A 144,179-nucleotide genomic window follows, 5' to 3' on the forward strand; every position below is an offset into this window, starting at 1 on the left:
CAATGTCTTCATTTCCTCTCTTGCAAAAATGGAGATGATGACACTGTTTATTTGCTTTATTTCAGGGTGACGTGGTGATAAGTGACTAAAGTTCACAGGAGTCACTGAGGTGGTAAGCGCAAAGCTTTTACTCTTCTAAGAGCTTCCAAATTCATTCTTCTTTTTCCTGTTATTCACGTTCTCCCAGAAGGAACTGCTAAGTAAAGGTATGTGTATTTTACCTATGCACATTTTTAAATTGAATCATCATGAGATAGTTATAAGCTTTCATGTTTGTTTCAATAATACAATAATCAAATACCCATCCCTCCACCAGTGCACATTCTCCACCACCTATGTCCCCAGTGTATCCTCCCTTTCCCACCCTCCCCTTGCCTCCATGACAGATAATTTACTCATACTCTCGCTCTACTTTTGGGAATTATGGTTTGCAATACAGATATTGAGAGTTATCATATTTGGTCCTTTCATACTTTCAGCACACATCCCCATCCCGAACGATCCCTCCAACCATCATTGACTTAGTGATTCCTTCTCTATTCCAGCTGCCTTCTCCCCAGCTCATGAGACAGGCTTTCAACTACGGAGCAATATTCCTGGTCCTTGTATCTACTGTCCTTGGGTGTCATTCTCATATTATGTTAACCTATACACATTTAAAAATAGTTTCTGGGCCAGAAAGAGTGCTCCTTGGGCAAGTGCATGCTTTGCATTCAAGTGGCCCAGGTTAGATTCCTGGCACCTAGCACTGCTGGAAGTGGTTTTAAGACGCGGTCACGCTCCTCTCGTTGTTCATCGATTTGCTCGAGCGGGCCCAGTAACATCTCCATTGTGACACTTGTTACTGTGTTTGGCATATCGAATATGTCACGGGTAGCTTGCCAGGCTTTGCCGTGTGGGCGAGATATTCTCGGTATCTTGCTGGGCTCTCTGAGAGGGGCGGAGGAATCGAACTCGGGTCGGCCATATTGGCTGCGTGCAAAGCAAACGCCCTACCACTGTGCTATTGCTCCAGCCCTAAGACAGACAAAAAATTGGTCTAATTTGACTTCAACAACTGCATGTTTCTGATGTGCATCTGTGTTGCTACAGGTGGCCCTGCTTCATTTGTGAAGTCTGTTAAACAACATCCTATAATAATTTTTTTCCAGTTCTATCTCTCTTCAAAACATAAAACATTGCGTCTATTCCAGTTTCTTTGCTTTTCTTACCACTTCCCCCTCTGTATGAATATGCCTCTACTCTTGTTAGAATTTTCCTCTTGGATTTATTTCAAGGCAAACTCGTATCACTCCCCTCAGAGTGTCTTTCCCACAGGGTCAATCTTAGAAGTAGAAATATATACTTACCCAATATTTTCTTCCCACACAATTTCTCTATGCAAGTTCTCTCCAAGGGTCTCTTGAATTCAGGAACATCTTACACTCAAAGAACTCTTTCATGCTGACAGCAGACTCCTTACAGAGAGCCTAAGTTACTGGATAGCACAACTTGAAAAAGAACCCTACATTTTTTTTGTTTGTTTTTTTGTTTGAGGGCCACACCTGGATATGCTCAAGACTTACTTATTCCTGGCTCTGCACTCAGGGATCACTCTTGGTGGGCCCAAGGAACCACATGGGGCACTATGGGTTGAACCCAGATCCATCGCATCCAAAGGAAACATCCTATTGGCTGTAGTATCGCTTGGCCTCAGAATTCTACATATTAAGAAGGGGAAAGTACATGCTCTCAGTTACACTGAACAATGGTCAATCTTGAAATGTTTGGACAAATATTTTAAGATCAAAGGAAATTCAAGGGCTTCCAGATGGAATTAGGCTGAATGAACAACAACAACAAAAAGATGAACAAAATAAAAGTGCATACACGTGAGAAAGAGAGAGAGAGACAGAGAGAGAGAGAGAGAGAGACAGAGACAGAGACAGAGACAGAGAGACAGAGGACTAAGTAAAGTGACAAAAAAAAAGTTGATGCCAAAGCAGATAGTCACTAGCCTCGGGTCATTGATCTTAAGTTTGGATGCCAACAGGACTCATTCATTGGATGCTAGTTTCCTAGTGCTGCTGTAATTAGGGTGCCATAGTCTGGCATTGGGCATGCGTGTTCTTTCCTGCATCTGGAGGCTGGAAATCCAAGATGAGGTGTCAGCCGAGTTGGTTCCTCCCAAGGGTTTGGAGGGAGAATCTGCTCTAGGCTCTTTCTTGGCTTGGCTTCTGGTTTGGAGGTAACCTTGGGTGCTCCTTGCTTTGGAGATCCACCACCCCAGTCTTTGCCAATGTCTTGACATTCTCCCTGCGTCCGTATCTCTGTGTCCAAATTTTTCTTTTTTTTTTAGAAAAATAAGAACACAGTCATTTTATCATTTATTTGGTCCTTCCTGACACCGAGAATCAACAAGCCCAGGACCTCACATATACAAGCCCAGGGAGCTACATTTTAACTCTATTATATCCACAAAGAGCCTGTATCCAAGTCATATTATTGGCTACCGTGGTTAGATAGAACCTCAGTGTCTTTTTGGTGGACACAATCCAACCAGTAAAACATGCTGAAGATCATGTTTCTTAGTATTTCCCCAGAACTGCCCAAACCAAATTTTCCCATTCAGTCCCTCCTAGAAAATGCACCTATTCTTCTATCATAGAGTTAGCAGGTAATAAGTTTACAATATGTGCAAGAATGTCTCAGAGTAAGAAACTGACTTTCAAGGTAAATTAGCACAATCTATTCAGACAAGTAGAAGGCCCAGTTAAATCCATGGCACCACATGGTCCTCTGGGCATTGAGCCCAGAGGATGCTCTAATATCCCCTAAATATCCCCTAATCTCCCCTAAATCCCACATAGTCTAGCCCTACACCAAAAAACATCTATTGATTGGGACAGGTACTTGATTTTATTACATTATCCTCTCTGCTTTGTAATTGTAAATATTTAATGATAAGTTTAAACTACTTTGTGGAAAGAATTTTAGAAATCTACTAGATACTTTTACAGTTTTACTTTTCAAAAAGATTGCCACTTACATCCTGTAAAAAGTTTATATAGGAATGTAACGACCCTAGTCAGGATATCCCCAAAGTGAAATCAACCCAAAGATCAATCAAGTGTTAAGTGGATCAATAATTTGTATGAGACCTATGAAATGGGAGTTATTCAGCAAAACAAGGAGTGAAATACTGACATACACTGTAATGTCAACTCTTCCCAGCGTGCTAAACTAACGGAGTCAGAAGGCCAAAGTCACTATGGAATGATTTTATTTCTATTAAACAGGGAGATGTTGATGAGTTAATGCAACAATAACAAAACAAAATGAACCCTCAGATCATTTACCTACTTATTTCTACATCTGTTTTTATGAACAGGACTGAATAACAAGAGTCATATTTGCCTCTAATCTATTTTGCTTGATATTTGTTTCTCATGATTGAGTTAAAAAGAGAAAGGTCTTGGAATTTCTTTGCGCATACAATAAAGTGATGACTGGGATTTATAAAAGGACATTGGAGGGTTGGAGCAAAAGTAGAATGGGTAAGGCATTTGCATTGTATATGTCCGACCTGGGTTCGATCCCCGGGATCCCATATGGACCTCTGAGCACAGTCAGGAGTAATTCCTGAGTGCAGAGTCAGGAGTAAGCCCTGAGCATTGGTGGGTGTGGCCCCCCAAAACAAAAACAAACAAACAAACAAACAAACAAAGTAACAACAGTGAAGTGTGTGAAGGTGTTTACTACAGAAGCATTAGGGTTCTCAGCCTGCTCTGTGGCCCCAACACAAAGAAAAGTGGGTATTTGATAGTGCTCCAGCTCCTCTGTCTGGGGTCTCAGCCAAATGGAATCATCCAGACTCAAAACATATTTTGGGGGCTGAACTTTCTATTTCAACAGTCTCCACTAATTCAGTGCGAGGTAAGGGAGGTGAAGAGCTCAAAGGATTCCTGCATCAATGTCCCATGCTGAATATGTGGGTACTTGTAACTACAAATTCCTCCGTCTCCTCTTCCTCCTCTTTCTCTTCTCTCTCCTCCTCCTCCTCTTGCTTCTTAACTTTTTGTTTTCAGGGTCTATTTCCTGACTCCTTGTAAAATTCATATTCTGTAAAATAAGGGATCTTTGCTGATTTTGGAATAAAACTTTCCCAAGCCTCTGGAACAGGGATTTTTTCCCCCTCGTCAGTCCAATTGACGTTGGGGCCGCATACATATTTCTTTGTGATGGGGACATGTGCAGTTCTATGCAGGGTAGCGCAGTCAGCAGCAACCTGACCTCCATTTTCCAGTAGCCATAGAACACCATAGTTCTGGCAACTAAAATTCTCTCTAGATATTGTCAAATAGCATCTGGGGGGCAAAATATTCCCCCAAAGGAAAATGACAGTTGTACAAGAGTTCTGACAGACATGCAAGAATTATTTGTTGAAAGAAAGAAAAAGAAGGGGGCTGGAGCAATAGCCTATCCTAGTGGGTGGGGCATTTTCTTTGAATGCGGCTGACCTGGATTCAATTCTCAGCATCCCATATGGTCCCCCAAGCACCGCCAGGAGTAATTCCTGAGTGCAGAGCCAGGAGTAAACCCTGTGTATTGCCCGGTATAACCCAGAAAGCGAAGAAGAAGAAGAAGAAGAAGAAGAAGAAGAAGAAGAAGAAGAAGAAGAAGAAGAAGAAGAAGAAGAAGAAGAAGAAGAAGAAGAAGAAGAAGAAGAAGAAGAAGAAGAAGAAGAAGAAGAAGAAGAAGAAGAAGAAGAAGAAGAAGAAGAAGAAGAAGAAGAAGAAGAAGAAGAAGAAGAAGAAGAAGAAGAAGAAGAAGAAGAAGAAGAAGAAGAAGAAGAAGAAGAAGAAGAAGAAGAAGAAATCTGAGCAGTCTTAGGTTCATCTGCTCCTTATGAATTCTCTCCACATGCATGATTGGCCACAGTCATCACCAGGATTTTTATCCACAGGGAAAGGGAAGTCAGGCCCTCATATGCAACAGTGGCTTTCTCTGTCTTCCCCTTTGTGCAAGAAGATTTGTGGAGAAGGAACTTGTGATGTTGTGGATGATGAAATTCACATAGGCATTGGGAAAAAGACACACTGGGATCATGCCCAAGCAGGTTCTGAGTGTGTGTGGAGCGGGGTTTTGCACAACAGGACTTAAGGATCTCAGGATTCGGAGCTTCCCCCAGACTTCTCCTGTTTTCTTTCCTAGTCGTCTTTCCTTCTTAATACAACCATGGATCCATTTGCGGTTTCAACAAAATGTTCTCCACAAGGGTAGTTCACACTAATTGGAATTATATTAACAATAAGAGTAATGTATGTTGGGTTAAGAGATGGCGCTAAGGATTGGAGCATATGTGTTGCATATGGGAGCCCTGGATTTAATCCCTGGGTACCACACAGTCCCTCGAATACTGCCAAGATGGACCCTTGAGTACCACTCGGTGTGGTATCCCCCTCAAAAAAGAATATTTGTTGATCTCTTATATACAGCCTCATGCCCTATCATTTGATTCATAAAAATCTTATGAGGCAGGTCCTAATATTAACCTCCATCTACTCATTACACACTACAAAAAATTGTTCCAGGCAGGACGAGTCATTTATCCAAGGTAGCATAGCTGGGATTGATAATGAGCTAGAATGATATGGTTATCCTCTGACTTTAATGGTTAGCATATGATTTATGACCTTACTCCACTTTATTCTCTTTACTCCTTTGTAAAAGATTAGTTGTCCATATACCTGCGGTTCTGTGTCTGGTCTTTTTTTTTTTTAAGTGAATCACCATGAGATGCGATTACAAAGCTTTCATGTTTGAGTTTCAGTCATGCAATGATCGAACACCCATCTCTCTACCAGTTGCACATTCTCCACCTCCAATGTCCCCAGTATTCCCTTCCCCCATCCTTCCCCTCCCCCTGCCTCTATATAGGGCAGACAACTTCCCCCATACTCTGTCTCTGCTTTTGGGAATTATGGTTTGCAATGGGCTTTTAATTCTATTCTATTGCTCTGAGAATCTGTCCCTATCCCAGTAGCACACTCTTTCGATTAGTGCAGCTTTATAGTATAGTTTGAAGTTGGGGAAAGAGAAGCCTCCCATCTTCTTCTACCTTATGATTGCTATGACTTCCTGGGAGTTTTATTATTCCATATAAATTTCAGCAGCATTTGATCTGTGTCTTTTTAAAAATTGTCAATGTTTGGGGCCAGAAAGATAGTACAATGGGGTAAGGCACTTGCCCTGCACGTGACCAACCAAGGTTCAATCCCTGGCACACCACATGGTCTCTTGAGCCATCCATGAGTGATCTCCGAACACAGAGCCAGGAGTAATCCCTGAGCACAGCCAAGTGTGGCCCCCAAACTAAAAACAACTAATGGGTATTTTTATAGTAATTGCATCCAATCTGTATTGTGACTTTGGCCAAGATTATCACTTTGACAGTTTTATTTGTTTAATTTTTCACTTGTTTGTTTGGGAGGGCCTCATCCTGCAGAACTTGGGAGCCTACTACTGGCAAGTTCTCAGGGGTTGCTCAGGTGGTGTTTGTTGGGGTGGGGGGGGCGTCAAGAAGTACAAGGATGGAGCCGGAGGGACAGCGCAGCAGATAGGGCATTTGCCTTGCACACGCCCAACCCCGGTTTGATCTCCAGCATCCCATATGGTCCCCCAAGCAGGCTGGGAGTAATTCCTGAGTGCAGAGCCAAAAGTAACCCCTGAGTATGGCCGGGTGGGACCCAAAAAGCCACAAAAGAGGGACTGGAACGATAGCACAGCAGGTAGGGCATTTGCCTTGCATGTGGCCGACCTGGGTTCGCTTCCCAGCATCCCATATGGTCCACTGAGCACTGCCAGGAGTGATTTCTGAGTACAAAGCCATAAGTAACCCCTGAGCATCACCAGGTGTGACCCTAAAAGCAAAAAAAAGTCACAAAAGAAAGAGGTGTAAGGATAGAAGCAGGCTCTTCCACACGCTAGTTTGCACTTCAGCCCTTTGAGGTCTCCTCTCCTAGCTCCTTTAGGGCTGTTCTTGGACAGGCACACAGGGGTCCCGGGGCCAGTGGTTTTCTGTCAGCAGAGCACATCTTTGAGCACCTTCTCTTCTAATCCTCTGGGCAAACATCTCCCTGCCCGCCCCCTTCCCTGCCTCCCTCAGGGTCCTGAGACATGTCAGCTCAGGCATTTCTTCCCCCACAAACTCTCCCTCTTCCTCCTCTTGGAAAAACCTGAACAGATGTCCCACAAGGTCTTTACTTAGTCATAAAATCCAAAGCAAATGGAGCTGCCCTTGCAAGGATTTGTTTTTTAACCAGTGATCCTTGAATTTCCCCTCACAGGCACATCTTGCCTCTGCTGGATGCAGGTGCCAGCTGCCACAGTCCGAAGCAGGACCTGTGGGTCCCCTGGCAGATGCTGCCACTGTTTTAGCCTGCAGGCCCTGCAGGCAGCCCCTGGCAACATTTTTAATTCAACATCAAACTTCAGCTTGAAATTTTAAAAAGGGGTGGGGGAATGACAAGATGTCAGTATCTTGGAACCCGGCAAGGAACGCTTGTAAACGTAGCCCAGCTGGATCGCTTTGTGCTGGATCTTTGTGGCCACTGCACAGAACTGGCCCCCATCAAAGGGAAGCTTCAGGTTACTGGAAGCACACAGAGGGGAAGCTGTGTTATGGGACAGCCCTCCAGCAGGGGGAGACTGGACAAGACAGTTTGTCCACAGAACACCAGCACTTGGGGGAAATATGGGTATAAGGCCACAGCAGAATATCCGGAAAACTGTGTTCCTATAAAAATTAATGATATTTCTTCTTGAATATTTTCTGTATATATATATATATATATATATATATATATATATATAATGGGCTGGAGTGATAGCACAGCAGGTAGGGCGTTTGCCTTGCATGCAGTCGACCTGGGTTCAATTCCTCCATCCCTCTCGGAGAGCCTGGCAAGCTACTGAGAGTATCTCACCCTCACAGCAGAGCCTGGCAAGCTCAGCATGGCATATTTGATATGCCAAAAACAGTAACAACAAGTCTCACAATGAAGACGTTACTGGTGTCCATTCAAGCAATGGTGAGGACAGTGCTACAGTGCTACTTTTTAATTGAATCTCAGTGAGACATACAGTTACAAAGTGGTTCTTGATTGGGTTTCAGCTATATAATGTTCCAACCCCTGTCCTTCCACTGGTGTACATTTCCCATCACCAATGCTGCCAGTTTCCCTCCTGATACCCCCCCCCCACTCCCTTGCCATTTCTCTCTCTCTCTCTCTCTCTCTCTCTCTCTCTCTCTCTCGCTCTCGCTCTCACTCTCACTCTCTCGCTCTCTCGCTCTCTCTTTCCTTTTGGACATTATGCTTTGCAATACGGATACTGAAAGGTTATCAGGTATGTCCCTTTACCTACTTTCAACACTCCTGTGATCCAAAGTGATCATTTTCAACTATCATCGTCATGCTACTAATATTTCTAACACAGTATTATTGTTTTTATTGTTTTTGTTTGCTTGCTTGCTTTGGGTGGGGTCACCGCTGGCAGTGCTCAGGGCTTTCTCCTGGCTCTGAGCTCAGGGATCACTCACTCCTGGCAACGCTGGAGGATCATGTGTGGTGCCAGGGATCACATCCAGGTCAGGTGTGTGCCCTCCCCACTTGCATTACCCCTGTAGCATCTGTTCAGCCCAAAAAGGGGTAAATATTTTATTTTTGATTTGTAAAATTGCATTTCAGGAATAGAGCTTTCCACCTCAAAAGATAATGGTTGCACCACGTAGAGGACTTTTTCCCAAAGACCTAGTTTATTTTTTCCATAGCACAAAAAGCAATATGTATTCAATTCAGATATAAAAGAGCTACAAAGCTGGATTCTGTTTCCTCAGCAGTCACAGACTCCTCTATCAGAAGCCTGGGGTGTTCTCAAATACTCAGTGTCTAAAGCCAATGACCTCTGTCCAGTGGGAGTCAGTCGCAGATAATGAGACGAGCACACCCAAGCATACGGTCCAAGCTTTAGGTTCCCCGGGGCAGCCTACAGGCTGGCCCTTTACTCAGTACGGTACCAGCCCCACACCTGGAGAGTTATTGTTTAGGTTGGCAGACATTCAGCATAGCCAGCAAACACATCAAAAGTCAATGAGTGGAATGATAGCTGGAGTGATAGCACAGCGGGTAGGGCGTTTGCCTTGCACCCAGCCGACCTGGGTTCAATTCCCAGCATCACATATGGTCTCCTGAGCATGGCCAGGAGTAATTCCTGAGTGCATGAGCCAGGAGTAACCCCCATGCATCACCAGGTATGGCCCCAAAACAAACAAACAATTCAAAGGGTATATGAATGAAGAGCAGAGGCTGGGATATCTCACACAGCCAATCAGCAGACACCTTCAGTTTACAGAGTTAGACTGGGACAGTTTCCTGTTCTCTTTTTTTCCATGTTGCCTTCTACATCTGGAAGAGCCATCATTGTTTTATTCTACTCTTTCCTGGGTTCATTTTGCTCTCCTTTTATACTCAAAGACCTATGCTGTTTTTCCCAGGGGACTATCCCGGCCTTGGTTTGTTTTGTTTTGTTTTTAGGGGGACAATCTCCCTCAGCTCAGATACCAGAGACACCCACTCATGGGACATCACACAGCCCTGCCTGGGTTCATGGTGAGCCTGATGCCCATCATTCAACTTCTGCCTGAGCAGGGCTTTCCCGCTCACCATAGCTCTCCCTTGCTGCCCCTAGTAATGTAGGAAGTGGCCATGTTTAGTCCCAATTTGCCTGTAAGAAATGGGCCTCATTTGTAAGGGGGATGGGAGGTTCAAAGGGAGGTGAAATGGGATCCTTGGGGAAGAGAAGTGGTTCATTGGTGATGGGTATGGTGTTGTTATTATGTGCACAGAGAACCATCATTAACAATGTTGTCAACCATAGTTTCTCAGTCAGTTAAAACTATATTTATATCTATAAGAAACAGGGGCTGGAGAGATAGTACAGCTAACAGGGCACTTGACTTTCACCTGGCTGACCTGGGTTTGATCCCCTGGAGCCCTTTATGGTCCCCTGAGCTCTGCCTGGAGTAATTCCCTGAGCATAGAGCTAAGAGCAAGCCCTGAGCCATGCCGTGTGTGGCACAAAAGGCAAAGAATGGAGCCCAGAGGCAGGGCAGTGACCCTAAGGACCAGCAACATGCCTGGAATACAAAGGCCCTGCATGCAACCTTGCGCACAGCAGGTGCCACCCTTACAGAACCACTGGATATAGCCTGTTGGCCCCCTAGCACTGCATGGGATGCTCTTCCCTTCAAAAATGTAGAAGAAAAAAAGAGAGGCCAGGAGTTAGTACAGCAGTGAGCGTGTATGCCTGGCCTGGGATCTATGCCTCACATCACATGTTCCTCCAGTACCCCGGGGTGAGCTCTGTAGCACCACTGAGGTATCCCAGGTCATCTCTGGCACCACAGGGCCTTAGCAGTACCCCGACCCCATGCCCATATGGGCCAAGAATTGGCAGTGGGGGCCCCAGACCTCCTGAATACTTTGTTTGCTATTTGGGTCATGCCCGGTGATGTTCAGGGCTTACTCCTGGCTCTGCACTCAGAAATGACTCCTGGCAGTGTTCTGAGGACCATATGGGATGCTGGAGATGAAGCCCGCTTGGCTACATGCAAGGCAAACACCCTACCCACTGTACTATCGCTCCACTCCCCAGACCTCCTGAATACTTTGGAGGCTTCTCTCTCCAAGAAAGAAAGAAAGAAAGAAAGAAAGAAAGAAAGAAAGAAAGAAAGAAAGAAAGAAAGAAAGAAAGAAAGAAAGAGGGAGGGGTGGAAGAAGGAAGGAAGGAGGGGAAGGAAGGAGGAAAGGAAGGAGGGAAGGAAGGAAGGAAGGAAGGAAGGAAGGAAGGAAGGAAGGAAGGAAGGAAGGATGGAAGGGAGGGAAGGAAGGAGGGAAGGAGGAAGGGAGGGAAAGAAGAAAGGAAAGAAGGAAGGAAGGGAAGAAGGAAGGGAGGGAGGGAGGGAGGGAGGGAGGGAGGGAGGGAGGGAGGAAAGAAGATCCAGAGGAACTTCAGAGAGAAGTAACAGACTTGGACCTTCGGCCATGAAGCCTGCTGAGTTCTTGGCCCCCCTCTTGAATTAGTCTGTGCACAGGGGCTGGAGAGAGAGTTCAGCAGGGAGGCCGCTTGCCAACCCGAGTTCAATTCCCAGCATCCCATATGGTACCCCGAGCACTACTAGGAGTAATTCCTGAGTGCAGAGCCAGGAGTTACCCCTGAGCATCACTGGGTGTGGGCCCCCCAAATACAAGTGTGTGCCTGCAGGGATGAGTGGGCGGCTCCTGACAGACTGCGCATTGCCCACTGGGTGAAGACTTTCTTCTAGCACCAAAATGTAACTGTGGGGATTATTTGGGATGGACGCTTCTGGCTTTCTGCTTTGTTTTGTTTTGGATTTGGGGCCACACCCGGCAATGCTCAGGACTTTCTCCTGGCTCTGTGCTGCACATTCCTGGCGGTGCCCCCCAGGAGACCATATGGGGTGCTGGGGGTCGAACCAAGCTGGGCGTGTGGAAGGCAGGGACCCTCTCCTCTAGCCTATGGCTCTGGCCCCAGGGGCGAATGCTTCTGAAGGGAAAGTGTCAGCCACCAGCTCGAGCTGCCTGACTGAGGGGCTGATGGCTGCAGAACTGTGAGGTCCTGTTTGCCTACTGGGAGAGTTTCCTACAATGCTCAGGCCCAAAGTACTCTGGTGCAAAAGGGCGCCCCCAGGGCCACATGCATGGTGCAGAGCTGAGGGGGAGAGTGCTGGGTGAGGCTCAGACTCAAGGCCCTGGACGTGCAGGGTGCAAGCTCCCCACTGGCACTGCGTCCGTCCGCGAGCCTCCATTGAAGCTTTCACAGCACTCTCAGGCCTGACATCCTGGCCAGGGCTGCCTCTCATCCTGGTGGAACTCCAGGGCTGAGTACTTAATGCTACAATGAAACACTTAAAAAAAAAAAAAAGATGAATGAAGGAAGAAAGAAAAAAAAAAGCTCAAATAGTAGCATATCTCTGGTGTGTGTGAGCCCCACCCGCTGGATCTCTGGCACCACAGAACTGCATGAGCATTGTGGGTGCAGTCTGAGCTGATGGTCAGGGCTGCAGTGTCCGCTAACCATCAGGCCTGCACACTGAGACCAACGTGACCGGAAGTGTCAGGGCAGGGTGGGGGACAATGCCACTGGGTGTGGCCTCTGTCTCTGACCAAAAAAGAAAAAAATGATGGATGAATTTGGAGGAGACTTTTTTGGTTTGGTTTGGTTTGGTTTGGTTTTCTGAGCCATACCCAGCAGTGCTCAGGGCTGACTCCTGGCTCTGCACTCAGGTATCACTCCTGGTCCAGCTCAAGGGACCATAGGACAAGTCAGGAATCAAACCCTGGTCAGGCACATGCAAGATAAGCACCATACCTCCTGGACTATCGCAGGGCCTGGGGTGGGGGGAATTAAAAGTGGGGGCTGGATCGATAGCATAGCCGGTAGGGCTTTTGCCTTGCACATGGCCAACCTGGGTTCGATTCCCAGCATCCCATATGGTCCCCCAAGCACTGCCAGGAGTAATTCCTGAGTGCATGAGCCAGGAATAACCCCTGTGCATCACCAGGTGTGACCCCAAAAGCAAAAATCACAGGCCTAGGGCCGGGGAGTGGGGGAGGGAGGGAAATGAATGTTCAGAAGAGAATGGTAAGTAGTACAATCCGGGCAGCTGGGGAAGAAAGTCAGCCTTATCCTCCCCACCTCCCAGCAAAGAAATACAATTTCCCTTCAATCCAGCTCCTCCGAGCAAGAACTATAAAAATAAAACATGAGCCATGGAGTTGGCTGTTGTCATTTCTAATACAAATGGGCGCGCACCTTCGGCCTTTATGGCTCGATCACTTCCACTAGCGTGCTCCGTGTTTATTGGCTTTGACTTATAGCTCCGACATCCTGGGGCTGAAGCCCTCCTCCCCACAGTGCTAAGACACCATCAGCAACCGCTTTCCCCTCTCAGCCCATGAATAATAATGTGCAGGAGGATGACGGTGTTATTATTATCATTTGGTATTTAGCCAACGTCTTTCCCCGAAGTACTTAAAGCACTTTATAGGCATTGCCTTATTATTCCTCACAATACCTCCCCGGAGAGCAGGCGAGCACAGAGCTCTGATTTCCATCTCACTGAGAGGAGACACTGAGACCCCGGCCATGGCAGGGCTGCTCCAAGGTCACCCGGAGACACAGAGGTTGGGAGGAGAACTGGGGGCTTGTAATGGCTGTTTAAGGACGCCTCCTCCTGCCCCCAACCCCATGGGGACAATGAGTCATGAGTTCATTCGCGGAGTTGCCTGTGGAACAGGACACTAAAAGGAAGTTTGGACCAAGCACTTCTAAAGAGAAACAAGATAGAAACGTTTCCCAAGTAGGTGGCTGAGAGAGAGAGTATAGACGATAAGGTGCTTGCCTTGCACACGAACGATCCAGGTTCGATCCCTGGCACCCCATCATGGTCCCCTGAGCCCTGCCAGGAGTGATGCCTGAGTGCAGAGCTAGGAGTAAGCCCTGGGCACCACCAGGTATGCCCACCACCCCCTGTTGTGTTGGTGAGCTGGAACCACCAGGGAGCCGGTTCTGGTCTCCATAGGAGGGCATGTGGCAGCAAGGCCCATTCCTGCTGCAGAGGTGAGACAGACGCAGTGGTCTAAGGTGGTCAGGTCTAACCCTGCCCCAAGGGCTCATGTATCAGCACTCCATCCCCCAGGGCGCTCTTGGGAAGGAAGGGGTTAATGTCTCTCAGAACTGTGTGAGACTGGATGCAAAAATTGAGATGATGTTTCTGCTTGGGTTGTGGAATGTTGAAGATGGCACCTGTGTGAGGCTCAGAGACGCTGTATATCTTCTGAAGGCAGCTGGGGTAGGTTTTCAGAGGCAGGTGGATCCAGTTTGAGTGTCTCTTCATGTTGACAAGCCTCAGTTTCGTCTGGGTCAGATCAAAGTTTCTAGGCCATGTGTGACTTGTGTTGGTTCTTAGAACTCGAGCCTCCCTTCCCCCAGACACTCATACTTATTGTCTGGGAGTCCGCCCCAATTCAGATCCTGTTTCTCCCTCAGGCTGGTCCTGGCCTCCAAGTTGCCCACTCAGAGCGGCCTTCTCTGGCTTCCTAACCTAAGACAGGACCCTCTTGGGGTTGAATAGTACAACCAGTAAGATGCTTGCCTTACAGGCGGCCAACTTGGGTTCAGTCCCCAGCATCCCCTACCGTCACCTGAGCACTGCCAGGCGTGCTTCCTGAGCACAGAACCAGGGCATCACCGGGTAAGGCCTAAAACCAAACCAGGCCCCTCGCTCTTGATCTGTGACCTTCTGACTTGGGTCTCTCATCCTTCAAAGCAGTAATCATGGTTTTGAATTCATTGTGTGACTCTACATACCCCTTTATTTTTTTTTCATTTTCATTTTATTTATTTTTCTTTTTGGATCACATCCGGCACAGGGGTTACTCCTGGCTCTGCACTCCGAAATCACTCCTGGCATTGCTTGGGGGGGAACCATATGGGATGCTGGGACTCGAACCCGGGTTGGCCCCGTGCAAGGCAAATGCCCTACCCGCTGTGCTATTGCTCCAGCCCCTCTTCATGCCCCTTTAGTTGCGTGACTTTGTCCTTAGACTTGAAGGTCCCTGAGGACCAGTTTACCAATAAACATATGTGGAAGGGAGTGAGCCAAGGGGCCACTGATGGCTCTCCCCAGGCTGGATGGAGCTTTGGGGTCACGGGTCACGCCCACCAAGCTCCCCTGCAGAATCTTGTTTGGCTCTGCATCCTCTCCCAGAATCACACACTTGCCCCCTTTTGGAAAGGGTCATCATTGGGACCAGAGAGCCACTTGGGGAATAGGGGTTGGAGGGGGATGTTTGAGAGGTGACACCCCCCCACCCCAGCGTAGCACATGGCATCTAGCTGGAGAATGGGGGAAGCATAACCACTCGGCCCCTTGACCTCTGACTTGTGAGTTACCTCCAGATCTCCAGAAGGATCCCGGCTCAGCTAAACTTTTCCTAAAGCCCACCTTGGCCCACCTCCTTAGCCTGCCAGCTTCTCTTGCCTCAAGTCTGCTCCCCACGGACTCCCCAGTCCGGGTCTCTTCCAAGGCTGCTCCCTCAAGAAATCCCTGGCATGAGAATTGGCATCCCAGCCTCTCTGACTAGAAATTGGCCAGAGTCAAGTCCCCCTCTCTTCCGAGGATCCCTCACAGAGAATGGGAGCAGGGGGCATTAGGGGTGTGGAGCCAAGGTCAGAGAGGATAGTCCTGGCCGGTCAGGTTCACAGCCGGTTCCCTTCCTTTTTCCCATCCTTCCCACCCCCTGTCACCGCGCTGATGTGCCGGGTGGCCTGTGCTAGGCAGAAGGCCATCAATTATTGAAGAAGCTCCGAGTGGAGGGATTGTGAGAGAAGATGAAAGATTCCCACGGACAAGAGACAGGTCCCACTGCTCTGGGAGGACCTGAGCTATCATGTCTGGGAAAGCTGCATTTTAGTTTCCTGCCACAAGGAAGCTGGCGATGCTTTGGAGGCTGCAGGAGCAGAGCTGACCAGAGGGAGACAGACCAGCAGGCAGGGCCGGGCGTGGCCTTTTCATCTCCACTCCCCGCTCTGGGGTGGAGCTGAGACCTGACACCGTGGATCTGACTCTGAAGGCATGGGCTGAAACGGTGGCATCCCTGAGTTCAGCATTCCTGCGTTCAGCCAGGCTCCCACCGTCAGAGGGGGAGGAAAGTGTTCGCCAGCTTCTAGGCCTGGCCCTCAGACCCATTGAGCGGGGAGCTGGGAGTCTCTGTATAGGGGAAGGCAGAGGGAGAGGAATTCAGATCCAGAGCACAACAAAAGCTGGCCCCCTTTTATGTAATTTTTTTAAATTAGTGAAACACCATGAGGTACAGTTGTAGACTTACAGACTTTTGTGTTTGGATTTCAGTTATACAGTGATCGAGTACCCATCCCTCCACCAGTGCCCATCCTCCACCAATGATCCCAGTAGCTCTCTCCCCCATCCCATCCCCCCCACTCCACCCCAGCCTGCCTCTGTGGCAGGGCATTCCCTTTTGCTCTCTCTTTCCTTTTGGGTGTTGTGGTTTGCAATAGAGGTATTGAGTGGCCATCGTATTCAGTCTACAGTCTATTTTCAGCGTGCATCTTGCATCCTGAACGAATCCTCCAAACATCGTTTACTTGGTGTTCCCTTCTCTATCTGAGCTGCCTTTTCCCCCAGCATGTGCTGCCAGCTTCCAAGCTGTGGAGCAGACCTCCTGGTACTTATCTCAACTATTCTTGGGTGTTCGTCTCCCATTCTGTTACTTTATATTCCCCAGGTGAGTGCAGTCTTTCTATGTCTGTTTCTCTCTTTCTGGCTCATTTCACTCATAAATTTTTTTTAAAAAACTCATTTTCTTTCTTTCTTTTTTTATTATTTTGTGGCCACACCCAGGGATGCTCAAGGGTGACTCCTGGTTCTACCTCAGGAATCACTCCTGGCGGTGCTCAGGTGACCATATGGGATGCCAGGGATCAAACCCAGGTTGCCACGTGAAAGGCACATGCCCTACCCACCATACTATCTCTCTGACCCCCCACTTTCATGTAATTTTTGTTTTTAAAATAGGGGCTCCTTTTAACAATTCTTCACCCAGTAGCATGGTCCCACTGGGACCTAGTGCAGCTGAGGGATCTTGCGGTGCCTGGGACTGAAGTTAGATTTTTGCATGTGCTAGGTTATTCACACCCTTGAGGCTATTTCTGGTCCTGACATTTTCCTTTTCTTTACTTTTTTTGGGGGGGAAGGGGCCCATATGCGGAGGAGCTCAGAGGCTACTCTCGAGAGAGCTCAGAGGGCTCAGACCTGGGGTTCCTCCTGCAATACCTTCAGCGCTGTGAGCTGTTCTCCAGCCCCAATCACTCTCCATAACTTTTCAAAGCATATTTGGATGATGTGTTGGGTAAGAGAGAGAAAATGGTAGGTAAGGTTCCTGCCTTGTTTGTGTCCAATCCTGGTTTGAATTTCTGGCAGCACAAAAGGTCCCCATGCACCTGCAGGAGTCAGTCCTGAGCATGGAGCCAAGAATTGCCCCTGAGCACTGTTGGATGTGACCCAACCCCTTCCCCCACAATAAATAAAAGAGTGTCGGCATAGGGAAGGTAGTCCAAAGGGCTTGTCTACAGGCTTTGCATTCAGGACGCCCAGGCCTGATCCTTGCTACCACACGGTCCCTCAAGCATGGCTGGTATAGCCCTAGAGTACTGCTGGGTACGACTCTAAAAGCAAAATAATGATAATGAACAACAAAATGCTGTCATCTCCATCTACGTCCCTCACCTCATCTGGAGGGATGAGTGTACAGTAGGGGCAATTAACTGACAATAAAAAGGGGAGAACTGCCGGGTCCCCCAGCAACACAGATGAACCTCATGGGCTTTATGCTAAGTGGGAGGAAAAATAATGCTCGAAATCACAGCGGGCAGGGCGTTCGCCTTGCACATGGCCAACCCGGCCAACCCAGGTTCAATTTCTCTGCCCCTCTCGGAGAGCCCGGCAAGCTATGAGAGTATCTCGCCCACACAGCAAAACCTGGCAAGCTACCCATGACGTATTCAATATGCCAAAAACAGTAACAACAAGTCTCACAATGTTACTGGGCCCACTCGAGCAAATTGATGAACAACGGGAGAACAGTGCTACAGTGCTACAAGATTCCATTTTATGACATTCTAGGAAAGACAATACCCTAGAATGGAAGACAGATTTCGCTGTGGTTGCCTGTGGCCGGAGGCTTAAGGCGCTCGCGTGCGCGAGTGTGTGTGTATGTGTGTGTGTGTGTGTGTGTGTGTGTGTGTGGTGTTGCAGTTGATACATACACCAGCTAAAAGTATCTATTAAGAATCTGTAGTGATCCAGACCCTGCCCTGGACATTGAGGCCAGTCCTTGGTCCCAGCTGGGGCCAGAGAGCGGTGCAGGGTCACCAGAAAGCAGGTGATTCACAAGCCCCAAGAAAAGGAACTTCAGCATGTTCCTTACCTCTCTCCAGTGTTTGGGTGGGCAATTTGGGGGCAGAGGCATAGCTGTTGACGCTTAGGTTTTACACCCAGTCCTGTGCTCAGGGCTTACTCCAGGATTTGTACTCAGGGTCCACTCTATACTCTGTTCTCAGGACTCACTCCAGGCTCTGTGCTCAGGGATCATTCTAGACTCTGTGCCTCCATGCTCAGGGCTCACTCCAGGCTCTGTGCTCAGGGATCATTCTAGACCCTATGCCTCTGTGCTCAGGGGTAACTCTAGGCTCTGTGCTCAGGGATCATTCCAAGCTCTGTGCTTAGAGGTATCTCCAGGCTCTGTGCTCAGGGATCATTCCAGGCTCTGTGCTTAGAGGTATCTCCAGGCTCCGTGCTCAGAGATCTCTCCTGGCAATGCTCAGGGATCCTTCCTGGCAGTGCTCAGACATCATGCTTATTGTCAGCATTTAGAACAGCAACCAGGCCCAGGACGGGCCCAGCAGAAAGAAGGCCGTGGAATAGAAGATAAAGTAGGTGAGGCCGGTGCAGAGGCTCCAGCTCCAGGTGATAACCTGGTTCCTTTCCTTACTAGCAAGACTTTGTGGTAAAATCTCTTGAATGATCCAAGCTTCCGGTTTCTAAACTTCGAATTCAAAGCACTAGCTCATTCCTATTGTCCGTGTTTCCTGAGGACTCTGGTGTACCCAGTGCAAAGCACAGGGAGGCGGCAAGGGCAGGGACTGTCACTGCTCTCAGCCTCTAGTCACAACAAATGAGCAACAGATCAGGATTTTTATAGGATTGAAAACTGAATTTAGGAGGCTGGAGTGATAGTACAGCCGGTAGGGTGTTTGCCTTGCACACAACTGACAAGGATTCGATCTCTGGCATCCCATATGGTCCCCCAAGCACCCCTTAGGAGCAATTCCTAAATGCAGAGCCAGGAATAACCCCTGAGCATCACTGGGTGTGGACCAAAAAAAAAAAACCTGAATTTAGGTGGATGGGGCTGTAGCTCAAGAGGTAGCACGTAGGCCATGCCTGTCTCACAAGGCCCTGGGTTTGATCCTGGCACTATATGCCCCCCCACATACATACCCGCCCTAGTTCCCCCAGCACTGCCAGGCTTCTGAGCACCACCAATATGCTCTGCCCTTACCCCCGCTGAAACATGAACCCAAAGGTACTAATCTGAATCAATTAAATACCAACATCCCAATTTCAATCACACACACACACACACACACACACACACATACACACACACATCAAGAAATAATAAGGGCACACTTAGTTATCAAAAAACCTAAAACTGCAGCTTTAAAATAAAGAGAGCAGTAATGTGTTACAAAATCTGATGTGTCTACTCATATCAACTTCAAAAGACTCGAAATGTTCACAGAGAGATCTTCAAGAAAGACCATTAAGGGACGGGAGCAAGTGAACTAATTATGGAGGGTATGAAAGACCTGGAATTCGAAGCCAAATTGAATGTAAACGCCTTCATTGATGATGAAAACCTAACGATGATTCAAAAGTTTACTAGCTTTGACTGGAGAGAGAAATACTATTCCCACACCCCGCCTTGCCCGCACTGTCTCAGGAAGCCTATAAATATTCATAGGCAGAGCAGGGACTGCGTGTCCACACCCATAGATTACCCTCGGACACAAGCTAGAGGAAGCTCCTTGTCCCCCTGGCAAGGAAATCACTCACGGGGAGTTGAAAGCAGAGAAACCAACCATCCTTTAAATAAAACCTGCAGCATCCAGAGGGGCCGCCAGTCTAATAGACTGTTTGTTTCACCGGTTTGGGATGATGAGGTTGACAAGCCAACATGATGCTTCAAAGGGAAAGCTGCCAAGGTGGCCGCTATGCCTGGGGCTCCGGCTGCCTGGTGCCTCCATCAGACTGGTGGAAACTCTCAGAGGCCCCACAAGCCGAGCTGGCGACAAAGGCACCAGGGGCTGACCATGTCAGTCAGAGAACTCGGCCAGCCCCCCACCCCCACAACCGCAGGCGATGCCAGTGGGGCCCGGGAGGGGCCTCTTGTTTTAGGGCTGCACCTGGCCCCCACCAGCTCTCCCGGCGCCAGGTAGGGACCCCTCGAGCAAAAATGTAGGGTCTTGGGCGTAGAGGGACGCCTGCACCTGTGTGTTTCCTTTTACTCCCTGGCTGTGACCGACAGAAAAATGCACAGGTTAACAGCCGCTATCGTGTTCACTCATCCGCAGGTCCTGCCTGACCGATTCCCGACGAAATTCCTAAGGAGATGCACGCCAAGCAGCTAAAATGTATGGAAACACTGGTCCCCTCGGCTGAAAATTCCAGGGACTCTGTGCTTCCATAAATTTTAATAAAATTCTTAGGCAAGGACTGGAAAAACCCCGTGATCAGATAGAAAAATTTTCACATAAAATTTGATTTTTTTATACTTATTGATATTACTATTGGAACTGTGTTATCTAATCAATTTCATCTCTAAAATTGTATCAATAGTTGTGTCTTCTGACTGCATTAAAATAACTAAAAAAAATAAAATTAATTTAAAAAATGTATGTATTAAAAAGCTTTTTCTAAGGGACTGGAGCAATAGTACAGCAGATAAGATGCTTGCCTTGCATGTGGCTATCCCAAAGTTCAATTTGTGACTCTACATGTGGTCTCCTGAGTCATGCCAGGGGTGATCCCTGAGCACAGTGCCAGGAGTAAGCCCTGAGCACAGTTATGTATGGCCCCCCTACCAAAAAAAAAACAGCAAAAAGTTTTTCCCAAATTCACTACCTTTTCATCACATATCAGAATGTAAAAAACCCTACAGCTAGTTCTGCTGTGAAATAAGTAAACTAGTGTTTGGAAGCTGACTTTCTTTTCGATGAGGACAGGTTGGTCTGCAACATGACCACCGCAGCCCTCAGAAATAACAGGGGCAGCTTGAACATGAAGGACTGGCCTTCGGAGTCAGACATGCCACGTTTGAGTCAGGTGGATTGGAAGGAGTTTCTTGTCCTACCTAAACCCCGAGACACAGAAATCTTCATCTCTGAAACAGCAGAATCGACTGGAAGAGAGCTGAGAGAATGCCGTCAGCCTGGGTCCCGCGGCACAGGACACCTAACCCTCAAGACATGTGATCTAGTCATTCAATTTTAAAGTCCCTGATCCACTGATTTATTTTAGGCAATAGTAAGAAGTTGGCCTGGAAGTAGATCCTGGGGCCCCTTGAGAAAATATCTGATGCCCCCGAATTTAAACGCTAGCCAGGTTCTTCCGTCATACGTGACTGATCCTTAAGGGAGTATAAACCGCTTTTGTCCGCTTCAAATAGTCCTTGTCACACTCCGGTAAGATTGAGGTTATTGCCACCTCATTCTGCAGCTGAGGGGCTATGTTCAGAACAAAAGTGATTTGTCTGAGGATTTGTGATCACGCGTGGTCAGGGGATGGATGGTTCAACACATGACCAGCTGGTGAGTGGCACTTAGTCAGACCACTCAAATCAGACCCCCACAGTTGCCCAAGTTCATTTCCACTTCAACTCTCCTTCTAGCCTTTTCATTCTATCATAGGTAATGCCGCAGCTTTGCTGATTTGAAATCTCTTATTATTCCCTCACTTGCAAATAGTTCTATCTACACCCCCCCCCACACACACACACACCATGCTCTCTTGAAACCAAATGAGTGCAGGGCTTCCATCTCCAAACTTTTGGCAGGTAAATTAGATGATGAAACTTAACAGTGTTTATTTAGTTTTATTAACCATAAGTGAGATTGGGTTTTCCATTCAAGGTCATGATCTTATTTCCTCTTGAAATAAGTATCTTTTTGAAATTAAGTGGTGCTGTTTAAAGATACTGAATAAATAATTTAAAAAATAATGCAAGGAGGTGGGCATAATGCATCAACATAGCCCGGAACTCTGCCCTCTGGAGCCAGAAGGAAAAACTCTGGGTTCTCTCCTCAATGTTTTCCTATATATCACCAAACTTCTGAACCAGGAGATCCAGCTTGCCTTCTATTGTAATAAAGGAGAAAAAGGCTCTGCTAGATCTAGCATTTTATTGTGGTTATAGGCAATGCAAAACTGCGAGCCATAAATCCTTATTGAACCCAGGCACTGGTGTTTCACATTGAAGAGATCCTTCTTTCTCTCCAGTGTAACTAAGATGGGAGATTAGTGAAATAAGAGAGCTGTTAAATTAAAGAAGAAAACGTTCAGGTTTCCAGGAGGCTGTTACAACAACCAACAAATAGATCAACCAACCCACAAACTCTTAGGCCACTGGCACCTCTCAGTGGACTCAGGCCAGTTCATGGCCCCTTCAACGTGGCAGTACAACCAACTCTCTCATTGTCGGTCTGTCAAGCAGTCCGACTCTCTCAGCTCTCAATTTCTTCCCAGGAATTTGCCTGAGAAAATGCCATAATCAGGCACATGTAATTCTAAGGCTGTTCATCAAGAACATTACTTACCACAATGAAAAGTCTAGATACAACTTAAATATCCAATCCCAAGAACAGGGCAGGTCTATCACAACAATTGAAACACTAGAATCGTAGGTAAATATACAGAAAATAAACTGCCGGAAAACAATGTTGTATACAGATGGTTAGAACGTATTGTCAAATGAGAAAAAAAAATACTAAAAGGCAGAGTGACATTGGAGAGTCTTGTGTGTGTATGTGTGTGTCTGTGTGTGTGTATGTTTAATTTAAAAGACCAGTGCAGAATGTCTATAAAATTACAGGGAGTTTTTTTCTTTTAGTGTAAAAATATTTTCTAAAGATGTCTACAGTGGGGTGTGGATGTTGTTTAAAGGTAGAGCACTAGCCTCTCATGCAGGAGACTGGGTTTGATTCCTAACCCCTTTCTCCCCCAAACACACACACACACACACACACACACACACACACACACACACGTTGGTGGAAGTATACTACTTTCACTTTTATAATAGTTTTTAAAAGGTGATCTCTCAGAGTACCTGAAGAATAGGAAGGCAAATTCATAAAGAACCAGGGGTTCAAGAAATCATAGCTAAGATAGCTAAGAATTTCCCAGAGTTGAGGAATGCAGGCACCCAGATCCCAAGAGACTTGAAGGGTCCCAGAGAAAATAAGCCCAAATAGAAAAAGACATATTATAATCAGAATGACATAAGTTCAAGATACAGATAGAATACTGAAAGAAGAAAGATCAAATAAAGAACTTACATACAAAGGAAAGTTCATAAGATTCACGGCAGATGTAAATAAAAAAACAGACTACAAGACAGAAGAGGGATATTGTAAAAACAAACAAAAATTTTCAATGAAATAAACACCTCCCAAAAATATTCTATTTCTTTAGATTATCATTCAGATTTGAAGGAATGATACAGAGCTTCATAGATAGACAATAGGGTGATAGTTTAGGGAATAGCCTTGAAATAAGTTTTGCAAGAAGTGTTCAAGTTGCATCTTATTTTATTTTTATTTTTTGCTTTTTGGGTCACACCCGGTGATGCTCAGGGGTTACTCCTGGCCTTGCACTCAGGAATCACTCCTGGCAGTGCTTGGGGGACCATATAGGATGCTGGGAATCGAACCCAGGTCGGCCACGTGCAAAGCAAATACCCTACACACTTTGCTATTGCTCCAGCCCTCAAGTCACATCTTTAGAAGACAAACTTCTCAGAATTTTGCCATTGAATATGGTATTCACTCATGGCACTATGGTTGATCCAAGATTCAGATTCAAGATTTAGAAAGGGATGTTCATTCCTACTTGCTAAGGGATTTTCTACTTTTTCAATAATAAATTAATTTTTCATTTATATTGAATGTTCTATGTCTATGTAGGTGATTTTTTGCAGGTATAGAAATTTTCTATGGCAAACTTTTACTTAGTTCTGCAGATACTTAAGCATTATCTATAATGTAATATTTTGTAACATAAAGTTCATACATTTTTTCAGGATAAAATCTACTTTTGGACTTTCATAGGCCTATTCAGATTTTCTCTGAATTTTTTCTTTTTTTTTCTTTCTTTTTTTTTTTTGCTTTTTGGGTCACACCTGGAGATGCACAGGGGTTACTCCTGGCTCTGCACTCAGGAGTTACTCCTGGTGGTGCTCAGGGGACCATATGGGATCCTGGGAATCGAACCTGGGTCAGCCGCGTGCAAGGCAAACGCCCTACCCGCTGTGCTATCTCTCCAGCCCCCTGAAAATTTTCTTAATTCTCCTCTTATTACTTTTACTAAATTGTGTATCTGCAGAATTGATCTATTTCATGTTAATTTAAAAATGTATTAGCACTGAGACTGGAGCGATAGCACAGCGGGTAGGGCATTTGCCTTGCATGCAGCCGACCTGGGTTCGATAACTGGCATCCCATATGGTCCCCCAAGCACTGCCAGGAGTAATTCCTGAGTGTAGAGCCAGGAATAACCCCTGAACATCGCTGGGTGTGACCCAAAAAGCAAAAAAAAATGTATTAGCATAGATCAATTCACACTGTTGATTTTTAAAATGTATATACTGACAGAAAGATATTTCTGGAAAAAAATTTTATTCCACTTATCACTGATTTTTAGTTTGGTTGAATTTTAGTTCAGTTTTAATCCTTTGTATGTAGGTAGCTGTCACCACCCCTTAAAACAGAGGATCTATCTCTTTAAAAAAAAAAGTGGGGGGGGTAATCTCCTTAAATTGGGCCCCATGTAACCTGCTTAAAAGTGGCTCTACAATCAAATTCTTATCTTAAAGGTGTGTGTTTGTGGACATGCATTTTGCTATGCTCACGTGCTTTCCCTCGAACCAAAGGGAGACACAAAACCTCTCAGCAAACGCTTTGTAGATTCCCATCTGTGACTTGATAAATATTTGATGTCGAGGCCAGTCAGCATCCCTGCATTAGTGAAACTTCTGCCCAGGAGCAACTGCACAGCTCTCAGCTACAAGACCGGAGTGAGTTAAAAAGAGTGAGTGTACTCATTAGTCACTTCAAAGGATTTGGGCTGTGTCGCTGGCAGTTTTGCCGACTGGATTATTGGCTCTCTCACCTAGTACGTACGTGAGGACCAAAACATACTCTCCAACAAGGAGGAGCTAGCTCTCACCTCAGCTGTATTCTCTTTCCTTTGTGTTCACTGCACCAGAGGCGAAGGAAGTATGAAATTTGCCATTCCCTTCCCCTTGGTTAAACAACTGTTCGCATCTGAAAGTGAGTTTAAGATCTTCCCAATAACTCTGATACCCCAAACCTGGAACCTGGTCCCCTTTTCTGGCATCTGGCAAATAAGTGGAATGGATCATTATTTTCCATATGGCTCTCTAGTTACAGTTGATCATTATAAAGTCAGCACTTCTCTCTTTCCATATCCCGTGCTGACAAAGAGAGTAGGTGAACAGAGTATAACTGGGTCAAAAAGGATCTAACATTAGCTGAAATTAATTCTGAGTCTGGAGACTTTTTGGAGGAGGTGGGCAGATTCCTAGCTGCTCCTCCGACCTTAATTAAGATGTCACTTCTTAAGAAGCCTACCAGGATTTATTTATTGTTCCAAGCTTGGGGCTCTGCCTCTGGGCTTCCTTAACTTCTTTTTTTTTTTTTTTTTGAGAACTGCTTCTCTTTGGAAAGCCCTAAAGCTACTATATTTTAAAGACTATTGTTTATTTCTCTCTCTAACAAGCAGTTTCTAGAAGGACACAACCCCTCCACTACTCTAGAAAAATGCTGAATTTAATACAGTTGTCTTGTGATGATTGCTGAAGAGGCCTTAAGACAGTTGCAGGGTCTTACAGGATTAAATGAGATAGTTTCCTCCAAGCATTGCTTGATTTTTTTTTTTTATTTCCTACCTCCCAACGGCTCTCTAAGCAAGCAGTTGTCTGTTTTGCTTATACAGTTCCAACGCTAGGGAGTTTGCCTTCCTTCCAAGTTGTCAGAAGCTAAATTTGAAAGGCTGAGGAAGATAGTAAAATAGAAGTTGAATAGAGAAGGCCACAGGTACAAGGAAAAATTCACCCAAATGCTTTTCTCCTCCTTGCTCCTTCTCTTCATTATTTTCTCCTTTTCAACGCCACTTTTCCTCTTCTTCCTTCTTTTCAGGTTCTTGCTCTCAGCTAAGGGTCCCTTGAAGCCCACTATGGCATCCCAGGGAACAGGTTAAAGCTTATCTTTTCCAACTGAACAATGAGAGAGTTCATGAGAAGTCTCTTAACTCCAGAAGGAACATGGAAACTCTTTTGAAGATGATTTTTATTTAAAGATCGAGGAGGAAAACATTCATATCACAGATGTATGTACATACATATATACATGTCTCTATACATATAATTTTCTCCTATATATTATACAGGAGAAAGCGATTTGCATGATTTTTAAAGATCCAGTCCCAGACTTCAAAGAAATTGATCAAAATCATTTGGGCTGAGTCCTTGGACTCCTGTGAGTTAAGAATTCACTCTTCTAGGGCTTAAGCCATAGTATGGCAGGTAGGGTGTTTGCCTTGCACACGACCGATCCAGGTTTGATTCCCAGCATCCCATATGATCCCCCGAGCACCACCAGGAGTAATTCCTGAGTGCAGAACCAGGAGTAACCCCTGAGCATCACTAGGTATGATACTCCCTCCTCCTCCCCCACAAAATTTTACTCTTCTCATGGGTGACTTTTTGGGGAAATCTGAAAAATCCTGGGCTTGACATGCTCTCATCCCATCCCCGCTGGCTGTGTTGGCATTTCCATGGGTTTCTTTTGGAAACTGGAAAGGCTTCAAAGCCAAAAGGATCAATGCCTAAGCAGCAGGAATTGGGGTGTAGGGACAGTTATTTTCCCAGAGAGGCCTTGCTTGTGTAAAGCCCCTTTAGAGGTATTCTGTCAGCCTTTAAAAGCATGTGCCCGTTGAGGACGAGCTTAGCAAATGACCCTTTGATTTCTCTTTGATAGTATGGGCAAACAACTTCACCCCCCATAAGTCTCAGTCTTACTGGAAAATGAGATTAGAATGTTTATTTGATAGAGGTCTTGTGAATATGGCATGTACCTAGCTTAGTGCCCAACATATAAGAAGTACCTACTAAACACGAATGTTTTACTGACATTAATTATAAAGTTACTGTATGGTCCATTTAAACTACAAATTTACAGGCCTCAGGCAAGACAAATAAATGGTGAACTATATGCCTATATATTTAAAAGTTACAAACAAACACAAACTGTCAAATATAGTACGTTTTATCCTGCCTTTTGAAACAAAATTAAATATAAATCACCATATTTCTTTGTATGTTTTTTATTTCAATGCAAGCATAGTCTGAGATCTATAAAACAAGAATTTATATGCATGACTACCGCAAACCTTAGAGTTGATTGATCTTTACATTTTGGGTGCTGGAGTAAAGCCTTGTATGCAGGTGATCCAGTTTGATCTCTGGCACTGCATATGGTCTCCTGAACCCTTCCAGGAGTGATTCCTAAGCACAGATCCAGGAGTGAGCCCTGCTGAGTGTGGCCCCCAAAACCAAAACCAAAACCAAACAAAAAAAAACAATATTTTTTTCATGTATCTGGAAGTACTGTAGCTTGGCTGATGTTTGAAACAGTCCCCGCAACGACATAGATGATTCACACATGAAGAGGTCTCAGTTGGCACATGCTTGCCTTGCAGGGGAGAAGCAGGAAGTCCCCTGGCACAGCCCATGGACTGCATGTGACTACTGCAGTCCTGCCATCTGCAACCTCTGTGCCTTCACAGAGTGTGATCTGCAGCACCCTGCAGCCCATTGTGAGAGTGCCACAGTGAAAATAGGAGCCACCTCCTGCAGCACTCTGGGTTTCCAATCGAGTGTGCAAGCACTAGAGCTGAGTACACACAATATTGCATCATTCCTACAACATCAACAAAAGGAAAGGGAAGATGGGGGCTGGGGAAAACCCATAATGGACTCAAAGAGGTAGAACAGGAAGTAAGGTGATTGCCTGGCATGCATTCGGCCAGGGTTTGAATCTCCAGCAATACATATGATTTCTGAGCATTTCCAGGCATCACTCCTGAGCACAGAGAATAGCCCCTGAGCACTCAGGATGTGGGAAAGAGTGAAGGAAGGAAGGAGGGAAGGAGGGAGGGAAAGAGGGAGGGAAGGAAGGAAGGAAGGAAGGAAGGAAGGAAGGAAGGAAGGAAGGAAGGAAGGAAGGAAGGAAAGAAGGGAGGGAGGGAGGGAGGGAGGGAGGGAAGAAGGAAGGAAGGAAGGAAGGAAGGGAGGGAGGGAGGGAGGGAGGGAGGGAAGAAGGAAGGAAGGAAGGAAGGAAGGAAGGAAGGAAGGAAGGAAGGAAGGAAGGAAATTGACAATAAGTTTATAAATTAAGTTTAAATTGGGTCATGGGAGCGGAGCAATAGTATAGCAGGGAGGGCATTTGCCTTGCACGCTGCCGACCCAGGTTCAATCCTAGGCATCCCATATGGTTCCCCAAGCATGGCCAGGAGTGATTCCTGAGTGCAGAGCCAGGAGGAACCACTGAGCACTGCTGGGTGTGGTGCAATAAATAAATAGCACTGTGGCACTGTCCTCTTGTTGTTCATTGATTTGCTCTAGCAGGCATCAGTAACATCTCCATTGTGAGACTTGTTGTTACTGTTTTTGGCATATTGAATGCGCCATGGGGAGCTTGCCAGGCTCTGTCATGTGGGCAGGATACTCTTGGTATCTTCCTGGACTCTCTGAGAGGGGCGGAGGAATAGAACCCAGGTTGGCTGCATGCAAGGAAAATGACCTACCCACTGTGCTATCGCTCCAGCCCAGCTGAGAAGCACTGTCCTGTCCTGTCCTGTCCTCCCATTGTTCAACGATTTGCTCGAGTGGGCCCAGTAATGTCTCCATTGTGAGACTTGTTACTGTGTTTGGCATATCGAATACATCACGGGTAACTTGCCAGGCTTTGCCGTGCGGGTGAGATACTCTTGGTAGCTTGCCGGGCACTCTGAGAGGGCAGGAAGAATCAAACCCGGGTCAGGTGGGCCGGCCACGTGCAAGGCAAACGCCTTACTGCTGTGCTATTGCTCCAACCCTGAGAAGCACCAGTTAAAATAAAAGTAAGTAAAGTAAAGGCCCTCCCGTTGATCGTCGATTTGCTCGAGCGGGCCCAGTAACGTCTCCAACATTTGATATTAATATTTTGCTTGTCCACTGGTTTCTTTGTTGATGAGTACTGGCAGTTTGCTATTGATTCTAATTTTTTTTTCAGTTCAAGCATATTTGTTATTGTACCATTTTGGGGGTTAAATTAGCCTTTTGTGTTCTGGTCTATTGTTTCCACTTCAGACACAAACCCAGAGTCTCATACATGCAAAATATGTGCTCTACCACTGACCACTGAGCTTCATTTTAGGCCCCTGTGCTCTTGTGATTAAAAACCTATTCCTACTCATGAGTACTGTTGCTGACCAAAGTTGATTATGAGGGCCGAGTGAAATAGATAGCAAAATATATAGCAGCATAATAATAGCAACAAGATAATTTGTTCCCTTGTTAGAAGATAAAGAAGTTGGAAATACATTGAAATATAAAGAAGTTTCTCCATTTGAAAAATGTGCTATTATCCTATGAAATATTAAATGTTCTGTCATGTTTCACTGTCACAGTATCACTGTCATCTCATTTTTCTTTGATTTACTCGAGCTGGTGCCAGTAACATCTCCATTCATCCCAGCCCTGAGATTTTAGAGGTCATGTTTATTCAAAAGAAAATTCATTGTCAACAATTTGAAATCAGCTTATATTTTCCTGGAGCTAGTCTCTGATTTCAGAATATAAAAATAGCTTTTTCCAGTATCGCTTTCTAATAAACCACAAAAAACCAGTGGCTCATCTTTCTCTCCCAATTTGCCAATTTCCTCCCATTTTTTTTTGTCTTCTAAAGAGTTGGACAGACTCACATTTGTTTCTTCTGGTTGTGAATTTTATATGAAAAACTATGTGCCTCGGGGCTGGAGTGATAGCACAGCAGGTAGGGCATTTGCCTTGCATGTGGCCGACCCAGGTTCGATTCCCAGCATCCCATACGGTCCCTGAGCACTGCCAGGGATAATTCCTGAGTGCAGAGCCAGGAGTGACCCCTGTGCATCAAAAAAAACTATGTGCCTATGGTCTTCATTGAAGCAGAAGTACAGGACATAAAATGTTGTATTTTTTTTAAACCTGACTTTTCAGAGTTAGGGATTTGCTAGCATACTTTCCTTATTTTTCTTGTGTTTTCCTCAGAAACAGATTCTTCATTAAATAAAGGATTTATCATTCTGCCTGTTTGTAAATTTGTGAACTGTGCTTGAGACAAATACATCTTATTTCTTTGCCTGAAGTTTTTATAGATGAAAACAGCACTGCTTTAAATAGTTCTAATTTTCCCTCCTTAAGCCCGCTCGAGCAAATCGATGAACAACGGGAGGACAGTGACAGTAACAGTGACAGTCCTTACTTTGTTGAGTTCCAGTTCCACAGTTTGTGGTTCTACTTCAACTTTCATTCTCAGTGATCTGAAAAATTAAAAAATAAAAATGGAATCATATTCAGGAAGTTTCAAGTTTAAATCTCCTTCACACAAAAATATAACCAGTGGACTAGGGAAACAGCTCAAGTGGGCAAGCATATGTCTAGCATGTATGAAGTCCTGATTTTAACCCCCCAGAACACGGTGAGCGTGACCCCCTGAGCATTGATCATTGCCCAGAGTGGCCCTGGGCCACTAAATAAAATGAGGAAATACTAAAAAAGCAAAAGTATATTTCCTATAAAACTATTTTAATTTTAAAATGTCACAAACAGAGCCAGAGTAGGAGTCTATTGGGTAGGGTGTTTGCATTGCCCAGTGGTTGACCAAGGTCCAACCTCCATCAACCCATACAGTTGCCTGCACTTCACCAGGAATGATCCCTGAGCACAGAGCCAGGAATAAACCTTACGTACCACTGGGTGTGACCCCAAACAAAACAAAACAAAACAAATAAAATAAAATATCCAAACGATTCGTTAATATCTACTAGTAAATCTATTTAATGAATATTAAAATCAAATAAAATTATTCCAATAGGCCTGGAGAGCTCGCTCAATGGGCTGAGCATTTGCTTTACATGTAAGAGGCCAGGTTTTGATTCCCAGCACCACATGGTCCCCTGAGCACTGCCAGTAACTACCTCTGAGCACATAGCTGGGAGTAGCCCCAGTGCACGGTTAGATGTGGTCCCCAAAACAAAACCCAAAATGATTCCAATAGAGTTGAGGTTTAAGTCTTTTAAATTAATTATATTTTGATCAGGGAGAAAGCTCAAGGGATAGAGCACATGCTAACGTGTGAAAGTTCTGAGTCTGATCTCGACACTGTGTGCCCCCACTCCACTACACTAGGATATTACCCAAGCACTGATGGGTCTGGCTCTCATGTCCCCCAAAGTGTCCCCAATCACTGCCTGACTGTGCTGGGTGGAGCTGTGCTGGGAAGTTCCCTGTATAAATTAATTCTATCATAGAACATATTTTACGTACCAAAATCACTCGTATTTGTTACATGCAATGCCTCTCAGATGATAGGGAAAAAATATGGGTATTGTGCTTCATGCTCTGAGTGTGTAATCTCTATGTGGAAAAATACCCCAAGACCTTAAGGAACAAAATTGGTCAGTTCTGCAGAATGTTCTGGGGCTGCCAATTCACAACTAGCGCGAATACTCCTGTGATTCGTGAGCACTTTAAGTCCTCAGCCCAAAACTCAAAGAAAGTCAGAAAATTGATGTGCAGCACTCCTGGGAAATATTTTATTATGCAAGAATCTATAGCATGCTTGACATCGAGGAGAAAGGATCTGACAAGTTAATGAATATGTCTTTCCCCTTCCTTCCCTAAGTGCCTCCACGGCTCAAATTCTCTTCACTTACCTTAGAGTGTCCTTCCTTGATGTTGGCAATGGGCAACTCATCATGACATCTGGATTAACGCCCCTTTTGGTTTGCAGGAAAGGAAGCCCAAAAGGTGAAGCCGAAGGTCTCGTGACCTGACGGTGTTGGGCTCCAGTGGGAAAGTTTGGATGGAGCCTGTTTGGTGTCAGCACTGGGCACTGATCTCACAGACTAGTGGTGGGCTGGGGTGGAGAAAGGTTGAAAAGCTGCTGGTCTATGGCCATGACTATTGATGTCAGTCCCTGCACTGGTATGCAGAACAGAAGACAGTCTGTATTACAGAGAGGTTGAAGATTGCTGTACTTCTTTCTTTTTTTTTTTTTTGCTTTTTTTTCCTTTTGGGGTCACACCCAGCGATGCTCAGGGGTTACTCCTGGCTGTGCACTCAGGAATTACTCTTGGTGGTGCTTGGGGGATCATATGGGATGCCCGAGATCAAACATGGGTCGGCTGCGTGCAAGGCAATCACCCTATCCACTATACTATCGCTCCAGCCCCTTCTTTCTTCTTTTTCTTTTCTTTTCTTTCTTTCTTACTTTCTTTCTTTCTTTCTTTCTTTCTTTCTTTCTTTCTTTCTTTCTTTCTTTCTTTCCTTCTTTCTCTCTCTCTTTCTTCCTCCCTCCCCTCTCCTCCCCTTTCCTCCCCTCCCCTCCCCTCCCCTCCCCTTTCCTCCCCTCCCCTTTCCTCCCCTCTCCTTTCCACCCCTCCCCTTCCCTTCCCTTCCCTTTCTTCCGCCACACCCAGCTCTACCCAGGGCTTACCTCCGACTCTGTGCTCAAGAATCACTCCTGGAGGGGCTTAGGTGACCACGTATAGTGCTAGGGCTTAAACCCTGGGCTTGCTGCATGCAAGGCAAGTGCCATTCCCACTGTCTGCTTTAATCAGTTTGTCTTTTCACTGTATGTTTATGATTTTCAGACTCTCCACACCTGGAGTTCCTCTTGACCTGAGGACTGTGAGTCTAGATGAAAATATGTGTGTCACTGCATTACTTTGGAACTTTCTTCCGTGAATGTAAAAGTGCTTGTAGGTTTTTTTCCTCTCTGGAGAAGCACATGTCCTCTCTTGAACATCTCTCTCTCTTTCTCTCTCTCTCACTCACTCTTCTCTTTCTCACTTGCTCTCTCAATCTCTTATATCCCCACACATTTCTCTAAATGGATTTCTTTAAATTCCAGGAGCATGTGACTGCTGTTGCAGGCGGCATTATCTTCTGCTATTCATAACAAGCAATACAAAAGAGAGTTTGGGGGAGATTGCCTGCCATAGAGGCGGGGGAGAGGTGGAATGGGGGCTTACTGTGGATCTTGGGGGTGGAAGATGTGCACTAGTGGAGGGGCGCGTGATTGATCATTATGTGACTGAAACTCAAGCAGGAAAGCTTTGTAACTGTATCTCAAGGCGATTAAAATTTTTTTAAATAATAAAATTAACATTCTGCATTTAAAAAAAAGTTCATGACGAATTCAATCAGCTTAATCAATGGCTGAATAAATAGCAGTAGTCTTACATTTAAAAAATTATATGAATTTCTTTAAATTACACTATTTTACCTCACTTAAAGAAAATGTTTATAATAAAAGCATGTGGAGGAGTAGGGACATGAAAAAAAGACTTGGAGAGGTGTGTGTGTGTGTGTGTGTGTGTGTGTGTGTGTGTGTGTGTGGCTTCAAGGCAATCCATCTGCAGAGTAACCAGCCAGTGACCTAGGACCTGAGCGACCTGACCTGAAAAGATGAGCTATACTATATCGGTCAGGATCCCTTTGGCTTCAAGTAACAGGACATCTGAGTCAAAGTAGCTTCAACCTTGAGGACACCTAAATATCTCAGGTAACAAGAAGTCTAAAGGCAAGCAACTCCCGGGTTGGTTCATTATCAGCTCAAGGACGTCAGCCTTCCCTCAGGTCCTTTGTAGGTCTCTTGGCTTGACTTCATGGTTGCAAAATGGCGGCCCCAGCTTCCTGTATCATGTCCTCATGTAACATAGACACAGCCGACAGGAAGGGAATGGACTAGCTCTTCAGACTTGACCATCTTCTATCAAGAATACAATTATTTCCCATAAACTTGTTGTACTTTTAAAGCAATTCTGAATCTCCATCACTTCTGTTCTCCTGAAGTAAGCTGATGGGGAGGGCAGTGTCTGCCCTGAGAACCAATCAGACTCACCCTCTCAGGGATCTGAACCAAGCAACTCTGCCTGAGCTTGCTGTTAGCCATGTAGTTAACAGCAACAAGACGTGGAGTTGAGGCCATGGTGTGTGAAGTTATACACAGCCAAGGTTAAGACAAGTAAAATCTCTGTAGAGAGGGTGAGACAGCCTCAGGTAGAGGGAGAAAGGAGGATGTGTCTTGAGGTGAAAGATAAGGCCTTGAGGAGTAGAAGTTGCTTCCTCAGTTCTCTGGCTCTCCTGCTCTCCTGCTCTCTGCTTTCTGGTGATGATTTGATTCCAGTAATAAAGAATGTACCATTAAAACTCACTTGATAGTGATGCCAGAGCAAAAGTACAGTGGGTTAGGCATTTACCTTGCATATGGTCAACCTGGGTTTGATCCCTACCATCCCATATGATCCTCCAAGCATCGCTAGGAATAATTCTGAGACTATAGCCAGGAATAACTCTGAGCATCATAGGGTGTGACCCAAAAAGACAAAAACAAACAAATAAAAACACCTCATTTAATAGTAACAGAAAAAAATGAGTATTAACCAAACTTCCCATAATGCAAAAGAAGACTTATTTATAAATGCATAGTTGTGTCCTACCCTAGCCCAGGTTAAAACTGTTTCCTGTCCTTATGAAGAACTAGAACTGGAGTCTGGAGAGAGAGCACGGTAGGCTGGAGCACATGCTTTGACAACCCATGAGAACTGCCAGGGCTGTTCCCAAACTACAACAGAAACGAACCATTAGAAATGGAAGGTGCTAGGACAGGAGGGATAGCACAGTGAGCAGAGCACTTGCCTTGCCTGTACCGACCTAGGTTCAATCCCTGGCACTACATATGGCCCCATAAGCACTGCCAGGAGTGATTCCTGAGTGCAGAGCCAGGAATAACCCATAAACATTGCTGGGTAATGCCCACAAACAAGCAAAATTAGCATGTCATTTTAAAAAATAACTGAAAGGTGCTAGAAGATGACCTCTCTGCCTCTTCCTCTGTCTTTAGAGAAATACAGAGAATTCTAGAGAATACAGGGAAACCTAGAGGGTTTGAGAATTCTCATCTTTGAAGTGGATGCTGCTGCTTCTGGACCCTGTGTCACCAAATATCTGCTCACACCTTCCTAATTTGCATTACATTTTTTACCCCAGAGAGAACTCAGGTGATAAGTAGTCTCTCGGTCAGTCTCTCAAGTTAGTTGTTCAGTTAGTCTCTCAGTCAATCTTTTAGTCAGTCTCTCAAGTCAGTCTCTCAGTCTTTTAGTCAGTTTCTAAGTCAGGCTCTCAGATGGTCTCTCAGTCAATCCCTCAGTCAGTTTCTCATCAGTCTCAGCCAGTCTCTCTGTCAGTCTCAGTCCTTTAGTCTCTCAGTAAGTCTCTCAGTCAGTCCCTCCGTCTCTCAGTCGCTCAGTCAGTCCCTCCGTCTCTCAGTCGCTCAGTCAGTCTTTAAGTTAGTTGCTCAGTCGGTCCCTCAGTCAGTTCCTCGGTCAGTCTTTCAGTCAGTTCTCTCAGTCAGTCGCTCAGTCAGTCTCTTAATCAGTCACTCACTCAGTCCCTCAGTCAGTCTCTAAGTTAGTCGTTCAGTCAGTCCCTCAGTCAGTCTTTAAGTTATTTGCTCAGTCAGTCCCTCAGTCAGTCCCTCAGTCAGTTCCTCAGTCAGTCTGTCAGTCAGTCTGTCAGTCAGTCTCTCAGCCAGACTCTCAGTCAGTCTCTTAGTCGCTCAGTCAGTCCCTCAGTCAGTCTCTAAGTTAGTCCTTCAGTCAGTCCCTCAGTCAGTTTCTCAGTCAGCCTTAAGTCAGGCTCTCAGGCTGTTCCTCAGTCAATCCTCAGTCAGTCTCAGTCAGTCTCAGTCAGCTTTCTAGTCTCTCAGTCAGTCTCTCAGTCCTAGTTTCGTATTCCCTAAGGAGAGGCCTAAGGTCCACCCACCTAATTACAAGGGACTTAACTCAGGACACAACAATCAAGAATGGACCCAGAAGATGCTAGGAGAAAGAGACCCTCTAGCCAGGCTGAGAAGAGGCCTGCAGAGGTACCTGCCGTTCTCCTTATATTAGTGATGGGGGTTAGGAGTGGGATACCCTGGGGATAGTTAAAATGCCTAGAAACATTTTTGTTATCATTGAGGGGTAAATGCTATTTAGAACTAACAGGCAGCAGACAGGAATGTTGCTGAACATCTTAAGAACTTCCAGTCAAAGCATTAACCAGCGGTGCTGAGGCTGAGCAATGCAGCTCTTCCCATCAAAAGGAACATCAGCACCCACAAAGCCTAGATCGGGGCCTGGTATCTCACATGATGGAGTAAAGCCTGCTGGCTGGAGAGTAACTGAGATCCCCTCTAAGACTGCGGCTGCTAATTGCACAGCGAATTACCTGGGCTCTGGGGGGCCTTAGTGAAGCTCACATAACTGCTCACAAACATAGAAAAGGTTGAGATTCTTCACCAATGTGTCCACGCATCAACATTTGAAGATTGTTCGAAGTGCCCTTAAATGAGTAGGGCAGGGTAGGGAAGGAGCAATGTAAGATGGGGGTGCGGGGGGTGGGGGGATACACAGGCTGAGATTGGAAAAATGAGATGAAGCAGCAGTGCTGAGAGCAGAGATCAGAACTTTCCAAGTGGGTCAAGTTTGGGGGGGGGGGGTTGTCACCCTGGGTGTGCTTTAAAAAAAATAAAATAGAAGATGGGAGAGGCAGAAACAGAAACGGCTCTGCATAGAAGACAGAACTATAAACACGCACATGGGTGACTTGTTCTTACAAGCGCCCAGTTCACAAAGAGCAGCTGCAGAGCTGTGTCGGGTCCTTGCCTTAAGTCCCAAACAGCTGTGGGCTACGATGGGAGTATCTTTCCCCCTCCACACTAATGTGTCAGGCAGGAAGGTGCAGGCCGTAGGGTTTCTTGTTCAATACCACATCTGCTGTTGGGTTTCTTGTTTGGTACCACATGAGCTGTTGGGTTTCTTGTTCAGTACCACATCTGCTTCTGTTTCCTAAGGAGCATTGCCAGCCTGAAATCTCAAGAAGAAAAATATATTCAAAAAATACTCAAAAAAAAAAAAACAACACCCCACAAACCAGTTCATAGCAGAGCACCTTTCAGGAGCAAGAAAAAAAGAATTAGGAAAGTTGAGTTTTTCTAAAATTCCTCCCTAAGCTTATGTGGGCTATCTGGCAAAGGGAAGTCAACTTTTTTAATTGTCTTCTGGCTCAAGGCCGGCAAAGGCAGAGACTCCCAGGTCTTTGCTGCCCTCTATTGATCAGAATGAAGACCAGTAGGTGGCTTGAGGGAAATTTCATTGAAATTCTCCACACTTTGGAGCTTATGCTCAGGGCGAGGCATAAAACACAGCGGTAAAAAACCACAGACAAGGAAGGTCTGCGTTGGCCTGGAGGGGTCTAACAAAAGAGACAGACCTTGTGTAAGCCAACACATCAACATCTGAAGATTGTTCAAAGTGCCCTGAGATGAGTAGGGCAGGGTGGGGAGGGAGGAGGTAGGGTGGGGGTGCCGAGAGGGAGGATACCCAGGCTGAAACTAGAAGGGTGAGGTGAAGCAGCTGTGCTGGGAACAGAGATCAGAACTTTCAAGGTGTGTCAAGTTTGGGGGGGGGGGTCACTCTGGAGGCGAGTGACCCTGAACCCACTGCAGGAGAGAGAAGGGACAGGCCGAGGAGGCATGGGGCTGACCACAGAGGGACCTCGCAGCCCATGAGGGAGTTTGGACATCATCCCTTCATTGGATTTCTGGGTATGTTTTCATCGCGGGAGGGCACCATCGTATTTCTGAGAGATTAGTCGTCAATGGGACAGATTTGCTTTAGGTTTGTAGAGATTTCTCCAGAAAATAGCAGAAGGGGGTAGGGTATGATAGCACAGTGGGTAGGGCATTTGCCTTGCTCACGGCTGACCAGCGTTCAATACCCGGCATTCTATATGGTCCTCTGAGCACCACCAGGAGTGATTCCTGAGTCCGGAGCCAGGAGTAACCCCTGACGCCAGGTGTGACCCCAAAAGCAAACAAAATAGCAGAAGATGGGAAAGGGACAGACATCAAAGATGCCAGGAAACACCTCAAGGATGCCTGTGGGAAGGAAACCTTCTGGAGCTCAGGAGTTGCTGATGGGATAGGGTGAGGGAGGGCGAGCTGCCAGAGGGCCTGAGGAGAAGTGGCTTGCCCAGCCTTTCCTTGGCTCACTGCAGGCTAGAAGATGAGGCCTTGGGTCCATGTGCTCTCTCCAGTGCTCCATCAGGTTGATTGTAGCTGACAGGTGTTGGGGAGGCATAAAAATGGCTGGAAGCCTTCTGCTAATACGACACCTCCCATAAATGTCAGGCAAGGAGAATTACAGCCCCGCAGGCTCATAAAAGCAAGAGCGAGTCAAGGCTTGAGGAAGCCACAGCGACTCAGAGGGCACCGGCTGTCTTTCCACACTGTATTTCTCTGACGGGGAAGAGAGAGCCTGAGGATGTGGCGGCCTGCCCAGGCCACGGAGGCCGGAGCCTTTCTTGACAGGCCCAGGTAGCAAAGCTGGCAGCGGGTGGGGCAGACTCAAGGCAAAGCAGCAGCTGCTGCGCCTGGAAGGAGCCAGAAGGAACCGAGGGCTGGGAACTGACCTCGGGCAGCCTGAGGTAAACAACAGACCGTTTCCCATCTTCTGCAGTCCTCACCCACCTGGCAGCTAATTAGCCCCAGCACCCAGGTGTGTGCCTGTTCTCCATCTGCCCAGCCCTCCTTGGGTGCACTCTGCTCCCCCTCTCCCTCCCCTTCTGTTTTGTCCCTCTGTAACACGTACTTAACCCACAGCTTTGGGACACTAAGTCACCAAGTCAGTGTTACATTGTGCAGGGTCCTGGAAATAGGGCTTGGAGGTCAGATGAGATAAAAGCGCCAGTCAGAAGTCACTCCTCTGGCGGGCTGCCAGCCACACACCTTGACCAAAAAGGGGCACAGAGAGAATGGCGGCGATGGGCACCCTGTTAGGGGCTCCTCGCGAGGTAAGACTCCCATTCTCTTGTTTGGATGAGGCAGGCTCAGAGAGGAGCTAGCTGGGTTGGGGTTTTGTTTTGTTTTGTTTTGTTTTTAATTGGAGGTAGGGGGAGGAGTTTGGCCATACCTGGTGATGCTCCAGGCCCATTCTTGGCTGTATGCTTAGGAGTGATCCCTGGCACAGCCAGGATTCGAACCGGCATCGTTGGCCTCACGCAAGGTTGTACAGAGATACCTATTTTTTGCAGAGTGCAAAAGTCAGTGAGTGGGGGCACTTTTCCAGCCCAAGCCTGCTACATCTGGAAGCCTAGGCAGCACAGGATAACACACACACACACAAACACACGCACACACAAATACATACGTATGCAGCACACACAAAGACACATACATACACGTGCATCACACACACACACACACACACACACACACACACACACACACACAAGTGCACACCTTTATCCATATCCTGAACCTCACTCTGTTCCTCTGGACTCCAGCAATATTTGTGTATTAAATCAAAATAAGACCAACAGTATTGCATGTTTATTGAGAATAAATTTTGGGAAGCAGATGTCAGAAGCCCCCCAAACTTCAGAATAACTTTCAATAGGGGTCATAGAGAAAGCTAAATGGGCTGGAGCATATATTTCTTTTTTTGCTTTTTGGGTCACACCCAGTGATGCTCAGGGGTTACTCCTGGCTCTGCACTCAGGAATTATTCCTGGTGGTGCTCGAGGGACCATATGGGATGCTGGGCATTGAACTCGGGTCCGCCGTGTGCAAGGCAAACGCCCTACCCACTGTACTATCGCTCCAGCCCCTAGAACATATATTTCATATGTAGGAGCCCTAGATTTGATCCCCAGCACAACTGTCAGAAATGATGCTCAAACACAGAGCCAGGAGGAACCCCTGAGTCCTGCCAGCCTCCAAAACCAAGCTAAATTGTAACAAATGTTAAAAACAAAAATTAACCTTCAAACATTACTAGATTCCCTGATCAATTTTATATATTATATGTATATATTTCCAATTTGACATATTGGAGGCAGCATTGGGAAAGATGAGTAAGGAGAGGCTACTAAAATCTCAGGGCTGGGACAAATGGAGATGTTACTGGTGCCTGCTTGAGTAAACCGATGAACAATGGGATGACAGTGATACAGTGACAGATTTCCAATTAGCTATTAATTATTTAACTGAAGCTTTTTCTGACTAAAAGAATTAGCTCTTTATTTTATTTCACAGTGAAGATTTGGGTCATCCAGCAGTTTTGTCTGCATCACATTATACCAATTTGGGAGGTCCAGAGTGATAGTACAGTGGGTAGGTCATTCACCTGGCACCAGACTGCCAGGTTTCATCTCCAGCATCCCATAGGGTTCCCTGGAGTGATCCCTCAGCACATAGCCAACAGTCAGCCCTGAGTACTGCTGGGCATGTCCCCAATACAAAACAACAAAACAATCCCCCCAAGCCAACAAATTTTATTATTATTGTGTGTGAAACAAGATAGTTCTTTTTTAATTTATTTAGAAAGATAATGAGGGAAGAGATAGAGAGAATTGCGTGCTGAAGAGAGAACATGAACCTCTCCAGGGTGCAAACCGGCAAGCAAAGAAACAGACCATCAAGTGAGATACGCATTCAAAGGAGAATATGGGCTTGAAGGGCAAGCTCAAATTTTACTATTTTTAAATAGGGTTTCTCTGAAGCTTCTTCAGTGACTGTTATTTCTACCAGATTCAACTTTCTTAGGTTGAATTTTGCACGTTTGCAAAGATCTAATTTGATCTTTTGCCAATTTGGGGTCAGAATTATGTTTTACCAATACAATCATAGCCATTTTCAGTTTTAATATGTGTTGGTTATATTTTTACCAGAAGTAAGCAATACAAATGGAACAGCATGCTGTTATGTTGTGCTTCTATCTTAGGTAGCTCACAAGGAAATTAAGACCATTTGGGGCTGGGAATGTGACTCAAGGATCAAGCACATGCCTTGCATGCAGGAGACAGAGGCTCCATCCCACCATCGCAAAGTAAATAAATAAATATTTCATACAACAGAAGAGAACATGGGAAAGAATCAAAGGTTCAGCCAGGGAGAGTTTAAGACAGCAAAAGGAGCTCAAATAAGTATTTGTTCAACACTTATAAAGGCCTGGAAAGTAGTGTAAAGGGGTGAGGCACTTACCCTTTAGGTGGGAGACCCCAAATGAGCAGTCCTACATCTCCACTGGGCCCCAAGCATCACTGGGGAATCCCCTGCAAATAAAAAATTTAAAAAACCCAAAACATAGAAACGTTTCATTTATATGGTCATACTAAGCACTAATGTTCATTGAACACTTACTTGAGCCCCATTATTCTGAAAACATTAAATGGGCTGAGACTCACTGAATCTTCACAACTCTTTCCAAAGACATAGTTATTTCCATCCCCCCATTTTTGTTTATGCTAGATCCTTCAGAATGAGTATGTTTTCTATAAATTTTTAGAAGATAAAATCCACAATCAGGAAGCTTACAATATTCTTGATATGCATACATGGGATCACATTTAAATGCATCAAATAGCTTAAATAATGTTTTTATTATGGAGCATATCTAAAATCCAAACTAATAAAAGAAATGCATAAACTGATAATACTCTGGAAGAACAATTGCCACAGGTCTATCAATCATAGTAAGCATACAATGTGCACAATTTACATGTGAAATCCAAAAATATCAGCGATATCTTATGAGTCTATTTAAATCTTCCTAGACTCTAAATACTATCACTATCACTGTCCTCCCCTTGTTCATCGATTTGCTTGAGCGGGTCCAGTAATGTCTCATTGTGACACTTATTACTGTGTTTGGCATATGGAATATGTCACGGGTAGTTTGCCAGGCATTGCCAGGCGGGCAGGATACTCTCAGTAGCTTGCCAGGCTCTCCCAGAGTAGCAGAGGAATCAAACCTGGGTTGGCCAGATCGACTGTGTGCAAGGCAAACACCTCACCCGTTGTGCTATTGCTCCAGTCCTAAATACTATATATATATATATATATATATATATATTTGTCTTTGGACCACATCCAGTAATGCTCAGGGCTTACTCCTGGCTCTGTGCTCAGGCAGAGCTTAGGGTGCCAGGATGTAACCAGGTTGGCTGTGTGTAAGGTAAATGACCTATTGTTGCACTATTGATCCTGACCCTTTTAAACATTATTTTAAAATTTTATTTAATTGGGGTCAGAGAGATAGTACAGTAGATAGGGAGTTTGCCTTGCACATGGCTGAACTGGATTCAATCCTGGGCATCCCATATGCTGCCCTGAGTACTTCCAGGAATAATTCCTGAGTGCAGAGGCAGGAGTAACCCCTGAGCATTGCTGAGTGTGACCTAAAAAGCAAAAAATATATATATATATATATTAATTGCTTGTTTTTGGATCACACCCACTCATGCTTGGGGCCTATTTCTGGCTCTGCACTCAGAGATCACTTATCTCAGGGATCACTTCTGAAGGGTCCAGGGGATCATGTGAAATTCCAGGAATAGACCCCAGGGCTGATGCTTGGAAGGCAAGCACCTTACCCACTGTACGATCTCTCTAGTCCCATAATTTTTTAAATGAATAAATAAGTCATTTCAGTAATAGTGAAATCCATTAATAGGCATTCCTCCCTAGCTATTTTTCAGATGACTATGACCTAACAAAATCTTCATAGGGATTGGGACCTTTTATGGCAATTCTAGAATCTTTCTAACTCAAAGCTGATGAATTTTTTTTTTTCTGATGCAAGCTACCAAGATGTCGGTAAGCCATTCAAATTTTATATTCACATTTTCTATTTGTTCTTTTAAAAAAAAATCTTCTAGTGCCTATTGATATCAGAGGTCATTAAAAAGGAAATGTGGATACAACTCAGAGTAAATCAAAGTCCAAACCTTGAACATCTTTCTAGAATATCATATGTTTGTGATCATACCTTATATTTACTCTACAAGGCTGGATAGTTGACTCCCAGGTACTAATCTTTCCAAGTGAGAAATCTTCATGTTGCCTAAAATTCCCACTCGTCCCACATTCAAATCCAGCCAACCACCTGGTTTATTAATTCTACCTTTTGAGGGGTTACTCAGTCTCCAGGGCTGTTCCCCGTGCTCAGGGAGCCAGATGGTGCTGAGCATCTAACCTGGGGTCAGCCAAGCAAGGCATTACTTGCTCTTCTACTTTTTAAGAACTCTTGAACCGTCCCCCTATTCTCCATAGCCTTGGTTCACAATCTAATAGTCAATCCCAACATTTTTCTAATGTCGTCCTAAACACAAGTGCCTCACTCTCATACTGGTTTTTCCCTTCTCTTTGTTGCAATGACTGGGGCTCACACACTGGGTTATGTTGTCCCAGAGGTCGTACTTGTAGTGCACCAGCGACCACACAAGGACAGTGACCGGAGGTGATGACGCTGGGTGTTGTGAGGCAGTGGGGTTTACTCCCAGGCTCGGGTCCAGAACCTCACTTCCCCGCAGCAGGATCCCACCCGGCGTCTCGGCCTCGCCCTTGCCAGAGCCCGTCCCGCTCCGTGGGCTACCCGCCCTACGTCCTGGCTCCGCACATCCCTGAGTCGGTTCAGCGCCGTGCGCCCCCTGCATCCTTCAGCTACGTCCACGTCCCTCCCTACTCCTCGGCCCCGCCCCCCCTTGAGTTCGGTCCGCCCCTGGAAGTCAGGCTCCGCCCCACGCGCGTCCGCGCTTCAGCCGCGCCCTGGCCCCGCCCTACGCCTTGGCTCCGCCCAATCCTGAGTCTGCCCCGCCCCGTGCGCGCCCCTCACCCTTCAACTACGCCCTGGTCCCCCTTCCTATTCTTGGGCCCCGCCCCTTCTTGAGCCCGCCCATCCCCTTGCACTGAGGCTCCGCCCCACGCGCGCCCCGCCCTTCAGCAGTGCCCTGGCCCCGCCCCAGCTCTGGCTCCGCTCAACCCTGAATTCGCCCCGCCCCGTGCCCCACCCCTTTCAGTCAGGCTCCGCCCCACACCCGGGACCCGCCCTTCAGCCCCGCCCTGGCCCCGCCCTTTATCCTGGCTCCGCCCCTCCCTGAGTCCGTCCCGCCCCGTGCGCGCCCCGCACTCTTCAGCTACGCCCTTGTCCCCTTTCCTATACCTTGGCCCCGCCCCCCATGAGCCCGCCCCTCCCCTTGCTCTCAGGCTCCGCCCCACTCGCGCCCCGCCCTTCAACCGCGCCCTGGCCACGCCCTAAACCCTGGCTTCGCCCAACCCCGAGCCCGCCCCGCCCCGCCCCGTGCAGGCCCCGCACCCTTCAGCCACACCTTGGTCCCGCCTCCCTACTCCTCGGCCCCGCCCCTCCCTGAGCCCGCCCCACCTCTGCACTTAGGCCCCATCCCTCTGCCATTCCGTGGCCTCTCCCTACCCTCTGGCTCCGCCCAATCCTGAGTTCGCCCCGCCCTGTGCGCGCCCCGTCCCTTCAGCCACGCCCTGGTCCCGCCCTACGCCTCGGTCCCCGCCCCTACGCTCAGGCCCCGCCCCATGCCCTGGCCCCGCCCATCTGCGGCCCCGCCCCGCTTCGCGGCCCGGAGCGCCGTCCGGGCGGAGCCTCGCGGTACCCGGGCCGGTGCGCAGAGCCGGGAGCACTGGGCCCGAACCCCCGCCCTCAGGCCCGGAGGTTCGGGCGAGCAAAGATGGCCGCCCTGACGACCGTGGTGGTGGCGGCGGCGGCCACGGCGGTAGCCGGGGCTGTGGCGGGGGCGGGGGCGGGCGCCGGGAGCGGCGTGGGAGCAGCGCCGGGGCCGCAACAGGTAAGCGAGAGGCGAGGCCGGAGCGGCGCGGGGGCGCGGGGACGCTTGGGGCGCGGCGGCGGGTATCGCTGCGCCCCCGGAGTCCCCTGCTAGGGACTTGGGGGGCTCGACAAAGACCTGGGCGGAGACCGGGCGCTGCTGCTGAGGGGCCGCCGCTAGGAGCGGACAGCGTGTGCCCTGCAGACCGCGAGGGGCATGCACCTTCCCGGGCGTGGGCACCCGGTCTGGCCAGCGCCCCGCACCGGGCTTGCTCGCAGGCATCCTGGGTCCGGAGCCTGGGTCGGTTCGGGTCCCAGTTCTGCTGGCGGGTCGCAGGGCGTACAGCTGGGGGTCGCCCGAGGCCGGCCGACGCCTTCGGCCGCCCCCCGCCCTGCTCTCGGACGACCCCGGGCTCCTCGGAAGGGCTTGGTGAGGACCCGGGTGGCAGGTGCCATTCCCTGCCGGCCCACGCCCGACGCGTGGGCGCCGCCTCGCCTCCCACGAGCTAGGAGCCGGAGTCGGGCGCTTCCCACCTCCCACCCCTGCTGCCCGCGCCCGGGCCTCGCCGATCGATCGCTTCTCCTCACCGATCTCAGTGACCCTCCAAGGCCAGGGTGATTGCGTCCCCGGAGAGCTAAGTTACCCTAAATTCTTTCATTCTTAGAGTGTGGGATTGCATAAATGTTCCCACGAAGAAAAGCCATCCTGCGCCCTAGCAACAATTCTTTTGTTGTGTGCCGTTTGCTCCAATTACCACCCCCAGTTATTACTGTGTTTGGCGGCTGAAGGTCATTCATCTCTGTGCCCCCCTCAAATGCTCTTTTTCTTTCTTTTTCATTCATCTCTGTGCCCCCCTCAAATGCTCGCTTTCTTTCTTTCTTTCTTTCTTTCTTTCTTTCTTTCTTTCTTTCTCCCAAGGATATTTTAATGAATACATTAAATAAAAGCAAACGGTTCGGGGGAGGATTCAAAAAAGAAATCAGGACAACAGATTGGTAAAGCTGGAACTAGCTTTCTCTTCCCATTAAACAAAAAGATAGTTTAAAATTCCTACCTATTACATTTTGAGAAAATGAAAACTTTGTATATATCTCAAGATGATAACTTTTTTAACCTTAGCATCTTAACACGCATAACTTTGTGATTATCTTAACATACTAATACATCAAGCAACTTTTAGCAACAAGATCAACTGAGTTTGACTGGAGTAATTGTACAGCAGGTAGGGTATTTGCCTTGCATGCTGCAGACCTGGGTTCGATCCCCGACATTCCATAGGGTCCCCTGAGCACCACCAGGAGTAATTCCTGAATACAGAGCCAAGAGGAACCCCTGAGTATTGCTGGGTGTGACCCGGAAAGCAAAAAAAAATAAATTTTTTTTTAAATCAACTGAGTGTATCTTTTTAAGCTTTTGGACCACAAGAGCCATCCAATGTACTTTCTCTCACCCAGTTTTGTTGTTGGATCCTGATTTTCTGGAGGCATCTCTAACATTGTTATACTAGTGCTGTCCTGGTTTTGTATCAGGATAGGACTTACTGTATTTTTTCTAGTTCTTTCTGGTGACCTGAATTTTATGGACCTTGACAGTTTAGCCTAACTTTCAGTAATAACTGCTTCTTGTAGGGTGTTTGCCTTGCACACTGCCGACCCGGCCGACTCAGGTTGATTCCTCCGCCCCTCTCGGAGAGCCCCAGAAGCTACCGAGAGTATCTCGCCCCCATGGCAAAGCCTGGCAAGCTACCTGTGACGTATTTGATATGCCAAACACAGTAACAAGAAGTCTCACACTGGAGATGTTACTGGGCCTGCTCGAGCAAATCGATGACAGTGATAGTGACAGTGATTTTAATTCAAATGGATGTTCTCTAGATCACACATATGTATAGAGCTGTGTGAGACTATATAATCCTCCCCCACCCCGGATATGAATAAAGAATACTGGTAAAAATGAATATATGTTAGTGTGAATATTTGTGTGTGTGTTTATATCTATGGGAATGGGCAGAGCGATAGCACAGCGGTAGGGTGTTTGCCTTGCACGCAGCCAACATGGCCGACCCGAGTTCGATTCCTCCGCCCCTCTCGGAGAGCCCGGCAAGCTACCGAGAGTATCTCGCCCACACGGCAGAGCCTGGCAAGCTCCCCGTGATGTATTCGAAATGCCAGACACAGTAACAACAAAGTTTCCAATGGAGACATTACTGGGCCCGCTGGAGCAAATCGATGAACAACGGGAGGGCCTTTACTTTTACTTTACTGTGGTGATCGGGGCTTACTCCTGGTGGTGTTCAGGGACCATATGTTGTGCCTGGGATCAAACCCAGGTTGGCCATGGGCAAGGCGAGTGCTTTACCTGCTGTACTATCACTCCCTTATGTGTTTGCAACTTTTTTTAGAGGCAGTACTTTTCAGCTTATTTTATGAAGTCGTACTTGCCCTGATATCAGCAGTAAGAAAAGATAGCACGAGAAAGAAAATGTCAGACCAGTACAAATACATGTATTTTCATGAATACAAATGCAAAAATCCTCAACACAGTACTACTGGCAAATATAATAACACCTGAAGAAGATTACAGACCAGCGTCCTTTGGAATTTGTCCAGACATGCAAGGTTGGCTCAGCGTATGAAAATTAGTGAACATAATAGGACATGGTAAAATAAAGGATAAAGAACCCCACAGTCATCTCAATGGGTACATAATCGAGTACCCTTCGTGATAAGCCTAAGGTAGCAGTAGGAGGGACCTTAGCGTCTGCTCTCAAGGCCTCTCTGGAACATCCACAGATAACAAAATACTCAATGACTACAAGATTGAAAGCATCCCACGTAATCTGGAGAAGGGCACGAATGCTTCTGCTGATTTAGCCAGGGTAGTTAGGAAAGAAAAACAAAAGCATCCAGATGGGAAGGGATGGAGTAAAACTGTCATCATCTGCAGGTGATGTGATCCAGTTCTCCTTTCTGGACTTAAGTGTTGGTGAGATGTTGAGGGGCTGGAACTCCACACAGCACTTGCGGGCATGGATGATGATAAGAGTCATAGTGGGAAACAGCTTAACAGCTTTTCAAAAAGTCATGAGCATTTGTACGTCGATGTGACCAAGAAAGTGCAGAAACAACTCGCAAATCAGATAAACAGGACAAGGGACTTATGTCCAGAAAGAACATGTCCAACTCAACTGCAAAGACAGCCAGCATTTTTATTTTATTTTTATTCTTTTATTTTTTGCCTTTTGGATTACGCCCAGCAATACTCAGGGGTTACTCCTGGCTCTGCACTCAGGAATTACTCATGGCGGTGCTTGGGGGCCAATATGGGATGCCGGGAGTAGAACCAGGGTCAGCTGCGTGCAAGGCAAATTCCCTACCTGCTATGCTATCACTGCAGCCTCACCTAACGTTTTTAAACGAGAAAGTGGAAAATAATTCACCTTAGGATCCAGAAATTACGCAGCTAACTATAATGATATGAAGTTAAAAACAAAATCATACTCGAATTTGTAATGTCCACGTAAATGTCCATAGTAGCACTATTTGTATTGGCTGATAGTGGAAACAATACTGTTGTATATCAACTAATGAATAGATAAGCAAAACAGAATAAGCCCATATAAAAAACAAACTGTTTTTTATAACACTGTCCTCCCGTTGTTCATCGATTTGCTAGAGCAGGTCCAGTAACATCTCCATTGTGAGACTTCTTGTTACTGTGTTTGGCATATTGAATACTCTCAGTAGCTTGCCAGGCTCTCTGAGGGGTGGAGGAATCGAACCTGGCTTGGCCGGGCTGGCTGTGTGCAAGACAAATGCACTACCGCTGTGCTATCGCTCCAGCCCACATAATGGAATATTATTCAGCCATACAAAGAATAAAATGCAAATTCCCCAAACAGCATGGGTGCAATCCAAAAAAATATGCTAAGTAAATAAGACTGGATGCATAATACATATTATATTATGTCCTTTTTTATTAATTGATCAGAATAGGCAAATCTGTAGCATCAGAAAATAGATTTCATATTTGCCAGCACCTCGGAAGGAAAGGGATGGGAAGTGATTGCTGATGAATAGAAGGTTTATTTTTGGCCTGATAGAAATATTCTGGAATGAGATAGTGGTGATGGTTATGCAACTTGGTATATTAAAAACCACTAAGTTATACACTTAATGGAAATTATATATGAATTTAAAGATATGTCTTAACTGCATTAATTTTGCTTGCTCCAAAAATTAAGGCCTGTCTCCTTAGGGGGGCAGGGGGAGCGGGAAACATGCCATTGCTCAGGGTTTATGTCTGGCTCTGTGTACAGGGATCACTCCTGACAGACTCTGGAGATCATATGGGGTGTTGGGGATCGAACCTGGGTTAGCTGCGCAAGTGCCATACCCACTGTATTACTGCTTTGCCCTCTGACCTGTTTCCTTTTTCACTCAGTGTCCACATTTAAATGAGTGTCAGCATTTCTTCTTGGTTATACCTCCAGAGCATATTTAGTCTTCAGGCTGGAGCCGTAGTACAGTTGAGTAGGGCAGTTTCTTTGCTTGTGACGAACTGGGGTTTGATCCCCAGTATCCCATGATGTTCCTGGAGCCCTCCAGGAAAAATTCCTGAGTGCAGAGCCAAGAGGCGCTCCCGAGAGCAGAGTCGGGTGTGGCCCAAAAACAAAAATTCACAGCAAAACAAATTGTATTCATTCTTCCTTCCTTTAATTTTCTTTTAAGCAGTTTCTTTAAAGCATTTGTCATGGGTATTATTTATTGTTTGTGCACTTTTCTTTATAAATGCTTCCCTCGGTAGGCTGAGAGGTAACTCAGGGGGGCTGAGCGCAGGCTTCGCATGTAGGAGAACCAGGTTCAATCCCAGCACTGCACTCCAAGCTCTGACAGGACCAAACACAGAGCACAGAAACAGGAATAATGGCCCTAGCACCATCAGATGTGGCCCAAAGACCAAAACCAAAATCTGTTAGCCTCGCTAGAGGTTAAGTAAGGTAAGGGCCATATAAACGTGGATCATCACCCTGCTATTTTGTGTCACACTTAACATGTTGTAAGTGTGCAAGATATTTTTATCACATTACTAAAGGAATGCTACATCTTTTTGGCAAAATCCCCAGAGATATAATATTTCTTATACAATAAGTTAGCATAAAAAATACTAAATCTAGGGGGCTGAAGAGATAGCATAGCGGGTAGGGTGTTTGCCTCGCACGCGGCCAACCTGGGTTTAATTCCCAGCATCCCATATGGTCCCCTGAGCACCACCAGGAGTAACTCCCGAGTGCAGAGCCAGGAGTAACCCCTGTGCATCGCCAGGTGTGACCCAAAAAGCAAAAAAAAAAAAAATACAAAATCTATTTTAAAAAATTAAGATTGACCCCAAAATTATCCCCAAGAAGCTCCATTATAAATATTTATTAGAAAAAAATCTTTGTCTTTTGCCATTGTTGATGAAAAATTTATTTTTGTTCTTTATGCAGAATGATGGCAGTTTTGGTACTGCAGGTGGAATTCGTTCTTTTCAGCTGCAAAACCGGAAGCAGAGAGTTAATCGGACTAAGAAAACAGAATTCATGCACACAGCAGAAAGATTAAAAAATCAGTGAGTATAAGAACAATTTCTCCATTTAACGTTATAATCCACTTATTACAAACAATATAAATTTAATTCTGCCCCACTTTCCCTAATCCCACATTAATTTACAAACATCTAGTCATAAGAGAAAGATGGGAAGTATGAAATAGATAAATGATAATAGACTAATGCAAAGTTAATTTGGAATAGTTATTTTAGTATCACTTATGTGTTTACCATTTGAATCAGTGCACTTTAGGAGAAAAAAAAAGAGTTTCTTCAGATCCCATAATGTCAAATAACAGATTTAATTCTTTTTATTTTGGTAGTTTCGGGAGCACAAGCAGCAGTGCTCAGGGCTCACTCCTGACTCTGCACAGGGCTCAGGGACCCTATGGTGTGTGGGAGGAGTGACCGAATAGCCTGAGGGCACCTCCCTGGGGGTGCTCAGGCGTCAGGCCCTGCGGTGCTGGAGATGACCTGGGCCACCCCAGCAGTGCTCAGGGACTACCAGGGCTGTAGCTTGTGATGTTGGAGGGTGGAAGGGGTTTGCCGTCTCTCCTCTCCCCCTGGGGTCATCTCCACACCTTACTGCTAGTTAGAACCCTGTCAGTGTTCGGGAGCCATATGGGACCCGGGGCAGCCCACCTATTTCCCCAGAGCAGCTTATAAATGAGAAGTTTTCCTCTGTAGCAAAGAGGAAAGATCAGGAAACTACCTAGTGGCCCGAGTTTAGGTTAGTTTGAAAAAAAAAAAAAACATCGTACTCAGTAAGCCCAACATTGTGGAGAAGGATTCGTGTTAATTTCTACTTTTCAGAGAGAAAGAAAACAGGAGTAGAAAGAATAAATTCTTCACAAAAAATCTGATGGTATTTGTTTTATTTCACTCAGTGACTTAGTCCAACAATTAGAACTGTTTACTGGTGTAGGTTGACTAAATGCAGGGAACAAAAATGAGATAAAGTAAACTTTGAAGGAAATCAAAATAATATCCACTACACATACTAAGTTTCCTCTCTCATGGATTATTTGTATCTTGTAGTTTTGTTAACTCATATTAACAGTTTGCATTTCCAAGTACTTTGTTTTACTGTATATAAATACCTCATGTGTTTGATCTCTGAAATGTTAATCACAGTCCTACTGAGCAGTGAAGAACTATTACTCACAGCGGGTAGGGCGTTTGCCTTGCACGCAGCCAACATGGCCGACCCAAGTTCGATTCCTCCGCCCCTCTCGGAGAGCCCGGCAAGCTACCGAGAGTATTTGATATGCCAGACACAGTAACAACAAAGTCTCCAATGGAGACGCTACTGGGCCCGCTCGAGCAAATTGATGATCAACGGGAGGGCCTTTTTTTTTTTTTATGGGAGAAAGGCAAAGGAAGATGGGAAATTCTTTTAAGGATGATTTAAAGTCCACAGGGGTATCACTGGGCTGGACATAATAACTAATTTGAGAGGTAATTATGGACAGCTTTCAGATTCCTAGACCACAGCTACTTTGACTTTTATTCTGATCAGAGTACTTCTTTTTTGACTCAAAAATCAGCAGTGCTGCTCTGCGCTCAGACATCACTCCTGTCAGTTCTCAGAGAACTATGTGGTGCTGGGAATTTGCCAGGGTCAGTTGCATGCCAGGCAAGTGCTTTCTACAACCAAAAAAGTGACTTCAGAATTGAGCATAGTATGCTGGAAGAATTGGAAAATAAATTGATTAACAACAGTAGAACAGTGATGAGAGCCATACCGTTTACATGTCTCTGTTCCAGCTTCAAAGTTCACTCTGTGTCTTCAGTCAAAAGCAGTCATCAGCAGGGGTGGCATTTTTAGGCCAGAGCATGACTGAGGCAGAATTGATTGTTAAAGGCTTATATACTTGCAAACAAATCTGTAACTGCATTTTCCTATTAACATTTAAAAACTTTAAATAGTAATTCAAATACTTGTGATTTTAGTTGAACTTAACTTTTTACCAATACTGTCTTGATCCTTAGCTTTATTATAAGCCCAGGTAGAGAGTACTTATTATTATGAGCGTCTTGATATATTACGCAATTCAAAATATGTTAAAATCACATTTATCCATTTCTTTTCCTGAAGAGTTATTAACATAGAAAAAGATAAACACAGTCATTTCTACAACCAAAAAAGTGACTTCCGAATTGAGCATAGTATGCTGGAAGAATTGGAAAATAAATTGATTAACAACAGGAGAACAGAAAGTAAGTTTGAATTCATGATGAATTAAAAACTGTTGAGTGATAAAAAGTGGTAGTTGTGCCCTGTGCTTGTCTTTATGGATTGACTCTGTGATAGTCTCTCTCAATATGTCTTTTGTGTGTGTGTTTGGTTTTTGGGCCATACCCAAGTGATGCCCAGGGGTTACTCCTGCTCTGTACTTAGGAACTACTCCTGATAGTGCTCGGGAGACCAAATGGGATGTCGAGGATTGAACCTGGGTTGGCTACATGCAAGGCAAACGCCCTCCCCACTATACGATCACTCCAGTCCCCAAGAAATTGCACCTAATTCCTCAAATACGTCATACCTCAAAGATGAAGCACAGTTTCACCCTGCTCTTAAATGGTACCACACATACAAGATTGGCCTGTGCTATGCGAATCCCAAATGCGTTAGTAAATGCCCATTGCCCTACAATGGTGACACTATAGCTGATCAAGTTATGACGAAAAACAAAGAACAAAAACACTTGTTCTGATTACGTTCACTAAAGTATGTGTCTTGTCTAGGGCCACACCCAATGTCCTGGGGGGAGGGGTCGCTGCTCCTGGTGCTATGCTAGGAAGTGGGGCTCCTGCATGCAAAGAATGTACCCAGTCCACATGCTGTCTCCAGGACCCCCATTTTTACTTTTTATTTTATTATTGTTGGGGCCACTCCTGGCCTGCTGGTGGCCACCACGGCATGCGTAAATAAAAATCAGCCTCTCCCTCCTCTCTCTCAGGATCGATGTTTAAAGGTCGGTACATGGGCACCACCAGGGGTCACTAAGGAATAGCCCCTGAGCACTGTCTGGTGTTGCCCAAAAAAATTTCCAGTACACTTATCTTCACAGGTGGGAAGTTGAAGATACTTTTTTTTTTTTTGAGGGGCTACACCTAGGGATGCTCAGGGTTTACTCCTGGCTCTGCACTCAGAAATCACTCCTGGCGGTGCTTGGGGGACCATATGGGATGCCGGCGGAGGGGGGTTGACCTGGGTCGGCTGTCTCTTCAGCCCCGAAGATACTTTTATAATATAACTTAATCCCATTGTGATTTTAAATATTGCAGAAGTTAGATCTTTATTTAGAGCAATAGTACTTAAAATATTCAGGCTGTTCTGACACAATGAACCATCTCGTGTTCATTATGTAATTGGTCTTGGCTATCTTTTCCTGAATGATAGTAATGACTCATACCTGGGCTGCAACTGCTTTTACAATAGAAGTATGTACAACAGTTCTTAAAGTACAAACTTCTTCCTTATAGGAGCACGAATTCAGCAACAACTGGCTAAAATACATAACAATGTCAAGAAACTGCAGCACCAGTTAAGAGATGTGAAACCTACTCCTGACTGTAAGTTGATGGAGAGCTCATGCTTTTACATCTCTTAGTTTTTCCTTTTGTTCATTAGAAAACCTGCACTGTTCTAATAAGAAATTTGCATTTGCATTTGTATGGGAAACAGACCTACTCTGTTGGTCAGAGATTAATAAAAGTAGGTTGGAAAACTAATATCTGATATGCATGTTGAATTCCTTTTTGACCTTTAAAAGGCTATCAAATCATGAGGCTGGAGTGATGGTACAGCGAGCGGGTAGGTCTTGCACATGGCTGACCCACCCGGGTTCGATTCCCAGCATCCCATATGGTTTCCCGAGCACCACCAGGAGTAATTCCTGTGTACTGAGCCAGGAGTAAGCCCTGAGCATTACTAGGTGTGGCCCCAAAACAAAGCAAACAAAAAATGTTATAAAATGCATAAGAAGAAGGCAAATCATAGAGTCGCATACACGATAGGCTGGAGAATCTGGTGTGAAATCTCAGACTCAGCTGGTGAAGAGGAAGAAGGTTGATTATCTCATCTCTTGCCTAAGCTTTTCTAATTATTTTGCTTCTTAAATTAACTACCCTTTTAGAGGCATTTTGATTATCTAGATGAGGAATTTAGTTGTACTGGGGCAAATGCTAGCCCTTTGAAAGGGCCACATTTTATCCTTCGGTCAGTATTCATTTCTGAAGGATCAGAGCACTGCCGCAGGGGACTTGAAGATGTGTGGACTCAAGAATCAGTGAGAGGGGCCAGAGAGATCCAGAACAACAGAGATGGTGCTTGTGTGGAACACAGCTGACCCAGGTGCCATTCCCAGCACCCCAGACACTGCCCTAAGCCCGCCAGGCGTGAGCACTTCCGGGTATGACCCAGGAACAAAAACAAAAAAAATCTTAGAATTTGGGTCTAGCCTGTGTTTTTTACTTATTTGTGAAGTAATATTTTGTGTGGTCATTTGATCTCCCTGGCCTTTCATTTCCTTGGCGTAAATGGGGCATCGAGGCCCAGTGCAGTGCCTCTGACAGCAGAGTACGCGCTATTAGAAGGGTGAGTGGAAAACAGCATTATTCGATTAACACAGCAAACCGCATAAGCACAAGGGGACAGGGGCTAGTTACCTTTATTACTGCAGTATAGTTTGTAACATAGGGTCAGAATCCTCAAATACTCAGCAAAACGGGCATCGAAGGAACTTTCCTCAGTAGAGTGAAAGCCCTCTACCACAAGCCCACGGCAAGCATCATCCTCAGTGGGGAGAAACTAAGAGCCTTCCCTCTAAGATCAGCCCAAGACAAGGTTTCCTGCTCTCACCACTCCTATTCAGTATAGTATGGAAGTAATGGCCATAGAGGTTAGGCAAGAAAAAGATATCAAGGGCATTCAGATAGGAAAGGAAGAGGTCAAGCTATCACTATTTTCAGACGATATGATACTATACTTAGAAAATCCTAAAGACTCTACAGAAAAGCTCCTAGGAACAATAGGTTTGTATAGTAAAGTGGCAGTCTACAAAATCAACACTCAAAAGTCCATGGCTTTCCTATGTACAACTAATAAAAGAGAAGAAAGAGACAATCCTCAAATACATGGCGCCTGGGCTGTGAGCGCCAGGCCCCACCCTGGAGAGGAAAAAGAGACTTCTTTTTAAAAGCCTGAATCTCTAGGCAAAGTTGAAAGGAAAATATTATAGTACATACGGAATTTTCAGAAGTGGAGCCAGTGAGCTAGCCCACTGGGCTGACCTCACACACTGGCTTCGATCCTGGGCATTTTTCTGTAGCACAACTGGGAAAAGCTTCTGGGAATCACTGGGAGTGGCCCAAACCCCTCCCCCCGAACAAAAACACAAAAACTAATAATATCCATATATATGCATATATATATATACAAAAGGATGCTGATGAGTCGTAACAATACAGCTAACTACAGAAAAATTAGTAAATACTATAAAGTGCATTATACAAAAGAAACATAAAGCATGGGGGAAGTGCTCAGGCTTATTGATGCTCATAAAAATGTGGAGCCAGTGATAATGAAACTTCCCTGTCGCTCTGGCAGTGGGACATTGTGCAGAAGGAGCACTGGCAGCCCTCGGGTTGCTGGCCTCGGGGAGAGTGGGCTGGACCCTGGCATGGCGTGAAGTGACTGCGCCTTTCAGAGCCTTTGGCTTGACCAGTTCCTAGGTAGTGTTTGAGGTGCCAGGGAGACAGCTGCGCCAGTCTCTGAGTTTGATCCCAGCACACGACCTGGCCCCCAAGGAATGCAGTCTTTGGTCCTGGTGGCCCCTGTGTCCACGGGCCTGGGCACTCCTCATCAGTGCTGAGCCGAGTTTTGCTGGGAGAGGCCCCTGTGAAAAAGGTATTTGTTTGTTCAGTTGGTTGGTGTAGGGGGCACACCCGGCAATGCTCAGGGCTTACTCCTGACCTTGCATGCAGAAATTACTCTAGGCGGTACCCAAGGGACCGTGTGGGATGCTGAGGATCCAACCCAGGTTGGCCGCATGCAAGGCAGGCACCATCTCCATGGCACTGTTTCTCCAGCCCCTGAAAACTGTTTTTAATCTGTGCATGCAAAAATACATATGCAAAGCCACTTACTATAGCACTGCAGCTGTATAATGCTTAATCTGGTTTGTAGCCATAATTAAATGAATTAGATTCAGATCAGTGTCATGTGCCCATAAAAAGAAAACATTCTGTTCAAAGCTGCAAGTCACAAAACTGTTGTATCCATTTTATGGTAAAAATTAATAAAATTTTCATGTATGTAATGGAGAAAAATCTAGTCAGGAAACAATTATAAAAATAAAAATTTCCTTCTGTGAAAGCACCGCTTTCTGGCCAGGATGTGCTCAAGTGGCACATATAGCTGCAGCCTCTCCCCCCACCACCAGCCCACGGTACTGCCTGGGGAACCCCCACAGAAGCTGAAAAAAGAAAAAAAGACTAAAAAAAGTACAGCTTTATTTCCCTGTAGGCTAAGAATGATTTTTTCCTTTTTTGATTTTGGGCCCCTCCAGCTGTGCTTCAAAGGCTACTCCTGGCTTGGTGCTCAGGGGTCCTCCCCTGTGTGGGGGGATGACATGAAGTGCCAGGCAGGAGTCTCTCCAGAGCTGCACACATACAAGGCAAGGGCACTCCCTAGCCCTCGCTTAGGAATTTTTCTTTTAAAGAAAAGGAACAGCTGCGTAGTATTCCATTGTGTAGATGTACCAAAGTTGCTTTAACCAGTCATCTGTTCTCGGGCACTCGGGTTTTTCCCAAATTTTGGCTATTGTGAACAGTCCAGCAATGAACATAGAAGTACAGATGTCATTTTGACTGTACTTTTTTGCCTCTCCGCGATATATTCCCAGGAATGGTATTACTGGGTCAAATGGGAGCTCAATTTCTAATTTTTTGAGAGTCGTCCATACTGTTTTCCAAAGGGGTTGAACCAGTCGACATTCCCACCAGCAATGAAGGAGGGTCCCTTTCTCTCCACATCAGCACCAGCACCGGTTGCTTTTGTTCTTTTGGATGTGGGCCAGTCTCTGTGGTGTGAGATGATATCTCATTGTTGTTTTGATCTACATCTCCCTGATGATTAGTGATGTAGAGCATTTTCTCATGTGCCTTTTTGCCATTCGGATTTCTTCTTTGAGAAAGTTTCTGTTCATTTCATCACCCCATTTTTTGATGGGGTTGGATGTTTTCTTCCTGTGGAGTTCAACCAGTGCTTTGTATATCCTTGATATCAACCCCTTGTCAGATGTGTATTCGGCAAATATCCTTTCCCATTCTGTAGACTGTCTTTGTATTTTGGTCACTGTTTCTTTTGAGGTGCAGAAGCTTCTTAGTTTAAGATAGTTCCATTTGTCTATCTCTGTTTTCACTTGTTTGGCCAGTGGCGTGTCGTCTTTAAAGATACCGTTAGCTTCAGTGTCGTGGAGGGTTTTGCCAGCCTTGTCTTCAATGTACCTTAAGGATTCTGGTCTGATGTTGAGATCTTGAAATTTACATACAAGTGATTCTACATGGAAAGTATCATGCTAAGTGAAATGATCCAGAAAGAGAGGGACAGACATAGAAAGACTGCACTCATCTGGGGAATATAAAGTAACAGAATGGGAGCAGAACACCCAAAAATAGTCAAGATGAGATCCAGGAGGTCTGCTCCAGGGCTTGGAAGCTGGCTTCACTTGCTAGGGGAAAAGGCAGCTCAGATAGAGAAGGGAACACCAAGTAAGGTGTTGGAGGACTCGCTCGGGATGCAAGATGCGTGCTGAGTGTAGACTATAGACCAAACATGATAGTCACTCAATACCACTATTGCAAACTACAACGCACTAAAGGAAAGAGTGAGCAAAAGGGAATGCCCTGCCACAGAAGCAGGGTGGGGTGGAGGGATGGGGTGTGGGGGTGGGAAGGCTACTAGGATCATTGGTGGTGGAGAATGGGCACTGGTGGAAGAATGGGTACTTGATTATTATATAACTGAAACCCAAGCATGAAAGTTTTGTAAGTCTACAACTGTACCTCATGGTGTTGTGATAATAAACACTGTCCTCCCGTTCATCGATTTGCTCGAGTGGGCCCAGTAACGTCTCCATTTTTTTTTTTTTGAGACTTGCCGTTACTGTGTTTGGCATATTGAATACATCACGGGTAGCTTGCCAGGCTTTTCCGTGTGGGCGAGATACTCTAGGTAGCTTGCCGGGCTCTCTGAGAGGGGCGGAGGAGTCGAACCCGGCTCGGCCGGGCTGGCTGCGCACAAGGCAAATGCCCTACCGCTGTGCTATAGCTCCAGCCGTGATAATAAACAATAAAAATTAAAAAAAAATAAAAGAAAAGGAACATTTGGGGCTGGAATGATAATTAATATGCAAAGTGCATGCTTTGCATTGCAGGAGGCCTGGGTTCGATTGTGACTGTGACCCCCCCAACCGTTAATGGGTATGTCCCAAAAACTGGAAAAAAAAGAAAGAGAACATTCTGATTTATTTCCTAATATTTGTTTCTTTTTTTCCCTAGTATTTGTTTCTTAGTCCTTTTTTTTGTTTTACAGTTGTTGAAAAGCTCAGAGAGATGATGGAAGAAATTGAAAATGCAATTAATACCTTTAAGGAAGAGCAGAGATTAATGTATGTCCTAATCTTATTTTTTTCTCAAACTATTAAACTTTATCTTTCAGTAATTCTCTGGAGCCAGAGAGATTATGGGGGTAAGGCACTTGGCTGGCATGTAGCAGCCCTAGTTCTGTTCCTGGGACTGTACGTGTCCACCGAGCTCTGAAGGGAAGGACACAAATTCTCCACATGGTTTTTGTATAAAAATCATTTTATTGTGACACATCCAAATACCTCTCATTTTAGATTTTTAGACTGCTTTTCATGTTTGAAGTGAATTTTCATTTATATTTAGACACTTATCTCCTAAATAAGGGCCTTAAGGATTACATTTTTCTTTTCCTGGATAAACAGTATTTTTCTTTTTTTTTTCTTTTTGGGTCACACCCAGGAATGCATAGGGGTCACTCCTGGCTTTGCACTCAGGAATTACTCCTGGCAGTGCTCAGGGGACCATATAGGATGCTGGGAATCAAACCCGGGTTGGTGTCTTGCAAGGCACACGCCCTCCCCGGTGTGCTATCGCTCCAGCCCCGTGGATAAACACTTTAAGACTTTGGTTTATAAATGTTAGTAACAAGTGGAGAAGATAATTTCCAGAGAATTATTAAATTTTGGGGAAAGTGGGTGGTTAATGTAATAGGAATGGGCTTATTATATGTTTTGACCAAACCTTATTTTTTATTTTTTTTTTACCTGAAGCACCGTGATCTATAATACTGCTACGATAGAGCTTCATGCGTGTATTCTTCCAATAGCCTCCGCCAATGGTCACTTCCCATCCCCACTGTCTCGGGGTCCCCCTCACCCCCTCAGACCTCACCGGTTCTGAGGTTCTCTTGTCTTTGACCATCTGCTACAACTTAGGTTTTAATTTTAGGTATGAAGAACTAATAAAGGAAGAAAAAACAACTAACAATGAGCTAAGTGCCCTCTCCAGAAAGCTTGATGCCTGGGCTCTGGGTAACTCGGAAACGGAGAAGGCGTTGAGAGCCGCATCAAGCCAGACCCCCCCAGACAGATCCGCACCACGCGCTCTGCCAGAGGAAGTGGTGGAGTTTGAAAGATTCCTCCAGCAGACGGGAGGGCGCCAGGGTGGCTGGGAGGATTATGATCACCAGAGCTTTTTAAAAGTGAGAAGCAAGCATAAAGGGAAGCCAGCTTTCATCGAAGAAGTTCTAGAACAGCTTCCTGGAAGAACACGGGATGAAGTCCAACACCATGAGAAATGGTATCAGAAATTTCTGGCCTTGGAAGAAAGAAAGAAAGAGGTAATGATAATAATAATAACAATAATACAAGTTCCTTGTTGGGCTGGAGGGATGGGAGAGGGACGGGGCCCTTGCTTGTCTAGGGCCAATCTGAGTTTGACCACTAGCATCCCTTACGTTCCCTGGGTAAAGAGCCTGGCTAAGCTCTGAGCACATCCAGGTGTGGACTCACCCCGCCCTCAAGCGGAAAACAAATCCCAGTTACTGGTTACATTTTTCTGTGTTCCAGGCATTGATGCTTCAGTGTGCCTCATTAACTTCACAACTACCTCCTCAGATAGTTTTAATTTTCCTTTTCCCCTCTATCTTCTTGAGAAAGTAAAGTAACGGACACATGGTTGGACCTCCTCAAGGACTGAGGGGAAGGGAGGGGAGGGGAGGATCCAGCCTGCTAGGAAACTGGTGGAAGCCCCCTCTGCCTGCCAGGAATGAAGGAAATCCAGAGCTATCTACTCACCTAGCAAAGGCCACTTTTCTTTTTTTTAAAAAAGAAGGAGGCTGCAATAGGGGCACATAGAAACTTTTTGACTTTTAAAATGAGTTTTGCAAAGTCAGTCTCATTTAATCTAAGATTCAAATTCAATCTACTTAAGATTCAAAACAAGGAATACCCAGAGGAAATAATGACTCTTATTTATAGCTAATACCTAAAAAGTTCCATTTCCACAAAATCACTGCTGGGGCTTGGGGTGAGATCAGGACTCGGGCTGGCTCTGCTCACTCTCTGGGCTGCATAAGGCTTTGATCGGGGTTGCCCGGTGAGTTGGAGGATGGTTTGCGGCATCCCTGCCATCCACCCACCAGAAGCAGGTAATTCCAGGTTAGTTGGGGTTACTTAATTATCTCCAGGCATGGCTGCGTAAATCCTAAATGCAAAAAAAAAAAAAAAAAAGTTGTGTGTGAGCCGTGGGTTTAGGCAGGCTTAAGTCCAAGTCTCTTTTTAGAGAACTCACTTAAACTAAAAAGCTGTCACTATCAACAGATGAAAACACGTTAAGGAACTTGAAGAAATTCTGGTTTCAGGGGCCAGAGAGAGATGTCTTGATGGGTTGAATCACTGGTCCCCCAGGTACTGCTGGGGATGCCCTTGCTCCCCCAAAAGTCAGCATTTCCTGAGAACTTCTTAGCCTCGATGGGCGCCAACCCCAGACCTTATTCAGAGTCTGGGAGCGGGGCCAGCTCCCCAGGGAGTGCTCCTGCAATAAAGATAACCTTGCTTCTAGCTCATTCTGTGTTTCCGGAGTCTTGATTAATGGGGCTGGAACAACAGTCCAGTAGGTGGGTGCTTGCCTTGTACATGACTAACTCAGCTTTGACCCTGGTGAAGCCCTCCACAAGTGATCCCTGATACAGAACCTGGAGTAAGTCCCAAGTGCCGCCTCATGTGGCAAAAATAAATTAAACAAAAAAAAAAAAAACCCAACCAAAACCCAGCCACCTGCTACTTGATTATTGATAGGACGTTAGAGTGAGGTAGAAGGGGGAAGGAAAGCGGAGGTGCCGGTTACCAAAGCAGGAAACTGGAAGAAAGCAGCAATCTAGGTTTGACTTAAGATGTTCAATGGGAACTTTGCCTTTATCATCTCCCACTTCTTGTAATGTCCTGTGTCTTGTTGAAAGGACGTAATTGCACTTGGAAATCCATGCCTTGCATCTGAGGCCCTCGCTGCCTTCTGGTCACTGACATGCCCAGGTACCCCTGGTGTATTACTCCCAGAATAAGAAGAACAGCAAAAGGGGAAAAAATTAATAGGCCCTGAGTTTCTAGCTCGAGTACCCTTGCTTAGTTTAGTTTTACTTTCTGGAACCTCTTGGTCTTCCTTTGCCCTTCACTGCGAATCTCTGGGAATCAACCCAAATGAGATGCTTCTCCCCTCTGCCCTCCCCCTACACACACACACACACTCACACACACACACACACACAGACCCCCGCTAACACTTAGTTCCTGTCCTTGGTGCTGTGCTCTGGCACCGTCTGCATTTGGTCTCATGCTCCAGCCAGTGCAGGCTGCTCAGACCTTGTCCTTATCGCAGTGGTGTTAGCTTGTGACTCTTGTTAGTCTCCTGTGAGGTGATGCGGTTGTTACAGAATCAGCTACCCAGAAGCTCTTGCCAGCTCTTTCTCATAGAAAACACTTACTAATAGCCCTAATAGAACATTAATGATAGCAAGCCTTTGTGTACCCTTCTCCCCAGCATCGAGTCAGGAGACGCCCCTGAGCACCTCCTGTGTGAACCCCCCAAACCAAAAAGGGGTGGAAGAATAGGGAAAAATGTATTCATATATTAAAAACTAAGTAACCAGCAGCCTACAGCCTTAAAGGATGGGTGTAATGATCCATCTTAATATCTTAATGTACTTTTGCACTTAATGCACTTTTGGTTGTTCAAACCTTTCTGTTTTTTTTTTTTTAAATCAAGTCTATTCAGAATTGGAAAGCTAAAAAGCAGCAAAAACGGGAGGAAATCTTCAAGTTAAAGGAAAAGGCAGAAAACATGCCTTTTGGTAATAAACAAGAAGAGAATCAGAAGCAAAAAGAAGAACAAAGAAAAAAGAAGAAACTGGCCGTTGAAGTTTGGAAAAACCAGAAAAGTATAGAAATAGCAACAAAATCTGCTTCCCAGGTAAAAGAAGAGGAAGAGAAAGAGAAAAAGCAGCAAAAGGAGCGCCAGCGCCAACATAAGCTAAAATTACTACTGGAAAGCTATGCCCAGCAGAAAAAAGAACAGGAAGAGTCTCTGAGACTCGAAAAGGAGCTGAGGGAAAAGAGAGAAAAGGCAGAAAGAAGAAAAACGGCTGCTGATGAAATTTCCAGGTTTCAGGAAAGAGTGAGTAAATGTGTCGCCTAAGTAATTTCTCAATACAGCCTGTCTAGGTCTTACTTCCAGATTCACGTCAGCGAAAATCAAGCATCACTTGCATCTAACGCCTATTGTCTGATGAGTGTCCCAGCCAGCCGGGCTTCCTGATTTCTTCTCATTACAGCCTTAGAACAGGCGAGGTTGAAATAGGAGATTTTCGGGGCTGTTAGCGATAGCACAGCGGATAGGGCATTTGCCTTGCATGCGGCTGACCTGGGTCTGAATCCCAGTTTACCGTATCGTCCCCTGAGCACTGCCAGGAGTAATTCCTGAGTGCAGAGCCAGGAGTAACCCTTGGGCATTGCCGGGTGTGACCCAGAAAGCAAAAAAAAAAAAAAAAAAAGATTTTCGTGTGGTGTAGGAGGTGTGGAGAGACAGTTGTTGGGATGGCTGTGCGGAGCCCAGTGTCAGAGAGACCGCGATGCTTGAGCCTTCATGGAAAGGAGGAATGGGGAGGTGGAGAGGACCAGCGGCAGGAACAACTTGCGGGAGAGGGTTAGCTAGTTAGCTTTCAGGAGCAAGTGCAGCGTAGGCAATGGGAAACAGCTGGAGTCCAGGCTGGAGAGGTAGCCACAGACCAGGCCAGGTGTTTTGTGCCTTCCCTGCCAACTTGGCCAGCTTTCCCCAAGAGTTGGCTTGCTAGTGCCATGCCCATTTCGCCACCGTGATGCAAGATCCTTAATTCGTTCCACTGCCCAGTGTCTGGAGCATTGCAGATCCCTCAGTGTGACGCATGGAGCCAAGGGTACTGGGAGAGGTGGGCTCCCAGACGGTTTTAAACAAATACATGAAAGAAAAATGTCTATTGGAAAGAAAGGCTGTAATCTGAAAGCGGGCTTCAAAAGTATTACAAAGGATAAGACATAGAAAATGACAAAGGGTATGAATGTAGCGGTTGTGAATATAATTATTATAAAATTTTATGTGCATCAAAATATATACTTACAAGACTCAAAGTAAAAAAGTAAGTGAAAGAAAAAGAATAATGAGACAAAACACTTTAATGGAAACCTTCTTTCTTTCTTTGTAAAGTCTCACTAAATAACGAAAGATCCCATGTTTCTCACCCCCACTCCCACCCCCAAATAGCAAGCAGGCCACAAAAAAACTTAGCTAACAGAGGATTTTTTTTTTTTGCTAAGTACAGTAAGAGAGATCTAAAACCACTTATAACTATGCTGATTATAACGGCTTAATTCTTATTAAAGGAACACTAGTTTTATTTTAAGGCATAAAAGAAATGTGAGACTAAAGGAAGTGCATCTATTATAATATTAAGCTAGTGCTATTTAAAGTAATTTAATTTTACTTGCAAGCAACTAAAAACTTCTAATTAGTTTTACTTTCTTAATGTTATCTTCTCTTACTTCTATGTTTTCTTTAGGATTTACATAAGCTTGAGTTGAAAATTCAAGAGAAACAGTCCAAGGAAGATGAAAAGGCAGAAAAACTCAGAAGACTGGCAAAATTAAAAGAAAAGGTCCTCTATTTGAGTCTTTATTTTTCTTAATTCCTTGAGTTGTAAGACTACAAACATAAATTTCATTGTCTATATATATATCCAGGTCAATTTCTGTATCATTTTTTTAAAATTCCATTAATATATTTACACATTGTAAAATACAGCTTTATACAGTGTATAAAATACACTGTAAGCGGGGCTGGAGCAATAGCACAGCGGGTAGGGCTTTGCCTTGCACGCAGCCAACATGGCCAACACAGGTTTGATTCCCAGCATCCCATATGGTCCTCCGAGCGCTGCCAGGAGCAATTCCTGAGTGCATGAGCCAGGAGTAACACCTGAGCGTCGCTGGGTGTGACCCAAAAAGCAAAAAAAAAAAAAAAAAAAAAAAAAAAAAAAAACACTGTAAGCATTTCTTTTTCTTTTTTATAATTTTGTATGGTAAGTACCCATTTTCCTTTACCCTACGTTACTACTTTTTTTCTACACTCCATCCTTTCCTTCATTCTCCCTGGATAAGCCTCTATTTTAGATCTGGGACAGCTCTGAGCCATGCTTAATCTCCCTGGTAATACTCAGAACTAAAGAAGTCGTGGGCTTTCATGGATGAAAAACAAAGGACCCACAATGGTTCAGGGGAAAATGAAGTAATAGATTCAAATCATTGAAATCGGAAAAATAATCCAAATAATAGTTTATCAGGCTAATGGAGATGGCTCAGAGAGTTGAGCTCTTGGTTTGCATGGGGCAGCCCCAGTTTTGATCTTTGGCACCATAGGGTCCTCTCACACTGCCCAGAGCCACCCCTGAGCATTGTCGGGTGTGGCCGAAAATGCACACAAAAACGTTTATTAGACCAAGGGAGTTCAAATTTCATTTTAGCTACATAAGCACAATTGCAAGTTTACTCACGAGGTTAGCTGTGTAAGCACACACAACACACATTTTCATTTGTTTAGCTAAGATCAAGTATGTGTTTTAAAAGTGCTTTCCGTGGGCTGGAGAGGTCAGGGCACTGGCCTGGCATGTTGCCAATCAGATTCCACCCCCAGCACCACATCTGACGCTCCCTCCCATCCCCACCCCTGGCCCCACAAGGAACAATCCCTGGCTTTTTGCTTTCAGTTATCGGGGCTGGAGCAATAGTACAATCAGGATTAGCCTTGAGCGCAGCCAACCCAGCTTCCACTCCAGCACCCCAGATGGTCCCCGAGCCCACCAGGAGTCAGCCCTGAGCATCACCAGGTGTCTACCTCCCGCTCCCACCCCAACAACAAAAAAAAATTCCTAAGGAATTTTTTTTTCTTTTGCTTTTTGGGTCATACCTGGCATTGCACAGGGGTTACTCCTGGCTCATGCACTCAGGAATTACCCCTGGCAGTGCTCAGGGGACCATATGGGATGCTGGGAATCGAACCCGGGTCAGTCATGTGCAAGGCAAATGCCCTACTGGCTGTGCTATAGCTCCAGCCCCTCCTAAAGAAATTTCTTACTAGTACAAACTTAATAGTTCAAGTAAGGTAACTGGCACTCATTTCACTTCTGATGACAGGTGGAAAACAGTGTTAGCAGAGACCCCTCTCGGCTTTACAAACCTACCAAAGGCTGGGAAGAACGCACCAAACACATCGGACCGACGGGCTGCGGGCCGCTGCTCCTGATGCCCCACAGGTGAACGGGAGGTGGGTGCTGGGCACTTGCTAGTAAATCTAGCTGCATGTTGATAGTTTATGCGCTTCCTAAAGGTAACAGTTTACAGTTGAAATTGATAAAATAAGTAAGTAGACATTTTAAAGTTGACATTTTAAACTGTTAGGATTTAAGATTTTCCCCGTATGTATCAGTAATGTTCCTCTCTTCTCCTTAGGGCGATTCCAGCATGGAGACAAGGGCTGTAGGGAAGGTTCTGAGAGAAGGAAATGGTCATTAGGGAGATGGGAATGATCGCATGTTCCCCTGTGCCAGAAGACAGTGATGAACCGTGTTCTTTAAAAACCTAGTCGGATTGGTTACTGTGTTGTGAGTTGACTGTGTGAACTTCCGAGCAGCATTGCCATGAGTGTTTCCTGTTCATACTCTTAGACGGTATTTAATGTGTTTGCTGGACTCACTGATATAAATTTTTTTTTGCATAGTTCATGTTACATTTCAATTCAATACTCTGAACATTTCAAAGATATTTTGTTTTTGTGGTGGCATAGCAAAATTAATTGGGGCAATCATAGGGTGACATTTTTTTAAGCCAAAATTTTATAATATTTATAACTTGGAGAAACATTAGCTTGAATAATAACAATGTGAAGGTTTTTTTTAACTTAAAAAAGTACTTTTTCTAAGTTTGACAGATTGTTGTTTGTGAATTACTACACTTTTGTGTAATAAATATTTTGTATTTGTTTGAAGCATGCTTTGTTTTATATGGGGATATTTTAAAAAGATGCCTCATCTTATTTATACCTTAAGCTTTCTATTACTGGTAACAACCTTTCGGTTTCTCTTAGCTATTCCAACTTTCTCCCTGCCCTTTCTGGACTTTGTACATTTATAAAATCTTGTGTCTTTCATGTCTTCCTGGCTGATGGTTTTCTTTACTGCTTGTTTGCCTCTGAATATTAAAATTCTCTTTTTTGAAACATTGGCTAGCTTTAGAATGCAAAATATACCTTGGCAGCATTTTAAGTGTTTCAAAATTGCTGGACTAGGAGTTGGAATCATAGTACAGCTGGCAGGGTGTTTGCCTTGCATGTGTCGACCTGGGCTTGATGGTCTCCTGAACCTGCCAGGAGTGATCTGTGAGCACAGAGGCAAGTGTAAGCCCTGAGCACTGCCAGGTGTGGCCTAGAAAAGGGGGGCTGCTGTTTAAAAACTGATGGAAATGGAGCCAGGATTTAGCTTAGAAGCTCAGCACATGTGAGGTCCTGGGTACACGTCTCCATATTCACACACATAAAACTGCAAAGCCAAACCAAGAAATGACTGCTACTCTGTATGTGTCTTTTAAGGACATAGAGGAATACCTGTGAATAGTTACTAGGTGTTGACATTAGATTGACAGGAACTAATTCCAGCTCACACAGCACTAATAAAGGAGGGAGATGTTGAGGAAATGTAACTCCAGCCCATACAGACTAGTGAGGCAAGTGAGGCAGGGAGCACAGCCTCGCTGGGGTTGGAGCTCAGGGTTCCACCCTTGCAAGGCTCGTATTCTGCAGAGCCATACACAGCACGTTTTTAAAAAAATACGTATCTTTTAGAAAAACTAGCAAAATTGCATGCAAATTTCTTTTAGCTGATTCAAAAAAACCCCACAAACCTCCTTTAAACCAATTCATGGGGCCGGATAGATAGTACAGCGGGTAAGACATTTGCCTTGCACATGGCCAACCGGGGTTCGGTCCCTGGCATCCCATATGGTCCCCCAAGCACCAAAAGGAGTAATTCCTGAGTGCAGAACCAGTAGTAACCCCTGAGCATCGCTGGGTGTGGCCCAAAAAAGAAAAAAACAAAAACAAAAACAAAAAACCTGATTCATGGGTGACTTTTCCTTAGAAACATTTCAAGGGCTAAAATAACCTAAAATTCCTCTTTTTGAAAAACAGCGATTTTTAGCGTATGCTAAGTTGGAGAATAAGTTGATCTGCTGTTGCAATTTTAAAAACTTTTAAAAACTTACTTTGGGGAAGGAGGACATACCTGGGATCACTTGTGGTGTTGGGGGGGGGTACATTATATATATATGTCAATTTCTTGGCAAGTATAAAATCTGACATTTTTAATCTATGGTGATGACCCAGATTACACCAGCTTTTCTTTGCAAGCTCAAATATATATAATTATATATATTATATATATATATATATACACACACATATATGTAACACTGTAGCACTGTCCTCCAGTTGTTCATCGATTTGCTCGAGTGGGCACCAGTAACGTCTCCACTGTGGGACTTGTTACTGTTTTTGGCATATCAATAAGCCATGGGGAGCTTGCCAGGCTCTGCCATGCGGGCATGATACTGTCGTAGCTTGCCAGGCTCCCTGAGAGGGGCGGAGGAATCCAACCTGGTGGGCCATGTGCAAGGCAAACGCCCCTCCCGCTGTGCTATTGCTCCAGCCCATATACATATGTATATATGTATATGTATATTAAAGTGACTCCTGGTATTCTAGAGAGGATAATGAATGTTTGCACTTGCGTTGCGCGAATATTACGTTAATAAGCCTTCGACCCCCGGCACCGCATAAGGTCCCCAGAGCACCTGATCCCTGAGCGCAGGCAGAGGCCGGAGTAGCCCGAGGGTCTGGCAGGGGCCGGGGCTTGTTAATAAATTACAAAATAAATTACAGTTCGCTTCACTCCGTAGTAAACGGGTCGTCCTACCCAGTCACTATAAACCGGCGTCCTTGCAAACTGAGCGATGCCCCCACACCCATCGGTCCTCGCGTTCTTCCAGAGAGCGACATTCTGCATTCGGCTGGGCGCCGCGTATCCTCCCCCGCGGGAGCGGGCGGCTGGGGGGTTGCAGTGCCCGGGTGGGCCCGCAGGTGTCTGCAAACCCTCGGGGAGGAGCCGGCCGCGGCAGCCCCTCGGCGGGCCCCGCCCCACCCCACCCCGCCCCGCCCCGCCCCGCCGCGCGCCAACTGCTTCCGGGTCGCGGCCGCCGCCGCTTCCGCAGCATCATGGCGGCGGCCGAGGACGAGCAGGCGGCGGGCGGCGGCGACGGGGAGCGGCTGGATTTTCTGCGGGACCGGCACGTGCGCTTCTTCCAGCGCTGCCTGCAGGTGCTGCCCGAGCGCTACTCGTCGCTCGAGACCAGCAGGTAACCTGGTGGCTGGCGGCGGGGGTCCGGGCCAGGGCCGCGGGGAGGCGCGGCGGGCGGGCTGGGGTCCGGGGGGCTCTGGGGACCCCCAGCCGTGCCTCGCGGCCGACCCGCGCTTCCCTCGCCCTCCCTCTCCGAGCGGGGCTGACCCCGCCCCGCCCACCGACCGGGCACCCACCCGCGGCGGAACGAACTTGGCCGGAAGCGTCGCGGGGAGAAGGGGCGAGTCGGCGCGAGGGGGGACCCGGGGGGCGGGACCGGAGTTCCCGGGGGAGTGATCCGCCCGGGGCTTGGTCCTGGGTCGGTGGGGATTTAGGGAGCCCTGACGCGTAATTCCAAAGTGTAGAGAAAACCCTTCCCCAATCTTCCCCCCGCCCTGACGCGTAATCCCAAAGTCTAGAGAGAAATCCTTCTCCAATCCCCCCTGCCTTGATGCTTAATCGCACGGCCGGGCATCCTCCACCCAGATCCTCCAAACTCCAGTAGGCGGGGGTCACACCCACCAACTGGCCCCCTGGCGCCGTGTAATCCCATCAACGGCCAAGACCCAGAGACTATAAAAACCAGCTTAATCCCAAAATCTAGAGAAAATCCTTCCCCAGTCACCTCTGATGCTTAATCCCAAAGTCTAGAGAAAAAAAATCCTTCCCCATTCACCCCTGCCCTGATCATTAATCCCAAAGTGTAGAAAAGAAATCTTCCCTGATCCCCCCCCCCCCCCCCAACAATGAATCTGTCTCAGCTCTGTCTGATTCTTCCCCCAAACATTGTAAAAAGGAGCCGGCAGCACGTCTCTTCTCTTTCATTTACTAGGTAACACGAGGGCTGGCTGGCGGCAGCTTTTAAATGAGAATGAATTAGAAATGAAATCTAACTGAAATTGATAGTTCTCTGAGTTTGCACTAATGCCCCCCCCCACCCCCGTCTTTTTTCCACCTTCTCCCCCACAGTTCCACCTTGGTTTTGTTGGGGTTTTTTTTCCGTCTAATACTGACTTTGAAGTTTTAAGTGTGTTTCATGTCGTTTTTATTTCATGTTGACTTCTGCAAAAGGACAGGAGTTAACTCAAGTGACATGAAAGCTTGGGTTGTGGGACTGAGATTGTGCAGACCATTGGATGCTTGCCTTGCGCAGAGCAAACTCAAGTTCTGTCCCTTGCACCCCATAGGGTCCCACATCATCACCAGGAGGAACCCCTGATTCTCAGAGCCAAGAGTAAGCCCAGAGCACCACCAGGGGTGGCCCCCCAAACAAAATAAACCCAAACCAACTTTTTGTTGTTTCCTTTTTTTTTCTTGCCTTTTTTTTTTTTTGCCTTTTTTTTTTTCTTTTTGGGTCACATCCCGCGATACTCAGGGGTTACTCCTGGCTCTGCACTCAGAAATTACTCCTGGCGGTGCTCAGAGAAACATATGGGATGCTGGAAATTGACCCCGGGTCGTCCTCCTGCAAGGCAAACGCCCTACCCGGTGTGCTATCGCCCCAGCCCCAAGTTAATAGTATTTTTAATGAATAGTTTGAAGTTTTCATTTTGGTTATGCGATATTGTTTTTTTATGACATCTTATTGTCTTATTCCTACTTTGGACAAACTTGCAGGCTATTGAATGTAGCCTGCCCACAGGGTAGAGTCTGGCAAACTCCCCGTGGCGTACCAAATATGCCAAATACCAGTAACAATGATGGGTCTCATTCTCCTAAATAGCCTTGAATATAATCTCAGGGCAAGGATGAAAGAGACGTTACTGGGGCCTGCTCGAGGCAATCGACGAATAACAGGATGATGAAATGAAATGAAATGAAAATGAAATGATATTGTTACCATTTGTATTTCGTTAATGGAAATTAGGATAGTTATTTTTATTGAGGAAAAACTACTGGCTTTTCTGTTGCTGTGTTTATAGAAGAGTTCCAGAAGGGTTTCAACAATTAGTTTTTGTTTTACAAAACATTCCACCTTCTTGTATCTTCTTTTCTCCATGTTACTCTTCCTATGACCAGTATATTAGTCTTAACAGTGCGCTCCTCCAAGTGTGATGTTGCGGGTACTCCAATGCTCAGTGACATAGAGGTGGTACTCAGAAAAATACAAACACCTGGGATGTCCCGAGGTCTCCTGCTTTAGTGGCTTTCCCCCGGGCCCCTGTGTGTGTGTGTGGGGAGGGGGGGGCATTCAGCTACAGACTCTAGCGTTAGGTTTTGACCACCCATGGAGTCTCAGGTGCTGCATTGGAATAACCTCATGTGGGATGCTGCTGCTGCTGCTGTTCTCTAAACCACCTTTTGAGTTGGTTTTGTGTAGTGACTGTGGGTACAGTGACTCAGAGTCAGGGCTTAAAGAAGGCTGACTGCAAGAAGTCACCCTGGTCAGAACATTACAGAAGGTGTTCGGTTTTGTTTTGGCAGGTGGTACTCAGGGCTTCTACCTGGCTGGACTCAGGGGGACCCTATGTGGTGCGGGGGATCTAACCCAGATTTACTGCATGCAAGGCCAGCGCTCTACCCGCTGTACTGTTGTGCTGCCCAGTGTATTACTTATTTGGAGTGCTAGGAGACGTGGGAGACTCAGTTTATTTACTTTTTTTTTTTTCAGGCTACAGACTCCAACTCTAGGGAGAACAAATAAAGTGGAAAATAACTTTTTCTTTTGGGAGAAAGAATAAGGAGTCTGCTTTTGGGAGCGTGAATAGTAAGATTGCTTTGCAGATTCCTCTCTAGGGAGGGAGCCCATGCAGTCACCTAAAATCTTCTGTGATTTCTCTCAAAGGCTTGCAGGACAAAATTTCTCTGTGTTTTGTGGGGGAGGCCTGAGGTCTCAGCTGAGAATGTACCATGAGTTCTTTTAACTTAGAATACCACCCTTCAACTTTTCTTAGTAGTAGGGCAGTCTGATTTTTCCAGCTTGAGCCCTCCATGCTGTTCTCCACGTGGCTCTGTCTTCCTTTGGCTTTCCCCTACTCTAGGGCCTTATTGTACAGATTGGGTGCTTGATTTTATCTGACCACGAGTCTTCTCATTTTAGACTACAACTAAAAATGAAAACCTTTATAGCTCCCCAGGAAGGTTGGATACGGTATTGTCAGTCATTAGTTAACTCAGTTTATTTATTTTTTATTTTTATTTTTTTTCTTTTTTTTATTAGTGAAACACCATGAGGTACAGTTATAGGCTTACAAATTTTGTGCTTGGGTTTCAGTTATACAATGATCAAGTGCCCATCCCTCCACCAGTGCCCGTCATCCATCACCATGGGTCCCAGCATCCCCCCCACCCCCCATCCCCTCCGTCCCATCCTGCCTAGTTAACTCAGTTTAAACTTCGTTTACTAACTCAGGTAGCTAATACATGCACTGGCATATGAATCATATTTCCCAACAGTAGCAGTGTTTTCCGAACTTGGCTGCTGTTAGGTAGTTTCCCCATTCTGAAATACTTTGTTTTGCATAAAGGTGGTTTCCTAATATATAAAATCTTGCCAATCAGTGACCTGAAGAAAGGGGCTGTAATGTCTCTGTCCTTGAATTGTAAAGTGGGTGTTCCTCCTGCCTCTTCCACTCTGGGAAAAGACAGTAGCAGTAGCTTCTCTTTGGTAAGCACAGTGTCTGTGGGGTAATAATGATTTGCAGATAAGTACATGGAGGAGGTCTTTGAGGAGACTAGGTAATCTGCCCAGTTGACGTAGCAGCTAAAATTGGCCAACAAAGCTTCAGAAAATGAGCTAAGATTCTTACCCAAAAAAAAGGTTCCTCTACCCATAATTTAAATTGCTTTTTATCCAGATAAATCACCTCCATATAAGTGAACCTCAGTGAGTAGTTAGAACTAAATTGAAATAATATGAGAAACATAGTCTTTTCTACATGGTAGACCTAGTAAACAGTTGGATAAAGATGATTTTTTTTCTTTATTAATGAGTCATTGTGAGATGGGCTGGAGCGATAGCACAGTGCGTAGGGCTTTTACCTTGCACTCGGCCGACCCGGGTTCGATTCCTCTGCCCCTCTCGGAGAGCCTGGCAAGCTACTGAGAATATTCGCATACATGGCAAAACCTGGGAGGCTACCCGTGATGTATTCGATATGCCAAAAACAGTAACAAGTCTCACAATGGAGATGTTACTGGTGCCCGCTTGCTCGAGCAAATCAATGAACAATGGGGGACAGTGCTACAGTGCACTGTGAGATACAGTTACAAAGCTTTCATGTTTGAGTTTTGGTCATACAATGATCAGTCACCCATCCCTTCACCAGTGCATATTTTTCACCACCAAAATCCCCAGTATCCCTACCATCCCAACTCTTCCCCTGCCTGTCTGGCAACAATTTCCACAATACTCTCTCTCTCTCTCTACTATGATTACATTCATTATTTTGACCCCAGTTCCACCACCACTCAAACCTGCTGAAAAGGCAGTGCTAGACAGTTTTTTTTTTTTTTGGTATTGCTTATTATGGATAGGATACAATGTTATGGATAATTGCTATGGATAGCTCTTGCGGCTGAACACTCTAGGAATTCTAAAATTTTAATAATTAGGGTCTGGAGAGATCTCTATAGCAAGCTGCTCGGGTCCGAGATTCATGTATGTGTCTCTAGATCATGGCTGTGTAGGAGTTTAATTAAAGACTGATTTATTTTAACATTTATTAAGCGCTAAACATGGGATACAAAATCAATGAAGGTTGTGATTTTTAGTATTTTCTGGCATTGAACTTTATTTATGCTTATTAGAGATATCTAATTCTTCTTTTGAATTAAACAGGTTGCTGATACACGAACCTCAATAAATCTATGTGTGGTTCAAATGAGTAGGATTGATTTCTTTACTCCTACATGTCGCTTACTTTAAAATTGAAGCAAAGCTTTGATCTGACTAAATTTTAAAAATCAGTTTTATTGATTTCTGCAGGGTGGGAGTATTGAGTTAGTTTTAAGTCAGAAAGGGCTTATGATTTATTATTTTATTGGCCAAAAAAAGATTCCAATGGTTAAAGTGGAATCTGACATTTTTTTTTTCTTTCAGGTTGACAATTGCCTTTTTCGCTCTCTCTGGGCTGGATATGCTGGATTCCTTAGAGGTGGTGAACAAAGATGATATAATCGAGTGGATTTACTCCCTCCAGGTCCTTCCCACAGAAGACAGTGAGTGAGTTTTTCGCATTTTATTTTTTGTGTGACTAGATGTACCTGGCATGGCATGTGCTCCGTTAGCAAATCCTGTTTATCCATAAACTATTAATGTATTTTATTTTTCTGTGTTTCCCTTTGTAACGCGTTTCTCCTGTTTCTTTCCTTTAGCGTGTGTAGTCTTTCCTCTCTTGAGAGAACAATTTTGCATTGTCTGGAATTAACTGGAGACTCTCAGTGGTGGCATCATGCTGTTCTGTGACTGCCCTCGTTGGTTATTTGTTGGTGAATCATGTTTGGCATTCACATTAGCTTAGTCTTGTAGCTTTCATTCCTGTTTTTCATTCCTAATCATTCTTCATGCCTTTCTGGTGAGACACCCTGCCATCAGAAAGTTTCCTTTCGAAGTGCTCTTCATTTCCTTTGTTCCATTTGCATTGCTTTCCTTGGGGATGGGGAAGATCTGGGCGAGCTTAGATGTCTCCTAGGACCTTCACAGGCAAGTGCTCTGCCTCTGGGCAAACTCCCTGGTCTGCTCAGGAGCCCATCTTTTTCTCTTTTTCACTTTTTCCGCTGTGCCTGAAAGAAAACTCAGAATGTAACCTTGAGCTCCATCTCCAGCTCTGCATTTCTTTCATGTTTTTTTTTTTTAATGTAGGAGTACTACTATTTATTCAGCCACTGATTAGGCTGATTGAATTGTGCATGAACTCCACCTTTTTTTTTTCATTTTTTATAATTTTATTTATTGAATCACCATGAGAGCAGTCACAAAGCTTTTGGGTTTAAGTCTTGGTCATACATATGAAACACCCGTCCGTTCACCAGTGCCCATTCTCCACCACCAAAAACCCCAGTATACCCCCTTCCCACACCCTCCCCCTACCTGTTGGGCAGATGATTTCCACATTACTCTCTCTCTCTACTTTGATCACATTCAATATTTTGACACCAGACCCACCATTATTATTTGGGATTTTACCCCAACACTCAGATCTGCCGAAAAGGCAACAGTAGACAATTTGTTTTCTATTGCTGGTTGTGAATAACATATGATGTCGCGTGGCTGCAGTAGTGGCCGCATAATTTCAAAATTCCGAAATTTTAACAATTAAATCTGGAGGGATTTCTTGCCAAAACCTGCTGTGTTCTGAGATTTCTTCCTGAGTCTCTTGGATCATGGCCGTTAAGCAGCTTGATAGGAGTCAGAGAGGCTGTTTGTGGGCGGTGACTCGGCATCTCGTTTGGGTGGGGAGGAAAGGGCTGGCTCCACCCCCATCCTGTGAGGCCCCCTTGTCTCGTCACTTCGGACCCAAACCTGACTGTCCAGTGGCCTCTGGAGGATGACGGCCACCAGGCTGCCAGGGGGAACAGACCAGGGCACAAAACCTATTCCCACCTGGGGTGGCCCAGCGCTGGTAACCTGCAGGGACTGGATGCATTTCTGCCAAAAGCCATTGGGTTTCAAGATTTGTTTCTGAGTCTCTGGGATCATGGCCATTAAGCCACTGAGCCACCTAGGGGGAGCAGGCAAAGGGACAGCACCCTTTCCCCCCTGGGGTGGACCAACGATGGTAACTTACTGCGGGATCCAGACGCATTTTCTGCTAAAAGCTGCAGGGTTTGACAATGCTCGAGCAGCAGGGCCCAGGGTACTCTCCTGGGAGAATGAGCACCTTCTCTGGCTTCAGTTCCTCCCGCTGGGATTTTTTTTTTTTTTTTTAAAAACACCTGCTTTGAAAGCATTGTAGAGCCAGGCTTTTTTGCAGAGGAATTCCTACAGTTGCTGACAGATTTCACTCTTTTCCTTACTCCATATCCCCTAAAAGTGGGGACATGGCCTTCGTGTGAAGCTTTGTTCTTCAGTTGTGCTGGTATTGCTTACAGACAGTGATGATTATGTAGTGAAATAAAGTATGCCCCTGTGTCTAGACCTTTTCCCAATCAGGTCACTGTTCTGAGTTCTGAGGTCCCGTCATCGGCGGGGAAACACTATTACAACATCTGTGTCTATGAAAGTTTCCCACCTCACTTTTCTTGAATTGCGCCAGGTATGGTTCCAGAATTAATTTTTGAAATTCAGAAAATTTCTGGGCTTTAATATCGATCCTAAATTAGTTGTAGATGTTGCCTCCTCTTCCTAGGAAATCTCAGGGTTTCTCTAGTCACAAATAGCCATTTTTACCTCTTGAAGACGATGTTCCTGACTTGCTTCTTGCTAATTGCATTAAACTAATTTTTTCTTTGTTTTGTTTTGGCCCACACTCTGCTGTACTCAGGGATGATTCCTGGCTCTGTGCTCAGGGATCATGCCTAGCAGGGCTCTGGGGACATATGGGGTTCCTAATTGCCTTCCATGTGTAGGCACACAAAGAGGGGTTTTCCCCTTTGTAGTTGGCAGCTTAATGCATTGATACAAACACCCACTCTGTTCTCTAATCACACGCCCCTCTCCGTGTGCCCCTGTATTTGTCAACACGCGACATGTACTACACCCTCTCACATATTCCATGTTACAGAACAGAGTAGTTGGACTTCCTGGGACTAGGGTGCTGTGGATACACTCACCAAAGCAATGGTTCTTGATTGTGACTCAGTAGCAGTCACAGAGTGTTTATTTTCTTTTTATTTGCTGTTTTTCCAGGCCAAGAGGTGTCAGTTTTTTCCCCAACAATACCTTTGGTTCTATTGTTCCACTGGGTCACGCTTTGTTTTGTTGTTGCCCAGTAGGGACACTAGATGGCGCCATCTAGTAACCGCCAACGAGGGTTCACGGGCTTAATCCAGCATCCTGCTGCAAATTACTAGTGAATTTTGTGTCTGTCTGTCTGTCTCTCTCTCTCTCTCTCTCTCTTTCTCTCTCCCCTATCCCCCACTCCCAGTGCAGGGTGCCTGATTTATATTTCAGGTGGATGGTGCTCCTTTGGAAGAGATACATATCAGAAAAAGCCAGTTGCCTCAGAAAGTGAAACTGGGTAGATAGGAGGAAATGGAGAAAAAGCAGAAACAGGAATGTGTGCGGGGATGCAATATGTGTTGTGTGTTGACATGTACAGGGGCATGTGGAGAGGCATGTTACTAGAGAGCAGGAGAGTGTAGACACCTCTTGAAAATAGTGGTGCCACTACTTTGGATACACAGATGAAAGCAGGATTGCTGCCCCTATGGTAGCTCCGTTTCTCGCTTGTGTGGACGTCTCTGTACCATTTCCGTGGCGGCCTAGTCTGCACCCCCACCAGCTCTGCATGAAGGCTCCCTTTGCACCCATGCAACTATTTCCTTAAGGTCTTAGTTTATATTTGTTGAAATCTTGAAAAATAGTATACTTTAAAAATGGGAGGAATCAACCTACCTAACTTCAAGCTCTACTACAAAGCAGTAATAAAACAGCATGGTACTGGAACAAAGGCAGAGCTGCAGACCAGTGGAACAGAGTTGAATATACTGACATCTCCTCCCAAACATATAGTCATCTAATCTTCGATAAGGGGGCAAGAAAGTGAAATGGAGCAGGGAAAGCCTCTTTAATAAATTGTGCTGGCAAAACTGGACGGCTACAGCAAAAAAGTGGGCTCAGATCTCTGCCTAACGCCATGCACAAAAGTAAGATCGAAATGGATTTATGACCTCAACATCAGACCGGAATCCATAATGTTTATTGAAGACAAAGTTGGCAAAACTCTCCATGATATTGAAGTTAATGGTATCTTCAAAGATGTCACGCCACTGGCCGAGCAAGTGAAAACAGAGATAGACAAATGGGACTATCTTAAACTAAGAAGCTTCTGCACCTCAAAAGAAACAGTGACCAAAATACAAAGACAGCCTACAGAATGGGAAAGAATATTCACCAAATACGCATCCGACAAGGGGTTGATATCAAGGATATACAAGGTACTGGTTAAACTACACAAGAAGAAATCACCCAACCCTATCAAAAAATGGGGCGAGGAAATGAACAGAAACTTTCGCAAAGAAGAAATCCAAATGGCAAAAAGGCACATGAGAAAATGCTCTACATCACTAATCATCAGAGAGATGCAGATCAAAACAACAATGAGATATCATTTCACACCACAGAGACTGGCCCACATCCACAAGAACAAAAGCAACAGGTGCTGGCGCGGATGTGGCAAGAAAGGGACCCTCCTTCACTGCTGGTGGGAATGCCGGCCTGTCCAACCCTTTTGGAAAACAGTATGGACGATTCTCAAAAAATTAGAATTTGATCTCCCATTTGACCCAGCTATAGCACTCCTGGGAATATATCCCAGAGAGGCAAAAAGGTATAGTCGAAGTGACATCTGCAATTGTTTGTTCATTGCAGCACTCTTTACAATAGCCAGAATCTGGAAAAAACCTGAGTGCCCGTGAACAGATGACTGGTTAAAGAAACTTTGGTACACTTACACAATGGAGTACTACGTAGCTGTTATAAAAGATGAAGTCATGAAATTTACATGCAAGTGGTATTACATGGAAAGTATCATGTTAAGCGAAATGAGTCAGAAAGAGCGGGATAGACACAGAAAGATTGCATTCATCTGGGGAACATAAAGCAACAAAACGGGAGACTAACACCCAGGAATGGCTGAGATTAGTACCAGGAATTTTGCTCCATGACTTGAAGGCCAGCCACATGTGCTAGGTGAAAAGGAAGCTCAGATAGAGAAGAGAGCACCAAATAAAGGGTGTTGTGAAGACCCTCCCAGGGTGGGAGAGACATGCTAAAAGTAGTCTATAGACCAAACATGATTGCCACTCAATGCCTCTCTTGCAAAACACAGTACCCAAAAGAAGAGAGAGAGAACAAGGGGGAATGCCCTGCCACAGCGGCAGGGTGGGACGGGGGGGATGGGGGGTGGGAGGGATGCTAGGGCCCGTGGTAGGGGAGGATGGGCACTGGTGGAGGGATGGGTACTTGATCATTGTATAACTGAAACCCAAGCACAAAAATTTATAAGTCTATAACTGTACCTCATGGTGTTTCACTAATAAAAAAGAGATAAAAAATAAATGAATAAATAAAAAATTTTTTAAAAATAGTATACTTTAGAAAGTGTATTTGTGACTGAATATATTTTGAGTCTTTGAGGTCGAAGGGCTTTCTAAGTATTTTAAAGCTATGTGAGTTCTTGAGCTCAGAACAAAGTTTTGTCTAATACTAGAATAGTGTGTCATTTCTGTCACTGATTCCCTATAAAGAAGCCCTTGAGTTGGAGTAAAAGGACAGTAGAAAGTTAGGATTGTAGGTCCTTTTCTGTTGATTTACATGGAACATGTCACTATAACCTCTGACCCTCAACTCTCTATTCTATACAATGGGGGCTGAATATGTTGGTGACATGAAACATAGTCACATAGGAAAAGTGGTAGGCTGAGAAATAAATTTTACTATGTGGTAGGAAATGATGATTTTTGTCTCTGGTTTGGAATTTCTTTGTTTTTTTTCTGGTGGTGGTGCGCAGGGATCACTCCTGGCGGGGCTCGAGGACCATGTGTGGTGCCAGGGAGTCAACCCGGGCCAGCCACATGTACGGGAAGAGCGCTACCCACTGTCCTATCTCTCTGGCCCTGGGGTGGGAATTAAAAATAAGGACAGTCCCACAAAGTACCTTGCAATTCTGGCAGATAGTGAACACTCAAATTAGCAGGAAAATGGAGTGTAGCAGAGCTTTGATACCAAAGTGTACTTTTCCTGACCGTCTGTGTAATTGAACTGGCTTAGAATCGGTACCCAAGGAAGGGTACATTTTAAATAAGCACGTGTCTTTTTTTGTAGGATCAAATCTAAATCGCTGTGGTTTCCGAGGTTCTTCCTACCTGGGTATCCCATTCAATCCATCAAAGGTGAGTTCTCTTGAGTCAGGAGGAAAGTGGAAAGTGAGGCGGGGGCGGGGGAGCTGAGAAAACAGGACTCCTCGATGCAGTAAATGTCTCCCGAGGGTGTGTCTCACGCGCTGCAGCTCCTTTCGGGAAATCCATACCCTCCCGACTTGGAAGAATACACTGCTCACAAACGTTACATCGGTAGAAATTTAGCAGCACTGAGTATTCCCTACACACATGTATGTGAGGACCAAGTGCATATGCCCTGCGTGCAGAAGCCCCAGGCCCATTCCCACACATTGAATGTCTTCTCGAGCTTCCTCAGGTAATGCCAGGAGCAACCCCTTGAATGGCACCCACTGACCCAGAAGTTCAGAAGACTATAAAACAAATATGGAAACAAAATCAAAACCCAAAATTAGTATAATGTAGAATGTTTTGTTTTTCCAGGAAGTCAGCTTTTTAAAATAAGATCAGTTATTTGACAGTAATTATAAAAACTTGTGGCTTTGTATATTGTGGCATATAGCTCTGTCACATAATAAACAGTTGTTTGGGGGCTACTCCCATCAGTGCTCAGGGTGAGGGACAGGAAGGGCGTCACTCCCCAAGAATCTCATCAGCCGGGTAGGGTGAGTGGGTACTGCGGAGGTGATGTGCCCTCTGGGGGCACCTCTGGCTGCAAGACCTGTCTAACCCCTAAGCTAGTGCCCTGCCCTCTAAATAGTTGGGTTGAGGGGGTTCTTCTTTTGAGGGTTTTTAAGTGTTTTTCTTGGGGGTAGCAGAAGCGGGGTCACTACTCCCAGCTGCACTTAGGGTCACTCCTGGTGGGTCTGCAGGGCTCATGTGTGGGGGATCAAACCTGGGTTGACTGCATTAGAGGCAATGCTCTCTCTGTTCCTTAATGAATTAGTTGTTACTTATCTATTTCACTTTTTTGTGCAGTGCCAGGGATCAAACCGACAGCCTCACACCTGCAGAGCAAACACTCTACCACTGAGCTACTTACCCCTCTCATCAGTTCTTAAATTCAGATTTTTATCTGTGCCACTGCCAGTTCTTTGAGTCTTGACTGTTTCTTTTTTTTTTTTTTTTTTTTGCATTTTTGGGTCATACCCCGGCAATGCACAGGAGTTACTCCTGGTTCATACACTCAATCACTCCTGGTGGTGCTCGAGGGACCATATGGGATGCTGAGAATCGAACCTGGGTTGGCCGTGTGCAAGGAAAATACGCTACCTGCTGTGCTATTGCTCCAGCCACTTGACTATTTCTTATAAGGAGTCACGTTTATACCTTGCAAGGCCTTTTTTTTTTTTAATTTATTTATTGAATCACTGTGAGACGTTACAAAGCTTTCAGGTTTAAGACTCAGTCATACAATGATCAAATACCCATCCCTTCACCAGTGCATATTTTCCACCACCAAGAACCCAAATATACCCCCCATCCCACCCCTCCCCATGCCTATGAGGCAGATGATTTTCACTTAACTCTCTCTCTACTTTGATTACATTAATTATTTCAAAAAAAGATGCACCATTTTTATTTAAAATTTTCCCCCAACAATCAAATCTGCTGAAAAGGCATTGTAAAATAATATGTTTTCTATTGCTGCTTATGAAGATTGTGGCTGCGCGATTTTTGGATTTCGAATATTTTACTAATTAAGTCTGGAGGGATTTCTGCCAAAAGCTGCATAGTTCCGAGATTGGTTTGTGTGCCTCTGGGTCCATGGCTGTGCCAGAGAGCCGCTCGTGGGGGGCAACTTGTGATCTCAGCGAGGTGGGAAGGCTTGCAAGGCCTTTTATAATGATTTGTAGTTACTTTCTTTTGAGACAGTCACATTAGTGAAACTTCTGACACATGCGGAAATAAGAATTTTCTATTGCTAGTCATCTTCATAAAAACCTGGGTTTTTTTTTTGCATTTTTAATATTTTTGTTTCTTGCTAGACCAAGCACTAATGTTTATTAAGCTCAAATCATTAAACTATATAAAAGCATAATAAGTTTTTTCAGCTTACCATTTTTTGATTGTAGTTTGTAATTCTTCAGTGGTGATTGCTATCTTAAAATCATTTGTTTAAAGCCACATGCTTTTCCTAACTTTCTAAGACTTAAATTTTATAAGTGATGTGGTTGGTTACAGAAAGTTCAAGTACTTTGACCTATTTGAATACCGGAACTTTTTCCATAAAGCTTTAAGATCTTTATAGTAAATATTGAAATTGTATAGCCTGTACATGTAACCGTCCTTCTGTTGAGACAGAGACGGAGGTTCTTCTCCACCGATACCCATGCAAATCAGCAGAGACATGGCATTTTACTGATGACTGAAGCCTGGCATCAGTTTACTTAGCAGAGCAACTTTCCATTTTATTTCCTGACTGGACACAATGATTTTGAATCTAGAATCCCGGGACGGCGCATCCGTACGACAGTGGCCACATCGCCATGACCTACACGGGCCTGTCGTGCCTGGTCATCCTCGGAGACGACCTGAGCCGTGTGAACAGAGAGGCCTGCCTGACGGGCCTCCGGGCGCTGCAGCTGGAAGACGGCAGGTACGGCCTGACCCCTGCCAAGGAGCGTGCACTGCCCTCAGACAGTCGAGATGGTGTACTCGGACCTTGGAGAATCAGAGTTCACTGCCTACGCATGTGAAACGCATAATGTGTGCAAGGAGCCCAGGTTGAACTGTTGGGACTCGCCTCACCTGTGAACAGCAGGGCCTGGTGCCTCAGCCCCGGCACCACTGAAGAAAACAGAAAACCAGAATTTTTTTTTGTTTCTTTCTTTTAACAGAGACGGTAGATCCATCAATAAAGAGTTGGATGCTGGGACCAGAGCGATAGTACAGCGGGAAGGGCGTTTGCCTTGCACATGGCAGACCCGGCTTCGATGCCTGGCATCCAGTATGGTCCCTGAGCACTGCCAGGAGTGCAGAGCCAGCAGTGACCCCTGAGCATTGCTGGGTGTAACCCAAAAAGCAAAAAAAAAAAAAAAAGAGAAAGAGAGAGTTGGATTTCAGGATTTTCATCTCCATTCATTTACCGTTTGATGGGGAAGAGGACAGGAGGAAGTCTCTGAAGTAATCTGTTTTATTTGAACTTTGACTCCTGAAATGAGTGTGGTTTGGGGACAAAGGGGCAAATGTTGATGGTTAGAATCTATTGTAGGCTTCAGTGACACTTTTTTTTTTTCTTTTTGGATTACACCCGGCAATGCACAAGGGTTACTCCTGGCTCTGCACTCAGGAATTACTCCTGGCAGTGCTGCTCAGGGGGCCATGTGGGATGTTGGGAATCGAACCCGGGTCAGCCTCGTGCAAGGCAAATGCCCTAACCCGCTGTGCTATTATTCCAGCCGCCTTCGGTGACACTTTTAAAGAATAGGGAAAGTAACTAATTGCTTTCTGGTGCTTTCTGCTATCTGTAACGAAAGAGTAGATTTTTAAGGTAGAAGTGTTGTTTGGGGCGGGCCTCCCCCATGGAGCAGGCTCAAGCCTCGGGATCTGTGCCAGCCACAGCCAGCCCTTCCAACTATCCCTGGCCCCAGATTTTTTTTTCTTTTTTTTTAATTTTTGAAGCAATAAACATTCTCTCTAAGGAAATTACTGCAGTCAGATGCTGCTGTGTTAGAACAGCTTCGTGTTCCAGCTACTAAAGTTCCATTTTCCCATCACTGATTGGAATAACTGGTTTTGAAGAGGGAAAAATTAATGGTGACATATCAGATAAATTGACATTAGTTAGACATAAAATGAATATTTTGGGATAGCCTCGATGTACTGCTATATTATTCTTATTTGTAAATAAAGGAATAGATATGAGACTCCAACCTCTCAAGCCAATAATCACAAATGTAAACATTGAATTAAAACAATATGTAGACCAGTGATTATCTATCTATCTATATATATATATATAGCAAGACACAGGCTTGCGCATTTATGCTCACTAGGCCCCAGCTTTTATTTGTTGTATTTTACTGTCAGTAATCTTCAAGTTGCTGTCTCTGGCCATAAGCCAGGACAGCTAACCCTGGGAAACCGTGGGGCATCGGGCCATACTGGAGGAGAGGGAGATTGACAGGGAGTGTTGTACTATTCACGCTCAGAGACCTGCTCTTTATTGAATAACACAATTGGTGCATGTTGTTTTTTTTTTTGTTTTTTTTTTTTAATAAAGAGACATGTTGATAGATAGATTGTGATAGATTCTTGTGTGGGTCAAGATAAGAAGTAGGTGTTTCTGGAGCAGAGCTATTATAGGGATTTAAGGAGTTTGCCTTGCATGTGGCGACCCCCTGGCACCACGTCTAGTTCCCCCCAGCACTATGAGGAGTGGCCCTTGAGTGCAGAATCAGGAGTAAGCTCTCCGGGCGTGACCCCATTGCCCTCCCCCAAGTAAAGATGTACACGTGCCGAACCCTTCCTTATGCAGGGCACACATACATAGTACTGTGTTCCTAACCAGTCCTACTTCTGTTACTCTCAGTTTTTGTGCAGTCCCTGAAGGCAGTGAAAATGACATGCGATTCGTGTACTGTGCCTCCTGTATTTGCTACATGCTCAACAACTGGTCTGGCATGGATATGAAGAAAGCCATCAGCTATATCAGAAGGAGTATGGTGAGTTTCATTGAGAAATTAACTGCTTTAGGTTGTTATTCCTGGTATATGGAGCCTGCAGTGTAGTGCATCCTTTGTTTCTTTCACCGAGAATTAATTGTTCTTTTTTGTTTTTTGTTTCGTGGGCCCGCCCAGCAGTGCTCTGGGCTTCTGGCACTAAGGGATCGCTCCTGGTAGACTCGGGACCAAACTCAAGTCAGCTGTGTGTGAGGCGAGCACCCTACCTGCTGTACTGCCACTTTGGCCCTCACCAAGAATTTAGAAAAAAGGGCAGTAAGATTTACATCAGAACAAACATGGAAATGCTGTTGAAAGGGCAGGTTGGTTTGCTGAAATGGACTTTGACACATAATCTGATTGTATCTAAAGGAGCAGTGTTTCTTTTGGAAAGAGAATGATCTTTCCTGGAAGCAAAAACAGGAAGTAAAAATCTGAACTTTAAGGGGCCAGAAAGCTAGTGCAGTGAGTAGGGTACTTGCCTTGCAGCACTGCCAGCCTGCCTTGATCCCACACCCCGAATGATCTCCTGAGTCCCGCCAGGAGCGATTGAGCACAGCACCATGAGAAGGTCCTGAGCATCGCAAGGTGTAGCCCCAACCCCTGCACCCCCAGAAATACTCAGAAAGGCGAATGTTGAAAGTCTTTGCTGACAGGTGGATGGCAGCCTCCCTGAGACCGTTGGTCTGTTGGCTTGTGACTTTTTGACTTAAATGTAGCTAGATTGAACTGAGATCAGAATTTTGGATCGCTTTGTCTTCTTAATACTTTCATGTATTTTTTAAATTTATTTTTATTTTTTCAATATGCTATTTTTAATTTAAAAAATTTTAATTGAATCACAGTAAGATACACAGTTACAAAGTTATTCATGGTTGGGTTTTCAATCATTCAGTGTTCCAGCACCCATCCCTTCACCAGTGTCTGTTTCCCACCAGCAGCGTCCCCAGGTTCCCTCCAGTTCCCTCCACCCCCCCCCCCCCCACCCCCCCGCTTGCCTCTGGGGCGGCACTTTTCTTCTCCCTCCCGCCCCTCTCTACCTCTCTCCCTCCCTCCTTCCCCCTTCTTCCCTCCCTCCCCCCCCCCCCCCCCCCCCCCCCCGCTTTCTCCCCATTCCTCTCTACCACACTGGGCAGTATGGTTTGTGATACAGATACTGAAAGGTTATCATGTATATCCCTTTACCTACTTTCAACACTCAGTTCTAGTCCAGAGTGATCCTTTCCAACTATTATTCTCATCCTGGGCTCTTCTCTATCCTAACTGCCCTCTGCCCCCACTACACACTTGTGGCAAGCTTCCAGCCATTGACCAGTCCTTCTGGACTCTGTTTTTCCTGCCCTTGGACGTTACTCTCATACTATTTTTTTTTAATATCCCACAATTGAGTGCAGTCATTCAATATCTCTCTCTCTCTCTCTCCTTTTGACTCATTTCACTCAGCATGATATTCTCCATGTCCATGTATTTCTAAGCAAATTTCATGACTGCATTTCCCCTAACAGCTCCAGATACTCCACTGTGTAGGTGTGCCGTTGTTTCTTTATCCTGTTTTTTGTTCTTGAGTACTCGGGTTGTTTCCAGACTCTGGCTATGGTGAATAGTACTGCAATGAACATAGGAGTGCAGATGCTACTTTGTTTTGGGGCCCCCAGGGTATAGTCTCAGAAGTGGTGTTGCTGGGTCACATAGGAGTTCAGTTTCTAGTTTTTTGAGGAATTTCCATGTTGTTTTCCAAAATGGCTGGACCAGTCAGCATTCCCACCAGCAATGAATGAGAATCCCTTTCCACTTCCACACATCTGCACTGGATTTTTTTTTTAAAAAACTAAGTTTGATTTTGAGGGAAATGTTAACTCTTTCACGCAATACGATTTAATTTTTTTATCAGCAATAGTAAGAGCAATGCCCTGACTTGGATCAGAGCGATAGCGCAGCAGGTAGGGTGTTTGCCTTGCACACGGCTGACCTGGCCGACTCGCATTCGATTCCTCCGCCCCTTCCAGAGAGCCCGGCAAGCTATAGAGAGATCTCGCCCACACGGCAAAGCCTGGCAAGCTCCTCATTACGTATATGATATGCCAAACACAGTAACAAGTGTCACAATAGAGACATTTCTATGCCCGCTCGAGCAAATCGATGAACAACCGGAGGACAATGACAGTGACAGTAAGGGCAAGGAAATTTTAGTCTCAGCAAGAATTCGTTTTTGCTCTACTTTTCAGTCTATTAGGTAAACTGAAGAAATAGAAATAGTGCTTCTCTGTTCAGCTTGATTATTTCCTAGATAAAAGGATTAAAGAGACTTTAGGGTAATTGAGTGTTTAAAATGGTTTTAATGAAAGCATTTTCTTAGAGGAGTGGAATTGTTTTAACTGGATGAAAGTGTGAATGTGATTCAGAGTTTAATGCTACAGTGAAAAAATTGGAGGCAAAAGATCAGACATTTTCTTGAATTTTATGTGCAGAGGGGATTTGTGGAATGTAGGACAGTAGGTAATAGGCCTTTGGGGCATAGACTGCCACAGAAATGAGAATGTTCTCAGTGTTTTGTATCTGCAGGTGTACAGATAGTACAATTTTCCTGGTGAGAATGAACTTGTCACCTGTCTCTGTTGGCATATGCCATATTTTTTCTATGTAAAGTTGGCAGTTTTTCCTTCAGCATCTTGGGACGAGATTGTTAAATATACTGTCTTTCAACAATCTGATCCATTAATGTTAAAATGCATTTGATGGTTTTCCAGTTCTATCATTACTTCTCTAATTATGAGTTACGATTCTCTCGTTAGACAAAGCTTTCTTTCTGCCTGCCCCTTGTTGGTTATAACTGTGGACTCTGGTTGTTACTCTGCAGTTTACTGTTCCTCTCCTTAATATTGTTGCTGGGATTTCCCCATAATGACTGGTGACAGGCATTTCAGGCAGGCTCTGATGCCCTTTGGACTTGCTCCCTTTCTTGGCTCTTGGGCCGCACTGGCCGTGCTCAGGGCTTACTCCTGGCTGTGCACTAGGCCACCCCTGGCGGGGCTTAGGGGACCGTAGGAGGTGCCAGGACCGTAGGAGAGACCTGGGTAGGCTGCATGGAAGACGAGCGCCTTACCCACAGTCCAAGCCTTCATTCTCTGCGCGCTTCCTTGCCTTGAGACCCCAGATCTTCTGCTTATCTTTTACTTGGCTCCATTCCAACCCTGAATCTGTTCTTCGGGGAGTCCTTTTTCTTGGAATTGGAAAGTGATGTTTAGAAAGAGGCTGAGCATTAGGTGTGCTTGTTGGTGTTAGCATATCATTAGCACTCTCAGAGGCAAGCCAGGATATACTCCGGTCTGCACATGCTCCTCCTCCGTTACTCATATACATGCATCTGCATCTGTTTTATCGTGAAGCTTACCTTGCACGCCACTAACTTAGGTTCAGTCAAGGAGCCTTGTAAGGTGCCCTGAGCACAAAACCAGGAGTCAGTCCAGAGAACCACTGGGTCTGTCCCCAAAATTGGAAAAATTAACATCAAGCCATACTAATACCTAGTATTTCAATGTTTCAATTCACACTGTAGGATTCATTTTAGCCTTCCTATGTTTGTAACCTCTCTCTCCCCCTCTCTGTCTCTATCTCTCTCTCTCTCTCTCTCTCTCTCTCTCTCTCTCTCACACACACACACACACACACTCTCTCACCCTCCCAAACCCCCCAGTGATGCACAGGGGTTACTCCTGGCTTTACACTCAGGAATTATTCCTGGCGGTGGTCAAGGGACCATGTGGGATGCTGGGGATCGAGCCTGGATCTGCCGTGTGCAAGGCAGGCGCCCTACCTGCTGTGCTATCACTCTGGCCCCTGTAACCTTTCTCTGGCAGTGACAAATTGGATTCCCATTGTCCACAGAATACTCAAAATATGTATTCCAGAAATCCATGGATTATTTCTTTTTTTTTCTCCCCTTAGTATGATTGTGTTATTTATTTGAAATACAGTTGTTTGTTTCTGTTTGGATTCCATTTTTGTTTCACTCAACTTCGTTTATGAGTATGTAAAATACTGACTGGGTTCTGTAGTCAAAACTACCAAGTGTATGAAGAGAGTTGTAACTCCCTACCTCACCTTTTCTAATGCTCACATTTACCGGCTTCCCATTCTCTGTAGTAACCTTCCTTCATGCATCTGTGTGTGTGAGTGGGGGCTGGGGTTTGTCCTTCCTTTATTACATTTTTTAAAATTTCATTTAATTTTTATGAAGTTGTTGACAATAATTTATTACATGTAATATTCAAACATCAATCCCACCACCATTGCACCTTTCCAGTTTTTGAATTTTACCACCCCAAATTTTACCACCCCAAACTGTGCCCCCAAAGCAGTACCAAAACAACTTATTTTGTATTGCTTGTTAGAATAATTCGCTAAAAATAGTCCAAAAAATTTCCTTAAGGAACCTGTGTGAAGATTGTTGTATTTCACCCTGGAGCCATTTAAGCCCTTGTATGAGAGTTTACTAACATGTTCGTTAAAAGTTGAGCCGTGTGTGAGATATGTGTGTGATATATATATATCCATATCCATATATATATATCAGATATATATATATATATATCACTGTCATCCTGTTGTTCATCGATTTCTTCAAGCAGGCACCAGTAACGTCTCCTTCATCCTAGCCCTAGAAATTTAGAAAGTACCACATTAGAGGCTCTTTCAGGGTCGGGAGAATGAGACTCATCATTGTTACTGGTTTTTGCATATTGAATATGCCCCGGGGAGTTTGCCAGACTCTGCCATGTGGGCAGGATACTTTTGGTAGCCTGCCAGGTTCTCCAGAGTAAAAACTAAATAATAAGATGTCATGTGGCCACTTCGGTAGCTGGGTTTTCTAGTCTCTGAGTCTTGGCCGTTGATGGGATTACACGGTGCCGGGGGCAGTTGGTGGGTAACGCCTACATACCCGGAAGATGGGGGATCTGGGTGGAGGAGGCACAGTCCCAATTCAAGCAGGCTTAAAGATCTGCGCCCCAGGTCTCGTACACCTGGGTTCCTCTGCCAGTTCCTTCATGCGTAAGGCTTGTTCAAACGTGTGGAGAGCGGTCTTAAGCGTGGCTGTGGCTGGAACTGGCATTATGCGCTATATACATATAGCTTGTGTGTGTGTGTGTGTGTGTGTGTGTGTATTCCCCGCCCCATGAGATTGGTTGCCTTCTACTTTAAACCCCATCAAATGTGGTGTGCTACTCTTGGTACATCAGTGGTGTAGAGTATGAAATGTTGTTCCAGGAATTTTAAAATTCAAAATACGGTTATACAGCAGATTCACTTACGGGTGAGGCTCATCTGAGCATGTGGAAAGCGTGTGGAGAGTGGCCATGAGCATGGCGGTGATCGAGTTCTGGAGGTTTTCAGCTGCCTGGGCTCTCTTGGGGCAGGGAGGAGAATTTACCTGCCCCCATCCGAGTTGCCCCGGATGAGACAGACTGGTGCGGGGTCTAGAGGCATCTCTGGCCCCTTTATTACATTTTTATGAACAGATACATGGGCATATTTTTATTTTGGGTGGGAATCATGCCCAGGGCCACACACATACAAGGCGGATGGATAGGTGTGTATATTGTTTGATTGTTTTGCTGCTACCCCTAGCAGTGCTCAGGGGTTACTTTTGACTGTGTGCCAAGGAATTACTCCTGGCAATGCTCAGGGAACCAGAGGGATGCTGAGGATCAAATCCAGGTCAGCCGCATGTAAGGCACTGCTTACCCACACTGTCGCTCCAGCCCAAATACGTAATTTTTTTTTTTTTTGCTTTTTTTTTGGGGGGGGGGGGGTAGTCACACCCGGCGATGCCCAGGGGTTACTCCTGGCTCATGTGCTCAGGAATTACTCCTGGCAGTGCTCAGGGACCATATGGGATGCTTGGAATCGAACCCAGGTCGGCCACCTGTAAGGCAAATGCCCTACCCTCTGTGCTATCGCTCCAGCCCCTATGTATATTTTTATTATTTCTTTCTTATTCCAAAAGTAGCAAGCCAGAGATAGGTTTTTTTTGGGGTGGGGTGCAATTTGCTTTTCACACTGAACAGTGTAATTTAAGAATCAATGTCAGGTTACAGAGATTTTTCTCATTCTTTTTTGTTTGCTTTTGTTTTGGGGCCACACCTGGTGGTGCTCAGTGCTTACTCCTGGCTCAGGAATCACTCCTGATAGGCTTGGGGGACCATATGCAGTGCCAGGGATCAAACCTGGGTGAGCTGCATGCAAGGCAAGTTCCTTACACACTATATTGTTGCTCCAACCCCACTCCTTTTTTTTTTTTAATGATTTCATACTAAGCCAGGGTGTATATGAGCCATAGTTTTCAACCCTTCTTTGTCTAGTCCACTTACTTTTCAGATACAGTAGTCCAGTTAACTTCTGCAGATATATATGTTGGAAATGCATCTTCAGAGTATTTCTAGAAGAGCTGCTTAATTAGAAGGTAAATACAGAGGTCAGGAATATCAAACATTAAAAGTAAATGAATGTCATTTTATTAGTAGTACCCGTTTTCTCTCCAGAAGATGGGTCGGCCACCTTATTTTCTCACCAGTGACTAGTGTGTTAGCTTCCACATTGCCACACCAGTGGAATGTGTGCTTAGTACTTGTGGTGTTAATCCCTAGGACTCCGGTATGCAAACTGTGTGCTGTAGCTCCTGGGCGCCTGCCTCTGCACCTGGGCCTCTTTTTCTCCATCCCTTTCGTTACAAATTCTGCTACTGGCATTCTGATGATCAGTGATTTTTTCCTTCTGTCACTCTTTGATCTCAGTTTCACTTCTAGTATTGTTGCTTTTCATTTCTTTACTATCTTTTCTTTTTTTGGTTGACCAACCCTCTCTTGTTTTCTGACTTAGAAAAAAAATGTCGTGGGCATTTATCCCCAAGAGACAGTGAGGCAGCAAAGCCACACACTTCACTATGTGTGTGAATTGGAAAACATTCAGTGAAAAGGTGGCAAGATCAGGTCACTGATCAGGAGCTCAACTATTGATGATGTGATTTGTGGTCTGACGAGCTAGTAGCATGTTTGGACTTCCTATGACTGCTTATGTGTAGTCGACTGTGGCTACTTAAATTTGAACAGAGCTGTTCATGCTGTTGATGAACCGAGCATGGAATGTAAATTTGTATTTTGGATCTGTGCAAACTAGAACTGCTTATATTTCATATTTAGGATTAACACGCTTTGGTACTGAGTTGAGATCCTGAGTTCCCTGCTATTCTCTTCCTCACGATTTCTCACAGATGGCCTTTACTCTCAGCAGAATTGTGCCAGGAGGGGCTGAAGGGATAGCACTGTGGGTCGGGCGCCTGCCTTGCATGTGATTGACCCAGATTCGACTTCGGGAACCCCATATATCCCCTAAGACTTGCCAGAAGTGATCTCTGAGCCTAGAGCCAAGATTAAACCCTGAGCACTGCCATGTGTGGCCCAAAAACAAAATTTACGAGGGTTGTAAGACACAGATAGTGGAAGCTAATGTTTCTTTTTCTGTTGTGGGTAATTTGGTGCTTGAGAAGTGTCTTCCAATTTGGCTGTGGTTTCAGTTTTATATACTTTTGTGGTTCTTACATTGTTTTGATTTTGTTGGACATGTGGACAGATGGGCTGGAGTGATAGCTCAGTGGGTAGGGCATTTGCCTTGCACGCAGCCGACCCAGGTTCGGTTCCTCCACCCCTCTCGGAGAGCCTGGCAAGCTACTGAGAGTATTTCGACCACAAAGCAGAGCCTGGCAAGCTCCTCCTGGCATATTCGGCATGCCAAAAACAGTAACAACAAGTCTCACAATGGAGATGTTACTCAAGCAAATCAATGAACAATGGGAGGACATTGCTACAGTGTTATAGTGCTATGTGGAGAGATTGAAGTTTACTCCAGCACCATTATCCTTGGCTACCTAGAATTACTTTAAAAAAAAAAAGGATTTGTTTGTGCCTCTAATGTTTTTTGAGTATAAAATTCTTAATGTCCCCTAAACTCATAGATTTTGAAAATGGAAAAGGAATAGGGTTGATGGGGCTTTTTAACATTGGGTCATATCTCTGAAGAGTCTGTTCTCAGAAATGCTTAGTACTTCGTGGAGATTGCCTTGCTAGAGTGCCCATCTTCACAAGATGGAGCTACTTAAAATGTCTGTTTCCTCGCTCTTTTGTGGGACAGAGTATGTATTTTGGAAGGTTAAAAAAAAGTAGGAATAAAATCCCATTGGGAGACCAGACATTAATGTGATTGCAATTTACTTGATCTTTTACTATCATTTTCACCCACCCATTAAACTCTACGATGTTTTTCTTTTTCAGTCCTATGACAATGGGCTGGCCCAGGGAGCTGGACTTGAATCTCATGGTAAGAGCTCTTCAGACCAGTCAGCAGGCAGTGTCCACCTCGGGGCTGCAGGGGGAGCCCCCCAAAGTCTGAGTCGTTCCTTCTGGAAGAGGACGTTGCTTGTTTGGGGGCCTGACTTGTTGCATCACTGCAGTGGCCCCCTTGCCTCCTCCTGTTTGATCTCTCTCTGCCTGCCTCTTGGAAGGGACTTCAGGTTACATTTCATACCCTCCAGAATGCCCAAGATGATTTCCTCTCAGGACTCTTGGTGTCCTCACCGCTGCGGGCTCCCTTGACGGTGTCAGCTGCATTTGCTTGATTAGGGATTAGAACTCAGAACTGCAGGGCATGGCGGGGAGGGGCTGATTCAGGCTCCCGCCGTGCCTGTTACTTGGAAGTGACGTTTTCTTCTCTGCCCCCACCTTGCTCCTTTCTCTGGCTCACACTTTTCTTCTTTAAATTTCTTAACTAGTATATCTTCACAACAGTTTCTGGCTCATTACTGTTAAATGTACGAATCAGTCCAGCATCAGGAAAATGGAACTTCAGTTCTTAGGCAGTATATTCATAAACTGTCTTTAAAGGAATTTGGATCATTTGGGGGTGATGTGTTCTGACCTGAGAGATGTCGTCCTAGATTTCACTTTCAGTTCTGCCATTAACCATGTGATTTTGAAACGTGTCTTCATCAGAGTCTGTGTGTGTGTGTGTGTATGTGTATACTTATATAAAATATAGCCTTCAATGACTGTTTTCATTTGCATTGCTTAGCAGTTCTTTTTAAAAAGTAATCATAAAATTTTATTTTACTGTTTCCTAGAACTCCCAACTATTTCGTGCTATTTTCCTCGACATCCGATCTGAGCTTTAAAGTACTCTGGTTTTGATTGACAGGAGGATCAACTTTTTGTGGCATTGCTTCCCTGTGTCTGATGGGCAAGCTGGAAGAAGTTTTTTCAGAAAAGGAGTTGAACAGGATAAAGCGGTGGTGTATCATGCGGCAGCAGAACGGCTACCACGGGCGCCCCAACAAGCCCGTGGACACCTGCTACTCTTTTTGGGTGGGAGCGACTCTGAAGGTGAGGGAATGACAACCCCAGAGACCCCGCCCTGTGCAGTGAAAACTCAGCCTCGAGAATCTGGCCTTGGCATGATTCCTGAAGTAGTGTTAGTTTTAGACTCTGGTTTTTAATTTTGTCTCTCAGGCCAAGCAAGTCTGTGTGTGTGTGTGTGTGTGTGTGTGTGTGTGTCTGTGTTTCACTGAAGTTCTGTTATCTCTTGTGCTACCTGAAATTTCCATAAGACTGTAAAAAGTTTGCCTCCAAAATTAATAGTCCACCTAAGGATCTTTCTGAGCTGTGATGCCCACAGAGTTCTTGTGGGGAAAATCATAGTTATTTCTTTAACAACTTGTAAAGGTTTTCTTTTTTTTTTTAAACTAAAATTTAATTACTAACTTGCTCCCACATTCCCCCTGGTCTTTACTGCCTATTTCTAAATAGTCACTCAACAACCTCCCCAGTAGTCACTCTTTTCATATTGCTCTGGTACCTTCAAAAAATTAGCTTCTCATTCTGATACTCTGGAATCTAAGAAAGTCTTGACTCATCTTCTATATAATATCTCACTGTTCCTCTTAACAAGCTTCATAAGTGTGGTTGAAATAAATTCAGAAAACTATTTTTGAATATTTTTAGACCCTTAGCTATTGAGGATTATTGCTTTGGTCCACTGTGACATTAGGGACTATAAAGTAATGTTCTTCTGTCATTCTTTTAAAATTTACTACCAAGGATTTTAGCCCAGAGATAGCCCCAAGGGCTAAGTGCGTGCTCGCATAGGGGAACCCAAGTTTTATTCCTGAGCTCCCCCACTGCCAACTATGAGCACCGTCAAAAAAGAAAAACAGAGTTTTTAATAGATTTTTACTTTACTCGAGATATATAGTCTAGAAAATGGCAGATGAATACTTTTAAATTCTTCCTTCCCCCCCTTTATTTTAATAATAGTCTCAGAAAAATGAGATGCTTCCCTAGTTTTCAAAAAGAAGTAATTGGGTTTCAGGATTTTGTGGACTTCTTTTTCTTTTAATGTTTTGCTCCATTATTTTATTTTAAATTATCTTTCTAGAAGGTGAAATTTGTTTACAGTTCCAGGGATCTAAGCTAAGATCTCATGTATACACAGCAGTTTCTGCCTCTGAGCTATAACTGGCCCCCTGGCGCCGTGTAATCCCACCAACGGCCAAGACTCAGAGACTGTAAAACCCAGCTCCCAGAACCACACGGCCGCATTTGCAGCCGCATGCCATCTTATTATGACATTTTATTATCTCATTCCTACTTTGGACAAACTGGCAGGCTACCGAATGTAGCCTGCCCACACGACAGAGTCTGGCAAACTCCCCTGGCATACCCAATATGCCAAATACCAGTAACAATGATGGGTCTCATTCTCCTAAAGAGCCTTGAATATAATCTCAGTGCTAGGATGAAGGAGATGTTACTGGGGCCTGCTCGAGGCAATCGACGAATAACAGGATGGTCGTGATTCTAGTAGGTACCAATTTAAGTTGGCTTTTGATACGTTGTAGGTACCAGTTTGAGTCTTTCAATATGATCTTCGTCGTCTTTGACAACTTTCATTTTTGCTGTTTTGGGTTGTTTTTATTTTTGTTTTTGTTTGTGTGGGGCCACTCCCAGCAGTACTCAGGGCTTCCTCCTGGCTCTGGCTTTGGGGATCATCTTGGCAGGACTTGGGGGACCATAGTTGGTGCCAGGGGTCCAGCCTGAGTTAGCCATGCACACTGTTAGCCTCTTTCCTGCTGTGCTACCTCTGCTCCTTTCGATGCTTCCGAAAAGCAGCAATCCTTAAACATTTTTTTTTAAACCCTAATTCTTGGGGATTTTACCTACCATAACTTTTAATATACTGATTTTTCTATATCACTTCCATGCAGTTTTTGATTCCCAGCTATGAAATGATAAGGATTTGGCCTCCCTTTTTTTCTCTTAGCAAATTATTAACCTGTTATTTTATTTTACGTTTTTTAGTTCTGAGCTTTTTGCCTTCCTCTACAATCTTTTAATATTATCTTCTTACCTTTGCTTTTATAATGTAAATTTATACATTATAAAATTTTATGAAATTATGAAATATTGTGTAACAATAATCAAATGCCATGCTTTGCATAGATGTTGATTCTAAATTTGAAGACTAGTCATCACTGCTTATTATCATCATGTAAATATAGCTTATTACTCAGCCAAGTACAGTTTTATGGTTATAGTTTAAGTAATAACCCATGTACTCATGAGGAAAAATGTTTCTAGCTTCAGGATTGTTGAGCATCTCTTTATATTTTGTTTTAGGGCCATACCCAACAATAGTTCGGGGCTACTCTGGCTTTGCACTCAGGAATATACTCCTGCTGGTGCTAAAGGGGACCACATGAGGTATTAGGGATGAAACCTGGGTCAAGTGCCTACTCACTGTACTATTACTATTGCTCCAGTCTCTCCTTATATTTTCTTAATGAAAATCAAGATGGATGAGGGCCAAAGCAATAGTACAGCGGGTAGGGTGTTTGCCTTGCGTGCAGCCATCCCAGGTTCGATCCCCGGCATCCTATATAGTCACCTGAGTACTGCCAGGAGTGATTCCTGAGTGGAGAGCCAGGGCACTCCAGAACATTGTCGAATTCCTAATACTCCTCTCCCACCACAGTTTACTGGACTTCCTCTACCCGTTTAGCCCAATTTTCTGCTCCTCAGTTCAAAGTCTGTGGTCAGTCTAAGATTTTATTCTCATTGGTCTTTATTCCTTTGCTTTATTTCTTTATATACCACACATAAGTGAAATCATCTGGTATTTTTCTTTCTCCCAATTTTGTTTTGCTTCAAATCCACAGTTTTTATACCATATTTTTTTACCCTTTATCTTTTCTAAAGAGTTACAATGTTTTATAATCCTCCAGTAAGACTTCTCTAGAATCTAATTAGTAATTTTTATTGCTCTGTTCTATATTTAGTATTAGTTACTAGTTTATAACTAATAGCTTAAAAGTCTATCATAAGAGCTAACATTTAAAAAGATGAAATTTCACTTTTTAAAATGACTTGACTGGGGGCTAGAGAGAGAGTACAAGGGTTAGGGTACTTGTCTTGGATGTTGCTGACTCAGGTTCGATACCCAGCATCCCATATGGTTTCCTGAGCACTGCCAGGAGTAATTCTTGAGCGTTTGCTGGGTGTGGCCCCCAAGCAAAAATAAATAAAATGAGTCGAGCAGTTCAGAAGGTTGTGTTTTGAACTTAATGTGGCACAAAGAAGCTAAAAGAAGGAAGTAGAGGGCTGCACACACCGTCATCTCATTGTGCAGCTCAGTTGAACCCCCATCTTGTGGAGACCCAGAACCTAAAATACAGTAAAAAGAAAGCTTGGGTCTTTGAGCTCAATCACAAAATAAAAGGAAGTAGTTGCTCAAGAAAAGGAGACTTGACAAGATTTTAAAAACAATAATAGTGGGTGACTACTGTTAAGTGCTTAAGTTCCCAGAAACCTTTCAAAGCGTTAATAGAGAAAGCATATTTAAATAATAGGATAGCTTGAAACGGAGTCATTTTATATCAGTAAGGTTCGATTTGTCCTTTCGTTTCAGCTTCTGAAAATTTTCCAGTACACTAACTTTGAAAAAAATAGAAATTACATCTTATCAACTCAAGATCGTCTTGTTGGGGGATTTGCCAAATGGCCTGATAGTCATCCAGGTAATTTATTCTTTTTGTAGAAGTCCACAGCAACTGTTACTTTTGAGTAGCTCTTTAGTCATCTTTGTCAGATGGTGGTACAATAGAAAATTTAACCATAGTGATAAGTTACATTAAATAACATTTTAAAAAGTGAGCTGTGGGGGTACAGGAGCAATAGTACAGGCAGGGCATTTGCCTGGCACATGGCCGACCTTAAGTTTGATTCCCATATGGTCCCCTGAGCACCGCCTAGGGTCACTCCTGAGTGCAGAGCCAGGAGTGACCCCTGTGTATCACTGGGTGTGACCCCCCCAAAAAAAAGTGAGCTGTGGATTGGAGGGGCAGCTCAGTAAGCTGAAGTATATGTTTGCAGGAGGCCCAGATTCACCTCCTAGACACAGCTCAGTGTTCAGTGTAGAAATCCTGAAGCTAAGATAGAGCTAGAGTGAGTAACGAGGGAGGGAGGGAGGGAGGGAGGGAGGGAGGAAGGGGAAGAGAGGAGAAAATTGTAGGGTTCCTGCATCCCTGCGCATAACACCAACACACAGAATTAATTAAAAGTAGGTTGATGATTCTCAGGTAGATTTAGGTTGTTAGATGATACATAAAAAAGGTTTTGGTTATCAAAATACATTGTTAGACTTTGCCTTTTTCCCCAGTATTTCCCCTAGCAGTATATTAATTCGTGTGAAGTGATTAGGTAGTCCCTGCTTAAGAGACAGTAGACTCATTTGACCCGTCCTGACTCTTATTATTTTTATTGTTTTCATTTTTGAGTCTGGATAAAACCCAGGGCCTCATGTGCAAGGCATGTATTCAGTCACTGAGCTATATCCCTGGCCATTCAGAAACTATCAATAAAATGGGAATAGAAGGAACTTTCCTCAATATAGTTCAAGTTATTTGCCACAAACCCAAAGCTGACATCATACTCAGGGATGAAACACTGGAAGCCTTTGCTCTACAGCCAGGCACAAGACAAGGTTGCTCACCACTATTACACAATCCAATATTGCAAGTTCTTGCCATGGCAGTTAGACATGAAAGAGATGTTAAGGTGACCCAGATTGAAGAAGAAATAGAGGACACAAGGAAATGGAAATGCCTGCTCGTGAGTCAGAGTTTTAATATTGTCAAAATGACCGTTCTTCCCAAAGCTTTACACAGGTTCAGTACAGTCCTTATAAAAATGCCATAATGTTGAATAGTAAGCAGAACTATTTGTCATTCCTCTTTTGAAAATTAAGTGATACTCAGATGAGCAAATTCTTTTTCTCTAATACTTTAACAAGTTATGACTTGGTGTGTTGAACTTGAATAGTTATAGAGCCTGTAATAATGTCTCATTCAAAAATAGAAATAATTCTTTTCTGCTCCAATACAAAAGGTTTTTTTCTTGGGTGAGATTACCATAACTGCTGAATTGTATTTCAGCAGTCCATAGACGCTCTGGGACGGGCAGAGGCGTGTGATCTCAGTAGCTGCTTCAGTGGAGGAAGGGAAAGATAGCAAGGGAAGCCAGTTTAGGAAAAGAATGCTCTGAGCACTCACAGCATTAGAACCCTCTAGAATGTGAGTTTAAGCCAGATATTTTCACAATCTCTGATCTTACCCTAATAGAATTAGACATGATAACTGCATTTCAAAATAAGTTTTTTTGGTTTGTTTGGGTTTTTTCTTGAATTTTTTTTATTTAGTGTCAGAGAGATAGTCCAGGGATTCCAGCCCCACATACGGTCTCCGAAACCCAGAAGGAATCACTCCTGGGTACAGAACCAGGGACAATGCCTGCGCATTGCTGGCTATGGGCCAAACCTTCCCCTCCATTCAAAGACTCCTTCCACTTAACATAATATTAAGGTAATACATAGTTCTGAGGCAGAGATAAATCTTAGGAAGGGTCACTATTTCTTCTAATCAGGGGTTTCTTTATTTTTTGGTTTGGGGTCACACCCAGTTGTGCTCAGGGCTTCCTCCTGCCTATGTGCTTAGGGATCACCCCAGGAATCAAACCAGGTTAGCCACAGGCAAAGAAAGAGGCCTAACTCCTAGACCATCTCTTTCTGGCCCCTTTATTTTCATTTGTTGGTTAATTTTTGTTTGGGGGCTACATTTGAAGATGCTCAGGGGTTACTTGGGCTCTGCACTCCAGAATTCCTCTTGGGAGTACTCAGGGGACCATAGGAGATGCAGGGATCAAACCCTGTTTGGCCGCATGCAAGGCAAATGCCCTACTTGCAGTGCTCTCTCTCCAGCCCCTTTATTTTCGTTTCTATGAAAAAGCTTTTATGATAAATAGGACCCCTTATTTTTTTATTCTGCACGAAGGAGAAGGTCCAGTAAAGCATGGAGTCTTTAACCACTGCCACTCTCCCTCAGGTCCTTTAGCCACAGGGGCTACTGGGAATGGCTCCTCTTCCACTCAGAACTGCTACCGTCTGTTTTCGTTATCTGGTTGTTAAAAAGTCGGTCTTTCAGGCATGAGGAAAGCAAACCTTTCTGAAGTTACATCAAGCATATTTCTAAATTTTTAATAGGGTGGTGGACATGCAAATACATAACTAGCTTGTGTTGTGCCACATACAAATAAGAATAAATGTTGTGTTTTGGTTCGTTTTTAGACGCTTTGCATGCATACTTCGGGATCTGTGGCCTGTCACTAATGGAGGAGAGCGGAATTTGTAAAGTTCATCCTGCCCTGAACGTAAGCACACGAACTTCTGAACGCCTTCGAGATCTCCATCAGAGCTGGGAAACCAAGGACTCCAAGCCGAGCTCAGAGAATGTTCACGTCTCCACATGACTGACCTGTGACGGGGAGAGTGGGGAGATCGGTAGCATAATTGTAGCTCCAGGTTAAAAGCCATTTATAACCAAGTGTGCTCTTTTTTTTTTAAGAGGTAGTCTTACAGTCCAAATTTGTGCTTGTGTCACTTTGGGATATGGTCCTGAGCCAGTCGCCTTTGTACTGGGTTTCAAGAATGTCTTTGCTGAAATCAGAACCGCGGTGCACTCAGTCGTGGTTCTTAGAAGTTTATACTATATTTCTAAGAAGTTCTTTGGAGCAAATTAACTGTATGTGAGTTACCTTTTTTAAAAAAAAAAAAAGAAGAAGAAGCAACTTCAGTACAAATTCTATATTATAAAATGGACTCAACTCTTCAAAAGAAGTTTACAGTTCATAATAGCAGTGATAATCTTTGGGGGAAACATTTAGTGATTGTTGAAAACTTGTCTGCTGATGGTAGAAAATTGCTTTAATGAATTAAGTATCTGGGATTGTTCTTTGGAAACAGGCGATCCCATAATTTTTTAAGGAAGAGTGACTTATTTTCTCTTTTAAGTAAAGTGTGCCAATTAAACTTGTATATCCTATATAAATGAGATTAACTTCATAGAATGAATAGATGACTAATACAATAATTTTTCTAAAGGGAGATTGTTTTGAGAAGATTATTATATGACTGAGGAACAAATAATTTAACTGTATGTGGGATTGTGAAGAATGGGAAAACTTTGTGCTCTGTGGATCATTCATTTAGACAGTGCTGGGACAAATCAGAGCACCGTTTGATTTGATTTTGAGTTACCAGTTCCTTTTTTCCCTTTCTGGGGAAAGAAGCCTTGTCTAGACGGAAGGCATTTGAGTTTTTATTTCTCTGAGATACATGATGTTGTAAATTATACTTAGGTAGCTGAGAGGTTTCGGTTTTGGGGTTTTTTTGGGTTTTTTTTTTTAAGCTATTTGACATTTTCATTTTGTTCCAGTGTCTTAGCTGCTGTCATTTTTAAACAGATACTTTTCTATTTTTTTAAATCAAATAACAAACTTTAAGAAATCCGAACCGCTCAAGTAAATTTAATGGTGCAGTTCCGTACAGGTCCTTGATATGTTTTTATTTTTAGGTAAATGGGGGCGAATGGCCTGGGTGCTGAGAACTGGGTTTTCGGGTTAGGGAGCTGGTTCAGTGGCACGTGGAAGCCCTGAGTGGTCCCCAGCACCACGTGCTCCGGCATTGCTACATGTAGCCCTGGCCTCCAGCACCTGGCACCTTGCCGGAGACAACTGACCCATCCACCCACACGGCAAGCTGTGTATAACTGGGAGTAACCCCTCAGCACTCTGGACACTGCTTAGGAGGCCAAAAAGACCCCAAAAAATGGGGTTTTTTTTCATTTTGTGTTTTTAAATCTCAACTAGCTCATTAATTGCAATCCGTGCAGTGTGAGAGCCCGTCTGCTTGGTAATCAGTTTCTCGACAAATCATCAGTTTTGTCATTCTGTGACACCCTGAGATGAGTGTCCAGTGCTGACCTGAGGAGCTGGAACAAAGTTTAAGTCTCGATGGCAATGAATGTTGATTGTTCTTTCTGCAACTTTTAGTATAAAAATGTTATATCACTTTTGGGTATTGTAAGATTAATTTTTCTCAAATTGAAGTAAAATGACTCTAAAATTCTGATCTTCCCCAAAGGAAATCTCGACAGACCTGAAAAAATCATGATTGGTATGCTTTATTTTCAACCCGAATTTACCAAAGTTAACCATCTTTTGGTGCATGGGGTTGATACCTAACTTTTAAAATTAGAACTAGTCTTAATTTTCTGATATTGGGAAGAAGTAAGTTTAAGGGATATGATCCTTTGCTTTGACATTATAGTTGTGTCTATTTAAGTCCTGGCAAATTAAGGTGTCCATATCTCAGAATAATTCCTTTCTTTGACAATGGAGGTTAAAATAGTTTTGTGAAATAATTTTAGAACTGCATAAAAAGCTCAGATTGTTTTTCCTGAGTTGTCATTAGTGATTGTAAGGTAGTAAAGTAATGGCAATTTTCATAAATGAAAGAATCCTGAGGTAAAAGTTTCATAAAACTCTTAAATTTTTTTTTTTTTTGGTTGTTGATTTGTTTTTTAATTGAATCACCGTGAGATACACAGTTACAAAGTTGTTCCTGATTGGGTTGCAGTCATACCATGTTCCAATACCCATCCCTTCACCAGTGTACATTTCCCATCACCAATGTCCCCATTTACCCTCTCTCCCCCCCCACCCCCAGTCCCAAACTCTTCAATCTTTTATAACTCCTTGTATAATTCAGTAGCCTATGATGGTTGGTGATGGTGTGCCTCTCACTGTGGGGCCTCCCGTGAAACTACACACCTGTGGGGTGTTCATGTTCCGCAGGTGCGCATTGACAAAATGTCAGGCCAGAATGAATGGCGAAGAAACGCTTCCTGACTTGCACCAGATAGACATTTGCAGAAAGGCGCCGATCCATAAAATCAGCACGCGCTCTGTTTTCTGCCTACCTCCATTCAGCAGTGGCACCAGAATGAGAAAGGGGAACAGTGGGGCGCGGGGACTTGGATTGCTCAGCTCCTGCCCTCTGCCCACTGTGTTGTCGTTTAGACGAGGAGGAGGGGCTTTGTCCTGAGCATCTGCACAAAAGCAAGGCCAGTCGGCCTGTAGAGCACAATGGAACTGTCTGTATCACCTGCAGCATTCTCAGACTTGACCTCATTATAATATGTGTGTATGCATAAGAGCTTTAACTAGTTCTGTATAAACATTCACATTCAAATAAAAGTTTTGCAGATAGTGGAACGCGGTTGGAGACTCGGTCTGGTTGTATTGAAGGGCTTCCTACCTGAGGAGGGGCTCGGGCGTTGCCCCCGCCCTGCCAGTCCAGCGGGCCCTGTGCTCAGCCCTACCTGAGGAGATGCTTCACAGGGGCAGGGGCACTAAGAGAGGCACAGAGCCTAGTAGGCACCTAGGATCCTGAAGTACAGGAAGCATCCTAATTCTAATTTCTGTTATAACCGCGCTAAAGGGAATGTTACTAAGACTTCTTTCCCGTGCCAGGCAGAGATGTCACTGAGGTGAAACTTGGGGAAGCTGACAGCAGCCATCTAGTTCTTGAGATGATAGAATGTCCGCAAGATGTAACCTCAGGATACAAGGGAGTGAGGACAGGCCACTACCGGAGCTGGCTTCAGACCAAGAGGAAGGGAGGAAGGCAGCCACTCTTGGATGGCCCTGGGCGGGCCAGTGGGCTGACCCTGGGGGTGGAAGTAACAATGGTCTCTGGGATGGGGCCTGTGCAGTAGCACAATGGGGAGAGCGTTTTCCTCTCATGCGGCCGACCCAGGTACAATCCCCGGCATCCCATATGGTCCCCCAAGCACCACCAGGAGTAATTCCTGAGTGCAGAGCCAGGAGTAAGCCCTGAGCATCACCAAGCGTGACCCAAAAAAGGAAAAAGGGGGGGAGGGGGGCTCTGGGGTCCTGTTTGCAGGGCTGGGCTGATGGCTCTGCCTGAGCAGGGTGGGCCCTGACCTAAGATTTAAACCAGGGAGATGGTCAGAGGTGCTGTAGGGGAAGGCACTTTCCTTGCCAGGTGACCCACCCTAGCCAGGCCCCAGCACCAGTGACCAGACACACAAGAAAAGCACTTAAGAAAGACATGACTGATGAAAGCATAATATTAAAATAGTTAATTTTGTTTTTGTTTGCTTTTATTTGGGGGCCGCATGGGGCTGTGCTGGCTTACTCTTGGCTCTGTGCTCAGGGATCGCTCCTGGAAGCCTCTTGACAATATGAAGTGCTGAGGACCAAACCTGAGTCTGCCACTTGCACATGGCATACCCTTTGTACTATCTCTCTGGCCCCTAAGATTTTAAAAGAAGTTAAAAAAAATCTACAGTGTTCAGAAATAAATTGATAAAAAGAGGAACTGCCAAAAGTTAAACAACTCTTAATTAAGTTTATCCAGGAAAAAGTAAACAGAAAGATAGGGAATAGGTAAGTAAAAATCAGGGATAGGGGCGGAGGAATAAGAGGGACAGACCAAACCACACGTTTACTAGGGAAAAGGGAAGAAGTAAAAAATGCACACATTTAAATGACATGTTCTGTGGAACAGAAAATTTTCCAGAATTAGAATATGCCTTAAGTAATTGAATCAGAAAACTGGCATTTCTTTAAAAAACAAACTGCCAAGTTACCCTAGTAGATAAGGAAATTAAAACACATCAGTCACCACAAAATGAACAAGCCCTTAACAAAAATGTCAGGCCCAGATTGTTTCAAGGGGATTTCCAGCAAACCTCTAAAACCAGCCGTCTTGGGCCAGGTGCTGAGCATGGTCCCCCAAGTACCCCCAGCAGAGTCAGGAGTAGCTTCTCAGCACTGCAGGGCATGGCCCGAAAATGAAGGAACTCATCCTAATGCTTAAGCAGTTCCAAAGGTTAGAGAAGAATCTTGAACCTCAGAGTGGAGTGCCGCCCCAGAGCCTCCAGAATTATCTTGTGATGTGAGTGACATTGTTTCTGACAAAACCTGACACACACCGTACCAAAGAGGAAATGACTTTTCAGCTTAAGAAAACTAAATGCAAAAGTTTAACATTACATTAGCAAATAGTTCAACAGCACTTTCAGAAAGCAATACATAATGACCAAATGGACTTATGGTATTTCTATAGCAGTAAATAATGACCAATGGGATGTCTTGTGTTTCTATATGAATGTAAGAATAGTTTGATACTAAATGATCCATCAATATAGAGCATGTTAAAAGTTAATGAGAGAGCTGGAGAGAGAATATAGTGGGTAAGGTGCTTGTTTTGCATGTTATCTACCCAGCTTTAATTTCTGGTACCCCATATGGCCCCCTAAGCCCACTAGGAGGAACCCCTGAACACATCCAGGCGTGGCCCCAAAACAACATAAATAAGAAGAGCCTCGCCTCACATGTTGTCCGCTCCAGTTCAAATCCTCAACATTGCATATGGTCCAAGCACCACCAGGAGTGGTCCCTGAGCACAGCCAAGTATGGCCCCAAAATTAAGAAAAAAGATAAAATTTAAGGAGAAAAATCATATTATCTCCATTTCTACAGAAGAGGCATTAGAGTTAAGCCCTTAGCGTGTTAAATATGCTTAGTAAAACTTGATGAATAATTCATGAACGTTTGTGTCTGCTCCAGAGCCAGTATCTTAATGTTGAAGTAAAAGACATTTTCTAAGAAATTCAAAAACAAATCCACTACCACCTAGAATTATGTTGGGGGTAGCAGGGACAGGAGAGGTTAGAATTGTGTTGGCGGTTTTAGCCAATCAAGTTAGACAAAACAAAGGTGTGAATTAGAAAGGAAGCAATAAAACAATTTGCAGGAGACTGGAGAAATAGCACAGTGGGTAGGGCGCTTACCTTGCGCACAGACTATTCAGTATCCAGCATCCCATACGGTCCCCTGAGTATAGCCAGGAGTAACCCCTGCGCACCGCTGGGTGTTCCGTTCACCAAAATAAAAAAACACTTTGCAGATGTGTTTTTATATCTGAAAAACCCAAAGGAAAGTGTTGACCATTTTCGAGCACTTAGTAGGACAGTATTTCTGTACAACTGAAAGTATCACTTAGGATTCTACCCTTCAGTTAGGACTGGGTTCAAGATGGGTGTAAGAATTAGCTCCACTATCAGTCCCTCCCTCCGTCCAGAGTAATCTTGACTTCCATGACTCATTTGGTTTATCTGTGGAGTCTGTAGATCCTTGTTTATTGGGCTGCATTAGCTCAGCAGGAAGTGAAGAGAGCCAGTAGTTCTGGCACTGGCACCGTTCCTTGGGTGACGGAGCTGCTGCCTATGGGTGTGTTCACTCAATGAGTATCTACCAAGCTGGACACTTGGATTTGTGCACTATTCTGTATGTATGATCACAGTTTAATAAAAATGTGTGCTGAAAAGAATAAAAGGTGGGGCTGGAGCAGTAGCACAGCGGGTAGGACGTTTGCCTTGCACGCAGCCAACCTGGGTTTAATTCCCAGCATCCTATATGGTCCCCTGAGCACCGCCAGGAGTAATTCCTGAGTGTATGAGCCAGGAGTAACCCCTGTGCATTGCCAGGTGTGACCCAAAAAGAAGAAAAAAAAAGGCTTTATACGTTTACAAACCTAAGCTAGTTAGAACCATACTTAAAGACCTTCTTTTCTTTTTTTTTCTTTTGCTTTTTGGATCACACCTGGCAATGCTCAGGGGTTAGTCCTGACTCTGCACTCAGGGATTACTTCTGGCCGTGCTTGGGGTACCGTATGGGATGCCTGGCATAATATCCAGGACGACTGCATGAAGGCAAACACCCTACCTACTCTACCTGTTGTACTATCGCTTCAGCGCTAAAAACCTCTTCTATGCTTACAAAAAAGAGAAAATGAAAAGAAACTTAATCTTCAAAACACATACATATATATACACATATATATGTATACATACACATATGCTGAAAACGGGGGAAAATGAAACTCTTGAAAGACAAAACGGTGAAAGACTTAAGTCATGCAAGATTAATCAAGTCTATATATATGTGCGTGTGTGAATATATATAATTATATAGACTAATAATGCAGTCATTTATTACAACTGGGGTTATGTGAGATTCATTACTGGAGAAGGTGGGTGATAGAACTTGGGTCTTCTCTATAATTTATAATTTCCTACGCATCTATATGTGTCTATAAATCGCTCCCTTATTTATTTTGCGTTGCCAGGGATCCAATCCAGGGCCTCGAGCATGTTGTGGGACATAACATTCTACCACTGAGCCACATCCCCAGCACCTTATAAATATTTCAAGAGAAAAAGAGTTCTAAGTACATGTGGGAACAAGAAAGGCACATGAAATTCAGTGGACAAACTGGTCTTAGGATGAAAGCCAATTTTCTTTCCTTGAGTCCTAGAGGAGCAAATCAGGGAGCATGGTAGAGCTTTAGAAAGTCTCCACGGAGTCAAGGCGCATCGTCAGTTTGATAAAGCGTATGGAAGTAGCCTGCTAGAATATTAATGGATTTTTCTCTTGCTGTCTGAATCACAGCAGTTGAGCACCACTCTTGAATATCCACAGAGGATATTCTGCTCGAGTGTGTTTCCTGTTCGAGACTTGCTGTAGGATATTTAATGGTTAAATCACGGAGTAAGCAGTAGGAATAGTGGTTTAGGCAGTGTCTTTTAGGGGGTACCTGGCAGATGGTGCTCAGGAGGTGTGGGAGCCCCACTGGCAATTCTTGGCCAACCAGGCCAGTGGTTCACTGCAAGGCCCAAGGACGTGGTGGTGCTGGGGCTTACCCATACCACCCTGGGAGTGCTGGGGGGCTCCCAAGACCACACACCATGGTACTGGCGGTCCTGCAGGGCTGCCCCCCAACTGATATTTAGGGGGCGTGTCACCAAGAAACAAGCTCAGGGCTAGTGGGGACTACTTATGCACCCTAACCACTGTACTATCTCCCAGCCCTTAGGCAATATCTTTTTTTTTTTTTAACTTTAAATAGATAATTTATTTTTAGTTTCTGTCCAGCCCTTACAACTAAAAAAAGATTTTTTAATTGAATCACTGTGAGATAGACCGTTACAAAGTTGTTCGTGATTGGGTTTTAGTCATACAGCATTCCAACACCCATCCCTCCATCCGTGTTTATTTTCCAGCACTAGTCTCCCCAGTTACCCTCCCCCCCAGCTGTTCCCCTGCCCCAGCCTGCCTCTATGGTAGGCACCTTCTCTCTCTCTCTCTCTCTCTCTCTCTCTCTCTCTCTCTCTCTCTCTCTCTCTTCCTCTCTCCCCCCTCTCTCCCCTCTCTCTCTCCCTCCCCTCCCTCCCTTTCTCCCTCCCTCTCTACTTTCCATCCTCCCTTCCTTTCTCCCTCCCTCTCTCCCTCCCTTCCTCCCTCCCTCCCTCTCCTCCATTTGGGCATTTTACTTTGCAATACAGATGCTGGAAGTTTATGTGTGTCCCAAAAGGAGAGAGAGATAACAAAAGGGAATATCCTGCCACAAAGGCAGGATGGGGTGGGGGGATGGGGGTGGGAGGGATACTGGGATCCGTGGTGGTGGAAAATGGGCACTGGTGGAGGGATGGGTATTTGATCATTTTTAATTGAAATCCAAGCACAAAAATTTGTACATCTACAGCTGTACCTCATGGTGTTTAACTAATAAAAATTAAAAAAAAAATCCATGATGCAAAAAAAAAACATTTTACAGAAAAAAAAGTTTATGTGTGTGTATATATATATGTGTGTGTGTGTGTGTGTGTGTGAATGTGTATATATATATATCCCTTTACCTACTTTCAACACTCAGTTCATATCCAGTGTGATCATTTCCAACAATTGTCGTATTGATCTCTTCTGTTTTATCTACCCTCTGCCCTCCACAGACCTGTGGTAGATTCCAACCATTGACCAGCCCTCCTGGCCCCTGTTTTTCTTGGCCTTGGATATTAGTCTCGTACTTTGTGTGTGTGTGTGTGTGTGTGTGTGTGATGTGTGTGTGTTGTGTAATCACAAATGAATGCAGTCATTCTATATCTGTCCCTTTCCTTCTGACTCATTTCACCCAGCATGGTACTCTCCATGTCCATCCACTTATAGGCAAATTTCATGATTTCATTTTTCCTAACGACTGCATGGTATTCCATTGTGTAGGTGTGCCATAGTTTCTTTATCCAGTTGTCTGTTATCAGGCACTTGGTTGTTTCCAGATTCTGGCTATTGTGAACAGTGCTGCAATGGTAGGAGTGCAGATGGTGTTTCTGTTCTGTGTTTTTGGTCCCCCAGGGTATATTCCCAATAGTGGTATTTTTGGGTCAAATCCTCAATTTCTAGATTTTTGAGGAATGCCCATATTGTCTTCCAAAAAGACTGGGCAAGTTGGCATTCCCACCATCAGTGAAGGAGAGTCCCTCTCTCTATGCATCTATGCCAGCACTGGTTGTTCTTGGTCTTTAGGATGTGTGCCAGTCTCTGTGGTGTGAGATGATATCTCACTATTGTTTTGATTTGCATCTCCCCGATGAGAAGTGATAAAGAGCATTTTCTTCATGTGCCTTTTGGCCATTTGAATTTCTTCTTTGAGAAAGTTTCTGTTCATTTCTTCTTCCCATTTTTTGATGGGGTTGGATGTTTTCTTCTTGTGAAGGCAGTATCTTATATGATTATTTTCGTGTATTTGTGTGTGGTTCTGGGGGTCGAACCCAGGGCACTCACGCATGCAAGGCAAGTTCTCTGCCTCTGAGCCACATCCCCACCTCAGGACTGGGTGTGGCCCCCACCAGGCTAGGCACGGGGCTGTCCAGATGCTCCCACAATGCTTTGCAGCTCACACTCTAGAAAGGCCAGAGGTGAACAGAGCTGGGCTTGTTGTCAAGTTCAGACGTGTAAAGGGCTTCAACCATGGAAGAAGGTTGAGCTGTGGTGGCAACTGTGGTTTCTGCTTAGACAGGAGCGCATGAGATGGGGGGTTAGGCCTAAAGGCTTAGGAGCTCAGCGAATGGTAAGGTGAGGTCCAAGGACTGCCGCGAAGGTGTTTGTGCATCCACACTTGCGGTTCTGTGTAATCCGTGTTCATGCAACTGAGCTGGCTCCAGACAGTGCTGCAAGTTACTGTCTACCCCTCCGGAGCCCTCTGACCACCCCCCCCCCCCCCCCCCAGTCACCAGACTGCTCATGTTCCACATGCAAAACCAAGCAATACCTTCTAGAGAGTAGAATCAGGCAACGGGCTGGAGAGGATCAAGAACGTGGTCTCACAGGAGCTTCCGGCGGTGGAACAGGGAGGCGGCCAGGAGGATGGCAGGGCCCACCTCACCCTCGGCTGCCCGCGACTGCCTCCATATCCCTGAAGCAAACGTGCTGCTTTAGCTGCACCAGCTCCCAGCTACCTTGGCACACGCATTTCCAATCTAAAGAAATCTTGGTGGATGAGGGAGAATTTCTTCTCTAGAAAGATTCCAAGTTGATGAATATAGAAAGAATGATGGATCCCAGGCAGGAACCATTGGTGGATTCTCAGGACATTGGGGCGAAAACTGGTGGAGAAGTGGAATAGGGACCCTCCCACATCTCCTAATCTACCCCAGGTATCTAAGGGTGGAGCCAACCAACAGGCCATGCACTCATTGGCACACTGATAGCCGGGAAATCGTCATGTCCACACTTCAAAGCTGACACCCAGTTAAAAAGCTGCTCTAGCCTTCCTGTCCCAATAAAAATACTGAATGCCCCATCAAACATGATGGCCTCTCCTCTTAGCACCTGTATTGCGAACCATAATGCACAAAAGGAAAAGAGAGAGAGAGAGAGAGAGAGAGAGAGAGAGAGAGAGAGAGAGAGAGAGAGAGAGAGAGAAGGAAAGTGCCTCTTATAGAGGGAGGCGGGGGGGGGCGGGGTATTGGGGGATGGTGGGAAGGAAATGGGGTTAGGGGGGAACATTGGTGGTGGGAAGTATATACTGGTGGAGAGATCGGTATTGGATCATTGTATGACCAAAACCCAAACATGAACAGCTTTGTAATGGTCTATCTCACCGATACTCAATAATTTTTTTTAAAGTAATATGGAGTTCATTCCTGTTTCAGTTTGCTCAGTCAGTGGCTGAATCAGCAGTACTCCTATATTTAAAAAAAAAAAAAATTACCTCATGAGAAAGGTGCAACTGAATCTAATCACCTCTTTCTAACCAGTCGAGAGAAGCAGATAAAATGCACCTGAAGGACACACCCAGACACTTGTCACCAGAGGGACTTCCTAAAGCCAGTTTGGTTTCTTCCACAATGGAGAACGGCAGTGATGCGTGTCCTAGATGCAAGACCAGTAGCCGCAGAAGATGGTCTGGTCTCAGGCCAGCCAGGCTCCACACAGGCCACGGGTTCGGGGCGTCAGCATGGACTTTGGATGCTAATTTGCTTGAACTAACCTGGAAAGTATTTAAAAGTGATCAGGGAAATTTAACTAGCAATAGATAGTACCTGATATTATTTAAAACACTCTGAGTTTTGTTAATCATGAAGGGTTTGTGTTAAAAGTCTTCCTGTATTGGGGACACACTCAGAACTGGAGTTGACAAGTTCAGTGCTTTCCTTTATTTAGGAAGACTATTGTTCAGTGGAATCCAGATTCTTCGCAAGCTTTCGGCAGTGCTTGGGAACTGTGCAGTGCGGGGAATGGAACCCAGGGCCGAAAGCACATGCTCCAGCCCTGTGAGCCATCACGTCATCTCCCCCGGCCTTTGGTTTTAGGCCCCAAGAGTAATTCTGATGAGAAATAAAGTTTATCGAATTTTGTTTGCTTTTGTTTTGGGGTCACACCCATCAGTGCACAGGGCTTACTCCTGGCTCTGTGCTCAGGGGTCACCCCTGGCAAGCTTGGGGAAGCCTATGGGTGCTAGGTATCAGTCAAACCCAGGTCGGCTGTGCACAAGGCAAGTGCCCTACCTGCTGTCCTATCATTCCAGCCTCAGGAAACCTGAAGATTAACAAGACTGTTAAGCACCCAGCTTTAAATCCAGCTGGCTTTGTTGCCTAGGGCCAGCTCTGAAGAAGGAAGTAAGTGTCTTAAGAGCAGTTAAGAGGTGGGGGTTTGATATAATCTATCGAAAACTTTTGATATAATCTATTAACATCTATGTAAACAATGAAACTTTTTTTTAATTAGACATACCTCATAAATGAAACTTAGATAAGTAAAAAATTCCTTTGTTTTGTTTTCAGTTTCAGAGCTGCCACTGGCATGCTGAGGGACTTGTTCCTGACTCTGTGTTCGAGTGACAACCCCTGGCAGTGTCTAGGGGACTATATGTGGTGCTGGGGACTCAAACTGGGGTCAGCAGGAGGCAAGGCAAAGTGCCTTGACCCCTTGTTTTATTTCTTGGGCCCAGTAGGAAGAATTTCTAAATGTATCGCTTTTCATCCCATTGCTCATTGATCTGCTTGAGAGGGTTCCAGTAACGACTCCATCCCTGTCGCGAGGTAGTGTAGCCCAATGGCATCTGCCTGCTTCAGGAACACGAAGAGCCTCAAACTGTTCATTCAGGGTCTTGACAAAGAAGTCTGACCATATCGTAGGTAGGTGGCCAGGTGTTCTGATGTCCCATGAAATCCAGTCAGTAACAGCTCTAGACCAGCGGTTTTCTTCAAATCACCTTATGTGTCCGGCCCATCTGATTTTCGATGCCTTGGCAAATGAGTCTGCGTCCCTGATTCTCAATCGTCGATGGAAGGAACTTCGGATTCCTTCTCTCATTTGAGTGAAATGTGATATTCCAAGCATATCTCTTTCGATTCCTTTTTGAGAGACCTGAGTAGCGCTCTCGTCCTGTTTTCTTAGGGCTCAGGTCTCTGAGGCATATGTTAGTGCAGGAAGAACGGTGGATTCGAAAACATGTGCCTGGAACAGGAGGTTTTTCATCCTCTTAACAACTTCTTAGACGCTCTTGAAGGTGTTCCACGCCGCTCTCTTCCTCCTGCGCAGCTCAGGTGCCAGGTCCTTCGTCATGTTGAGTTCTCGACCCAGGTACACATAGCTGCTGTATTCGGAGATGTTCATTCTGGTGAGAGCAAATATGTAAGTTGACAGATGAGCTTCTGAAAGGACTGCCTTTAAGTTTTTTCTAACGTGTTCTACCTAGTCAGTTATCAGGTGGAAGGAAACAGATTCTTTCAGTGCTCATGTCTCAGCTGGCAGGTACCAACGTTCCTTTGACATCTGGTGCGTTCACAGAGCTCAGTCCAGTCACGGGAGACTGCAAACTGGGCTCTGTGTTGGGCCTTTAATATTCATGGTATTTATGCAAGGCATGGTGGTGTTTCTCCTAGCTTATAAATATGTAATCACGGTGCAGGTTATCTATTCAACTTAAGAGTCACTAAAACATATCTCGAAAGCACTTTCCCCTGGAGCGCTACAGGAGTGAGATGGGGTGTGGGTGGGGGGAGGAGATAGCAGAGAGAAGGAGGGAGACCGGGTGGCCTGGGGAAAAACTAAGGTCTTTCTTCCTAGTTATTTTTTATGTTGGTTCCATCCAATTTTTATTGCATTTAGCCACTATCTGAAGAGAGGGCAGAAATTGTACACTGAGGAAATAATTGAAAAACAATCCGACTTATAGAGACTTTTTTTTTATTATTTCAAAGATATTTACTAGGGCAGGGAGAACTCAAAGGGTTAGAATGTGGGTGCACAAGAGGGACGGAGGGAGGGAGGGAGGGAGGGAGGGAGGGAAGAAGATAGGTTTGTTTCCTTGAAGGAAGGAAGGAAGATTTTCTTAGCACAACCAGTAGGGACAAAGAGAGAAAGGAAAAAGTCATGTACCCCAAAACAAAACCATTTTAAAGATGTATTTCCTTACTAGCAGACTCTAGGTATAATCTGGCAAGCTGGGTTTAAATTTCAGGAAACTTAAAGACTTTCCCCTTCAAACACACGGTTATGGAAACATTTCAGGACCAGATGTCTAAGGAAAGAGCTCATTACCCCTCAAATCAACAGAGCCAAGAGATGAAAGGCAACTTCCCCGGAAGCATACACCCAACAGGTGAAACAACTCTTATGTTGCTTCTTTGAGGGAAAAAAAAAAGGTAAGTGATCACATCAGGGGAAATTAAATCAGGATAGATGGGGTACTTTGGCAAGAAGATCTTACTGCCCTCACCCCCACCACTCCCCAATTCAGTGTAGAGGAGACAAGTATGAGTCTCTTTTCAAGAAACAGACCTGCAGATACGGCCACGTGTGCAGGGATTCTGCTTTACACACCTGTATGGATAGTGACCCAATTACCAATCATTCACTGGGGTCCAATAGGGCACATAGCTGACCCAGGTTTGATCCTCAGCCCCGCACCTCTCCATATGGCTCCCTGAACCCACAGAAGTGATTCCTAAGTGCAGAGCCAGGAGTAAACCCTGAGCACTGTCAGGTGTGACCCCCAAACAGAAAAACAAGCAAACAAAAAAAGACTAAGGCATTAAGAACTTCATTTTTTCTTTATTAGTGAATCACCGTGGGGTACAGTTACAAACTTATGAACTTTTGTGTTTACATTACAGTCATATAATGATCATTTACCCATCCCTCCACCAGTGCCCATTCTTCTCCACCAATGTTCCCAGTATCCCCCCCACCACCTCTATCCCATCCCCCACCACCCCACCCTGCCTCAGCCTCCCTTTTATTCTCTCTCCTTTTGGGTGTTGTGATTTGCAATAGAGGTATTGAGCGGCCATCATGTTCAGTCTGTAGTCTACTTTTGGCAAGCATCTTTCAACCTGAATAGGTCCTCCCAACATCCTTTACTAAGAACTTCAATTTTTTTTTCCCCCAGGTTTGACACAGCTGGCATTTGTCTATGCCAGATACTTGTTTCAGACTTTTAGGAAAGATGATCTAGTTAAATCATCTTTGGCATACTTCAAGGAAAGACTAAGAATAGACGCCGCCACCTCCCCTCCCCCCAAAGCATAAGCCATAAAAATAATAAGTAAATGCTAATGATGGGAAAGCCACAGAAGGAGAGTTTTAGTTGTTAATGACTCACTGGGTTATTTCCGCATAATGAGAAACAACCTTTTCGCTTTGTGCCTCCGTGGATGGAGAAGAACCCCGTGCCACTGAGATGCCAGTCTCCAAGGCCTAATCCTGAAGCCACAGCCAGGATCAGCCGCCTCGCCAGATGTCCCTTGCAACAGTTAAGCACTCTTCCTCACTTCATGTTATCTCCACCTGGTGGCTTGGTGTGGGCTTAGGTGCCTGCCTTCTCCACATCTTGGAACACAGAGAAACATTCTTTGTTCAACACTGTTACGTACTCAGAGCCTGCTGTCCACCCAGGGAGCAGCTGAGGGGCATCTGTCCCCCATGCCTCATTGGCCCTCACCCTTCTTCACACATAGCTTCATCCAGTTCAGGCTGGGGATTGGCCTTATCTGCTGCCAGAGGGGCCCACGGACCGCCCACTTCCTGCAGATGTTAGACAAGCAGCCAGCAGCCAGCATCTCCCCGGGGTCTGGGAGAAGCTGCAGGGACAGTCCACAATCATATCCCTCCCCTCTAGCCCACAGCCCACTGTGCAAGGTACAGGGGACCCTGTAATACCCCCCCCCTTTCCTTCCCCTTCCATGCCTCTTCTGTGCTCACCTTCCCCAAGCCCAGTGATGCATCTAAAGTCCCCCTCCCTCTTTGGGTTGTTGTTGTTGTTGTTGTTTCTGGCTTTTTTTTGCAGAGAGTCATACCCAACAATTCTCAGGGGTTACTCCTGCTGGAGGTGCTCAGGGGACCATATGGGCTGCCGGGGATCAAACCCAGGTCATGCGAGGCAAGTGCCCTACCTGCTGTGCTGTCATTCCAGCCCCCCCCTCCTTTCCCTTTGCTGGGCTCTGTTATCCACCTGCAATGTCATCTCTGGCCCTTCTTAACTCTTATTTATCCCTTTCCTCTTTGTTTGTGTGCTTGTTTGTCTGGGAGGCTTTGGCGAGCGGTGCTTGGGGCTCGCTCCTGGCTCTCCTCATGGTGTTCAGGGGACCATACGTGGTGCTGGAGATTGAGCTGGACTTGGCAAGCCCTTTGACCTCTGCACTCTCCCTTTAGCCTTTCCTTGTGGTTCAAAATCAGAGCTCTACCAAAGCAAGTCATCGGTCCTCTTTCAAGTCTTTACCTTCTCCCGCCAGCTCTGTGCCACTCACAACCCCTCTCAGAGCTTCAGCATTGTCACGTTAGCCTCTGTTTTCTCAAGCCGGCTTGGTGTCCGCAGCTCTGGTCACCCTCTTTAGATTTCTAAGGGTTAACACAATACAGGGTACACATGAAATTAGTGTTCATTGGCAGCATCAGTCAGGGAAATTGCCAGCCATGTCTGCCGGAACCCTATTTCCTCTGAACACAGTCAGTTGTATATAACATTTATAAATCATTTCAGAATAATGCCGCCCATTTTTCCTCTGGTTTGTGGGCAATTTCATGAAATGCCGGCTAGCATGTCAACCCTTTCCTTCTCCCCCAGGCCAGATGTGAAATGAATGGTCTATCTTTTCAAGATTTAATGTGATTTAACTATAATAAAGTTATTGCAAAGAGAAATCAAATCATAGAAGACTCAGACTAAAGTTATAGATGAAAAATATCTTCCAATACGACCACTAGCACTCACTCTTCAGCACTTGTGTCTTTTAAAATGTAAGTAATTCATTGTAATTCATGGTAATTCATGACAATTCATGGTCCTTCATTCATTGTCCTTCCTTTGAAGTTACTATGATACTGTGATTTATAAGCTATGTTGGGCTGAGGGGCTGGAGCAATAGTACAGCAGATAAGGCACTACCTTGCTGGTGGCAGACACAGGGTCAGTCCCTGGCACCACATATGGGCCCCTGAGCCCCACCAGGATTGATCTCTGAATACAGAGCCAGGAGTAAGCCCTGAGCACTGCCAATTATGGTCCCAAAACCAAAATTAAAGGAAGAAAAGAAAAATGTTTATTTTGGTGATTCAGATGTCTAAAATTTATATTTTTCATAGGTATTTGACCTCAAGTCATAGTTCCTGCCTCACAGGTGCCTAGAGCCTTGGGAATTTCCTAAGTGTTGAGAGTGTTAAAGATGCCAGGAAGTTAACTTCTGGAGGCAAGTCCTGGGCTGCAACTGGCTGCCAGGGAAACCAGCAAGCACTGAGATACACTCAGGGACCATACTCACGTTGCATATGTATGCATGATGTTGGCTGCATGCAAGACAGGCACCTTAACCCCTATGCAGTTTCTGCCTCTCCCACCTCGCTGCTAACATTTTTGCCTCACGTCAGACAAGTCCTGTCTGGGGGTACCTCCTCCCACCTCCCGCAGTTCCCCCATGTGCCTCATACACAGGCCGCCTCCCTGTGCTTCTGGCAGTGACATTACCTATATCCATCTCTCCCAATGCAGTCTCTGTGGGGAACTGACTCTGACAGTGGCCTCACAATCTCTGCAGCCTACAAGGCACAGCTGGTGCCAGGGAGTGTTTGCTGCATGGAATAGAGTGGAACAGAATGACGTGGAACACAGTGGAATGGGATGGAATGCAATGGGTGGAGTGGAATGGAGTGGAGTGGAGAAGAATGGAGTGGAATGGAATAGAATGGAATGGAACAGAGTGAAGTGGAATGGAGTGGAGTGGCATGGAGTAGAGTGGAATGGAATAGAATGGAATAGAATGGAATGGAACAGAATGAAGAGGAATGGAGTGGAGTGGCATGGAGTGGAGTGGAATGGAATGGGATGGAATGGAATAGAATGGAGTGAGTGGAATGGAATGGTTAGAGTGGAATGAACAGAACTGCAATAGACTGGAATGGCATGGAATGGAACAGAATGGAACGGAATGGAATGGAATGGAATGGAATGGAATGGAGTGGAATAGAATGGAATGGAACGGAATGGAATGGGATTCTCTGCCCAGTCTGCAGTATTACCAGAAAAAAATAAACAAACAAAACTCCCTACCCAGCTCTCACCACTTACTGGTGGCCTTTAGCAAACTGTTCCACACCAGAGCTCCTCACTGTATAACACAGGAATCAGAAAATGCCTCTTGTGGGTTAGAAGTAGAATAAAGGCAGATGTGTCTTATATATTTATAATGTGCCAGGGCTCTCCAGAGAAGAGGTGGCGTGTGTGTATGTGTGTGTATGTATGTGTGTGTGTGTGTGTGTGTGCGCACGCATGCACATATGGATGCACATGGATGAGAGAACAGTATGTCAGTCAGCCCTATAGATTCTCACAATCAGGATTTAACCCCATTGCCCTAAGTTTCCCCCATTTTTACCGAGGCGCCATGATTTACACTGCTGCCCACGATCATTTCATAGAGTGCATCTTCCCAATGCCACACCCACCATTGGAGTGTCCAATCCTGTCAACACTGTCCCAAGGACTGTCCACTCTGCCCAGTCCCAGGTAAGCTCAGTTCTGCCGACCGACTCTCCAGTTCTGTTACCTTTGGCCATGTGTCATTCCCTTGCTATGTGTCCATATCCCATGAGAGAGAGAGAGAGAGAGAGAGAGAGAGAGAGAGAGAGAATTTTGTATCTGTTCGGAACTGTTACTACATTGGTCATGTCTGTTAGGATTCTGGAAATAAAATGAGACTTTTTATCCTAGCAGATTTTACAGAAAGTCATTCTTACCCAGTTGAATGCAACAAATAGGAATGTTTTCAGGGAAATGTTTCAGGAAAAAGTTTCCTTGGAAAATTTTGCCTTAGAGCCACAGAGCAGAGGGTTCTCATGATCTTATTTGTTTAAAGTTGAGGGGTTTGGACCACCCCAGTCTTGAGTAACCTGTCATGCTTGAGGAACCATATGGCATATGGTGCTGGAGATGGAACCAGGGTCAGCTGTATTCAAGGCAAGTGCCATAACCTCTGCCCATCCCTCTGGTCCTAGTAGTGAGCTGAGATGAAGGACCAATAACAGCAGGAAACTCCCACATGAAAGAGCAACCCTGGTAGCTGGTCTGCACAGTATTACCTGGGGCATCTCTAGATTCCTTCCTGGCAGAATAGCAAGTGACAAAATCAGACTTTTTTTGCTGGAGCGATAGCACAGCGGTAGGGTGTTTGCCTTGCACGCAGCCAACATGGCCAACCCGAGTTTGATTCCTCAGCCCCTCTCAGAGAGCCCGGTAAGCTACCGAGAGTATCTCGCCCGCATGGCAGAGCCTGGCAAGCTCCCCGTGACATATTCGATATGCCAGACAGTAAAGTCTCCAATGGAGACGTTACTGGGCCCGCTCAAGCAAATCGATGATCAACGGGAGGGCCTTTACTTTACTTTACTTTACTTTTATATTTAGGGGTGGAGGGCACGATTTGAGTCACACCTGTCTATGCTTAGCAGTTCTGCTGCTGGTGCCCGGGAAAGCATCTGTGCTGGTGGGGATCAAACCTAGGCCAGCTGCATGCAAGGAAAGTGCCTTATCCGCCGTGTTATCTCTCTGCTCCCCTTACCTCCCAGAGCAGACCTTTCCCAAGGTCCCTGCCCTGAGAACACACCACAGAGTGGCTGAGGCTTGAAGAGTGGAGGGAGGAAGCTGAGGACTTGAGAGGGACAGTGATCCTGAGGGTGACCTGAGCTTGCTCCTGGCTCTGCCTCTTCTTCTCCTCCTCAGCTTATGTATCTGGCAACCAGCTCTGGGAGGAGCCGTGAAGAGACAAGTGAGCATTCTGCATCAGTGCCTGAACCACACAGCGAGCGCCAAGGCATATTAGCTATTAACACCACCGGGAGGCCTGGAGTGCAGCCAAGCCGGGAGACAGGAGACAGCCTACAGCTAGAGCCCAAGGCTCGGACGGCTTTCGAATGGGTCTGGGAGGTGGGAGGCATCACATCCCCAACACGGCAAAATATAAATGTGTGGGGCCAGAGATGCAGTTCAACAGGCTGAGAGTGTGCTTCGCCCAAGGAGGCCCTGGTTTTGGTTCCTGGCACTGCATGGTTTCCTGAACACCGTCAGAATGACTCCTACTAGGTATCTCACACACACACACACACACACACACACACACACACACACACACGTATGCACGCACACACACAGAGTTTCCAAATTAAAAACTAGCTGAAAATAATGTCAGGTTTCTGGACAAGAGTCAGGAGACCTCTCTCTTAAAAAAAAGGAAACAGGGCGGGTAGGGCATTTGCCTTACATGCAGCCTACCCAGGTTTGATGTCCAGAATCTCATATGGTTCCCCAAGCACCACCAGGAGTAATTCCTGAGTGCAGAACCAGGAGTGACCCCTGAGCATTGCTGGCTGTGACCCAAAAAGGAAAAAAAAAAGTAAACAGAGGGACTGGAGCAATAGCACAGCAAGCGGGAAGGGTGTTTGCCTTGCATGCAGCTGACCTGGCCAACCCAGGTTCGATTCCTCTGCCCCTCTCAGAGAGCCCAGCAAAGCTACCAAGAGTATCTCGCCCGCACGGCAAAGCCTGGCAAGCTCCCCGTGACTTATTCGATATGCCAAACACAATAACAAGTGTCACAATGGAGAGGTTACTGGGCCCGCTCAAGCAAATCGATGAACAAAGGGAGGACAGTGACAGTGACAAGAAAAACTGAAAAATGAGAATGATTGGAAACTCACCAAGCCTGACAACATCTCTTAAATCCCCCAGGATGAAATGTTTGGCACTAACAGGTATACACAGGAGCAAGAGAAAAGAAGAGAAATTTCAGAAATAAACCTAGTGTTACTAGAACACAATATAGAATACAGTATATTAGAAAACAGTAAAGGTGGCGTCCAGTTGGGGCCTGAAGTAACTGGTTTCAGAACTGTGTTCCATTCAGCAGTGAAGGAAGGAGAGGGCAAGCGACTTTCCCAGAAGTCGGACAACTTCCCTGATGCCTCGTTGTCCATCCCATCTCTAAAGAAGGCTTGCAAACATGTTTATGCTGCTACATTTTTTGGTCTGTTCTTGTGGAAGGACCACACGCACTAATGTCCAGGGCTTACTCCTGACTCTGTACTCAGGGTCACCTCTGGCTCTGCTCAGGGGACCATATGCAGCACTGAGAACCAAGTCAGAATTGGCCATGGGCACTGCCAGCCCCTCACCACCTATGTCATCTCTGTGGTCCTTCCTATGCTAAAAAAACACCAATTCCCCCTTCCCAGAGGTTGGAGAGCATGGCCAGCCCAGGGTTGGTTCTCAGCACCACATAGGGCTCCTGTGGCCAGGGCGAAGAGTAGCCTCTGCACATGTGTGGCTTCCCCCCACCCCAATAATAATTTTCCTATGCATCCCCTCCTTCGGGGTGTGGGGAAGGGAGGTCATACCCTTCAGCATGGCGCTGGCACCTTTGGTCACAGAGCTGGTGTGCTAGTGGCAGATGGTGCCTACATGGCTGTGCACACAGATCTCTGGTTGCTAATGTCATGTGCTCCAGCACTCTGTGTGTGTGTGCGCGTGTGTGTGTGTGTGAAAGAGAGAGAGAGAGAGAAAGAGAGAGAGAGAGACTGAGAGACAGAGAGACTGAGAGACAGAGAATGACAGAGACAGAGAGAGACAGGGAGAGACAGGGAGATAGAGAGACAGAGAGGGAGGGAGAGAGAGACAGAGAGGGAGAGGGAGGGAGGGAGAGAGAGAGAGAGAGAGAGAGAGAGAAAGAAAGAAACATAAGACCCAAAGAGATAGTACAGGCATTAGGGCACTTGCCTTATACTCAGCCAGCCCAGTCCAGTTCCATGCCCAGCATTGCATATGGTTCCCTCTGTACCACCAGGAGTCTAAACACAGAGCCCAAGAGCATCACTGGATGTGGCTCCCCAAACAAACAAACAAACAAAACCTACAACTCAGTTTGGAATCATGAAATAATTGAGCTAAGTATGCCTTAGACATAAGAACATGTATTTTATGAATCTCTATATAAAGTAAAGATTCTGGAAGATAATTTTATTTTCCTTTTCAGAAGTCAACAGCAAGCCGTGCAATGCCTTGGTGAATTCCAGCGTGCTCCACTAGCGAGTGGATGTGACTCTAACACAGATGCACCTGCAGAAAATGCTCTTCACCCGCCCATTAATGGAGTCATATTACTCCTCTCAGGAAATATTTGTAAATATTGCTGCTGTCTTCCAGGAACGTGTTACGAAGAAAATGGTAATAGAAGGTTGCACTGCAGTGGAAAATATTATGCTAATGTTTCCCCTGGTAGAATCCAAAGCATTGCGTGTTGCTGTCTGTGGGGTGAGGGGGCTGGAAACAGGATTTCGAGTCAGAAACTCAGACTGTGGTGGGGATGATGTGGTTTATTTTTAGATTTTCCTCATCCTGATTGTTTTCTGACCTGAGGTGGACCAACCCCGCATCCCTACATCCCAATGATAGGAGAGTGACCCTGCCTTTGCAGAAAGTGGTGGTGGGTAAAAGCTCCCAGGAGTTCTTCCAGCTGGGGACGTGTCTAAAGGTAGAGGCCTGGGAGAAATAGGCCAAAAAGTCTTTGGCTTGAATTCTTACAAACAGAGCATCTTTGTTTTGGTGGTGAGGGACCTTGTACACTGACAAGTGGCTAGTGTGGTGGTGGCTTGGGGTGTATGGATTAGGTTGTGAAGAGGCTCTGAGTCATTGGTTAAGCTGTATGACCCAACGTGTTTGAGACATCGTCCATTAGTGAAGGCAGTTACAGGAGTGTAGGAAGGCCTAAGAGTTGCTATTGAACCTTGTAGAATGTTGCAGTATTGTTTACAAGAACTATTTCCCCCAGCCTGAAAAGTCAGAGATGTTTATTGGAAAATTTACAACTCCATCTATATTGGTTCACAGATTTGCTCATTCACATTATCCAAGAATCTATAAGGATAATGATAATGTTCATGATGCACTTAACTATATCTTATGATTGTTTATTTTGTGTTTTATGCACAGCTGTATTACAACAAACTTGTTTCAGTTTGGTGATGTGAACTTTTTTTTTTCTTTTTGGGTCACACCAGCAATGCACAGGGATTACTCATGCACTCAGGAATTAATCCTGGTAGTGCTCAGGGGACCATATAGGATGCTGGAAATTGAATCTGGGTCGGCTGCGTGCAAGGCAAATGCCCTACCCACTGTGCTATGGCTCCAGCACCAGTGATGTAAACTTTTAAACATTGGTAATCAGTGTTAGAATTGGTCATAAAGGAAGAGCTAGAAATCCAGTAATATAATTTTTCAAACACCTGTCTTGGTTTTTTGATGTTAAATTGTAAACAACAGTAGTGACCAAGAACACAGTGATTATAGTATACTGTAGGGATATCATTTTTAATTAATCTTTATGAAGATTTAGAATTTATTCCTTATGTTTAAATGGAATTGAGAAATAAATATTTGTGTACAAAGCCCCCCAAACCAGAGCATCTTTGGGGCTGGAGAGGTAGTACTGCGGACAGGGCTCTTGCCTTCCATGCAGCTGACCCAGGTTTGATCTCTGGCACCGTATAGGGTCCCTGAGCACCATCGGGTGTGGTCCCCAAATTAAAACAAACAAACTTCCCCCCAAACTGGGCATTTTTGCTTCCAGTTACAAATGTGACATAGGACCTTTCATCACAGTTTGAATTGAAGTAGGCAAATGAGTGAAAAAAGACAAGGAGTGGGTATGTAGGGGCAGGAGAGTGGGAGCAGCCTCAAAGACAGTTCACGCCCTGTGGACGGGACCAGGTGTACCCCGAGTGTGAGCCCACTGTGCCCAAACTCTGCCCAACAGACAGGCCAGTGTCTGTCTCAGTCTCTGTCTCCATGGGCCCTGGGTCTTACTCAGAAAAACTTGTGGTTTCATTGGGGTTTTTTTGTTTGGTTTTGGTTTTTGGGCCACACCCGGTGGCCCATCAAGGGTTTTTCCTGGCTCTATGCTCAGGAATAACTCCTGGCTGTGCTTAGGGGACCTATATGGGATGCCAGGGATCCAACTGTGTCCAACCTTGTCCATACAAGACAAATGCCCTATCCATTGTACTATCGCTCCTGCCCCAGAAACACATATTTTATTTTATCTTTTAATTTGGGCCCATGCAAAAACCTTGTGAGGGTTTACTCTCGGGGGTGTTCAGGGAACCCTGTGGTACAGGGGCTCAAAGCCAGACCTCCCGCATGCTGAGTGCACACCCCTGCCGGCTGCGCATCCTCTAGCACCAAGATTTCCCTTTCCGAACAGACACCATGGCTGTGTGTCCTGGCTGGTCCACTTGTCGTTAGGGGCCAGGTCAAAAGGCTCCTTCCTGCACTTGGCCGAAGCCATGTCCTTCCCTTCTTCCAAGTCGCTGCTATTTTTTTTTAAATTTTTTTTCCCTTTATTTTATTTTATTTTTTTTTACAGTTGTAGATTTACAATTTTTTGTGCTTTGGTTTCAATTATACAATGATCAGATACCCATCCCTCCACCAGTGCCCATTTTCCACCACCATGGATAATATACCTCCCACCCCCATCCCCCCATCCCCCCTGTCTCTGTGGCAGGGCAATCCCCTGTGTTCTCTCTCTCCTTTTGGGTGTTGTGGTCTGCAAAAGAGTCATTGAGTGACAAACATGTTCAGTCCATAGTCTACTTTCGACATGCATCTCCCCTCCTGGGAGGATCCTCCAAACATCCTTTATTTGGTGCTCCCTTCTCTATCTGAACTGCCCTTTCCTCTAGGATACCCGGCTGGCCTCTAAGTTATGGAGTAATCCTCCTGGTGCTGATCTCAGCTATTCTTGGGTATTAATCTCATACTTTGTTACTTTATATCCCCCAGATGAATGCAATCTTTCTATGTCTATCCCTCTCTTTCTGACTCATTTCGCTTAGCATGATACTTTCCATATTGTACCACTTGTATGTAAATTTCATGACTTCATCTTTTCTAACAGCTACATAGTACTCCATTGTGTAGATGTACCAAAGTTTCTTTAACCAGTCATCTGTTCTTGGGCATTCAGGTTTCTTCCAGTTTCTGGCTATTGTAAAGAGCGCTGCAATGAACAAACAAGTGCAGATGTCACTTCGACTATACATTTTTGCCTCTCTGGGATATATTCCCAGGAGTGGTATTGCTGGGTCAAATGAGAGCTCAATTTCTAATTTTTTGAGAATCGTCCATACTGTTTTCCAGAAGGGCTGAACCAGTGGACATTCCCACCAACAGTGAAGGAGTGTCCCTTTCTCGCCACATCCACGCCAGCATCGGTTGCTTTTGTTCTTTTGAATGTGGGCCAGTCTCTGAGGTGTGAGATGGTATCTCATTGTGGTTTTGATCTGCATCTCCCTGATGATTAATGATGTAGAGCATTTTCTCATGTGCTTTTTTGCCATTCGGATTTCTTCTTTGAGAAAGTTTCTGTTCATTTCATTGTCCCATTTTTGGATGGGGTTGGATGTTTTCTTCTTGTGGAGTTTAACCAGTATTTTGTATATCCTGGATATCAACCCCTTGTCAGATGTGTATTTGGTGAATATCCTTTCCCATTCTGTAGACTGTCTTTGTATTTTGGTCACTGTTTCTTTGGAGGTGCAGAAGCTTCTTAGTTTAAGATAGTCCCATTTATCTATCTCTGTTTTCACTTGCTCGGCCAGTGGCGTGGCATCTTTGAAGATACCATTAGCTTCAATGTCATGGAGGGTTTTGCCAACTTTATCTTCAATGTACCTTATGGTTTCTGGTCTGATGTTGAGGTCTTTAATCCATTTTGATCTTACTTTTGTACATGGTGTTAGGCAGAGTTCTGAGCCTATTTTTTTGCATGTAGCCGTCCAGTGATGCCAACACAATTTATTAAAGAGGCTTTCCTTACTCCACTTCACATTACTTGCACCTTTATCAAAGATTAGATGAGCATATGATTGAGGGGAGATGTCAGTGTATTCAACCCTGTTCCATTGGTCTGCAGTTCTGCCTTTGTTCCAGTACCATGCTGTTTTAATTATTACTGCTTTGTAGTACAGTTTGAAGTTCGGGAGGTTGATTCCTCCCATTTTCTTTTTCCCAAGAATTGCTTTAGCTATTCGTGGGGGCTTATTGTTCCATATAAATTTCAGGAGTGTTTGCTCCATTTCTTTGAAGAATGTCATGGGTATCCTTATAGGGATTGCATTAAATTTATACAATGCTTTCGGTAGTATTGCCATTTTGACAATGTTAAGTCTCCCGACCCATGAGCAGGGGATATCTTTCCATTTCCTCATGTCCTCTTTTATTTCCTGAAGTAGCGTTTTGTAGTTTTCTTTGTACAGGTCCTTTACTTCCTTAGTTAAGCTGATTCCTAGGTACTTGATTTTCTGGGGCACAATTGTGAACGGGATTGTTTTTTTCATGTTGCTTTCTTCTCTCTCACTGTTTGCAAGTCGCTGCTATTTTTATAGTCTGATGTTTTATAGAATCCCTTTGCATTTTCTTCCACTCTGCACATTTCTTTCCCGCCTCCAAAATAGAGCTACAGAACTCAAGCCCTCACAGTGTAATCAATAAATCAGTAGTCTATACTGCGCTGCTCACATTCTTCATTTCAAATGAACAGAGGTGAGCTGTTCCCTGCATTGGAAATTTCTGATCCAGGAAAGAGATTAAAAAAAAATAGTTGCTTGTGGCAAAGTTGGATCATAGAAACATTTGATGGTCTTCCTTTCTGTGGCCCTGATGCAGCCAGTCCTGTGTGAACAATTGCCTCTTCATTTACTCCATCTCTCCACTCACTGCCACCAATGTGCCATCAGAACCTGAGATCCAATAAATTATCTGTCCAGCACCCTCCCCATTTTTCCATATCCCAGCACTCACAAAGAACTCAGCCTTCTAGAACAAACAAGGAACTCGGGGCAGGAGCAGTAGTACAGCGGGTGGGGCACTTGCCTTGAATAGGAATGACCCAGCTTCAACACCCCCTGCACCACATAAGGTTTCCCAAATCTTGGCAGATGTGATCCGTGGGCACATAGGAGTAACCCTTGAGCTCAGTTGGGTATACCTCTGCCCCCTCAAAAATCGAAATAAAATAAGAGACTCCAGGAAAATGGCTTTTGGAGCCAGCCCACCTATCTTATTAGGAGCACTAAGAAGGAGTATTCAGTTTTTTCGGGCTGAAAGCATCTCAAAGCTTGCAGATGTCTTTAGAAAGTAAAAATCACACGAAGCCTGGCTGGGGCAGGAGGTTCTGCACAATGTGGACCTTTCTCCCTCCAAAGAGCAAGAAGTTTCTCCTACCTAGCCGAGAGCCAACCTTTGTGGCTCTTGTAATACAACCGGGTATAAGGAGCGAAGCAGATCAAAGAAACTAAAAACGGAGTATGCGGCTGAATTATTGATGACAATAGGGCAGCTGTATTGATCCAAGGTAGTTTTCTCTCAGAACCCTCCCCTCGAGGCTTCCACGGGAGACGAGGGCACAGTGGAACAGTCAGGGCCTTGGTGAAGAGAAGACAGTAACCCCACCAAGTTATCCCCTATCCAATGACAAACAAGCGGACCATCTCGCTGCCTATCTCCTTTCCTAGGAAAGAAAGAAATGGTGTATGGTTTCACAGGGAAAAAAAGGTTCTGCCCTGCCCTCCCAGATCAGGTTACTGCAGCATCAAAAAACATTCATTCCAAATGGAAGCTTTCAAAACCCAGCTGCTGTGCAGAGGGCATTTTGCCTTTAAGATCGGCTGATCTCGTTCCCCGCAGCAACATCTGCACTGCCAAGAACACAGCAGGCGATCCGGCACATGGAATGAATGAATGAATGAATGAATGAAAGAAAGAATGTGGGGAGGGGGGTCTGGGGGAGATGCTGAAGGCCCTGAGGTCATAGCTCAGCTGTGTATCTCAGCATCCCTCCTTTGCCACCTCGAGGAACATCTGCCTTGGCCATCCCAGGCTTCCTTAGAACTTCTAGTCCCTTCCACTGGAAAATAATTAGGAGCGGTGCACACAGTTCCAGACCAGCCCATAGGGAAACTTAGATATTTGATCCTTTTTCCCGAAACAAATGATCCCTCAGCAGCCTGCCAACCTCTTCAGGGCAAAGACTGTGATAAACGTCTGAAGGAAACAAAACAAAACAAAACAACTGTCCCAAGATGCAAAGTCCTTCCCACTTCCAGGCCTTGGCAACACACAACCATTTTGGGAACATGGAGTAGCTGAGGATTGTGTGTTCTATTAAGAAACAGTGAAGATTTCAAGGACTTCGACTCTGATAGGAAAAGTAGTGCTAACTGATCAGAGCTGGTTTATTGTAAGAAAAATTCTAAAAATTTGTTCCAATGAGTGTTGAAAGCCACCTCATGAACACATATTGTGGGGGCCAGATGGATAGTACAGCAGGGTGTTTGCCTTGCGTGCAGGCATAATGAGTTTGATCCCTGGCATCCCATATGATGCCAGGAATAATTTCTGAGTGCAGAGCCAGGAGTAACCCCAGAGCCTCACCAGGTGTGAGTCAAAAAGCCAACAACAACAACAACAACAACAAAACCCTTAAAAAATCCTGCCCCCCCAAAAAATCACATTGTGGTACTTATCTATTTTAGCTTTGACTAGAGTACTATCTTCCAAATAGTTGATATTTTATGAAACTATTTTTATTTGGGGGTCACACCCACTGTGCTCAGTGCTTACTGCTGGCTCTGTGCTCAGGGATCACTCCTGGCAGGGCTCAGGAGACCATCTGGGTACCCGGAATAACCTGAGTCAGCAGGAGCCCTGCCCACTGTCCTATCTCTCTGGCCCCTGCTGATCTATTGTTGAAGGTTTGCTTGCATCCTATAACTGCAGGGTTTAGAAATTGATAAGACTGTGTGGCGGCTTTAAGTGACAAATATCTTTATAAGAAAAAGCTTGCTGAGGGGCTGGAGCAATAGCACAGCAAGTAGGGAGTTTGCCTTGCACGCGGCTGACTCAGGTTAATTCCCAGCGTCCCATATAGTCCCCAGAGCACCGCAGGAGTAATTCCTCAGTGCGTGAGCCAGGAGCAACCCTGTGCAACACTGGTTGTAACCCCCCCCCCCCCCCCAAAAAAAACCAACTTTTTAAGTGCTCTAACCTGGGAATCAGCAAGCTTTTTTGTTTTTTGTTTTTTGCTCATGCATTCAGGGATTATGCCTGCAGTACTCAGGGGATCCTATGGGATGCTGGGAATCGAACCTGGGTTGGCTGCGTGCAACGCAAACTCCCTACTTGCTGTGCTATTCCTTCCGCCCCACCCATGTTTAAGAACCATGGAAATCATGTTGGGAGGGTGACTGGTTTGGGCCTCACCAAAGTGCAGGTTTCTTGATTAGACAGAAATTGGCAATGAGCTGCTTTCTTTCCATAGCAGAAAATTGTTGAATATCACTAGCCTTCTCTAAGCAGGGAATAAAAATCCACACAGCCTGTCTTCCCTCTGCTTAAATCTCTCTCCCTTGGGGAAGTTCCCTGAAGCAGCCTCTGTTATGGTAATTTCTTTCTTTTCGGGAGCAGGAGAGAAAGAAATGGAGGCGGTAAGTAAGAAGAGTCAGGTGGGAGGTAACCCAGGCAGGCCCCAGGCACAGGAGTGGGGTAGAGGCGTGGTATAGGTAAGTGTCTAAACCGCAGAGCCAACAGCACCACACGCACGAGGTCCAAACTACAATAACAGAACGCAGGAATGTGCCAGTTAGGAGACAGGCGGGGGGTGGGAGGGAACCTGGGAACATTGCTGGAAGGTAATGCTGGTGATGGGATTGTTGGAGTGTTGTACACAAGGAATTCTATTATGAGCAACTTTGTCAATCATAGTCCCTTAGGGTAGGGGATTTGCTTTGAACACAGCCAAACTGTGTTCACTCTGCAGTACCCCGTATCTCCCTCCCCCGGAGTCCCACCACCTACTATGAGTGATCCCTGAATGACTAAAAGCCTGGAGTAAGCCAGAACATCACTGAGTGTGGCCCCAAAACAAACAAACAAAAAAAGAAAACAAGGGGGCCGGAGCAATCGCACAGTAGGTAGGGCGTTTGCCTTGCACACTGCCGACCCCAGTTCAATTCTCAGCATCCCATCTGGTCCCCCAAGCACTGTTGGGAGTAATTCCTGAGTGCAGAGCCAGGAGTAACCCCTGTGCATCGCCATGTGTGACCCAAAAAAGCAAAAACAAAACAAAACACCTGTTGCCTTTGCAAAAAGGAAAGAGAATCAGGAATGAATTTTTGCTTTTGGTTCCTCTTGTGAATGATGTTGTTGATTTTGTAAGAACTAAGAGAAATGACTATGTAAAAAACGTTTCTTTGGTATCTATTGACTGATGTTGTGTCTTTAAATTTCTGGGGACATTTTATTATTTGGAGGAGGGAGTTTTGGGGCCACACCAGCAGCACTCAGGGCTACTCCTGGCTCAGTGCTTAGGGATCACTCCTGGCAGTATTCAGGGAAGCAAACGGGATGCTGGGGATTGAGTCTAAACCGATCATATACAGGGCAAGTGCTGTCAGGGTCCTGGCCAGTCGACCCCGACACACTGGAGTACCATCTCCTTGGTCGCCGGACTTATTCCCTACAGGAGAGGAAGTGGGAAGGGAAGAAGCCTCTGCCCTGGCCCTCTGCACATCCACAGACTCCCGCCACCATGGAGAAAGAACCACGGGGAATGGGGAAAGCTGGTGGTCAATCAGCAATTTGTTTATTAGCTCTCACATGGGGGTTTTTATACATCCATTTCAGAGGGCAATCCACGTGTATCACATTTACCTTGTCAGGCTCAATACAGATGTTAGTTAATGATTTGCATCTCCCACTTTGCCCCGGGGCATCTCATCTTTGTCTTTATTATTTTTAGTTTTAGTTTTAGTTTTTGCTTTTTGGGTCACCCCAGGCGATGCTCAGGGGTTAAATCCTGGCTCTGCCCTCAGGAATTACCCCTGGCTGTGCTCGGGGGACCATATGAGATGCTGTGAATGGAACCTGGGGTCAGCCATGTTCAAGGCAAACACCCTACCCGCTATGCTATCGCTCCATCCCTCATCTTTGTAGTGTGTGTGTGTGTGTGTGTGTGTGTGTGTGTGTGTCTTTTTGGCTTCTTGGGTCACACCCAGTGATGCACAGGGGTTACTCCTGGCTCTGCAGTCAGGAATTACTCCTGCCGGTGCTCAGGGGACCGTGTGGGATGCTGAGAGTCGAACCTGGGTCAACCGTGTGCAAGGCAAACGCCCTACCTGCTGTGCTATCGCTCCAGCCCCTGTCTTTGTCTTTAATGCTACACACACAGTGCAACAGTAATTAATAACAAAAACCCAACAGCTGGCAAATTACCAGTGTGCATTAGAACCAATGTTCTAAACTCATCTGGGTTCTATCTCCTGGCCATTGTAGCAGCTAATTCTGAGATACTGGCTCACTCATGCCCTGATGTTGTTTTCTGCTTTTTTGTTTTGTTTCAGGGCTATATATGGCCTGGTTCAGGGCTAACTCTTAGCTCTCTGCTCCAGGATCAGTCCTGGTAATGGTTCCGGGGAATCAAACCCATGCCAGCCATGTGCAGAACAAGCGCCCTTACCCATTGTACTATCTCTCTCCCTCGTGTGCCTTGATCTTGGGTAGGAATCCAGGCAGCTGATAAGGCTGTTTGGTAGGGAATACTTCCTCATAGCAAAGATCAGGTAGACAGACCTTTCAAAATAGCAACTTTTTCAGGGGCAAAGAGACAGTTAAGTGCTGCTAGCCAGCCAAGCCGTCCACAGATCACAGCATTAAAAGCAGGAAGGACAAGTTAGACATCCTTTTATGGCAAACCATCGAACAGTAGAGAAAACTGAAACTCGGAGACTGGAATGGGCTGGGCATAGGAAGGGCGGAAGTGAACAGCGTCTCGCCCAATAGCTGTATCTCTTTCTTCTTTATCAACAAATCACGCTTTTCCCAGAATGCTTGTGTACCCGGACTAAGCTTTTCCAGCTTTCCTTGTGGGTATGACCCAGTTCTCACCAGGGAGATGCAAGTAGAGATCACAGCATGAACTTTGGAGAAACTTCTACAGAGGAAACACTTGGGTTGTCGGTGCCTGTGACTGTACTTCCTTCCTGCTAAGGTCTCAGATCTATAATTAGATGGTCACCTCTACGAATGTGCTGTTCATCACAGGGCTAGAACTCATCTTGGGTTGGGTTGTGAATGATTTCCTCTAGTAAAGGCAATGATCTGTCAATTATTGCTAATACAGGGGGAGGGGAGTTTCCCTTCATGGGCATTACTACCAACCTTATTAGATCTTTACTAGTTTTCTCTCTCTTTTTTTTTTTTTGTTTTTTGGGTCACACTCGGTGATGTTCAGGGGTTTCTCCTGGCTCATGCACTCAGGAATTACTTCTGGCGGTGCTCGGTGGACCATATGGGATGCTGGGAATTGAATTCGGGTCGGCCATGTGCAAGGCAAATGCCCTACTCACTGTGCTATTGCTCCAGCCCCTCTACTAGTTTTCTTTTTGAAAGCAACCGTATGCATCAGCTTCTACAGAACTTGTGGGGAAGTTTTTATTAATTTATTTTTAATTCATTACTATTTATTTTGATTTTGGAATCACACTCAGCAATACTCGGGGATCACTTCTAGTGGTGCTCAGGGAGTGTATGCAGTGCTGGGAATTGAACCCGGGTCAGCTGTGTGCAAAGTGAGCCCCTTAACTCCAGTTCTATTTCTCCTGATGGAAGAGAAGGTTTTAAGCAAGAAGCCCTATAAACTCCTCATCTGAAAACCCAGCCTCCCCACTTTGACTTCTGCTGCTTGTTCCAGGTGGCTATGGGTACTAGCTCAGTGAGGAAACTTTGATAGAGAAGGAGCCAAGTTCTGGTAGAGATCTTAAAGAGAAGCGTGCAAGGAGAAAAAGAAAATGTATACCTCTGGATGTGGGGGGTGTTTTGGGGTGACACCCAGCAGTCCCTCCTAGCTATCTGCTCAGAAATACTACTGACGGTGCTTGGGGGTACCAGATGTGGTGCTAAGGATTCTAACAGGGGTCAGCCTCATGCAAGTCAAGTCAGGGCCTTACCTCCTGACTCCATCTCCAGCCCCTCTGTCTGTATTTAAGGCCCAAGAAGAGAAACTTGAAAATGAAGAGACGGGGAGATAGTACAGGAATTAGGGCACTTGTCTTTTTGTATGTGCCCGACCCCTGGCCCCCACACCCTGTGTAATTGCTGAGTGCCACCTTGGGGGCCCCCTGAGCACCCTGGATACCACTGGGCCACGCTGCACTGCCTGGTCAGGCCCTTGCCCTGAACCCACTGGCTGGGTTGGCAGATAATAAGGGGGGGGGGGACCACCTGAGCACCACTTGGGAGCTCCCCCCTCACAGAAAGAGAAGATGAAAGAAAAAGAAGAGGCACTCAAAGAGGACCCCTGGCATCCTGCACGGCCCCAATGCCAGGTCACTTCCTCCCCACATGACTAGGAAAGCATGTCTGTTTCTGTCCAGCTGTCCTTCCCTCCCTCCCTCACTCCCTCCCTCCCTTCTTCCCCACCGACCACCCCCCCCCCCCCCCCCGTGTCGCTAGTAAATCTTGTATTGGTGTCTAATCTAATTATCGAAGGCTGGGCTTGTGTTTTGTTTCGAGACAAACCCAAGCCCGTCTCGCTTTCTCCTTTTCAGGAAAGCTAAGAGCCGGCCTAGAGCGGAGGGACAGGCCAGGACTGACTTTGCTCGGGATAGACTGGCAGGTGTGAATGCCACCGCAGGGGTGCGGGGGACAGGCGGAAGGTCCACGTCTGCCTCTTTGGGGAGTTGCTATTTGAGAAAGTCTGGGTGAAAGAAAAGCACGGAGGGTTGAACTCCATCTAGGGGGCAAAAAACACCCCCCCCAACAACAACAACAACAACAACAAACCCGGCACGAATGAGTTAGCCCTTAGCAACCGTGCAAGCAAATGGTGTGGACCCTTGCTGCTAGGAATGCGGGCTTGGTTTTTTGTTTCGTCCGTGAAGGGAAAACGGACGATCAGGACCGCAGGGAGATGCAATCGCGCTTACACACTCGGAGCGCTGAACATTCAATCCTTGTCATTGTTCTCCTCGGGGCAGCGCCGCGCTGGCCCTTTGTTACCTATTGGGTTTCAGGAAGGCTGCCTTGAGATGCGGCGCTGCCGTTTCCTGGGGCTCCCCCGCACCCCACCGCCCTCCAGACCCCGGGCGCCGGCAGCCTGCTTCTTTGTTGTGCCTCCGCCTCATCCATCCCGGTGCCGTCGCGCCTCCGGACCGCGCGGGGCACCTTCTCGGGGCCTGGTGCCCACCGCTCGGGCGCGCCGTCCAGGCCTGGGCGGCCCCGCGCACCCCGGCCGGGCCGTGGGGACGCCGCGCCGAGCCCACCCGCGTGCGTGTGCGTGTGCGTCTGCATGTGTGTGTATGTGTGTGTTTGTGTGTGTGTTGGTCTTGGTGCGTCGGACCCCTGGGGGCGTGGCCTGGTGGCTCCGCCCCTTGTGGGTTTCGAGGCGCCGCCGCCCGGGTCAGCCGGTTGCCTTGAGCGTCCCCGCAGCCCCTCTACACCTTCATCTCCCCCACTTGGCCCCACTGTTGGCCCTCGATTATTTTTCACTTCTCCACCTTCACAACACGCTGGCGGGGCGCTTGGCAAAACTCAGGCTCAAACGGAGAGAGGATTTTCCTTCTTCTTTTTAAAAGAACACATTCGATGCGCCCGCCCGGGTCCTCCGGTTGGTGAAGGGGCGTGACCATGTCTGAGTCGGGAGAGATGGGTGAATTTGGCTACATCATGGAACTGCTGGCCAGAGGCAAGGTAAGTGCTGGCGCGCAGGGAGCCGCGGCCTGGGGACCCCCCACCCCATCACCCCGGCCGCTCCCTGGCGTCCGGCTGTATCCCTGCCTGCGCCCCGGGAGGGCGAGGGCCTGATCCCAACCCCCACCCCCAGGAGCCCCCCTGCGCGCGCGCGCTGCCAGCCAGCGCGTCCCAGCAGCTGTCGAATGCAAAGTAGCGACCTTTTCTTTCTTGAGCGGCAGCTCTGAAATGAGCCAAGGGGGGCTTCGAGGGGGCTTGGGGCCAGCTGGGCGACGGCGGGGGCGCAGCCTGCCAAGATGGGGAGGAAGGCCAGGCGTTGGCCAGGGAGGCGCTCCTCTGCACATCCAAGGGGGACTGGGGGACGTGACTCGCCGCGGGGGGGCGGGGGGCGGGCGCGGAGCGGGGAGAGGCAGGGTCCCGCCTGCGGCTGGAGGAAGGGCGGGGTGGGACGGGTCAGCGAGTGGACCAGGCGGCCCCCGCGTCCGCCCTGCATCGGCGTTTCCAGCGCCTGCCGCCAACCAGGAGCAAAGCGCGCATCCTTTTTTTTTTTTTTTTTTTTTTTGATGGATTTGGGAGAGACGCACCGGAGCCGGATTTCAGTCCGGCACCTGTCTGTCCCCCCCATCCCCCCCAGCCACGTCCAAACCCAGGACAGCGCCGTTGGGGGCGCCTCGCCACCGCACCACGCCCCGCACCCAGCTTGAAAGCGGGGCGCTGCGCGGTGCTTTCGCAGGAGGGACTTTGGTGGGAATTTCTCAGCCGCGCGCTGAGCGGTGGGCGAGCATCCGAGTAGCTCCCTGAGCGTTTGGAGGAGTTTGGAGAAGAGCTGCCGAGGACCTCGAGGAGGAAAGGACTCCCCGAGGGGGTCCTCGGAAAGGAAAAAGGGGGATCCTGACGCCCCGGGAGTGCACCCTTGAGACTGCGGGCTCGGAGCTCTCGAAGCACTCCACGCAGCGCGTGTGTGGTGTTTAGCTCCAGCCCCGCCCTGGCACCCGGGGAGCCTTTTTGAGACGCGGTGGGACTTCAAGCGTCCCAGACGCCCCGCCCCCAGCACTGCCCCCAGCCCTCGCCCCTTCTCGCCCGCCTCCGGCTCCCTGAAGTCTTTCTCCGGTTCTGCAGTCCCGTTATTTGCACGTTCGATGCCAGCTGGAAGGCGGAGGACAGCGCTTCGGGCTACTCCCCTCTCCACCCAGAGCCGGGGCCCGCGAGGACTCGCGGAGGGGCCTGGTTCCGCTTCTCGTTCCACTCCAGGGGCTGTCCTACGGCTCAGAGCGCCACCCGGCAGGCGTGGGGACCCCGGCCCGCGCTTCCAAGCTCCCAGCGCTCCTGGGCCGCAGGTAGGTGCCACACCCGCTCCACCCGCGGCGCCCTTGGCCCGGGAGAGAAAGTCCCGAAGGAAGCGCTCAAAGCCGAACCCAGCCGGGCACCAGCAAGTGGGGGTGCGCCCGAGAAGAGCGAGGATGCCCCCCGTCCTGAGAACTCTCGGTGGCTTGCCTCGTAGAAGGGTGTCAGCCTTGGGCGCTCACTCTTTCAGAAAACTAGAATATCGAAAGAAGGCTAGCAGCGGCCTTCAGCAGCAGGCCGAAGGGGAGAACTCTGGCCAGGGGCCCAGGACCTGCACATTAAAACTCTTTGCCCACAACGATTTCTCGGGTTTAAGTTTCACATGCCATTTTTAATTGTTTATTTTAGTTTTTTGGGTCACACCGGGCGATGCACAGGGGTTGCTCCTGGCTCATGCACTGAGGAATTACTCCTGGCGGTGCGGGGGGGCGGGGGTGGGGGGGCATATAGGATGCCTGAATCAACCCTGCTCAACTGCGTGAAAGGCAAACACCGTACCCGCTGTGCTATTGCTCCAGCCCCTACGTCATTTTTTAAAGGTGATTAAAATGTTTACTGCTGCTTTTCCTTATAGGAACCTGTTCCAAAGGGAAATTTTGATTTCAATGAATCAAATCTGCAATTAACGGGAAATCACAGTATCTTGGTGCTTTAGGACTCTGTGTGGCTGGTGTGGCAGCGAAGACCCGGTGGCACTCACAGTTCCTGAATGCCAAACTTTGTCAGGTCCCTGGAACACTAATTCAGGTGCAAAGAGTTAACACAGAGGAGAGGAGAGGCAGGAATGAATTCTAGTAAAATTCAGAAAACAGAGCAGCTCCCCCCTCACCCACCCACACAAGTGCTTGGGTCCACACCCTGTGCAAAAATGAAATCCAGTGGAAAAATGAAGCCCCAGTAGCTTGGTGGGTGCTGCTGCATTTCTCTCTGTCCAGTCAGTGCCCCCTCTCCGCCTTCTGCCTGTAGGAAACAGCATTCTCAGCTGTTTGCTCAGCTGCTTTGCACCCAGGCTGGCCTTGTGGCCTCTCCGAATGGGGAGGGTGTGTGCTCACGGGAGAGCTTACCCCAGAAACCCCCTCCACCTTTCTTGGGCGCGTGGGGGTTCAGATTAGGTGTAGCCCTCCTTTCTGCTTGAGGATTGAACATCAGCCCCTCTAGCCAACCTCATCTTAGCCGTATCTGATGAATGGGCTGACTCGGGGAGACCCTGCAGGCCGGGGAAGTCTCAATCCCCTGTAATCAACCTTGGTATGGCTTGGTTTTCTCCCGGGAGCCTGGGTCCCCTGTAGGGTTCAGGTTGGTCATGTTAAAGGGCATGCAGCTAGCTGGTCAAAGGTCTCTGAGTCCCTGAGTTAAAGGAGGGAAGGGAGGGGGCTCATATTCTACCTATGTTCTACCTACGCTCCCCCATCCTCTCCCCTTCCCTTTTTTTTTTTTCCTTTTGTGTCACACTGGGTGATGCTGAAGGGTTACTCCTGGCTCTGCACTCAGGAATTACTCCTGGCGGAGCTCAGGGGACCATATGGGATGCTGGGAATTAAACCCGGATCGACCGCGTGCAAGGCAAATGCCCTACCTGCTGAACTATCGCTCCAGCCCCTCCCTTCCCCATTTTCAAAGTTGAGAATTGACCAGTGGCTCAGTGGGTCAGCACTTGCTTGCTTGTGTGAGGCCCTGGGTTTGATCTCAGACACTATCGTCAATAAGTACCAATTATAAAAAGTTGAGAGGAATATGTTGAGCAGCATAATTTTGTTCACTTTTCTCTGGTGGCCTTAAAACTTGACAGAAGCAGGAGCCGGGGAGACAAGTTCTGAAGTCCTGAGCACGCACCTTGCCTGCCAAGGCCCAGGTCCGATCCCTGGCACTACTGGGAAGCCTGCTCAGAGCTGAGAGTATCCCCGGAGCATCTCTGGGCATGGCCCAAAGCCAAACCAACCGAACAAAAAGCTTGACAGAATTAATGCTTGCCTGGTCTCACAGTTCATCTTCTTGGGGGAGCTCTTTTTTCATTTTTTTGCTTTTTGGGTCACACATGGCAATGCACAGGGGTTACTCCTGCACTCAGGAATTACTCCTGGCGGTGCTCAGGAGACCATATAGGATGCTGGGAATCGAACCCGGGTCGGCCGCATGCAGGCAGACGCCCTACCCACGGTGCTATTGCTCCAGCCCCTAAAGAGAGAAATTAACAGACACATGGACTCTCCTGTCTGCCCTCCATAGCTTCCGTTTGTCATGTGGCCGTTTCATGTTACATGAACTTATGGTGTATTCTCTGAATAGGGGAAGTGAGCTGGCCTGGCACTTTGGGGTAACCGAAAACTCACAATCTTACAGGCGCATAGATGGGAGCAGTTTATTTTCCCCCACCATGATGGTTACTTGGATGTTGAAAATAGGCAGAGATCTTTGCCACGTGGTCTTTCTGCTCAGCCGCCAAGTCCCCTATATAATTAGTGACTGCCAAGGGACAGCCTGGAGGAGGCTTCAAAGTCAGTTTCTTTTATGTTTGTTTGTGTTGTGGCCACACCCAGTGGTGCTCAGGGCTTACTCCTGGCTGTGAGCTCAGGCGGCACTCCTGGTGAGGCTTAGGAGAACCTATGGGGTGTTGGGAATCAAACTCAGGTCAACTGCATGCAAGGCAAGCTCCCTACCCACTGTACTATCACTCCAGCCCTGAAAGTCAATTTGAACAAGCTTCCTTACATGTTACTGTCAGAGATACCGGTAATTCTTCTGTTTTAAGGGTTGGAGAGCTGAACCCAGGTCTTACACATGCAAGGCAGGTGCTTTACCCCAGAACTGCATCCCCAAGCCCTTTGTTTCATTTTTGGGGCTGTATTTTATTTCTTTCATCACTCATCTCTCTGGGCTGTGGTCAATATGAAGGATAAGTCAGAGCCCTATTTTCACGCTATTTTTTTTTTTTTACCTTTAGAAAGATTTGCTTACCTCATTTTATTTTTATCATCTTGGTGCCATAACACACTCTTTTAGAATCATGCAATGCAAATTTGAGGATAATGAACATAGACAAATTTAAATTTGGTAGCTCTTAATATTTAGGATATTTACATTTATGTTTATAGCTAGACAGTACTTCTTTTTTTCCCTACAGTTCAATAATTTACTATTTAAGCAATTTCTCGGAGTATGATGATTTGAGCAAAATAAAAGAGGTCTTGGAAAACTGATAGTGAATTTTCAAACAGGCAATGGTAGCATTACTTGGTGAATTACTATTCCTTGTACCTTTGAACATACATGAGGCACCCACAAATTCAAGAACTTTTATCAACACAATAATGTGCTTTAAAAAAGGGAGGTTCTTCGAAAGAATTGGAATTAAAAAAAAAACCCAGGTCTGGACTAACACACAGTCTTAAACTTCTCTGAGGACCAAAACAAAAATACCATCAAATGATCTGTTTCAGAAGACTCAATAGATAGTTATCTCACAACTGAAATCTAAAGTGGTTGATAATACTATGCTTGAGTCCACTGCAAAGGAGTTGGATAACGTGTGTGTTCTGGGCCATAGGGGAGCAAACAGAAGGTTTAGACTTTTGACATCCTTTTAAAATAGGTAACTAGGGGCTGGAGAGATAACATAGCAGGTAGGGCATTTGTCTTGCACACGGTCGACCCGGATTCGATTCCTAGCATCCCATATGGTCCCCTGAGTACTGCAGGGAGTAATTTCTAAGTGCAGAGCCAGGAATAAATCCTGTGCATCGCTGGGTGTGACTCAAAAAGAAAAAAAAAGTAATTAAAAACACACTAAATTTCTTCTTTTTTCCTTTATTGTTGTTGCTGTTTAGTTTGGGGGCAGTGCAGTTGGAGACTGTGGTGATGCCCAGGCTGGAACCTGGGTTCCTTGGCATCCAGTCATGTGAGCTTGCAAGTATTACTGAATTCCTGCAGGAAGATGGGAGGGGTGGTAGTGGCTGACATGTTTCACCTGAAGGAATTATGCCTATTGCATAGCTCTGTTGCATGAATACTTTATGCACGGCCCCTAATACTCTCCTCAGCACATAGTAGGCCCTCAATAGACAATCATTGTTACATCTTTCTACTATGACCACAGAATTGGGTCTTGAGACCCCTGATATCCAAACAACTAAAGCTAGAGCAGCTAGATAAAATACAGAATAGCACTGTCGTCCTGTTGTTCATCGATTTGCTTGAGTGGGCGCCGGTAATGTCTCCATTGTGAGACTTGTTGTTACTGTTTTTGGCATTTTGAATATGCCACGGGTAGCTTGCCAGGCTCTGCCGTGCAGGTGGGATACTCTTGGTAGCATGCTGGGCTCTCTGAGAGAGACGGAGGAATCAAACCTGGGTCGGCTGCATGCAAGGCAAATGCCCTACCTGCTGTGCTATCGCTCCAGCCCAAAATACAGAATACATAATTAAATTTGGATTTCGTATAAGCAATAAATGCTTTAAAAAATGCTGAGGGTCATGCTGGGCTGAACTTAGGGGCCAGTCCCAGTTCATTGCTGAAGGGTTTCCGCTAGTGGTGCTTGGGGGACAATGTGATGTCAGAGATTGAACCAGGGCCTTCTGCATGCAAATCAAGTGCTCAGCCTTTATTATTTTTTTAAGGGGAAAATACTTTTATTTAAAGGCTAGAGTGATTTTATAGTAGATAGGTACTCATCTTGCATATAACTGACCTGGGTTTGGTCCCTAGAACCCCATATGGTTCCCTGAGCCCACCGGGAGAGATTTCTGAACTCAGAACCAGGAGCAAGTCTTTGGAGTGAGGCCCAAAAACAAAAAGAAATTTTTTCTGCTTATTTAAATCTTTTTTTTTGCTTTTTGGGTCACACCCGGCGATGCTCAGGGGTTACTCCTGGCTCATGCACTCAGGAATCACTCCTGGCGGTGCTCAGGGGACCATATGGGATGCCAGGATGCTGGGAATTGAACCTGTATCGACCATGTTGGCTGCGTGTAAGGCATACGTCCTACCCGCTGTGCTATCACTCCAGCCCCAATAATGAGTTGTAATCCAGGGGCCAGAGAGATAGTACAGTGGGTAGGACACTTGCTTTGAATGTGGCTGACCCAGGGTTGTTTTTTTTTTTTTTTTGCTTTTTGCGTCACACCCAGCGATGCTCAGAGGTTACTCCTGGCTCTGCACTCACTCAGGAATTACTCCTGGTGGTGCTCAGGGGACCATATGGGATGCTGGGAATCAAACCTGGGTTGGCCGTGTGCAAGGCAAACTCCCTACCTGTTGTGCTATTGCTTCAGCCCGATGTGCTGGCATTTTAAACCACAATTTTCCCATCAGTTTTCCCTTTCTCCAGGTCTTATTGTAAGGATTTTGTTTGTCCTTGTTTTGGGGAGCCTGGCTATGTTCAGGCATGGGTTCAGGGGAACCAGATGGGGTGCTGAGGAATGAACCCAGATTGTTCACATGGTGCCCTTCCTTGGGTACTATCACTCTAACGCCTTGTTGTTAGAATGTTGATTAATCATTTCTATGTCTCTAATCACTTTTGCAAGCTAGCATTTGTACAAGCTAGGATTTGGGAGCAAATGTCTCAGGGACCAGAATGAGACCTGTTATGGGTTCCAGGCATCAGTGGTAGGGAACTGATGGCCAGCATTAAATTTTTCATTTGACTCAGAAGTGGGTGAAATTCCCCTTAGCAGGTTAAGTAGCTCATCTCTGGCACTTCTGTTGACACAGTTGGCCTCAGTCTATATCCCGAGTCTGTACACGGGCACTGCATAGACATGCATTGTACTTGCTCTTAGCCATCCTTTTAGCTGTCCTTGGATTTTCCTTTGTGACATGGTTCCAGGTGGCAGTCATCTGCTGGTTGGTATCCTGTGGTTGGATCATAAGGACATATTCCTAAGACTTCTGGCTCTTGATGCTGTAGGAAGACTCCTCTACAATGCTGCTTCCTGTACCAGCTCAGCCTTTGGAGTCTTCTCTCTGGCTCGCTCCTTCCTTCCTTCCTTCCTTCCTTCCTTCCTTCCTTCCTTCCTTCCTTCCTTCCTTCCTCCCTCCCTCCCTCCCTCTCTCCTTTCTTCCTTCTGGATCACATATAGCTGTGTTCAGGGCTTACTTTCTACTGTGTACTCAGGGATCACTCCTAGAGGGCTCAGGGAACCCTATATGGTGCCAGGGATTGAATCTGGGCATAGCCCCAATGCAAAACAAGTGCCTCACCTGCTATACTATCTCCCTGGCCACGAATATTTTTTAGTATAAGTATGTCCCCCTTATATGTCCCCCGTTGTACACTGAAACTTTAAAGTATGTATCAGAAGTTCATATTTAACAGGATATTCTGTGTTTCTATTCTCTAAGCTTAGCGTCCTTCTGTTTTGTTTTTGGTCATGTTGGGAGTTGAACGTAGGGCAGCTCAGTCTTTCTGTCACCACCACCACTGAGCCACACGCCCAACCCTGAATATTTTCTTCAAGCATTCACATAAAAGCTGAAATGGTTGGGAAGATAAGGGCCAGAGAGATAGAACAAGGGTGAAGGCACTGCATATGTGCCCTTCCCCCACAGCCCTGCCAAAAGTGAGCCCTGAGCACGGCTTGGTGTGTGGCACCAAAGCACTGTAGCACTGTAGCACTGTCCTCCCGTTGTCCATCAATTTGCTTGAGTGGGTGCCAAAGCAAAAACAAAACAAAACAAAACAAAAAAACCCCCAAACAAAAACAAAACCCTAAAACCAACAAAACAAAAAAAGGTGGCGAGAACATCAGACGTTAGTGGTGGAATGGGAGTATGGGAGTTGCAGTCCTGCTACCCAGTGCGGGAGCCTCCTCAGTGCTGCAGGTTTCCAGTAATGGGGCCTGATCGATGACAACGCACTAATGAAGAAAGAGGCTCTAGATTTGCAGCTTGAAAGATGAGGAGGATTTGGCAGGGCAGCAGAAATCTGAACTTTCTGGCTAGCTGGGCAACTCTCTCTGGCGGCTACTCCCATAGAAATGTTTTATGACAGGTTGGCTTGGCTGGGCAGAGGCTGGGCAGGGACTGACGTGTACCTTGCTCTGTCCCTTCATCTGGAATCCCCTGTACCCGCCTGCTCAGACAGATTTGCCTCATTGGCACCCCCTCACTCCCCCACACCCAGGGGCTTTCTGGATTTGGTACCCGGACTGGCCTGTCCATGATTCAGGCTTTCTGACCCAGGACAGAGTTTAGGAGTGTGTGACCACACCACCTCCCTGTCCAGGCCCTGCTCATGACATGGTCCCCGGCTGTCTGATCCCACAGCAGTCACTGAAACTTGAAGCCTGGTCATTAGGACAGAGCAGGAATTTAATCTCTTGCAGGGGATGAGGAGTCAGTGTGGAGGTGGGGTTAGTGGGATGAGTCGTGGATCATCTAAAGGGTGACGGGTTTATGTGTTAGCTGACAGGTAATGAATATTGACGTCTCTGCTTTACCAAGTGGGAGTGGTGTGTTGTTGGGTGTGGGGGAGGAGAGTGACAGTCTTTCACAGGAGG

General features: G+C 45.8%; 2 protein-coding genes across 3 annotated transcripts; both read left to right on the plus strand.

Moving 5' to 3' along the window:
* Positions 1–44,735: 44,735 nt before the first annotated feature.
* CCDC112 (coiled-coil domain containing 112) lies at positions 44,736–66,689 on the plus strand. The gene is made up of 10 exons (XM_056116805.1): positions 44,736–44,948; positions 50,416–50,537; positions 52,615–52,736; positions 54,006–54,095; positions 59,119–59,194; positions 60,060–60,450; positions 62,874–63,281; positions 64,699–64,794; positions 66,329–66,447; positions 66,644–66,689. Exons 1-10 carry the CDS (start codon positions 44,832–44,834, stop codon positions 66,672–66,674), a joined length of 1,572 nt encoding a protein of 523 aa, XP_055972780.1. The 5' UTR covers positions 44,736–44,831; the 3' UTR covers positions 66,675–66,689.
* Positions 66,690–69,442: 2,753 nt separating this feature from the next.
* On the plus strand, positions 69,443–102,001 carry PGGT1B (protein geranylgeranyltransferase type I subunit beta). 2 transcript variants are annotated; one of them, XM_056116795.1, is made up of 9 exons: positions 69,443–69,598; positions 74,621–74,739; positions 80,507–80,574; positions 82,968–83,119; positions 85,055–85,187; positions 93,509–93,554; positions 94,428–94,612; positions 98,193–98,301; positions 100,905–102,001. In XM_056116795.1, exons 1-9 carry the CDS (start codon positions 69,459–69,461, stop codon positions 101,084–101,086), a joined length of 1,134 nt encoding a protein of 377 aa, XP_055972770.1. In that variant the 5' UTR covers positions 69,443–69,458; the 3' UTR covers positions 101,087–102,001. The 2 variants fall into 2 exon arrangements, with proteins under 2 accessions (XP_055972770.1, XP_055972771.1); XM_056116796.1 differs by lacking the exons at positions 80,507–80,574; positions 82,968–83,119 and having other exon boundaries at positions 74,621–74,743.
* The last annotated feature ends 42,178 nt before the right edge of the window (positions 102,002–144,179 follow it).

The sequence above is a fragment of the Sorex fumeus genome, unplaced genomic scaffold (assembly GCF_029834395.1).
Source record: "Sorex fumeus unplaced genomic scaffold, SorFum_2.1 ptg000033l, whole genome shotgun sequence".
NCBI lineage: Eukaryota > Metazoa > Chordata > Mammalia > Eulipotyphla > Soricidae > Sorex > Sorex fumeus.

Excerpts from the sequence above, each read along its gene's own strand:
- CCDC112 (XM_056116805.1), top strand. The coding sequence starts at position 44,832 with ATGGCCGCCCTGACGACCGTGGTGGTGGCGGCGGCGGCCACGGCGGTA. Across the intron at positions 59,195-60,059 it reads AAGGAAGAGCAGAGATTAAT|GTATGAAGAACTAATAAAGG; the intron begins GTATGTCCTAAT and ends TTTTAATTTTAG. Across the intron at positions 64,795-66,328 it reads TGGCAAAATTAAAAGAAAAG|GTGGAAAACAGTGTTAGCAG; the intron begins GTCCTCTATTTG and ends TTCTGATGACAG.
- PGGT1B (XM_056116795.1), top strand. The coding sequence starts at position 69,459 with ATGGCGGCGGCCGAGGACGAGCAGGCGGCGGGCGGCGGCGACGGGGAG. Across the intron at positions 69,599-74,620 it reads TCGTCGCTCGAGACCAGCAG|GTTGACAATTGCCTTTTTCG; the intron begins GTAACCTGGTGG and ends TTTTTCTTTCAG. Across the intron at positions 83,120-85,054 it reads CTGCAGCTGGAAGACGGCAG|TTTTTGTGCAGTCCCTGAAG; the intron begins GTACGGCCTGAC and ends TGTTACTCTCAG.